General features: G+C 42.0%; 3 protein-coding genes across 4 annotated transcripts; 1 reads left to right on the top strand and 2 right to left on the bottom strand.

The window, feature by feature from the left end:
- Positions 1-10,853: 10,853 nt before the first annotated feature.
- On the bottom strand, positions 10,854-18,592 carry LOC142159844 (uncharacterized). The gene is given in 6 exon segments (XM_075214645.1): positions 10,854-11,198; positions 11,200-12,797; positions 17,489-17,600; positions 18,045-18,133; positions 18,224-18,347; positions 18,427-18,592. Coding segments are annotated over 5 exon segments (2,214 nt in total). The 5' UTR covers positions 18,309-18,347; positions 18,427-18,592; the 3' UTR covers positions 10,854-10,868.
- An 18,376-nt stretch (positions 18,593-36,968) lies between these two features.
- LOC142095475 (uncharacterized) lies at positions 36,969-102,253 on the bottom strand. Its single transcript, XM_075178420.1, is given in 15 exon segments — positions 36,969-39,047; positions 52,827-52,879; positions 53,318-53,406; positions 68,549-70,462; positions 75,741-75,852; positions 76,169-76,257; positions 76,349-76,493; positions 92,638-92,707; positions 94,077-94,818; positions 95,694-95,805; positions 99,136-99,233; positions 99,422-99,545; positions 99,625-99,816; positions 100,974-101,091; positions 101,629-102,253. Coding segments are annotated over 15 exon segments (5,496 nt in total). The 5' UTR covers positions 101,820-102,253; the 3' UTR covers positions 36,969-37,600.
- Positions 102,254-111,389: 9,136 nt separating this feature from the next.
- Positions 111,390-124,116, top strand: LOC142159931 (uncharacterized). 2 transcript variants are annotated; one of them, XM_075214821.1, is made up of 7 exons: positions 111,390-111,471; positions 113,743-113,870; positions 118,696-118,884; positions 118,964-119,087; positions 119,187-119,284; positions 121,844-121,949; positions 122,562-124,116. In XM_075214821.1, exons 2-7 carry the CDS (start codon positions 113,793-113,795, stop codon positions 123,272-123,274), a joined length of 1,308 nt encoding a protein of 435 aa, XP_075070922.1. In that variant the 5' UTR covers positions 111,390-111,471; positions 113,743-113,792; the 3' UTR covers positions 123,275-124,116. The 2 variants fall into 2 exon arrangements, with proteins under 2 accessions (XP_075070922.1, XP_075070921.1); XM_075214820.1 differs by having other exon boundaries at positions 122,559-124,116.
- Positions 124,117-126,224: the final 2,108 nt, after the last annotated feature.

Here is a 126,224-nt window from a genome sequence, read left to right as displayed (position 1 = left end):
TCTGTTTATATTGTTTAAAAATACCTCCCAACCGTCCAGATTGTTCTACCAACAGGTGGAATATTCTAACTTGTTCTCTCCTCAGCACTGTGCACTGATGAGGCCAGGCATATTTAGTGCCATCCTTGGTGTCTAGGAGGCCCTGGAACAGTGCAGTCTAACGCTTTTGATCGGGTAAACCACAAATATCTCTGGGCTGTGTTGAGCAGGTGTTGTCTTCCAGCGAGATCCATCGGTTGGCTCCAAACTATTTACAGACTAGCGGCTAGCTAATATAATACCCTGCAAATCACAGGTATATTACTGCATGCACTCATTAAGAAAACTACATCTTCCAAAGTGTCTCTGGAAAGTTCATTGCAAATTGCATCTGCCATTTTGGGGGGGGACAAACTGCAAACTAGAGCCCCAGACTGCACTAGAAGCATGCAGAGGTTAGACAAGGCAACAAGTTACAAAAAGCCAGCGAAAATTGGGGAATTTGGAGACAGAATGTACTAAAAGGCTCCAGGATATTCTTGGGGAATTGGGAAGGAGCCAAACATGGACTGCTGGAGGCTAGTAGGTGGTTGCTCCGAGTTGTGCTGTGTGAATGCTGCCTGGGACTATGGAGGATCTACCCACAAGGAGTCACTGAGTGCTGTTGCTAAACTATTGCCTTGAGGGATGTATAAGCTAAAGTTCCAGCTTTAAAAGCCAGTCCAGAAGGAAACATATTTGGAGTAAAGCTCATCAGATGTCAGCAGGACTTATATAAAGACAGATAAGTTTATATTCTATTTTGCCTTGAACATACCAAGTTATTAAAGTGAAACAAGTGAGACATCAAGCTGTGTTTTTCAAACCTCTGGCTCGGATTCTAACATTGCTATTATTATTATTATTACCGTAGATTTTTAAGGCGACACAGTGCTCCGCAGTGCCGTACAGTAGAGAAAACAGTACATACATAAAACAGGGCCATACAAAGTAGTGCTTCAGAGTGGAGATTAGGACACTTGTGAGGGTACATTAGTGTGAATAGTGTTATAAGGGATAAGGTCACCTCTAAAAACTAGATGACTTATCAAAGAGCGTCTAAAGATTTGAAGGCTGTGGGAAAGTCTGATTGAGCATGGTAGGGAATTCCATAAGTGGGAAGCAGCACGGGAGAAGTCTTGTAGGAAGGAATGAGAGGTGGTTACCAGAGACAAGGTGCAGGTTACAGGTAGATCTAAGAGGAGAGAGACTATTTTGAGTGGTGCCAGGAATGTCAGATAACAGGAGGTTGCAATAGTCAAGATGGGAGATGATGAAAGATTGGATAAGAATTTTGTTAGCATGTTGAGTAAGAAAAGGGCATATTCTGGAAATATTTTTAAGGTAGAGTCGACAGGACTGGGAGAGAGTCTGGAAGTGAGGAATAAAGGAGAGGGTGAAGTCAAGTGTGACACCAATGTAGCAGGCTTGAGAGACTGACGAAATTGTGGTGTTATTGATAGTGAGGGAGATTTGAGGGCAGGTGGTGATTCTGGCAGGAGGGAAAATAATAAGCTCTGTTTTGGACATGTTGAGCTTTAGGTAGTGTTGGGACATCCATGTGGAGATAGCAGAAAGACATTTGGTTACACGAGATAGTACAGAAGGAGAGAGGTCAGGGGAAGAGATGTAGATTTGGGTGTCATCAACGTAGAGGTGGTATTGGAGGCTGAATGAGCATATTAGTGCTCCAAGAGAAGAGGTGTACAATGAAAAAAGTAAAGGGCCAAGAACAGAGCCTTGTGGGACCCCAGCAGATAGTGGGAGTGGAGGGGGGGATGTGTGAGAGGTAGAAACACTAAAGGTGCGGTTATATAGGAAGGAAGTGATCCAGGAAAGAACTGTGTCACGAAGGCCAATTGAGTGAAGATTGTGTAGGAGAAGAGGGTGATCAGTGTCAAAAGCAGCAGAGATGTCGAAGAGAATGAGTAAGGAGAAATGACCATTAGACTTTGCAGTAAGTAGATCATTGATCACTTTTGTGAGAGCAGTTTCAGTGGAAGGTTGGGGGCAAAAGCCTGATTGCAGAGAGTCGACAATGGAATTAGAGGAAAGAAAGTGATACAAGCATTTGTACACTTATTGACCTAGTATTTCGGTGGCAAAGGGGAGGAGAGAAATAGGATGGTAGTTGGAGAGACAGACTGGATCGAGAGATGGTTTCTTTAGAATTGGTGAGATGAGCAGATGTTTAAAGAAGGATTGAAATGTGCCAGTGGAGAGAGACAGGTTGAAGAGGTGAGATAGAGATAGGAATGCAGTGGAGGAGATGGAGCGGAGAAGTTGGGAGGGAATAGGGTTAAGGGGACAGTTTGTAGGGTGAGATGATGAGTTGAGTGCAGAGACTTCGAGCGTGAAGCACTGTGGTTCTACAAATATCCCTGAGGAAGCCCCCAGCGGGGTGAAACGCATAGGCTACTTTATTGACATCCACTTTCACTTTGGACATTATTTTTTTCATTTCCATCTACTGAAAGCAGAATCGCCGAATCTAACTCCAGGCGCATGTGCGGACATATACCATCGCCCAGCGGGTTCCTATACACACACTTCTGGCTGAGAGCGGTTTCCCCACAGCTCTCGCCTACTCTACCTAAGGAGACTGATTCTTCATAAGAAGGATAAGATCGCCGACACCAACCAGATGCAAGTGCGCAACTCACTGAACTACTCTAGCGAGTCCATAGGAGAAGTCCACGCTTGTGGTTAATCTCTACAATTTGGATATCAGTTCTACTCGTGAGCACTACCCACCCTTCCCAGATAAGAGTCATCACTATTGCTTTCGTTTGTTGTTTTTTTAGACTGGAATCCAGGGGTCAGCATGTTTATACTGGATGTCTAAGACTTATGGACTTCAGTCCTACACCTTAGCCCCCATTGTTTTTATACTTCTTATGAGTTTTATTTAAGAAAACATATATTCTGGTAATTTTTTGTTTTTCTTGCTGATATATGTATTATTATGCCTGTTTTGCCACCTCAATACAGATAAACTTTATTTATTATTATGTTTGTACCATTTAGTTACACATTTGTTTCATTCTGGATTGCGCTGGGGAATTACGTATACTTTGTTCTGCCTAACCGAGGAGTCTAAGACCAACTCCTATCCCCCTGTTCCCCTGGCTGCCCCATCTCACCCTCCCGTGGGAAGCGCTGACCCCCATTTGTTTTATATATCCACAAATACTTGATAGCTGTCATGAATCGGGGTCTTAGCCCTGTTTACACCACTCGGCGGTATCATATTACCGTACATCTTCCTCCTGGTAGTATGCAGCATGTTATCCTGGGACAAGCGTGGCTTCTGTCTGCAGCCCTGGAGGCTGCCATCTTGGGTGAGACATTTGCTAAGCTTCCTGCTGAGTCTGAACACCTGATTCCATTCCCCAATTGGCTTCCTCTGCAGACTATAAAAGAGTCCCCTGATACACTCAGCAAGTTGCCAGTGCAACACTTCCTAGTTCCAGATCTACAGTGGCTTTTGTTTTGTTGCTTCATACTATCTGCTGAATACAGAGATCTAGCCTTAATGTGTACACAGCTTCATCCGGATTACTGCTTCTATTCTCCCGCTGTGTACATGTCTCCACCATTACCTCTGAGTGAATTCAACCTCAACCTGCTGCTGTATTATGGACTTTTCTCAGTGAGTTTAACCATTCGTGTGATTTCATCTTCATCTATTGCTATTACATAAACTGCAAACCTTTAACCATTCGTGTGAATTCAACTTCATTCATAAAGCTATCTTTAGTGAAACGTACGTTGGGGCACATGGGTAATTGACATCATTCGTGACGTCATACCCGTAAGTGAGAGCCAGTGAGCGGCGATGCCGCTAACGCTTCCTGACTCACATATCTCAATGGTCAGAAAACTTTTATATTTCAATATATCGCCGCTTGTTCCCTTTCTGGGTTAGCATTAAGTATCTATTACTGGTTAGGCGCCTTATCATGTATCTATAACGTGTGACATGTCTCACATGTGCATAGTGCACTAATATATTTCAACAGCGCTACTATTATCCTCCAAGCTAGCAGTATTGGGGTATTAACAATTGATACCTTGTTACTGAGTACAGCAAGTGAATCCAATACCGCCAACGCTCTCCTACATATATATTTCAATGGTCAGAAATGATCAAATATTGTAATGTAGCACAGTATTTTTCCCTTTGGGTTAGCAGCAAGCACTTTTCATTAATTTGGTGCTTTAATTATGTATCTGCAACAAGTGATATTCTCAACATATGTTTAGTGCACTAATGTATCCCAATATCGCTACCATTATTTTCTAGGCAAGTGTTTATATACTAGCACTGATATTCTATTATCTATCAAGCAAAAATATATAAACACATTACATCTATGCATATGACTATACCCAGACATAGCTGATCAGATAATAGAAACCCTGCTAACAATTATATCTACTGAGGGATTCTTTACCCTGAACTCTAAATACCTCATATACTATATGTTATGCTGACTAGTAGTTGATCCATGTCACTGGGATTAGTCTGATCCAATATTATTTGCAGAACATCTCAGATCCTATTCGTCCCTACTTCTCATCCCATATAGTTAATGAGGGTGTTGATATTTGGATCATATTAACAATAATAAACCCCCGCTATTTTCCTGGCTCCACTGTCCGTGGTATCATTTTATACACTTTTTTCACTTATTTTTCACGTTTATCTTTTTCACTTTTTTACCATGAGGCTATCTCAATAGAGATATGTTTTTTAACTAATTTCTATTAATAAAGGCATTTGCCCTATAAAAAAAACAAAATATAAATAACTCTTGTATTGGATTATCTGATATATTTCCTATATATTGTTAGTAGAACAGGCATGAACCTGGAATGTGAGAGATACTCTCAACTATCAGGACCGGATTAGGAGTGCTCTAGAAATCCATTTATTTTCTTTCTCTCTCTGTGTCTTATTCATGTTTATTAATGGAAAGAGCGCCCCCTCACTATGATAATGATTTTGATGATATCTAGATGAGGTATATCCCAACCCTGTGCGGATTACTCCCCTCTTTTTTCTACACTCAGCAAGTTGCCAGTGCAACACTTCCTAGTTCCAGATCTACAGTGGCTTTTGTTTTGTGGCTTCAAACTACCTGCTGAATACAGAGATCTAGCCTTAATGTGTACACAGCTTTATCCGGATTACTGCTTCTATTCTCCCGCTGTGTACATGTCTCCACCATTACCTCAGTGAATTCAACCTCAACCTGCTGCTGTATTATGGACTTTTCTCAGTGAGTTTAACCATTCGTGTGAATTCATCTTCATCTATTGCTATTACATAAACTGCAAACCTTTAACCATTCGTGTGAATTCAACTTCCTCTGTTGTTGTTATTATCTGAATTGCAAACCATTAACCATTTGTGAAAATTCAGCTTCATTCTAATTTCTAATGCTGAAATAAATACCTTGGTAGTTATTACTTGTGTGGATTCACCTTCTTTGCACCTTCAAGCAAGCTCTATGAGCAAGACATTTATCCAGCTCACCCCGTTTCCACTACACTCCTGCCACAGCTAGTCCATGAGGTCCCGACACGGATACCAGAAACCCTATTGCCGTGACAATAGCTTTATTTTTACACTGAAATTTAAAGTAGTTCTAGGACATGCCCTATCCCAAATATAAATATGTCCCCACATATTAAATTCACCTCCCCCTTCAATGCAAAATGGTTTTGCCAAAGTGCAAATTTACTCCATTTATATGGTTTGCTTTCCTTAATGACTCAGGCCATTCTTCTTCAGTTACTGGAAAGAATGAATTAAGGGTGGACTGGGGAGTGTAGGTAAAGGTGAGTGGAATTTGGCATGAGGAAATATCTTGTCGAATGGTGATGATTTTGTCTTTGAAATAGGTGGCAAAATCATGGGCTTTGAGGTAGGAAGGGGGAGGAGGTTCAGGTGGGCAGCGAAGTGAGTTGAAGGTGGCAAAGAGGCGATGTGGGTTATAAGACTAGGTGGATATTAGAGATTTGAAGAATGTTTATTTGGCTGTTTACAGGGCAGTGCTGTAAGATAAAAGGATGAATTTATAGTGGAGGAAATCAGGATAGGAAACAGATTTTCTCCAGTTGTGCTCTGCAGTGCGGGAGCACTTTTGCAGGTAGTGGGACTGCTTGTTGTGTCATGGTTGGGGTTTGGATCGTTGGAAACTATATGTAGTAGCTGGAGCTGCATTGTCTAGGGCTGAAGTGTGTGTTTTGTTATAGAAAGAGGAAGCCCGATTAGTACAGGACAATGGCTGTTTTAGTGAAGATGAGAAGTGGATTGGGTTAGGAGTACTTACGTTTCGTTGTGTACCTGTGGATTTGGGTGCAGGGGGAAGGGCATGAGGTAAGGTGAGGCTGAAGGTAAGGAGGTTGTGGTCACAGAGTGGGAAGGCTAAATTGGAGAAACTAGAGATGGAGCAGTAGCAGGAGATGACAAGGTCAATGGAGTGCCCATCACAGTGGGTGGGAGATGAAGTCCATTGGGAGACACAAAAGGAGAAAGTGAAAGAAGTTTAGTGGCAGAAAAGACAGTGGAATTATCAATGGGAATGTTGAAATCGCCAAGTATGAGAGTAGGCAGGTCAAAGGATAGAAAAAAAGTAAATCAGGAAGCAAAGTTGTAAAAGAATTGGGAAACTGGGCCCTAGGGGGCGATAAATAACAGCAACATGAAGGTGGAGAGGATAAAATAGATGGATAGTGTGGACTTCAAAGGAAGAGAATGAGAGGGAGGGTTCAGAGGGAATGACTTGGAAGGTGCAGGTTGGAGAAAGTAGAATACCTTCTCCACCACCTTGTTTGTTTCCAGGTCTAAAAATTAATGTTTTACCCAGACTCCTGTATTTTTGACAGACACTCCCAATCCATGTACCTAACACATCCTCAAACACTTGCAACAAATCCTCTCCAAATTTATTTGGGCAGGCCGCAAACCAAGATTGCAGATGCGTATTCTCTTCAAACACCAGACTTCAGGTGGCCTGGGACTACCGAACTTAATAAAATAATATCAAGCTATGCACCTGCACATTGCATCCTTTGGCACTCACCAAACCACCTATGTTTATACCCACATAGTCAGACCTATTACAAGTATATTCCCCATATTCCTTGCTTTGGATATCCCCACAACATAGAACTAAACGCCTAGCTCAACTCTCCACAGCGAGATTCTCTACATTAATGTGGGATCGAATGACTCGGACCTATGCTTTGTGCTCCACTTATCCTTTATTAGTGCCTTTATGGAATAAGGCACACTTTGCCCCATGTATGCATCACAAAATATTCCACCACTAGACCCAACATATTATACTCTTCGTCTGGGATATAGCCTCTATGCGTTTTTTCCCCTCTTTCTCGGAACTCAACACAAGATTGGACCTACCGCATAAGATTTTTTTACCAATATCTTCAGATAAGGCATTCCCTGCAAATTCCGTTTCCTTCAGATCAATGATCCACACTGGAGTCTATGTGTTGCGGCTCTCTCTCCACAAAAGGTCTCATATCTACATTATTTCCACTGATTATTAATCACAATCTATACCATATTTCAAAACTCTACAAAAACGTTTGGGGGTCCTGCCCAAAAATAAGACCCTATTGGCAATAAATTTACACTCTCATTACCTCAATGACACAGATCAACATGCCTGACTCTGTTATTCTCGCTTCACTCCAGGCCAAATACACCACGGCCAGTGTAAAAATTGATTAGGCATAACTTAAATGCTGCAAAGTGCTTAATAGCAGCAGATTGGAAGAATGTTTCTCCCCCTTCACTCTCAGCAACTATAAATAGTATCTGGTCATTCTACCACCTGGAAAGCATTACTGTCACCCTAAATAACACACCAATTAACTTCCAAAATACTTGGACTCCCCAGACAAGTTATTATGAAGCTGAGCCTCCATTAACCACCGATTGACATCCCTCAAGTATCCTGGACCTAACCTTTGGGCTACCTCGCTAACTATAAACCCATCCACTAATAAGCTACCACCCACCCATGTTATTATTTTTAGATATCTCACAAACTCCCCCGACTCGTTAGACTATCTCACTAATAGTTGTAAACCCTTGACTGCTTGCCACCTCATCCCTAATTTTCCCACTTCTTGTTAATCTTCTCTCAAAACAAGTTATAATGCTGATAGCTACTCAAACAGCTAACAATAATCTGTCTCCTCTTTCAATTAATTTTTACTTTTATTACTATGTAATATTGCTAACTGAATGCAATAGAATTGCTGTGTTTTCTTGTTAATTTGTGAAAGACAATAAACATTTACTTTTCAACTAAAAACAAAATGTAATCTATACTTCCTTAAGCAGGGGAGCTTATATACAGTGTAAGTTGCATTTATGCTTGATTTTTTTTTCAATACTTTTTTATTAGAAACATCTTACGCTGAAAAAGCATTACAAGATCTTGACAGGTACATCAGTAACACGGTATACATTTTAGACAGACATAGCAGTGTGTAAAACACTTTCTCACAGTGCTTTTGCAATTGGAAGTTAACTGTGTATCTATCTAATTCTATAAAGATGTTGTTTTAAACACTTTAAACTATAAGGTTGGGGGGTAAAATGGCGGAAAGAAGAAGAGGGAGAGAAAGTGAACGTGGGGAGGGATGGTGAATTGAAGGTTCACGCATCAGATAGGAAAGGATTGAACTTGTCTAGTGGTTCTATTCCACACCAGATTTCTACTGGAATTGAAATAAAGGTTGGTTATGATATGAAGTCCACAGGGACCAGACTTTATAGAAAGACACGGAGGAGCCCCTCAGTATACTGGTGATGTGTTCCATCTGGTAGGTGTGCCAGACTCGATTACAGGCCATTGGAAGTGTTGGTGGGCTGGGGCTTTTCCAGAAGGCAGGCTGTATTGGGTGATCATCATCACCCAGTACAGCCCCCTTGAAAGACACCAAGTGCATTTCCCTATTCTGACTCATTATAAAAGCAGCAATACTGCACATCTCACAAGTCACAGTATTCTTGCCCAACATCTCACTCTTTGTTTGCAATACATCACTTGACAAGGATTCACCCAACATTTCCCCAACAGAATCTTCTAACACTATACTTTCACATATCTGTTTGGATTCTATGTCTTCCTTATCTGTAGTGCATATGTATTAATTTGCTAGAAAAATCTCTCCTCTCAGACAACATGTTAGCTCTTAAAATTTCTTTATGGGTAAAACAAACCCCCCTCATTTCTCAACTGCATCCCTCTGGGCAGACTCCCACTGAATCACAATATAAACAGTTCAAATCTGTATGTATAATGTTCACTGCACCCTTTCTTAACCTCTTTGCAGCGATTGACCGCATTTATTAATTTTTTTACAGATTTTAAAACTTTTTGGCATTTTTCCAAAGTTTGAAATTACTCAATGCAGGTATTACTTTTTCAGATTTACAACTTTTTCTCCCTTTACAAAACATGATTCTAGTACGACAAACAAACAAATCTCAGGTGAGCCAGAGACACAAGGTCTTCAAGACCATTCACAAATCTCTTACAGATTAACCTTTTGAAACTTTGCCAAGCAGCGCCATTAAATGTTCCACGTTGAATAAGGTTCTTTCGGTTTCAAAGAGTTAATGACTCATGAATGCAAGATTTATTGTGACATTTACCTTTATTTTTACGATAAACATAACATAAAAGAAAAAGTAAATCAAATACATAGCTTCCAATATGTTCCAGTAACAGTCAATTTCCACACGAAAGCTGAATAAAGGGTCATGGAATCAACTTACATATAAGGGTATGAATATATTTTCAGACTTGCTATTGTTACATTACGGATAAGAAATAATATATACTCCGCTGCTTATATTAAGTGGAAACTTCATTGCAATTGTGTTTTACCCGTATTGCCTGTTTCCCTCATTGTCTGCATTGTAATACTCAATAAAATATCTTTAAAAAAAAAAAAAGAAATAATATATTCTCACTCATGTGCAGGAACATCTGAGACAACGCCTAACATTATATGTTAAGATGTCTCGGCCCAGCCTTTGATCAGATAAGCATTTTACAATACACACAGAAAAGTATGAATACAACAAAATGGAGCTCAGTGGCCATTTTCATAGACCTGTTACTCTGTCAAACACAAGATACGACAGTTTCAATTTGCACATACATTGACTACACAATGAAAGGGGGTTATTTGGTAAAGAGGTCCCTCTGCTGAGACAGACATAAAACTCCAACTGGAGTTTGCGAGAACACATCTGAACAAGCCAAAATCCTTCGAGAAGAAGGTCATACACACACTAATTATAGCAGAAAGCAACCACCCTACCAGTACTATCTTTTAAGTGTGTGAGAAAACCGGTGGGAAAACCACACAAAGATTGGGAGAACATAGAAACTGATAGTTAGGGACTTGGTCAAAACCAAACCCATGACTCTGGCGCTGTGAGATAGTGCTTGGGTCATATAGTACCCCATATGATGACAATGTGGTCTTTCTATCATTGCGGAGAGTTAGACCGACATCTAATAGAATAACTAAACTGCACTTAATTCCCCAGATGAGCAAACTGTTGCATAATTATATTGAAGACACACATTCTAGTTCTATGTTTACCTAGTAATTCATTTGTGATATATTAATAAATTGCGTGACTTTGAAGATTCAAATTACTCTATTAAGCGGGGATACCAATATACAATTCTGAGTATAGTCTAAAATTTTATTTTTCAAAAATTTTCACTTCTAAAATAATGGAAATCAAATACCACTGCAATTCTGCATCATATATTTTTATCATATCACGGAATTTTATTTTCCTCTATGAAGACTCTCATGTTTAAGAAGATCTGATTCATGTGTAAAATATTTCCCACATTCAGAACATGGAAATGGCTGCTCACATATGTGAACTCTTCGATGTTGAATAAGACGCGATTTGCGTGTAAAACATTTTTCACATTCAGAACATGAAAATGGCTTCTCACCTGTGTGAAGTATCTGATGTTGAATAAGATGTGTTTGACATTTAAAACATTTTCCACATTCAGAACATGGAAATGGCTTCTCACCTGTATGAGTTTGCTGGTGTTCGGCAAGATATGATTTCCTTCCAAAATATTTCCCACATTCAGAACATGGAAATGGCTTCTCACCTGTATGAGTTCGCTGGTGTTCGGCAAGATATGATTTCCTTCCGAAACATTTCCCACATTCAGAACATGGAAATGGCTTCTCACCTGTGTGAGTTCGCCAATGTATAAGAAGAGCTGATTTCTTTAGAAAACATTTCCCACATTCAGAACATGGAACTGGCTTCTCACCTGTGTGAGTTCGCCAATGTTTAAGAAGAGCTGATTTCTTTAGAAAACATTTCCCACATTCAGAACATGGAAATGGCTTCTCAGCTGTATGAGTTCGCTGGTGTTTGGCAAGATATGATTTCCTTCCAAAATATTTCCCACATTCAGAACATGGAAATGGCTTCTCACCTGTATGAGTTCGCTGGTGTTCAGCAAGATATGATTTCCTTCCGAAACATTTCCCACATTCAGAACATGGAAATAGCAATAGCTTCTCACCTGTGTGAGTTCGCCAATGTTTAAGAAGAGCTGATTTCTTTAGAAAACATTTCCCACATTCAGAACATGGAAATGGCTTCTCACCTGTGTGAATTCGCTGGTGTTCAGAAAGATAGAATTTCTTTCTAAAACATTTTCCACATTCAGAACACGGAAATGGCTTTGCACCTGTGTGAATTCGCTGGTGTTCAGCAAGATATGATTTCGTTCTAAAACATTTTCCACATTCAGAACATGGAAATGGCTTCTCACCTGTGTGAGTTCGCTGGTGTTTAATAAGACATGATTTCTTTCTAAAACATTTCCCACATTCAGAACATGGAAATGGCTTTGCACCTGTGTGAGTTTGCTGGTGTTCAGCAAGACATGTTTTATTTCTAAAACATTTCCCACATTCAGAACATGGAAATGGCTTCTCACCTGTGTGAGTTCGCTGGTGTTCAGCAAGTAAAGATTTCCTTCTAAAACATTTCCCACATTCAGAACATGGAAATGGCTTCTCACCTGTGTGAGTTCGCTGGTGTTCAGCAAGTAATGATTTCCTTCCAAAACTTTTCCCACATTCAGAACATGAAAATGGCTTCGCACCTGTGTGAACTCTGTGATGTCTAGCAAGATTTGACGGCTGTCTGAAACATTTCCCACATTCAGAACATGAAAAAGGCTTCTCATCTGTGTGAACTCTCCGATGTGTAGCAAGATCTGATTTCTCTTTAAAACTTTTTTCACATTCGGAACATGAAAAAGGTTTCACACCTGTGTGATGTCGTTGATGTCTAATAAGACTTGATTTCAATGTAAAACATTTATCACACTCAGAACATGCAAATGGTTTCTCACCTAAGTGAACTCGCTGATGATCAGCAAGATTTGATTTCTGTCTAAAAAATTTCCCACATTCAGAACATGAAAATTGTTTATCATCTGTATAAGCTGTACTGTGTGTAACAATATCCGAGTTGTAAAGTGAACATTCCTCATTAATTGAAGGCTCAGATGATATATTTGCACAGTGAAGTAATCGATGTATATTTAGGGCAATGGGGTTTTCTCCTGAAGAATTTTGTGTGATGTTGTCATGTTCCATTTCACAATCTGGAGATAAAATGAGATGTCTCTCCGAGTTATTCCAGCTGTACAGTTCATCTGCTGGGAAAAAAATAAATATATGGAAATACACATTTCTGCAGAACAGATTTTTTGATTTTTTTTACTACAAGTGTATTTCAATACCACAACATTTCCATACAAACAGTGAATTCAACATTTTCAAGTTTCAATTTGTGAATGAAGAATAATAAATTCTATTAAAAAGCTTCCATTACATGCTATGATGTCACACTGCTATTCAAGACTGCTCATTGGTTAGAACTTTATGACGAGAAGTCGACATCATTATTTAAGACAACTGAGCAAGAAGAGGACCCAGGAGCGCCAAGAAAGGTGAAAACATTTCTCTGAAATCTCTCCAGTGGACCCTGATGAAATAGGAGCCCTGATCTTACGTCTACTAGAGACTGGTGTTCTGTAAGGGTGCAACCTCTGGGCTTGGTACTGGGATTCCTGGGGGTAAATGTATGAAGTATCGGTTTCTGCAAATCACCAGAAGTCGGCCATTGCCACTTTAAATTTTCGTTGCAAAGTCACCGATTTCCAGTGACTTGCAGAAACCGATGCGTCATAGATTTACCCCGTGGACTAGATTCAGACACCTTACCTATAATCTAACCTGTAATCATAGTTACAATCTAAAACATTCACTTTTAACAATGTTCACTCACACTCTACACTTATATGCAGGTCACATTTGCTGGTCTGACCTCACACTGTCTTATCACTCTCAGGATCTCCATCTCAATCTTTGCAACTGTACCTCTCTCTCTAACAAGGGACATCTCCATTAGAGGTCAGACACAACCAAGCATCCAAGAGCACTAATTTAAACAGGTATATGAACAGACCGGACATGAACAAACCCTGGTACGAACGAGCATAACCCACCAGAACACATCACCTTTTTAAACACTAAGCTCCTGTCAGAGCTCTCGGTCCACACTCAATAATTACATCACAGGAGCGTTACTCTCTCTCTCTTTAGCATCACACCTCAGAGGGTCATTATGCTTATGCACTACCGAAGCACACACTTAGTCCCACTCACAGCATATAAATAACTATACAGAATAACATTTTAACTTAGATAAACATATAAGAAACTTTCTTGATAATCTCCTGCCCTTGCAAAACAAACAGAATGGCAGAGAACAACAATCTTCTTTCCAATTATACTTTTACAACATTCCTCTGGACCAAAAATCAAAGCATGCACCATTTTCACATGCTATACTTTTATAGATATTTTCTGCTCATGAATGATCCATTGCAAACATTGACAAAGTGTCACGAAACAAAGTCCCAGACACTTCCCACAAGGACTAAGCCATGAGACCCCACCCTATTAATCATGGTCAGAGTTTCTCAAATATCAGGGTGCCCCTATGTTGTCCCCAGAAGGATAGGGAGATGCAAGTACCAAGCATGTTCAATAATGGTTCTGTATGCCCAGGATCTCAGTGGCAGGGGTAGGTTGGGAACTTAAAGTGGTCCTGGAAAAAATTATACAATTAGCCTCATGTCGGTGAGACTAAAACTACTGTAGACGGAGTCCACACATACGGATAGGGTTAGTACACAGCAAGCCCTAGCCACAACGGTGATAGACGAGGACAATGCAACACGCAATGGTAGGAAATTTCACAGCAAGCAGAGCCTGTCACGGTAGGTCAAGATAATGCACAAGTAGGTAAAGCAATCACAAGCAGGCCGAGTTAGCACACCGGTGGGTGGTATACATGTATTAGATATGTGAGTAGTGTAACTTAACCCAGCCTCAGGGAGTTCCCAGGGTTTGCATTAATTTGAGTAGTTAGGTCTCAGAAATCCTTGCTCTTACATGAAGTCTGGCCAACATCAGATAGATCAACTGGGATCTCATCCACTGTCAATCTCCCACTGGTTCTTAAGTCTCCCTAGCAGTATAAAATTGAATACAAATCTCATTGCCTCCACTTACATGTACGTGAGATGGTGGGGTATGCCCTTACCACAAAGAATAGGGACCACCCTCCTAATGTCCTCTGTACCTCTTCTTGCGGGCAGAGATGGCTTTTATATCTAAAAAACACATACTAATATAGCTGTAAATCACATCAACAATTCAAAAGATATTATTTTTTGTTCAAATTAAACAAATATACTCATGTAGGCACCATACAAAATGTAATGAGTCTTGTTTTACATTTTGCTTAGTGCATACATGGGTGTATTTTCGTTTCAGTCGAAAAAAAAATAATATCTTTTTAATTGTAGATATTATACAGTTTTGCATGATAATTTGGTCAGTATTAGTGTCCGCCCCACAGCACAGCCGGCATGCCAGCGTCCCGACTTACTGAAGCAAAGCAAACTGTGGATGAACCACACTGGTGACTGCAGCATGGGAACCACAAAATGGCCGCCACAACATGACATCCCTTTGCTAAGCAGAACCATAGTATGGCTGTCCAAAGATGGTCACCACAGAACGGGAATTCTTTTGTCCACAGAATACAGACTGCTCTGCCCATAGAGGGAGGAAACTCCTCAAGTTACAGGAGGCTTCTGAAACAGTGTTGTCGGAAGTTACTCCAAACCTGGCTACAGAGTTTGCTGCCATCAGGCTGCACAGGAGAAGAGGAATCTGTCTGTTTGGGACTCCGACCGGCAACATGTTTACAGTATCGAAGGGCGCAGCCCACACTGTCACAGATCCGGAGGAAGTGGCAGATATGATAAGACAATCCACATTTTACGATACCAAGTTAGCTCAAGCAACCTGGTGTTATTCTCAGTCATTTCTATGGTTATAGATGCTGCAATTTTATTACTGAATTGAAAGAGAGCAAAAGATACCAGTTACAGCATGTGACAGGCCTTGTTAATATGTCGCCTTTGGTGTCGTCCTTGCCAGCGACAGCTTTTCTAGTGGTTGTGTTTACTCCCTTGTAACCTCTCTTCATGTAAAGTCTCAGCACATCAGCTTGTTGTATAAGTTCTTGAAGGCTTCCACGTTATCTCCAGTGGACTGCTGTGTGCCCATCTATCTACATCAAATTTTGAAACAGGGTTGATGGTTCGCACCTCTGCTCTTTACTGCTTAGCTCTGCGCACACTAGGACTTACTCTCCTTTACCCTTGCAACAAGGGGCTGTTCTGCCCTGAACGTCTGATATGCACCTACTGACCAGATATATTTTGGCAGGCATCTCACTGATTCTTCTACCTGCTTAGACATCACCTTGGTCTGCAAGGTGGGAAGGATTCTCTATCTTGGCCAGGTTTGTCGCGGAGATTGGTTTAAATGAGGTATCCAGCAGTCTCAGGAGAATGCTACACACAGTAAATCTCGAGGTGAATCTCCCACATTTAGCTTTTAGAAGTCCTTGATAGATTATTGGTAGGTGATGTCCCATTTGTTGCAGCACTTCTCACAAAGGTTTTGTTAGATTTCTGGTGGGGCATCTCTCCTTTCCAACAGCTTGAGCCAATGACCTCGGCCTTAAGGGTGCTTATTCTGCCATCTTGTAGAGCACCATGTTGCATGACATTTTAGAAACAGTTTGTTTGTGTAATAATAGCACTTTACACTAAGCTCCTACCTTATAGCAACTTTGAGTCTACCTGTGTCTAGCTGTCCAACATCAGGATCTTGTGGATTAAAGTAAGCAAACAGGTGTCCTACACATACAGAGTAGGTAACGGTAGAACGGGTGTAATGAGATGCAGCAGCTGTAGTGCTGCAGAGTTACAACTGATGAACTGTATGAACACCAGATCATTTTGATTAGATATATATAATGTATTGTGTTACAGTCACTTAACTTAACTACAGACTCATCTTTCCTTTCTACACAACTTGACATCTCAGCATCACGTCTTCTGATCACGTACATGGCAGTAATTATATTATCAATCTATAGAAACTCACCTCAATGAAAAGCTGACATTGATATGCAGACTCTCTTAACTTGTTCTCAACTGCAGTTGGTGTACAGGTAATAGCAGTCTGAAAGTTTATCTGGTTCCTCTCACAGTCTAGACATGTGACTCCCATGCACATCAGGCCAGCAGTATCCTGCTCTGACCTTACACTCCGTCTTCTCCTTCTTGTGATCTCTGTAATTGCCCTGGTTCCTAGGTCTCTAGCTAGGGACATCTCCCTTGGGAGTTTAGCAACACTCAAGCATCAGGGAGCACAAAGTGGAACAGGCAGATGAACAGACCAGATTCAAACGAACCAACATCAACCCACTGGAACACACAAATCAGGTCCCGCCATCGCCCTCACCGTGGCCCTCAAGGAGGTACACTCAGTACATAAGTAAAAGCGGGCAACTTATTAGATATGTAGGCAGGCACAATATTAGTTCAGGGGAATCAGAATATAATCAGTACATGATATCACATACAAAGGTGATATTACCACCAGTGCTTAGGTTGATAATGTTGTGGTAGTTCTCAGAAAGGATCATGGGTAATATCACATGAGATCATGCTAAGGAAGGATCATAAGTAATGTCATTTCTGGTAGTTACAGGGAGGAACATGGCAGCTGGTAGCACAATGATACGATGTGAGGAGAGCAGGAGTCTAATAGGGGCTGATGGATCCTGACTCCCCCACTGGGCAGATACTTTTTCCTCATCAGTTTGTACAGACAGAGGAGGGTGTAGAACAAGAGATTGTTGTAGTGACTGAACAAGGAGAATATGTGACTTCTGTATTTAGTGTGTATTACTCACCTGTGCTGATATCTGTAGGTATTTCCTCCTCCTTACACTGCTGATCACCCCTCACATACGTCTCTTCTTCTCCCTTTATATCTTCTACTTTAATATCAATCAGATGTTCACCCTGAGTAAATTACAAGCTAATGAAATAAAACTATAATAATGCCTGATTTAATTAAATGACCCCTCTGTGATCCGGGGAATTTTATACTTTTGAAACCAGACCATATTTCAGGTTTTCTATGTATTGTTTTTAGCAATACAATTACTCTAACCCAAGTAAGTTTCAACAATAATCAATCAACTAGTTCTCCTAAGAACAGGGCTAACAAGTATATGTAAGTTATGTGAGGTAAAAGTTTTAGGGTCTCTCCCATTATAACTTCAACTTTAATATTAATCAGGGCCTCACTATAAATGACCCACAAAACAATAACAAAATAATTAATGAACTGAGATTAAACAGAAGAATATTACATTATAAGATCACTACAACTTGTCTAGAGATCATATATAGTAGAGTCACATTTGTATTATGGGATTTGTTGAGACCCTCAATTCCATCTACCTGAGGGATATTGTGAGTTTCCTCTATATGATCCTGTGAATAAAGAGGACGAGGACATCTGTCTGAGGTATTTCTGTCACTAGATCCATCTGTAGGAAACACACAATAGCTGAATTATTCATATGTAATTATCTCAAAACTCCATTCTCCTTTACAATAATCAAAGAGATCCCTCTTACCCGGTGAGGTGAGGGGCAGATGATTCTCCATGATCACGTCCTTGTAGTGACCCTTATGTCCCTCTAAATACTCCCACTCCTCCATGGAAAAATAGACAGTGACATCCTGACACCTTATAGGAACCTGACACACGCAATGATACAGTCATCACCCAGACACATCCCCTGGTGTTACTGTATAATGTCCCATTCCCAGCAGTCACCTCTCCAGTCAGCAGCTGAATGATCTTGTTGACGAGTTCTAGAATCCTCTGGTCATTGTTTCTCTCATGTATCAGTGAGTGAGGTGGAGGCTCCGTGATGGGGCTCTGGGTCCTGCTCAGTCCTGCTGTCACATGAGGACGGCTGGTAGGTGACACACCAGACTTCTTCTAACCCTGTGTATTAAAGAGGAAACAATCAGCACAAAGAGTAGATGCAATTCACTTTTTCACAGATCCATCACTTAAGGCTATAATGCTAAAATAAACATATATTCTCACTAATTAATGGTCTCAGAAAGCCAGACTGAGAAATGCTTAAAGCAGCACTCCCAAGTAGGGGGCTGCTGTACAAAGCCATTATTCTCGAAGCTCCATGGTTCATCTCACACCCCTGGCCAAAAACTGGAGCTGTGTGATGCTGCAGAGGGTGCGTGTGAGGGTGTGTGTGTGGGAGGGAGGGGAGATTAATGATTGCATGAACCAATAACAGAAAACAATCTATGTGATTTGCCCATCTGCTGCTATTTTAAAGTGGTGAACAGAAATAACTTCCGTGATTATCTGGGAGTACAGCTTATAATCTATGGATCAATGGGAGATTGATACATGAGGGTAAGTGCCACATATTGCATATTGGTGCAGCCAGATTGCAAACTTAGAAGGTGCTTAGTTGGCTATATGATCCAGTCACACAGAAACATTGGTCAGTGGGTCAGAGAGTTTTTGTCTTGTGTGAACTGTGTAATCAGTGGTAACAGGGTACCCTACGGAGGTTAAGGAATTTTATAAGCATACCCGAAGAGGTGGTTTTTTAGAGAACGCTTAAAGGTTTGAAGACTAGAGGAAAGTCTATTATGCGAGGAAGGGCCTTCCACAAAGTGGGTGCAGCCTGAAAAAGTCCTGGGGTAAATGTATCAAGCTAAAAGTTTTCTGGCTGGTTTGAAAAGTGGAGATGTTGCCTAAAGCAACCAATCAGATTCTAGCTATCATGTTGTAGAATGTACTAAATAAATGATAGCTAGAATTTTATTGTTTTTTTAAAACCCGACGGAAAACTCTCAGCTTGATACATTTACTCCCTGGAAGAGGGAATGGGAGCGGAAAATGTGGGATGATGAGAAACGTAGATCTTGTGCAGAGCGGAGGTGTTGAATTGGGAGATATTATGAGACAAGTGAAGAGATGTACGTTGGTTCAGTTTTGTTGTATGTTAATATAAGTATTTTATATTGGATTTGGTAATAAACAGGCAACCAATGCAGAGACTGACAGAGCGGCTCAGCAGTGGAAGAAAGATTTGCAAGGAAAATCAATCAAGCCTCTGCGTGCAAAATACATTGAAGGGGTTAGAGTCTGATTCAGGAAAGAACAGTAAGGATGGTATTGCAATAGTCAACGCAGGAAAGTGCTTTAATTAAACTTCATAGATGTAACGGACAAAAAAGTGGGACATACCAGAGCTGCCATGAGTCCTTTGAGGAAACAAAATTACCAAGTAAACATCATTTATTTCCTCTTTGGACTCCCTGGCAGCCCTAATGAATGGGATGTAGACAAGCAATGACAACAAACATAGGGTGGGCTCAAGAAGTGACACCAATAATGAAATGCAATCATTGTATTGATCTATAGTCTGAAGGATTCTTCTTTCATACGGAGCATCCTAAGAAAACAGGCAATGTCTTGTAAGGGTGTGAAGTAAACTAGTGCAGAATCCTAGACACCTCAAGACTGATCCTCTTATAGGTCCTGCAGGCAAGAAAAACATTGAAGTGGCAACCTAGAAAGAAAACCTAAAAATACAATGAGGCTGTGCTGCCACTAGAACGTGTAGCTAGGCCTCCGGTAAGTCTATAGATGTCAGAAAGCTCTTCTAGTGCTTTGATAATAGGACTTATGGATTTCATGTGAAAATGCTTTATCTGTATGAACAGATTGAGTTTTCGCAAGTTGAGGACAGTCCGTAATCACCCTGTCTGCTGCTCTACCAGAAAAAGTGTGCAGTAGAAACCGGAATCTCTTTGGTTGACAGGAAATAATGAAGTCACCTGTTTTTCTATCAGTGTCTGCAGACTGCTGCACAATGCTTTTATCTGCACTGAGGAGGTTAAACTTTTGGATTTTACAAAGATGTCTGTCCGGAGTATTTCACTGAACTCTATCTTGTAACCTTTCTATACAATGTCTAGAACCCAAAGATCTGGGTAGTTATACCCCATTCATACTGCACCAAAATGCCAGGTTTTTCCTGGGTCGAGCTGAAACGACCCGGGTCTTGGTGCAGTATGAATGGTACAAGTCCAAAATCCCGGGTCTAAAAACCCGGGTCTTCAACCCAGGATTTATCGAGGGGTAATTCCCGGGTCGGACCCGGGTCGCCTGCACTATGAATGGTGCACAGAAAACATGCTGATTGGCTGTCTGCCTGTCTCTGGAGGATGATGTCATCGTTGGAAGCCCGTGGAACATTGTAGAAGCTTTCTAGGAGAGATGGTGGATGGTGTTCTCAAGCTAAAGCTGAAGCAGAAGCGTTTTTGTACTGAGAAAATTGCTTTTATTAGTTTGCAAAAACAGTGTTTATTTACAGCAATAATGACACACTGGATGGAGGAAGAGGTGCGTGAGCTGCTGAATGTCAGAGGGGAGGAAGAAATTAGAAGGCAAGTGACTGGGACTGTGAAGGATGCCACAGTGTACTACAACAACGCCAAAATACTCACTCAACGTGGCATAAAGAGGACACAGCAACAAGTCCTGAACAAATTGAAGTCCCTGAAGAAGCAGTACACTAAAGTCCATGACCACAACAGGCGCAAAAGTGTCGCTGAAAGAATGGACTGGCCCTTTTATGACCAGTGCAACATGGTCTTTGGACATTCTCCTCTGACAAATCCAATTGCATTGTCATCTTCTAGCAATGTGGATGCGGCTATACCAACACCACCAGAGAGCACACAGACAAGCGAGACCGCAACGATAATAATAGAAGATTCTATTGAAGACACCCCAGAACTGGAGTGCTCTGCCACAACAGATGACACCAACATGTCTTGGGAGGAATTGAACGATTCACAGCCATTCCCTGCTGCGCAAGTCGTTACAGAGACTTTGCAAGAAACGCAGCCAGAACCAGTGCCAGTGTCAAAGTCTACGCCAGGTCCCAGTTTACGCTCCAACAGTAAGTATCTTTAATAATCTCACATAATAACCAACCATATATACATACATATATATCTACATAATTGAAGAAAAAAAAAAATTAACTGTATAAACAAAAGTCCCAAAAACAGAGAACTATATCAACCGAAATGCAAGCCAAATACCAATAAATATATCTACATAACTAAAAAGAAAAATTAAAAAATGTTTGAACATAACTGTCAAAAAAATAGAAGTATATCAACATAAATGCAAACCAAACACCAATGTTTCTACATAACTTTAAAAAGAGAACTATATCAACAAAAAGCCCAAAAGACAAATATAATACACTCCAAAGTATTAAAACATTAACACGCATATGTTGTAGTGCAAAACTACTGAGCAAGAGGGAGGAGGCCTCAAGCGCATATCAGCTTACAACACTGCTTTTTTGTTCTGCCACGTTATATATTCTAATGTATGTTTTACTGTGTTTTTTCTACGTACAGTTTACAACGTTCCAAAAAAACGCAAAAGGCTCAACAAAATGGACCAAGCAACTAAAACAATGAAAACTGTCATGATGGATCAACTGCGGGAGATGGACAGCACCATGAGGGAACACGAGAATACACAACTGCAGCGTTTCATGGACAATGAGCGGGAACTGCAGGACTCTTTCCTCATGCAAATCATGAACATGCAGGAACGCGTGTTACGCGAAAATCGTGAGTGTATTATGGGATTCATGGACAGACTCCTCTCACGGGTGCAGGCACCTCCTCCAAGTCCTTACTATTATGACGGACATTATCCTATGTACAAGCGGGGGCAACCCATGTTAGGCAACAATAACCCTCCAAACCCGGTACAGAATACACAACATGCTCAACCTATGGGTAACCCCAACATAGAATACCCACCGGGTTATCCACTCCAAACCACTCCACCACCAGAAATGCCACAATATAGGCAATTGTAATAATCATGTTTTATGGTCAAATGTTTCACTGTTAATTGTTATCATGTATGTTACGTGTGATCTGGAATCACACCGTTAGCTTCATATATATATATATATATATATATATATATATATATATATATATATATATATATATATATATATAACCTGAAAAGCAAATTTGCACTTACTGTTTGGGCACATTTGTGTCTTGGGTTTACTACTTATGTATATATATTTTTTTTTTCTACATGCAAGTAAGCACTTTTATATTGTGTCATTTTATATTTTGTTGTGAACAGACATATGAGGAAATATGTACAAAACAAAATACAATAAGTGAAATAAACATATATTTTTTAATTTTACATTTGTGTGGTACATTCAAACAAGTGAGGACAAATTGGCAGTGAAGGTGGTCCTAATAAGTTCAGCAGAGGTATTGGTGCGCTCTCCTTCAAAAGTACTGGAGTCCACTGACAGCACTGGCATTTCAGATTCCTGCACATTCCACTCAGGTAGAAATTTGTCTTTTTGAATTTCACAAATGTTATGTAAAATACAGCAAGCAGCAACCACGTGGGGCACAAGCTTGGTGTCAATGTCAATGCGCTTCAATAGACAGCGCCAACGTCCTTTCAAGCGCCCAAAAGCATTTTCCACCACCATCCGAGCAGAGCTGAGGGTATGTGTAAAACGGATCTGTTCCTGAGACAGGTGATGTTGCTGAGTGAACCCCTTCATCAGCCAGCGCCTCAAAGGGTAAGCAGCATCCCCAATGATGTGTACCGGTATCTCCACACCATCAACAAACGTAGATTTCTGTAAATAAAAACATGCAGTTTCACGTCACCATGTTTAAAATATTGGTCAAATAACGCAGTACACTTGGTACTATATGGTGAATATGAATTTTGCAAGTGTTACATCTGTATATAAAAAGGGGCAGTAAATACATACAATATTGATAGCAAACAATAGTATATAAGCTTCAATTACAAATACATCATACAACATTACACCGATATTTACCTCTCTAGGGAACAGCCAGCCATCTTGTCTTTCCTCAGCAATTTGGTAAAGGTCCGAATTTGCTAGAACTCTGGCGTCATGGGAACGTCCAGGCCACCCAATGAAAACATCTGTGAAACTAACATAAAAAAAACAACATATATAAATATGTTTTACAATATGCATTACACATGGCACAGTCACATAAAAAAAACCATAAAAAATGCTTACCAATAGTTGTGGTCAACCACAGCCTGCAGAATGATGGAATGCCAGCCTTTTGCGGTTGTAGTAATCTGCATGGTTGTCTGTGGGGGCAATGATGGGGATGTGTGTCCCGTCTATGGCTCCAGCACACTGTGGAAACCCACGCTTCAGGAATTCTGCAATTGTATCATCCAGGTGCTGACCTTGCGGTAAGGAGATGAAGCGATGATACAGGGCTTCCAGCAATGCCGTGGTGACTTCATGCACTAGAGTGCACACCGTGGTTATCCCCACTCCAAACAAGCAGGAGATTGTCCGGTATTCTCCAGGGGTAGCATACCACCACAACACAATAGAAAGGCGCCTACATGGTGGAATAGGTTTCCCAAAGTTAGTGGCCTTCCTGGAAAGTGCTGGGGTAATAAGGTCCAGCACATAGTTAAATGTCCCACGTGACATTCTGAAGTGTTGCATCCACTGCTGTTCCTCAAACGCTTCCACAGTAGACCAGGAAGCTTCTCCATGGCTACGCTCTCTGGCACGCATGGTTCGGTTACTGGCAGCACTGAATCTCAAAATTGAGGCAATGCTGGTCCTGAGAAACGCTCTCCTCCTGCGCATATACAGACACCGAGTTTTCTTCTGTTGTGCCATAAACTTCGCCTTCCTCCTCCTGAACTGGGACTGTGTAAGAGTGCACAGTGTCAGCAGCTGCAGCAAACTCTCATTTGCTGCATAAAACATCAAAAAAATACTAGTAAACATGAACTCTGGGCTACACAAAAGTGAGTCGTCGGCCATGATGAAAAGTAATGTGGTAAACAATCACCACCCACTTTAGCATCATCTTTATGCGTCAACAAACCAGTCACCTTTCAATGACATCACCGTTTTTCAGCCACTGAAAACTGCTCTGGTGATGACTCCCACAAATTGCCAGGGCACAGACTTGTGCAGTATGAATGGGGTCAACCCGGGAAATTCCCGGGTCCGAGGTGCAGTATGAATGGTGTTTCTGAGCTGGGACGCTCTGAGACCCTGCAAAAACCCGGCTTCAAAAACCCGGGATATTGCAGGGGCGGCAGTATGAAAGTGGTATTAGTGTAATTCTATACTGTAGACCCCACAGTACACTATAGAGATTGTATCGGGCACAAATCATTAAGATTAATTTGGTCTAAATCTTTATTCCTTTATTACTCCCAAACGGCTCAGAATACTGGTTCTGGTGCAATACTGTCTTGCTTCTTTACAGTGCTGACATGAGTAAGAAGACATTTACTTGTTGTGACAAAAGTGATATTAAATGTCTATTTTGTGTATATGGAAAAGCAAGACAGTGAGAGGGAGTAAAATATAATATACATTATTATATAATATTAATCCTCCTGGAAATTATTTAAAATGTGACTGATGCATATGGAGAAAAAAGACAGCAACAGAGAAGGAATATATAATATACTATAATATAAAATATCATCCCAACCTTCCACCTAGCCCTCATCTCCTCCGCTCGTTCTCCCCTCTCCTACCTGGTCCCCTTTCCTCTCCCCCTTGCATAACTGCCTCCCTATCGTGCCTGTTTCGTCCACCCTCCTTTAGGATGTAAGCGCGAATGAGCAGGGCCCCTCTCCCCTCCTGTCTCCATACCCATTCTTCTGCTCTGTATTTACTCCATTTGTCTGCCCGAAGCTTCTGAAGCATTAGTACTTTGTGTTTACTGTTCTGTACTGTTCCACCCTGTATGGTTTACTGATTGTACTATGTATGGCGCTGCGGATACCTTGTTGCGCCTAACAAATAAAGGATAATAATAATATATACAGATGTCTGAGAGATGTCTGGAGACCCCTCACCCAACAAATAGAGAAGATTCATCAGTAATATCCCTACAGGGATTACATAGAGGACACATCACATAGTGACCCTTCCCCAGGTTACCAGAGTCTGCTCCACCTGTCCTATAATGAAAGGGGAACAGTCTGCCCCATGTATATATAATAACATGACACCAAACACTGCTCCACCTGTATTATTATAAGAGGACAACAGATTATACTCCACCTGTGATAATATTGGTATAATGATGTCAGTAACACCTGATTCCCGTAAAAACAAGACGTCCCCGCTGCTTCCTCCTCACTCACCCACGGAAACGTTACAGAGAACTCCCGGTTACTACAGTACATTGAATTTCCGATCAAAAATGAGCTTCAACAAAATGGCCGCCGCCGTGTGCAGAGACAGAGTTCCGAAACTGGAGGCAGAGCTTCCTCTGAACAGCTAGTGAGAGGGGCGTGTCTATGCAAATGAGTGGAAGGGATTGTATTTTCTTACGTTATGAGCAGCGTCTTGTTCCCACGTGACCAGTTCTAACCTCCAGCATATCTACACAGACCGCCTGCAGAGAGGCGTGGCTATGCAAATGAGGGCTGTGACTTCAGGGAAAGGAATTGTATTTTTCTTACATATATATGTTGTGAGCAGCACATTTAATTTACTATATCATTTTAATTTTTCTTTTCTATATTAAATATTTTATGTTGGAGGAATCAAGACTCTGAATGAAAGTGAATTGAAGATCAATCAAGATAGATGGAGACACTCTGTTCATTGTAATTAAGGGGTCTATATGTTATTGGTGGCAGCGACTATCATTTTGCATCGACGCCTAGTGCAGGGATACTAAATGTAGTAACGTCACTATTTACATGCAGCACTTATGCACACTTATCACTTTTTTGCACGGATTTCAGTTGGTTTGATTTTCGTTTGCACGTTTTGGGTTTGGGTTTAACCCTAAGGGGAACCCCTCTCCCTCAGTCCTCTGAGACTCTCTCCTTATGGGGAGGGTTGAAGAACAAGTCCCCCCGGGGAAAGCTTCAGCCGACCTCGGGGTAAAGGGGACTGCCCGAGCCTTGCTCTCTGAGGAGTCTTATAGCTCCAAGGGTCGGGGAGTAAGGCGAAGGGGTGTCCGAAGAATCTCTTTACCCCAAAGAGGCCTTTTTGGCTTTGGGGGAGAGGGAGCAACGGGGCCCTTTCCTTTTTGGGAAGGGTCTAAGTCCCAAGCCCCCAGCACTGTTTTTTCACAGCACTGGGTGATTTGGAACACGCACCTCGAGCTTCAATAAAAAAAACAAAAAAAAACCATCACAATTTACCATGGCAGAGCTCATTGGTGAGATCCCCCTATAAACCATATAAAACACTTATGCTGGCCTCCTCCCATGACAATAGCTTTTAAAGGCTGGTGGAGAAAAGTGAAGCTTGTTGGTAATTTGAGTCAGATTGCAGTCCCTATAGGGGTCTATGGGGACTGTGGTAACCAGCAGAAAATAGGTTATGGCAGCAGAAAGTAAGAGCTCCTGCCAACTCTCCCAGAATGTCCGGGAGACTCCCGCATTTTGCGAGAGTCTCCCGGGCGAGTGTGGCAATATCCCGAATTCTGCCCACTTCACTAGGAAGTGCCCCACTTCCCAGTGAAGTGGGCAGAATTAGATCCCAAACGCCGCGATCCCCGGTGAATCGCGGCTTCGAAATGATGCGATTTTGGATGCCCCGCCCCTCTCACGCCCACCTCCACTGGCTGGCTCCTGGAAGAGAGCTGAAGAAAGTCGGTAAGTATGTCCTATGTTCTTCTGTTTATATTGTTTAAAAATACCTCCCAACCGTCCAGATTGTTCTACCAACAGGTGGAATATTCTAACTTGTTCTCTCCTCAGCACTGTGCACTGATGAAGCCAGGCATATTTAGTGCCATCCTTGGTGTCTGGGAGGCCCTGGAACGGTGCAGTCTAAGGCTTTTGATCGGGTAAACCACAAATATCTCTGGGCTGTGTTGAGCAGGTGTGGTCTTCCAGCGAGATCCATCAGTTGGCTCCAAACTATTTACAGACTAGCGGCTAGCTAATATAATACCCTGCAAATCACAGGTATATTACTGCATGCACTCATTAAGAAAACTTCATCTTCCAAAGTGTCTCTGGAAAGTTCATTGCAAATTGCATCTGCCATTTTGGGGGGGACAAACTGCAAACTAGAGCCCCAGACTGCACTAGAAGCATGCAGAGGTTAGACAAGGCAACAAGTTACAAAAAGCCAGCGAAAATTGGGGAATTTGGAGACAGAATGTACTAAAAGGCTCCAGGATATTCTTGGGGAAAGGGGGAGGAGCCAAACATGGACTGCTGGAGGCTAGTAGGTGGTTGCTCCGAGTTGTGCTGTGTGAATGCTGCCTGGGACCATAGAGGATCTACCCACAAGGAGTCACTGAGTGCTGTTGCTAAACTATTGCCTTGAGGGATGTATAAGCTAAAGTTCCAGCTTTAAAAGCCAGTCCAGAAGGAAACATATTTGGAGTAAAGCTCATCAGATGTCAGCAGGGTTTATATGAAGACAGATAAGTTTATATTCTATTTTGCCTTGAACATACCAAGTTATTAAAGTGAAACAAGTGAGACATCAAGCTGTGTTTTTCAAACCTCTGGCTTGGATTCTAACATTGCTATTATTATTACCGTAGATTTTTAAGGCGACACAGTGCTCCGCAGTGCCGTACAGTAGAGAAAACAGTACATACATAAAACAGGGCCATACAAAGTAGTGCTTCAGAGTGGAGATTAGGACACTTGTGAGGGTACATTAGTGTGAATAGTGTTATAGGGGATAAGGTCGCCTCTAAAAACGAGATGACTTATCAAAGAGCGTCTAAAGATTTGAAGGCTGTGGGAAAGTCTGATTGAGCATGGTAGGGAATTCCATAAGTGGGAAGCAGCACGGGAGAAGTCTTGTAGGAAGGAATGAGAGGTGGTTACCAGAGACAAGGTGCAGGTTAGAGGTAGATCTAAGAGGGCAGGAGGGAGAGTATTTTGAGTGGTGTCAGGAATGTCAGATAACAGTAGTTAAGATGGGAGATGATGAAAGAATGGATAAGAATTTTGTTAGCATGTTGAGTAAGAAAATGGCATATTCTGGCAATATTTTTAAGGTAGAGTCGACAGGACTGGGAGAGAGTCTGGAAGTGAGGAATAAAGCAGAGGGTGAAGTTAAGTGTGACACCAATGTAGCAGGCTTGAGAGACTGACGAAATTGTGGTGTTATTGTGTAACGGACTTACCTAATTCCCCGCCGCTCCGTCCGGAAGCCGCACTTCCGCATCCAGGACCACGTGACCGCACCCGGAGGCGGTCACATGACCTCAACCTAGAGGCGGGGATTTTAAATCCCTGTCAGGATAAAAACCTCACTCTGACACTCGCTGAGTGTCAGAGCAACACTTACCTGTTCCTGGCTCCTGCTCTTTGTGGATTGCTGTGTCTTCCAGTCTCCAGTGTCTTCCTGTGTGCTGATCTCTGCCTGACTACCCTGGCTCTCCTATCCCTGTGTACCGACCCGGCTTGCTGACCATTCTTCTGTTCTTGTGACCCGTGTACCGAACCTGGCTTGTTGACTCCGAGTTGCCTTCTGATTCTGCCTGACTCCATTCCTGTGTACCGAACCGGCTTGTCTGACACCGCTACCTCCGCTTCACTCCGCTGTATTACATCTTGGGGCGAACCTGAGGACCGCGACCTGCGACTCCTGGCAGCGAAGCCCACCCCGCCTTGCGGCGGTTCTTGGCGAACACCGGGGAGATCGTTAGACTCCGCACCTCAGGTAAGCCAGCGCCAATCAAGATTAGTAGTAGAAGTATCCAGAATCTGTTACATATTGATAGTGAGGGAGATTTGAGGGCAGGTGGTGATTCTGGCAGGAGGGAAAATAATAAGCTCTGTTTTGGACATGTTGAGCTTTAGGTAGTGTTGGGACATCCATGTGGAGATAGCAGAACGACATTTGGTTACACGAGATAGTACAGAAGGAGAGAGGTCAGGGGAAGAGATGTAGATTTGGGTGTCATCAACGTAGAGGTGGTATTGGAAGCTGAATGAGCATATTAGTGCTCCAAGAGAAGAGGTGTACAATGAAAAAAGTAAAGGGCCAAGAACAGAGCCTTGTGGGACCCCAACAGATAGTGGGAGTGGAGGGGGGGATGTGTGAGAGGTAGAAACACTAAAGGAGCGGTTTTATAGGAAGGAAGTGATCCAGGAAAGAACTGTGTCACGAAGGCCAATTGAGTGAAGGTTGTGTAGGAGAAGAGGGTGATCAGTGTCAAAAGCAGCAGAGATGTCGAAGAGAATGATTATGGAGAAATGACCATTAGACTTTGCAGGAAGTAGATCATTGATCACTTTTGTGAGAGCAGTTTCAGTGGAATGTTGGGGGCAAAAGCCTGATTGCAGAGTCGACAATGGAATTAGAGGTGAGAAAGTGAGACAGGCGTTTGTACACTTATTGCTCTAGTAGTTTGGTGGCAAAGTGGAGGAGAGAAATAGGATTGTAGTTGGAGAGAGAGGCTGTATCGAGAGATGGTTTCTTTAGAATTGGTGAGATGAGCATGTTTAAAGGAGGATGGAAATGTGCCAGTGGAGAGAGACAGGTTGAAGAGGTGAGATAGAGATAGGAATGCAGTGGAGGAGATGGAGCGGAGAAGTTGGGAGGGAAAAGGGTCAGGGGGACAATTTGTAGGGTGAGATGATGAGATGAGTGCAGAGACTTCGAGCGTAAGTCATTAAGGAAAGTAAGGCAAAAAAAGGAGTAAATGTTCTCCAGGACAAACCATGTTACAATGCAAGGGGTGCAAATTAGTTTATTATTTTGCACATAAGTTAAATTCTGGCTGTTTTTTCATCTAGCACACAAATACTTAATAGTTTTATTTTTACACTGAAATTTAAAGTAGATCTAGAACATGCCCTATCCCAAATATAAATCTGTCCCCACATATTAAATTCACCTCCCCTCCAATGCAATATGGTTTTGCCAAGGTGCAAAAATACTCAATTTTTATGCTTACTTTATGCCTCAGGCCCTTCGTCTTCAGTTACTGGAAAGAATGAATTAAGGGTGACTGGGGAGTGTAGGTAAAGGTGAGCGGAGTGAGTGGAATTTGGTATGAGGAAATATCTTGTCGAATGGTGAGGATTTTGTCTTTGAAATAGGTGGCAAAATCATGGGCTTTGAGGTAGGAAGGGGGAGGAGGTTCAGGTGGGCAGCGAAGTGAGTTGAAGGTGGCAAAGAGGCGATGTGGGTTAGAAGACTAGGTGGATATTAGAGATTTGAAGAATGTTTATTTGGCTGTTTACAGGGCAGTGCTGTAAGATAAAAGGATGAATTTATAGTGGAGGAAATCAGGATAGGAAACAGATTTTCTCCAGTTGTGCTCTGCAGTGCGGGAGCCCTTTTGCAGGTAGCGGGACTGCTTGTTGTGTCATGGTTGGGGTTTAGATCGTTGGAAACTATATGTAGTAGCTGGAGCTGCATTGTCTAGGGCTGAAGTGTGTGTTTTGTTATAGAAAGAGGAAGCCCGATTAGTACAGGACAATGCAGTCATTGGAGAAAATGGCTGTTTTAGTGAAGATGAGAAGTGGATTGGGTTAGGAATACTTACGTTTCGTTGTGTACCTGTGGATTTGGGTGCAGGGGGAAGGGCATGAGGTAAGGTGAGGCTGAAGGTAAGGAGGTTGTGGTCACAGAGTGGGAAGGCTAAATTGGAGAAACTAGAGATGGAGCAGTAGCAGGAGAAGACAAGGTCAATGGAGTGCCCATCACAGTGGGTGGGAGATGAGGTCCATTGGGAGACACAAAAGGAGGAAGTGAAAGAAGTTTAGTGGCAGAAAAGACAGTGGAATTATCAATGGGAATGTTGAAATCGCCAAGTATGAGAGTAGGCAGGTCAAAGGATAGGAAATAAGTGAGTCAGGAAGCAAAGTTGTAAAATAATTGGGAAACTGCGCCCTAGGGGGCGATAAATAACAGCAACATGAAGGTGGAGAGGATAAAATAGATGGATAGTGTGGACTTCAAAGGAAGAGAATGAGAGAGAGGGTTCAGAGGGAATGACTTGGAAGGTGCAGGTTGGAGAAAGTAGAGTACCTACTCCACCACCTTGTTTGTTTCCGGGTCTCAAAATTAATGTTTTACCCAGACTCCTGTATTTTTGACAGACACTCCCAATCCATGTACCTAACACATCCTCAAACACTTGCAACAAACCCTCTCCAAATTTATTTGGGCAGGCCGCAAACCAAGATTGCGGATGCGTATTCTCTTCAAACACCAGACTTCAGGTGGCCTGGGACTACCGAACTTAATAAAATATTATCAAGCTATGCACCTGCACATTGCATCCTTTGGCACTCACCAAACCACCTATGGGTTTATACCCACATAGTCAGACCTATTACAAGTATATTCCCCATATTCCTTGCTTTGGATATCCCCACAACATAGAACTAAACGTCTAGCTCAACTCTCCACAGCGAGATTCTCTACATTAATGTGGGATCGAATGACTCGGACCTATGCTTTGTACTCCACTTATCCTTTATTAGTGCCTTTATGGAATAAGGCACACTTTGCCCCATGTATGCATCACAAAATATTACACCACTAGACCCAACATATTATACTCTTCGTCTGGGATATAGCCTCTATGCGTCTTTTCCCCTCATTCTCGGAACTCAACACAAGATTGGACCTATCGTATAAGATTTTTTTTACCAATATCTTCAGATAAGACATTCCCTGCAAATTCTGTTTCCTTCAGATCAATGATCCACACTGGAGTCTCTGTGTGGCGACTCTTCCTCCACAAAAGATCTCATATCTACATTATTTCCACTGATTAATAATCACAATCTATACCATATTTCCGAACTCTACAAATCAGTGCTGGAGAGGATGAGGTTGTCCAGGTACCCTGCTGCATGTTTGGGGGTCCTGCCCAAAAATAAGACCCTATTGGCAATAAGTTTACACTCTCATTACCTCAATGACACAGATCAACATGCCTGACTCTCCGTTATTCTCTCCAGGCCAAATACACCACGGCCAGTGTAAAAATTGATTAGGCATAACTTAAATGCTGCAAAGTGCTTAATAGCAGCAGATTGGAAGAATGTTTCTCCCCCTTCACTCTCAGCAACTATAAATAGTATTTGGTCATTCTACCACCTGGAAAGCATTACTGCCACCCTAAATAGTACACCAATTAACTTCCAAAATACTTGGACTCCCCGAACAAGTTATTATGAAGATGAGCCTCCATTAACCACCGATTGACATCCCTCAAGTATCCTGGACCTAAGCTTTGGGCTACCTCGCTAACTGAAAAGCCATCCACTAATAAGCTACCACCCACGTTATTATTTTTAGATATCTCACAAACTCCCCCGACCCCTAATAGCTGTAAACCCTTGACCGCTTGCCACCTCATCCCTAATTTTCCCACTCCTTCTTAGTCTTCTCTCAAAACAAGTTATAATGCTGATAGCTCCTCAAACAGCTAACAATAATCTGTCTCCTCTTTCAATTAATTTTTACTTTTATTACTATGTAATATTGTTAATTGAATGCAATAAAATTGCTGTGTTTTCTTGTTAACTTGTAAAAGACAATAAAAATGTACTTTTCAAATAAAAACAAGATTTAATTTATACTTCCTTAAGCAGGGATGCCTATATACAGTGTAAGTTGTGTTTATACTTGGCTTTTTTTTTTTTAATACTTTTTTATTAGAAACATCTTACGCTGAAAAAGCATTACAAGATCTTTGTCACACTACGCTCCCCAGGTACCTCTACCTGAGCCTCTTAACACTGACTGTCACTTTAACTTCTGTTATAGTGCAGACTATTGGTCATGGTCTGCACCTGTGATCATTACACCTGTGTGCTGGTCAGTGTTACTATTGGTCAGTCTCCCTTTATAAGGCCCTTCCCTTCTTTCTCGCATTGCTGGTTGTTCAAGTCATATCTGTTGTCTCTGGTGGGATGGCTGTTCCACTGCCCATGGGAAACGCTATGATCTACACACCTGTTACCGGCTGACCTGCATTGCTGACTACTGTTACCTGTTCCATAATTCGCGGTAAGCTGTCGTGTTCATCGCTGCGGTTTGTTGGATTCCTTTAATCTCTGCACGACTGTTCCACTATCCGTGGTAAAGCTGATATTCATCGATGCTGTGTGTTCATCGCTGTAGGATGCTGGACTGTCTTGATCTCTGCATACCTGTCCCACTGCTGGTGGTAAACGCTATGATCCACATCTATTATCTACTTAGCCTGCATTGTTGATTACTGTTATCAGCTTCACAATCTGTATCAAGCTGTGTCTATCGTGGCTGAGAATGTTCTGGACTTTGTTGATTCTTGTGCCTCAAGTGTACTTCCATTGGAGAAACTGATTATTGCATGTGCAGCTTGTACAAAGTCTGCATTGAACTCTTGTATTAATGTTTATAATAAAACGGTAATCTTCGTTACCATCATTTGATGTCCGAATTGGATCATTCCTCTATGTAATTTGTTCTCAGCTGTCGCATTGGGAGCTTTCCTGGAGGGCCGCGACCTGCAAAGAGGGAGCCACTGAAGCCCATATTCCCTTGTGGGAAGCCCTGGTGAAAACCTCCCATTTTGTTAGACTCCGCTCCTCCAAGTAAATTTTAGTCAATACTCATTGAGACAGCAGGATCTCACTCAATTATTCGTGCGCTAACCTGACAATCTTGAGAGGTACATCAGTAACAAAGTATACATTTTTAGACATAGCAGTGTGTAAAACACTCTCACAGTGCTTTTGCAAATGAAAGTTAACTATGTATCTATCTGGTGCTATGAAGATGTTGTTTTTAACACTTTAAACTATAAGGTTGGGGGGTAATAAGATGGCTGAAAGAAGAAGAGGGAGAGGAAGGGAACATGGGGAGGGATGGGGAATTGAAGGTTCACGCATCAGGTAGGAAAGGATTAAACTTGTCTAGTGGTTCTATTCCACGCCCAATTTCTACTAGAATTGAAATAAAGGTTGGTTATGATATGAAGTCCATAGGGACCAGACTTTATAGAAGGACACGGAGGAGACCCTCAGTAAACTGGTGATGTGTTTCATCTGGTAGGTGTGCCAGACTCAATTACAGGCCATTGGAAGTGTTGGTGGGCTGGGCCTTTTCCAGGAAGCAGGCTGTACTGGGTGATCATCATCACCCAGTACAGCCCCCTTGAAAGACACCAATTGCATTTCCCTATTCTGACTCATTATGAAAGCAGCAACACTGCCCATCTAACAAGTCACAGCATTCTTGCCAAACACCTCACTCTGTGTTTGCAATACATCACTTGACAAGGCTTCACACATTTCCCCAACAGAATCTTCTAACACTATACTTTCACATATCTGTTTGGATTCTATGTATTCCTTATCTGTAGTGAATATGTATTAATTTGCTAGATAAGTCTCTCCTCTCACAGACAGCATGTTAGCTCTTAAAATTTCTTTATGGGTAAAACAAACCCCTCTCATTTCTGAACTGCATCCCTCTGTGCAGACTCCTACTAAATCACAATATAAACAGTTCAAATCTGTGTGAATGTCTGCATGCAATAATTCACTGCACCCTTTCTTAACCTCTTTGCAGCAATTGAACACATTTTTTAGTTTTTAAAGCTTTTTTGCAATTTTTTCCAGTTTGCAATTACTCAATGCAGGTATTACTTATTCAGATTTACAATTTTTCTACCTTTATAAAACATGTTTCTAGTATGACAGACAAACTACCAGTGTGATTAACTGAACATAAATCTCCCTCACTCTCGGGTGAGCCAGAGACACACAGTCTTCTAGATCATTCACAAGTCTCTTATAAACAGAGATTAACCTTTTCAAACTTTGCCAAGCAGCGCCATTAAATGTTCCAAGTTGAATGAGGTTCTTTCGGTTTCAAAGAGTTAATGACTCATGAATGCAAGATTTATTGTGACGTTTACCTTTATTTTTACGATAAACATAACATAAAAGAAAATGCAAATCAAATACATAGTTTCCAATATGTTCCAGTAACAATCAATTTCCACCTGAACGCTGAACAAAGGGTCTTGGAATCAACTTACATATAAGGGTATAAATATATTTTCAGACTTGCTATTGGTACATTACTGATAAGAAATAATATATTCTTGCTCATGTGCAGAAGCATCTGAGACAACGCCCTGACATTATATGTGGAGATGTCTCAGCCCAGCCTTTGATCAGATAAGCATTTTACAATACACTCAGAAAAGTATGAATACAACAAAATGGAGCTCAGTGGCCATTTTGATAGGCCTGTTACACTGTCAAACACAACTGGCACATACATGGACTACACAATCAAAGTGGTTATATGGTAAGAGGTCCCACTGCTAAAGACAGATATAAAACCCCAACTGGAGTTTGCGAGAACACATCTGAACAAGCCTAAATCCTTCTGAGAGAATGTCCTGTGGACAGATGAGACCAAATTAAGAGTTATTTGATAGAACACATCATCCCTGTTTAGAGAAAAGAAAATGATACTTTCAAAGAAAAGAACACCTGCCCTCCAATCAAACATTGAGGAGGTTGAATGATGTTTTTGGATTGCTGTGCTCCATCAGGCACTGGGTGACTTGAACCTGTGCATGGTTTAATGAAATTCAGAGATTACCGGGACATTTTGGAGCACAATGTTGAACCCACTGTCAAAAAGCTGCATCTCTGTTGAGGGTCCTGGATCTTCCAGCAGGACAATGACCCCACACTTCATAAAAGCACCCGGGAATGTTTCAAGATAGACACTGGATGGTTCTGAAGTGGCAGCAATGAGTCCAGATCTAAATCCCATATAAAACTTGTAGAGAGATCTGAAAACAGCAGTTGGGAGAAGGGACCTTCAAACCTGGGAGAACTGGAGCAGTTTGTACAAGAAGGGTGTGCCAAGCTGATAGTAGAAAGGCGCAGGAAGCTCATTCATTGCTACAGGAAGAGGTTGATTGCAGCTATTTTGACCAACGTCAAAAAGTCTAAGGTGTCAATCATTTTGTCAATGCCATTATTGTTGTGAATTTCAACTTATGTCTGGAGAAAACTGAGAAATTTGAAAAAAGTACATGGGCACCAATATTTTCTGCCTTGACTGTAAATGAGTCATCAATTAAGTGAATTGCATGAGAGAAGTTCTTATTACCTAGAAGGAACAAGACATCCAGCTGCTGTAAGTAATTTACCAGTTGAGAATTACTGGATCTAGTGAAATAGTAACACAGGTTACAGATCTCATTATATGACCCACTTCACACCTTCAATTACAGGGAGTTAAAACATGATGTAATATTTATTTTATTTATTACACAGTTCTTTACATATTTACTCATCACATCAATCCCTGCCCCAGTGGCAAAACCATCTATATTCCCCAACAAACACACATACACACTAATTATAGCAGAAACCAACCACCCTATCAGTATTGTCTTTGGAGTGTCAGGAAACCGGTGAGAAAACCACACAAACATGGGGAGAACATAGAAACTCACAGGAAGGAACTTGGTGAAACCAAACCCATGATTCTAGCGCTGTGAGATAGTGCTTAGGTCATATAGTACCCTATATAATGACAATGTGGTCTTTCTATCATTGCGGAGAGTTAGACCGACCTCTAATAGAATAACTAAACTGCACTAAATTCCCCAGATGAGCAAACTGTTGCATCATTATACTGAAGACACACATTCCAGTTCTATGTTTAGGTGGTAATTCATTTGTGATATATTAATATATTGTGTGACTTTGAAGATTTAAATTACACTCGATTAAGCGGGGATACCAATATACAATTCTGAGTATAGTCTAAAATTAAATTTTTTAATCATTTTCATTTCTAAAATAATGGAAATCAAATACCACTGCAATTCTGCATCATATATTTATATCATCTCATGGACTTTTTTTTTCTCTATGAAGACTCATGTTTAAGAAGATCTGATTCATATGTAAAATATTTCCCACATTCAGAACATGTAAATGGCTTCTCATCTGTATGAGTTCGCTGGTGTTCAGCAAGATATGATTTGCTTCCAAAACATTTCCCACATTCAGATCATGGAAATGGCTTTGCACCTGTGTGAATTATATGATGGGTAATAAGGGTTGATTTCCTTCCAAAACATTTCCCACATTCAGTACATGAAAAAGGCTTCTCACCTGTGTGAGTTCGCCAATGTCTAAGAAGATCCGATTTATTTAGAAAACATTTCCCACATTCAGAACATGGAATTGGCTTCTCACCTGTGTGAACTCTCTGATGTGTAGCAAGATTTGACTGCTGTGTAAAACATTTTCCACATTCAGAACATGAAAAAGGCTTCTCACCTGTGTGAAGTCTCTGATGTGTATCAAGCGTTGTCTGCTTTGAATAACATTTCCCACATTCAGAACATGAAAATGGCTTCTCACCTGTGTGAACTCTCTGATGTGTATTAAGCACTGACTGCTGTGTGTAACATTTCCCACATTCAGAACATGAAAATGGCTTCTCACCTGTGTGAACTCTCTGATGTGTATTAAGCACTGACTGCTGTGTGTAACATTTCCCACATTCAGAACATGAAAATGGCTTCTCACCTGTGTGAACTATATGATGTTTCTTAAGTTCTGATTTATGTTTAAAACTTTTTCCACATTCAGAACATGGAAATGGCTTCTCACCTGTGTGAACTATATGATGTTTCTTAAGTTCTGATTTATGTTTAAAACTTTTTTTACATTCAGAACATGAAAAAGGCTTCTGACATGTGTGAACTCTCTGATGTGTAGCAAGATTTGACTGCCATCTAAAACATTTTCCACATTCAGAACATGCAAATGGTTTCTCACCTGAGTGAACTCGCTGATGATCAGCAAGATTTGATTTCCATCTAAAACATTTCCCACATTCAGAACATGCATATGGGTACTCACTTGTGTGAGTTTGTTGATGTTGAATAAGATGTGAATTGAATGTAAAACATTTTTCATATTCAGAAAAGGCAAGTGACTTTTTACCAGTGTGAGTTTTCTGATGATTAACAAGATATGATTTCTGAGCAAAATTTTTTCCACATTCAGAACATGAAAATTGTTTATCATCTGTATAATCTGTACTGTGTGTAACAATATCCGAGTTGTAAAGTGAACATTCCTCATTAATTGAAGGATCAGATAATACATTTGCACAGTGAAGTAATCCATGTATATTTAGGGCAATGGGGTTTTCTCCTGAAGAATTTTGTGTGATGTTGTTATGTTCCATTTCACAATCTGGAGATAAAATGAGATGTCTCTCAGAGTTATTCCAGATCTGTTGTTCATCTGCTGGGAATAAAATAAATATATGGGAATACACATTTCTGCAGAACAGATTTTTTTTTTACTATAACAAGTGTATTTCAAAAGCACAGCATTACCATACAAACAGTGAATTCAACATTTTCAAGTTTCAATTTGTGAATGAAGAATTATAGAATATATTAAAAAGCTTCTATTACATGATATGATGTCACACTGTTATTCAAGACTGCTCATTGGTTAGAACTTTATGAAGAGAAGTTGACATCATTATTTAAGACAACTGAGCAAGATGAGGACCCAGGAGCGCTAAGAATGGTGAAGACATTTTTCTGAAATCTCTCCAGTGGACCCTGATGAAATACGAGCCCTGGTATTTCGTCTACTAAAGACTGGTGTTGTTATGTACTTGCCCTTAGATTTGCCCTCATTCAAGATGGCCGTGATTGCCTCATGAAGTTTCCATCTTAGATCTCTGTTATGAACTTGACTTACAATAGCCCTTATCCGAGATGGCCGGGACTGTCGCATGACGATTCCATCTTGGATCTCATTTCCTGTTTGGGCCTAGAAAAGGCACTTCCTGTTATGAAGCCTTTGCTCAAGTATTGTGTTTATGTCTGAACCAGATGATTCCACAGAACCTTGCTCCCTTGTGATTTGGAATACAATTCCTGGATACCTCTAGAAGACCTTTATCTTGTTGATACTTTGGACGTTTCTTGTTGGACTCTTGATAATTACTTATATATCAAAATAAATCCTGCTTAATTTCAAAACTACCTGGCTATTGGGTTCCGTTTGTGATACCAGAAGTGTGACAGGTGTTCTGTAAGGGTGCAACATCTGGGCTTGGTACTGGGATTCCTGGAGGTTAATGTATGAAGTATCGGATTCTGCAAGTCGCCAGAAATCGGCAATTGCCACTTTAAATTTCCCTTGCAAAGTCGACGATTTCCAGTGACTTGCAGAAACCGATGCATCATAGATTTACCCCGTGGACTAGATTCAGACACCTCACCTATAATCTAACCTGTAATCATAGTTACAATCTAAAACATTCACTTTTAACAATGCTCACTCACACTTTAGACTCTAGACTCATATGCAGGTCACATTTGCTGGCTGACCTCACACTGTCTTATCACTCTCAGGATCTCCATCTCAATCTTTGCAACTGTACCTCTCTCTCTAACAGGGGACATCTCCATTAGAGGTCAGACACAACCAAGCATCTAAGAGCACTAAATCAAACAGGTATATGAACAGACCGGACTTGAACAAACCCTGGTACAAACGAGTATAATCCACCAGAACACATCACCTTTTTAAACACTAAGATCCTGCCAGAGCTCTCGGTCCACACTCAATAATTACATCACAGGAGCGTTACTCTCTCTCTTTAGCATCAAACCTCAGAGGGTCATTATGCTTTTGCACTACAGAAGACCACATCCAGTCCCACTCACAGCATATAAATAACTATGCAGAATAACATTTTAACTTAGACAAACATATAAGAAACTTTCTTGAAAATCTCCTGCCCTTGCAAAACAAACAGAATGGCAGAGAACTACAATCTTCTTTCCAATTATACTTTTACAACATTCCTCTGGACCAAAAATCAAAGCATGGACCATTTTCATACGCTATACTTTTATAGATATTTTCTGCTCATGAATGATCCATAGCAAACGTTGACAAAGTGTCACGAAACAAAGTCCCAGACACTTTCCACAAGGACTAAGCCCTGAGACCCCACCCTATTAATCATGGTCAGAGTTTCTCAAATATCAGGTGCCCCTATGTTGTCCCCAGAAGGATAGGGAGATGCAAGTACCAAGCATGTTCAATAATGGTTCTGTATGCCCAGGATCTCAGTGGCAGGGATAGGTTGGGAACTTAAAGTGGTCCTGGAAAAAATTATACAATTAGCCTCATGTCGGTGAGACTAAAACTACTGTAGACGGAGTCCACACATACGGATAGGGTTAGTACACAGCAAGCCCTAGCCACATGGTGATAGACGAGGACAATGCAACACGCAATGGTAGGAAATTTCACAGCAAGCAGAACCTGTCACAGTAGGTCAAGATAATGCACAAGTAGGTAAAGCAAACACAAGCAGGCCCAGTTAGCACACCGGTGGGTGGTATACATGTATTAGATATGTGAGTAGTGTAGCTTAACCCAGCCTCAGGGAGTTCCCAGGGTTTGCATTAATTTGAGTAGTTAGGTCTCAGAAATCCTTGCTCTTACATGAAGTCTGGCCAACATCAGATAGATCATTCAACTGGGATCTCATCCACTGTCAATCTCCCACTGGTTCTAAAGTCTCCCTAGCAGTATAAAATTGAATACAAATCTCATTGCCTCCACTTACATGGTGGGGTATGCCCTTACCACAAAGAATAGGGACCACCCTCCTAATGTCCTCTGTACCTCTTCTTGCGGGCAGAGATGGCTTTTATATCTAAAAAACACATACTAATATAGCTGTAAATCACATCAACAATTCAAAGATATTATTTTTTGTTCAAATTAAACAAATATACTCATGTAGGCACCATACAAAATGTAATGAGTCTTGTTTTACATTTTGCTTAGTGCATACATGAGTGTATTTTCGTTTCAGCCGAACAAAAAAAAATAATCTTTTGAATTGTAGATATTATACAGTTTTGCATGATAATTTGGTCAGTATTAGTGTCCGCCCCACAGCACAGCACGCTACGGAGTGAAAGGGCGTACGCAGCTACTACACGTGGCAGCAACAGTATTTGGTCTTTTACCATACATTCGCACAAACACGCATACTTGTAAAATAGTACACATTAATAGTAGTTGCAACACATAGTCAGTTATGTCGAAATATAGTAGTATTTATGTGTTATATTAAAGTTACATGCATATTAGTGAAATATATGGAACAGGTTGAAGGAATCATATCATGAGTGATATCATAATAAACCTCTTTACATTTCCTACTGTTTGGTTCACTCTGCGAAGGAATCGCAGAGTGCATACGCAAGTTATGAATGATAGGGAATTATGGACTACTTAGGACTAAGGAGTCTTGGCGGGAAGAGCCGAGCATACCCCCTGGAGAGATGACCCCCTCCTTTGGATTCCTTAGGATGAACTAGCCAATGATTGACAACCCCTTGGACCTTCCTGAAACCTGGACCAATAGAAGCAAGCTATACCATCTTCATTGTATTACTGTATTTCTGTGTGCATATAAGCAGCAGCTTCACATTCAGTGTTCAGACATCTTGTCCCCAGACTTCAGGATTGAATGACTGCACACTGGATCCAGAGCGCCTGAGATAAGTAACGGCTGTATTTATTATCAATTCGCTTGAACATATTTTACTACTTATTGCGAATAAATCTTTGTGCGTTGGAAACACAAATCGAGGTTCGACAATCGTTATTGGTTAGCGACAATACGCACTTAACAATTTGGGGGCTCGTGAGCTTTGGAGGTTTCGTTGCCGATGATACGCAAGACCAACGGATTTCGGTTCCGCAACAAAGGGTGGAGACGCGTCATATACGGGTAAGAACGCAATGTGTTCAAAACCTGAATTTTACTCTGTGTTGTGAAACCGAATGTCCGTTTTGCATTATCTAGGGCACGCTAACTAGAACCTAGGGACAAAAGAGAAAACTGTTTCTTTTTACGGTCATTGTGCGTTTTAACTGTATTGCATTGCTTAGCGTATGTGTATTTCCTGCTGTGCGTACGCGAACTTCCGGTAGATTTGCCACGTGGTTAAACAATCGTCTTGATAGTTATTATATGTGCATAGTATAATTACTTGTGAAAGCCTCTGAGACATTATTACTGTTGTTGGGAACTTTTGATTTTCTGCGCAGAAAATGTGTATAGTGTGTGATTTTTTAACGTAGATACACTGTTCATTATTCATTGTGCTCAGTTGCTGTCTGACGAGGCGGATTGCCCAACTGAAGGACGGTATACAGGGCAGGTATACCGAATGCGAAAAACGGGTTTTCGCAAAGCGCTGCCAATAGATCGCAAGGTTTGCTAATAATTAGTATTGGTAGGCAGTGCGATCTAACCGCACGACAACCGTTAGTGCAAATTGGTGAAGCAGCTAGGAGGAATTATATTGGAAAGGCTGGTTGATTGTATCGACTTTGTTCTCCCAGTTATAATAAACTCAACAGATTTTTGTGGTTTAGCCAGGGTATCGAGGAGCTGATAGCCCTTGGGTCCCACAGTGATATTGTCTGTGTTAGGGTTCCTTGTTTAGTACAAGAGGAAGCAAGTGGACGCGGCTTGAGCAAATACGTCCACGGCCAGAAAGAGATCTCTAGCGGTAGAGTGTTTGTAGCAAATTGTTGAAAGTGTTCTGCATAGATTGGTGTTGTTCAACATGGGTGCTAAGCATACGCTAGAGATGGCCAGTGTACTGCCTAAGGAAGGTCCTATTGGTTCAGCGAGATTTCTCATGTGTAAGAAACATGGTGCATACGCAACTGCGTATTGCGACACGTGGGTCAAGATGACCAAAGATTGTGATAGGCCTTTCCCAACAATAGGAAGTTTTAATGCAGAGGTACTAAATACTGTAAAAGATAAAGTATGGTTGATTAAGTCAACGAAAAAGAGAAATAGACATAATGATTGTTTAAAATTGTGGCAAATGGAAGGTAACACGTGGCAGAGCAGCGAATGCACAGCGGAAGTAGGCGTGGCGAAAAGCGCGCGCAGGGCGGAAGTACCCGTTGAGAAGCGTGGCGTACTCAGCGCAAGCGCACCCCCACCACCTTATGTGACGGGAGGGGTAAGTACAGCCGTTATTAAAAACGAAAAAAGAGAAATTGCTAAATTGTATCCGGTTTTAAGCCAGTTTAAAACAAGTGTATCAGAAGATGAAGATAAACCCACTGTGATTTCAGCCATTGCTCATGCTGTTAATATGCTAGAGGTTCAGCGTAAGTATGGGAAAGGAGCAATGGCTGAGATAGGTGAGAGTAGTGTCATCACTAAGAGTGATAGCGTTCTAAATCTTGAACCAGCAGATCCGGTAGTGACTTCTGAAAACAGTGAACCAGTGGGTGCGTACCCAGTCTGCACAGTTCCTTTAAGAAATGTTACAATGCATTGTCCCTGGACTAGATCAGAATTACGTTCCATTATGACTGAATTCCCAGATCCCAGAAAAGAGTTGGCAAAGTGTCAGAAATTTGTTAAAGACTTAGGAAATGCACACGAACCAACCGATAAGGATTGGCGTGTAGTGTTGAGGGCGTGTCTTCCTCCCCATACTGACATACAAAAATGTATTAAAGATTGTGTGTTGGATGAAGATGACACCTTGACTGATGAGATTAACCAAGAAAATATAGAACAAATTGTTAAACATTTAGCCATCTATTTTCTGGTAGTAACGAATTGGAGTAAAATTTTCACCATCAAGCAGAAAGATAGTGAGACAGCAGCAGATTACTTCATTAGAGCTATAGCAGCAATAACACGGTTCACTGGGATATCAAACATAGGTGAGGACCCACATAACAGAGAGGTAGCTGTAGGAGTATTAATGGATGGCCTTAGAGAAAATTTAAAAACCAGAGTACAAACCACATTACCTAATTGGAGAGGCATCACAGTAGATTCTCTTAGGGAGTCTGCTGTGGAGCATGACAAAAACCTTTTTAGAAAGAAGGAAGAGAAAAGTGATAGGTTAATGACTGTGAGTATACAGGCTTTAGAGGGGATGCATACACGACCACCAGCATACAACCCACATAATAAGAAACATAGAGTGATCAGATGTTTCAATTGTAATGAAGAAGGACACGTTAGGAGGGATTGTAAAAAAGACCGATACAACCCTAGAGGTAGGACACATAGATATCCTCCAAGGAAGGACTCACATAGAATAGAAGACTCACATCTACCCGCACATATTATAACAGCAAATATTGCGCGGGAATATGATAGTCAGCGCTAGGGGTCAGGTCATACCTGTAGTCTACAGCCAGTGAGGTTAACTGAGAGTCCGAGTGAAGAACCAACAATGATAGTTGACATAGCTGGTAGGAAACAAACTTTTCTTGTAGATACAGGGGCGGTCCGATCTGTAATAACCTCTTCTTTCAATCTACAGGTGACCAGTAAAACTATTCCAGCTATGGGGGTAACGGGAAGAGTGTTACATTATCCTCTAACTAAACCTGCTGAAGTTACTATCGGGCCCCTGCATACCAAGCATTCGTTTCTTCTGGCTGCGGCGGCTCCTACTAACTTGCTAGGGAGAGACTTGTTATGTAAAATGGGATGTGTCATATACTGTACTTCAGATGGTGTGTTCCTAGATATACCCGAGAAGGTCGCTCATGAGGTACAGGACATATTGGACACCCCTCAAAGGTTAATGTTACACTCTACTGTTATAGAACACAGTCCATCTCAAGTAAAGGGGATGTTGCTGGAAATACCAGGTTCACTTTGGACCAGAGATGGACAGGAGACTGGACTGATGGCAAACGTAGCCCCTGTCATGGTCAATCTAAAAAGTGGTAGGATAGCTCCAAAAATCCCACAGTATCCATTAAAACCGGAGGTGGAACTAGGGGTATATAACCTGTTATTGAGAGGCTGTTACAACAAGGGATTTTAATTCGTACAGCCAGTACAGCAAATAGTCCCATTTTCCCTGTGAAGAAGAGTGGGGGAAGGGGCTATAGATTAGTCCAGGACTTAAGGGGAATTAACAAAGTTGTTGAGAGCCAATTCCCCGTAGTGCCGAATCCAGCTGTCATCCTCATGCAGATTCCACCGTCTGCTAGTCATTTTACTGTCATTGATCTATGTTCTGCTTTCTTCTCAGTACCTCTTCACCCTGACTGCCAATACCTTTTTGCATTCTCCTACCGGGGAGTGCAATACACATGGACCAGACTACCCCAGGGGTTCATTGACAGCCCCAGTATTTTCTCCCAAGCCTTACATGACTGTTTGCAATCCTTTCAACCCCACAATGGGTCTGTTCTAATTCAATATGTGGACGATTTGTTGTTGTGCTCTGATTCTTTTATGTCATGTTTACATGATACTAAATTGTTGTTGCTTCATCTTTCACAAACAGGGCACAAGGTGGCAAAGGATAAATTACAGCCATGTCAGACTAAGGTCAAATACTTAGGACACTGCCTCACTAAGGGGCTAAGACACCTGACAACCGACAGGATTGAAGCCATACAACACATGACTCTGCCGCAGAGCCAGAAGCAGATTCGTACCTTCCTGGGGATGTGTGGATACTGAAGATCCTGGATCCCAGGTTTTTCTATTCTGGCATTAACATTGCAGGAGCTAGTCTCTTCCTCAAAACCAGAACGTGTCGTACACACAGAAGAGTCAGAGCAAGCGTTCTTTAATCTTAAAGATAGTCTGACTAGAGCACCTGCATTGGGAATACCTGATTATGAAAAGCCTTTTGAGCTATTTTGTACAGAAGCTGATGTTGTGCAGCAGGTGTCCTCGTACAGAAACATGGTGACGCTAGCAGACCAGTAGCATACTACAGTGCACAATTAGACAATATGGCAAGATCACTCCCAACATGTCTCAGAAGTGTAGCAGCAACTGCTCTTCTGGTAAGTAAGAGCGAAGACGTAGTATTAGGACATAATTCCACTGTCTATACACCCCATGCTGTATCAGCTCTGTTAAACTCAGCCCAAACCAGACATGTTTCTTCAGCTAGATTCACAAAGTGGGAACTAGCCCTGATGGCACCCTCAAACATCACCATCAAACGATGTAGCACCTTAAATCCAGCTACATACCTTCCATATGTGTCTCGAGAGACACAAAGGGTGGGAGGTGAGGATACCCTGGTTGATGATGAGTTAGGCAAGAATACTGACACGCATGACTGTATGGAACACCTGAATCAGACCTTTACTGCAAGGCCCGACATACGTGACACCCCCTTAGAAAATGTAGATTTTACGTTTTATACAGACGGAAGTTGTCATAGACAGACAGAGACGGGAGAGCTATGTACTGGTTACGCTGTTGTAGACGATCAGGATGTGGTAGAAGCTGAACCCCTTGGCCCACCTCACTCAGCCCAGGTGGCGGAACTAGTAGCACTAAGGAGAGCGTGTGAATTGGCAGAGGGTAAATCAGCCAATATATATACTGACTCTAGGTACGCCTTCGGGGTAGTGCACGATTTTGGGGCCCTTTGGCGTCTTAGAAACTTTACGACAGCAGCAGGTACGCCAGTGGCACACTCACAACACATAAAAGGACTTCTGACAGCGATACAGTTACCCAGAACAGTAGCCGTCATAAAGTGCAAAGCCCATACCTTTGAAGAAGACCCAGTGTCATTGGGCAACAACAGGGCAGACGAAGCTGCTAAATGGGCAGCAGGGCAACCTATGACTGTATCGACCGAGACTATGATGGTTTTTCAGACATTAGACATGCAAAAATTAATTGAAATGCAAGATTTCTGTTCCCTGCCGGAAAAGGCGGTCTGGAAGGCGAAGGGATGTGGTCAAGAGTCCTCAGGACTCTGGAGGGATGGACAAGGTAAGCCTGTAGCTTCCCGAACGTACTATCCAAGCCTGACTGAAGCAGCACACGGCCTGACTCACCTGGGTAAAGAAGGTATGTGCAAACTGGTGAGAGCATACTGGTGTGCTCCCGGATTTTCCTCTCAGGCTGGTAAGAAGGCAATGTCATGTCTTACTTGCTTGAGGAAAAATGTCGGGAAAACTATTCCAACTGAGCCATCCCACATCCCTCCTACAGACGGACCTTTTCAGGTAATACAAATTGACTATATCCAATTACCACCCAGCAGGAATCTAAAGTATATGTTAGCTTGTATTGATGTGTTTTCCGGTTGGGTAGAAGCATATCCGGCAGCCACTAATACTGCTGTGTTCACTGCAAAGAAAATTGTACAAGACTTTGTATGTAGGTTCGGTATCCCTAGAATCATTGAAAGTGACAGCTGTACCCATTTTACTGGTGACATCTTCCAAAATATGTGTAAACTCATGGGAATCGGTAGCAGACTTCACACCCCTTACCGACCACAAGCCAGTGGTAAGGTGGAGAGAGTAAATGGTACTATAAAGAACAAGCTTGGTAAGGTAATGGCTGAAACTGGGTTGGCATGGCCGGAGGCTTTGCCATTGGTCCTCCATAGCATTCGGACCACTCCTAGACCTCCTCTTAATCTGTCCCCCTTTGAGATACTGTTCGGACGACAACCTCATTTGATCGTGAGTCCACAAGACGACTTGAAGTGTAATAATGAAGTGACTGTACAATATCTTATAAGAATGAGTAGACAGCTAAAAGCAACAACAACAAAAACTAAAAATGCTGTCACCTGGTATGCCAGAAACGAACTGTCATGATGTTGAACCTGGAGACTATGTTATGATCCGCAATTTCTTACCTTCAGGTTGTTTAACAGACCGTTGGGAAGGCCTGTACCAAGTGCTGCTGACCAGTACTACATCACTGAAGGTTGCAGAGAGAGACACTTGGGTTCATTCCACCCACTGCAGGAGAGTCCATAATCCGGAGAAAGTGCAAGATAAAACTGAGACCGACGACATAGATCTGTCACTTGTGAGTCTGTTCCGGGAGACCTAAAGCCTGCAGTCGAGACACCTGAACCAGAGACGTTGCCCCAGAACTATGTTTCCAGCGATGGAGTGGCGGTTTTTGTTTTTCTTTTGTTCCAGGATTTTCCTTGTATTTACTCTTTCTAGGACATTCTATTTTTGTGAAGGAGGATGGAGGACGGAGGAGAGTTCCGGTAGTGATACGGATGAGATGGAGGCAGAGGAAAAGTTATTAGAATACTCAGAGCAGCCCATTATCAAGCTTGGTCCAGGGGTTATGAAAAGGTCTGCTAGCTCAGGAACTCGGAGGCAGTGTGAGGGGCTATTGTCTGATGAGTATTGTATCTGCAAGTTCTGCGACTCCCTAGTTGAAGAGAGATGCAACCAACGATGCCAGTCCCCCAGTACTCTGAATATAGGCGGGCATCCTTTAGAGGATTATCACTCCCTGGTGGGTAAGGTGCTAAACCAAACCGAGTGCTGGGTGTGCTCTCACGTGCCGCAAGGACAGCATAATATAGGACTAGTGCCATTCCCTCTAAACATATCCGAAGTACTCAAATTGAGGGGTGGGAGGCCCATAGACTTGAGGTACAATAACACTAGGTCCCCTAGTCTGACGCTTCGACAATACTCCATAGGCAGATCGTTGCTGTGCCTAAACATATCTCATGCAAAGCGCCTGGAGAATTGGGAGGCTGACCTATCAGATCAGACAATGGCTCGCTAGTGTAGGTAAGCTCCTTCTCCTTATACTGGGTGTCATCTTAGCAATTGGTTTAGTTGTCAAATGTGTTCCTATTGTGTTGAAGTGTGGAAAAAGGTCTCATAGGAGTAACACTGAGAAAGAGACTGAAAGGGTGGTACCAGATACCGAGATCATGGTCAGTGAAGAAGTATTGTATAATCCTGAACTTGAAACGGTGATAGGGTGATAGTTTGTTACACTACCAAAGGGTGGAGCTGTCGAAGTCAGCAAATTGGATAAAGTCATTTCAATTAAAATCGAGCAAATTTGGTTGTCTTTGTCTGAAAAGATGCGTACGGTACGCTACGGCGTACAAGGGCACGCTACGGCGTGAAAGGGCGTACGCAGCTACTACACGTAGCAGCAACAGTATTTGGTCTTTTACCATACATTCGAACAAACACGCATACTTGTAAAATAGTACACATTAATGGTAGTTGCAACACATAGTCAGTTATGTCGAAATATAGTAGTATTTATGTGTTATATTAAAGTTACATGCATATTAGTGAAATATATGGAACAGGTTGAAGGAATCATATCATGAGTGGTATCATAATAAACCTCTTTACATTTACTACTTGCATACGCAAGTTATGAATGATAGGGAATTATGGACTACTTAGGACTAAGGAATCTTGGCGGGAAGAGCCGAGCATACCACCTGGAAAGATGACCCCCTCCTTTGGATTCCTTAGGATGAACTAGCCAATGATTGACAACCCCTTGGACCTTCCTGAGACCTGGACAGATAGATGCAAGCTATACCATCTTCATTGTATTATTGTATTTCATTGTGTATATAAGCAGCAGCTTCACATCCAGTGTTCAGACATCTTGTCCCCAGACTTCAGGATTGAATGACTGTACACTGGATCCAGAGCGCCTGCGATAAGTAACGGTTCTATTTATTATCACTTCGCTTGAACATATTCTACTACTTATTGCGAATAAATCTTTGTGCGTTGGAAACACAAATCGAGGTTCGACAATCGTTATTGGTTAGCGACAATACGCACTTAACAGCAGCATGGGAACCACAAAATGGCCGCTACAACATGACATCCCTTTCCTGAGCAGAACCATAGTATGGCTGTCCAAAGATGGTCACCACAGAACGGGAATTCTTTTGTCCACAGAAGACAGACTGCTCTGCCCATAGAGAGAGGAAACTCCTCAAGTTACAGGAGGCTTCTGAAACAGTGTTGTCGGAAGTTACTCCAAACCTGGCTACAGAGTTTGCTGCCATCAGGCTGCACAGGAGAAGAGGAATCTGTCTTTGTTTGGGACTCTGACCGGCAACATGTTCATAGTATTGAAGTAAGCAGCCCACACTGTCACAGATCCGGAGGAAGTGGCAGATATGATAAGACAATCCACATTTTATGATACCAAGTTAGCTCAAGCAACCTGGGTGCAGTATTGTTCTCTGTCATTTCTATGATTATAGATACTGCAACTTTATTGCCAAATTGAAAGAGAGCAAAAGATACCTGTTACAGCATGTGACAGGCCTTGTTAATATGTTGCCTTTGGTGTCGTCCTTGCCAGCGACAGCTTTTCTAGTGGTTGTGTTTACTCCCTTGTAACCTTTCTTCATGTAAATTCTCAGCACATCAGCTTGTTGTATAAGTTCTTGAAGGCTTCCACGTTATCTCCAGTGGACTGCTGTGTGCCCATCTATCTACATCAAATTTTGAAACAGGGTTGATGGTTCGCACCTCTGCTCTTTACTGCTTAGCTCTGCGCACACTAGGACTTACTCTCCTTTACCCTTGCAACAAAGGGCTGTTCTGCCCTGAACGTCTGATATGTACCTACTGACCAGATATATTTTGGCAGGCATCTCACTGATTCTTCTACCTGCTTAGACATCACCTTGGTCTGCAATGTGGGAAGGATTCTCTATCTTGGCCAGGTTTGTCGATGAGATTGGTTTAAATGAGGTATCCAGCAGTCTCAGGAGAATGCTACACACAGTAAATCTCGAGGTGAATCTCCCACATTCAGCTTTTAGAAGTCCTTGATAGATGTTTGGTAGGTGATGTCCCATTTGTTACGGCACTTCTCACAAAGGTTTTGTTAGATTTCTGGTGGAGCATCTCTCCTTTCCTGTCCCACAGCTTGAGCCAATGACCTTGGCTTTAAGGGTGCTAATTCTGCCATCTTGTAGAGCACCACATTGTATGACATTTTAGAAACCGTTTGTCTGTGTATGTAATAATAGCACTTTACACTAAGCTCCTACCTTATAGCAACTTTGGGTCTACCAACCACTCTAGCTGTGTCTATCCAACATCAAGATCTTATGGATTAAAGTAAGCAAACAGGTGTCCTTACACATACAGAATAGGCAACGGTAGAACGGGTGTAATGAGATGCAGCAGCTGTAGTGCTGCAGAGTTACAACTGATGAACACCAGATCATTTTGATTAGATATATATAATGTATTGTGTTACAGTCACTTAACTACAGATTCATCTTTCCTTTCTCTACAACTTGACATCTCAGCATCACGTCTCCTGATCACGTACATGGCAGTAATTATATTATCAATCTAAAGAACTCACCTCAATGAAAAGCTGACATTGATATACAGACTCTCTTAACTTGTTCTCAACTGCAGTTAGGGTACAGGTAATAGCAGTCTGAAAGTGTATCTGGGTCCTCTCACAGTCTAGACATGTGACTCCCATGCACATCAGGCCAGCAGTATCCTGCTCTGACCTCACACTCAGTCTTGTCCTTCTTGTGATCTCTGTAATTGCCCTGGTGTCTAGGTCTCTAGCTAGGGACATCTCCCTTGGAAGTTCAGCAACACTCAAGCATCAGAGCACAAAGTGGAACAGGCAGATGAACAGACCAGATTCAAACGAACCAGCAAGAACCCACTGGAACACACAAATCAGGTCCCGCCATCGCCCTCACCGCGGCCCTCAAGGAGGCACACTCAGTACATAAGTAAAAGCGGGCAACTTATTAGATATGTAGTCAGGCACAATATTAGTTCAGGGGAATCAGAATATAATCAGTACATGATATCACATACATAGGTGATATTACCACCAGTGCTTAGGTTGATAATGTTGTGGTAGTTCTCAGAAAGGATCATGGGTAATGTAATGTAGTACATGGGGAGGATCATGAGTAATGTAATGTAGTACATGGGAGGATCATGGGTAATGTCATATCTGGTAGTTACAGGGAGGAACATGGCAGCTGGTAGCACAATGATACGATGTGAGGAGAGCAGGAGTCTAATAGGGGCTGATGGCTCCTGACTCCCCCACTGGGCAGATACTTTTTCCTCATCAGTTTGTACAGACAGAGGAGGGTGTAGAATAAGAGATTGTTGTAGTGACTAAACAAGGAGAATATGTGACTTCTGTATTTAGTGTGTATTACTCACCTGTGCCGATATCTGTAGGGATTTCCTCCTCCTTACACTGCTGATCACCCCTCACATACGTCTCTTCTTCTCCCTTTATATCTTCTACTTTAATACCAATCAGATGTTCACCCTGAGTAAACCACAAACTAATGAAATAAAACTATAATAATGCATGATTTAATTAAATGACCCCTCTGTGATCCGGGGAATTTTATACTTTTGAAACCAGACCATATTTCAGGTTTTCTATGTATCGTTTTTAGCAATACAATTACTCTAACCCAAGTAAGTTTCAACAATAATCAATCAACTAGTTCTCCTAAGAACAGGGCTAACAAGTATATGTAAGTTATGTGAGGTAAAAGTTTTAGGGTCTCTCCCATTATAACTTCAATATCAATCAGGGCCTCACTATAAATGACCCACAAAACAATAACAAAATAATTAATAAATGCAGATTAAACAGAAGAATATCACATTACAAGATCACCACAACTTGTCTAGAGATCATATATTGTAGAGTCACATTTGTATTATGGGATTTGTTGAGACCCTCAATTCTATCTACCTGAGGGATATTGTGAGTTTCCTCTATATGATCCTGTGAATAAAGAGAACGGGGATATCTGTCGCAGGTATTTCTGTTACTAGATCCATCTGTAGGAAACACACAATAGCTGAATTATTCATATGTAATTATCTCAAAACTGCATTCTCCTTTACAATAATCAAAGAGATTCCTCTTACCCGGTGAGGTGAGGGACCGGTGATTCTCCATCATCACGTCTTTGTACAGACCCTTGTGTCCTTCTAAATACTCCCACTCCTCCATGGAGAAATAGACAGTGACATCCTCACACCTTATAGGAACCTGACACACACAATGATACAGTCATCACCCAGACACATCCCCTGGTGTTACTGTATAATGTCCCATTCCCAGCAGTCACCTCTCCAGTCAGCAGCTGAATGATCTTGTTGGTGAGTTCTAGAATCCTCTGGTCATTGTTTCTCTCATGTATCAGTGAGTGAGGTGGAGGCACCGTGATGGGGCTCTGGGTCCTGCTCAGTTCTGCTGTCGCATGAGGATGGCTGCTGGGTGACACACCAGACTTCTTCACTACTTCTAACCCTGTGTATTAAAGAGGAAACAATCAGCACAAAGAGTAGATGCAATTCACTTTTTCACAGATCCATCACTTAAGACTATAATGCTAAAATAAACATATATTCTCACTAATTAATGGTCTCAGAAAGCCAGACTGAGAAATGCTTAAAACAACACTCCCAAGTAGGGGGCTGCTGTACAAAGGCATTATTCTCGAAGCTCCATGGTTCATCTCACACCCCTGGCCAAAAACTGGAGCTGTGTGATGCTGCAGAGGGTGCGTGTGAGGGTGTCTGTGTGGGAGGGGGGATTAATGATTGCATGAACTAATAACAGAAAACAATCCTTGTGATTTACCCATCTGCTGCCATTTTAAAGTGGTGAACAGAAATAACTTCCGTGATTACCTGGGAGCACAGCTTATAATCTATGGATCAATGGGAGATTGATACATGAGGAAAGTCTATTATGCGAGGAAGGGCATTCCACAAAGTGGGTGCAGCCTGAAAAATGTCCTGGGGGTAAATGTATCAAGATGAGAGTTTTCCAGCGGGTTTGAAAAGTGGAGATGTTGCCTAAAGCAACCAGATTCTAGCTGTCATTTTGTAGAATGTACTAAATAAATGATAGCTAGAATTTGATTGGTTTTTTAAACCCGACAGAAAACTCTCAGCTTGATACATTTACCCCCTGGAAGAGGCAATGGGAGCGGAAAATGTGGGTTGATGAGAAACGCAGATCTTGTGCAGAGAAGTGGGAGATATTTTGAGACAAGTGAAGAGATGTACGTTGGTGCAGTTTTGTTGTATGTTAGTAGAAGTATTTTATGTTGGATTTGGTAATAAACAGGCAACCAATGTAGAGACTGACAGAGCGGCAAAGCAGTGGAAGAAAGATTTGCAAGGAAAATCAATCAACCTCTGCGTGCAAAATACATTGTAGGGGTTAGAGTCTGATTCAGGGAAGACCAGTAAGGATGCTATTGAATAGTCAACGCAGGAAAGTGCTTTAATTAAAGTTCATAGATGTAACAGACAAAAAACGTAGGACATACCTGGGTTGCCATGAGTCCTTTAAGGAAACAGAATTACCAAGTAAACATAATTTATTTCCTCTTTGGACTCCCTGGCAGCCCTAATGAATGGGATGTAGACAAGCAATGACAACAAACATAGGGCGGGCTCAAGAAGTGACACCAATAATGAAATGCAATCATTGTATTGATCTATAGTCTGAAGGATTCTTCTTTCATACGGAGCATCCTAAGAAAACAGGCAATGTCTTGTAAGGGCGTGAAGTAAACTAGTGCAGAATCCTAGACACCTCAAGACTGATCCTCTTATAGGTCCTGCAGGCAAGACAAAAAGTACATTGGTGACAGTTCTTGGGGAAGTAGACAGGCCACATGGTAGGTACATACACTGGAGTGGCAACCTAGCAAGAAAACCTGATAATACAATGATGTTGTGCTGCCACTGGAACGTGTAGATAGGTATCCGGTAAGTCTATAGATGTCAGAAAGCTCTTCTAGTGCTTTGACAATAGGACTTATGGATTCCATGTGAAAATGCTTTGTCTGTATGAACAGATTGAGTTTTCGCAAGTTGAGGACAGTCCGTAATCACCCTGTCTGCTGCTCTACCAGAAAAGGTTTGCAGTAGAAACCGGAATCTCTTTGGTTGACAGGAAATAATGAAGTCACCTGTTTTTCTATCAGTGTCTGCAGACTGCTGCACAATGCTTTTATCTGCACTGAGGAGGTTAAACTTTTGCATTTTACAAAGATGTCTGTCCGGAGTATTCCACTGAACTCTATCTTGTAACCTTTCTATACAATGTCTAGAACCCAAAGATCTGGGTAGTTAGTGTAATTCTATACTCTGGACCCCACAGTACACTATAGAGATTGTATCGGGCACAAGTAATTAAAAATCCTTTGGGCTAAATCTTTATTCCTTTATTACTCCCAAATGGCTCAGAATACTGGTTCTGGTGCGTTATCTTCTTGCTTCTTACAGTGCTGTCATAAGTTAGAAGACATTTACTTGTTGTGACAAAAGTGATATTAAATGTTTTGTGTATATGGAAAAGCAGGACAGTGAGAGGGAGTAACATATAATATACATCATACTTGCCAACCTTTAATACATTTCTTCCGGGAGCTGCAAGGGGGAGGTGGACGTAAAGGGGGCGGGGCCTCGAAAATCGCGCCATTTTAGCCCCGCCCCCGTGATGTAATTACGCGAATCGCGTCATTTTACAGCGGGGGCGGGGCCAAACGCCACGATTCCCGGTGAATCGCGGCGTTTGAACCGATTTCTGCCCACTTCACTAGGAAGTGGGCAGATCAGGGAGATTGCCAGACTCTCCCGGGAGTCCGGGAGACTCTCGCAAAATGCGGGAGTCTCCCGGACATTCCGGGAGAGTTGGCAAGCATGATATACATTATTATATAATATTAATCCTCCTGGAAATTATTTAAAATGTGACTGATGCATATGAAGAAAAAAGACAGTAACAGGGAAGAAATATATAATATACTATAATATATATCACCCCATATATACAGATACTGTGGGAGATGTCTGGAGACCCCTCACCCAACAAATAGAGAAGATTCATCAGTAATATCCCTACAGGGATTACATAGAGGACACATCACATAGTGACCCTTCCCCAGGTCACCAGAGTCTGCTCCCCCTGTCCTATAATGAAAGGGGAACAGTCTGCTCCATGTATATATAATAACATGACACCAAACACTGCTCCACCTGTATTATTATAAAAGGACAACAGATTATACTCCACCTGTGATTATATTGTTATTATGATGTCAGTAACACCTGATTCCCGTAAAAACAAGACGTCCCCGCTGCTTTCCCCTCACTCACCCACGGAAACGTTACAGAGAACTCCCGGTTACTACAGTACAATGGATTTCCGGTCAAAAATGAGCTTCAACAAAATGGCCGCCGCCGTGTGCAGGGACAGAGTAACCTGAGGCAATGCTGCCTCTGATCAGCTAGTCAGAGGGGCGTCTCTATGCAAATGAGGCGTGTGGCTTCATTGGAAGGGATTGTATTTTCTTACGTTATGAGCATCACGTGTCTTATTCCCACGTGACTAGTTCTAACCTCCAACATATCTACACAGACCGCCTGCAGAGGGGCGGGGCTATGCAAATGAGGGCTGTGACTTCAGGGTAAAGGATTGTATTTTTCTTACACATATATATGTTGTGAGCAGCACATTTAATTTACTATATAATTTTAATTTTTCTTTTCTATATTAAATATTTTATGTTGGAGGAATCAAGACTCTGAATGAAAGTGAATTGAAGATCAATCAAGATAGATGGAGACACTCTGTTCATTGTAATTAAGGGGTCTATATGTTATTGGTGGCAGCAACTATCATTCTGTATCGATGCCTAGTGCAGGGATACTAAATGTAGTAACGTCACTATTTACCATGGCAGGGCTCATTGGTGAGATCCCCCCTCATAAACCATATAAAACACTTTTGCTGGTCTCCACATGTGACAATAGCTTTTAAAGGCTGGAGGAGAAAAGTGAAGCTGGTTGGTAAATGGAGTCAGATTGCAGTTCCTATAGGGGTCTATGGGGACTGTGGTAACCAGCAGAAAATAGGTTATGGCAGTAGAAAGTAAGAGCTCCTGTCATACTTGCCAACTCCCCTGGAATGTCCGGGAGACTCCCGCATTTTGTGAGAGTCTCCCGGGCGAGTGTGGCAATCTCCCGAATTCAGCCCACTTCTCAGTGAAGTGGGCAGAATTAGATCCCAAACGCCGCGATTCCCGGTGAATCGCAGCATCGAAATGATGCGATTTTGGTCGCCCCGCCCCCCTCATGCCCACCTCCACTAGCTGGCTCCCGGAAGAGAGCTGAAGAAAGTCGGTAAGTATGTCCTATGTTCTTCTGTTTATATTGTTTAAAAATACCTCCCAACCGTCCAGATTGTTCTACCAACAGGTGGAATATTCTAACTTGTTCTCTCCTCAGCACTGTGCACTGATGAGGCCAGGCATATTTAGTGCCATCCTTGGTGTCTAGGAGGCCCTGGAACAGTGCAGTCTAACGCTTTTGATCGGGTAAACCACAAATATCTCTGGGCTGTGTTGAGCAGGTGTTGTCTTCCAGCGAGATCCATCGGTTGGCTCCAAACTATTTACAGACTAGCGGCTAGCTAATATAATACCCTGCAAATCACAGGTATATTACTGCATGCACTCATTAAGAAAACTACATCTTCCAAAGTGTCTCTGGAAAGTTCATTGCAAATTGCATCTGCCATTTTGGGGGGGGACAAACTGCAAACTAGAGCCCCAGACTGCACTAGAAGCATGCAGAGGTTAGACAAGGCAACAAGTTACAAAAAGCCAGCGAAAATTGGGGAATTTGGAGACAGAATGTACTAAAAGGCTCCAGGATATTCTTGGGGAATTGGGAAGGAGCCAAACATGGACTGCTGGAGGCTAGTAGGTGGTTGCTCCTAGTTGTGCTGTGTGAATGCTGCCTGGGACTATGGAGGATCTACCCACAAGGAGTCACTGAGTGCTGTTGCTAAACTATTGCCTTGAGGGATGTATAAGCTAAAGTTCCAGCTTTAAAAGCCAGTCCAGAAGGAAACATATTTGGAGTAAAGCTCATCAGATGTCAGCAGGACTTATATAAAGACAGATAAGTTTATATTCTATTTTGCCTTGAACATACCAAGTTATTAAAGTGAAACAAGTGAGACATCAAGCTGTGTTTTTCAAACCTCTGGCTCGGATTCTAACATTGCTATTATTATTATTATTACCGTAGATTTTTAAGGCGACACAGTGCTCCGCAGTGCCGTACAGTAGAGAAAACAGTACATACATAAAACAGGGCCATACAAAGTAGTGCTTCAGAGTGGAGATTAGGACACTTGTGAGGGTACATTAGTGTGAATAGTGTTATAAGGGATAAGGTCACCTCTAAAAACTAGATGACTTATCAAAGAGCGTCTAAAGATTTGAAGGCTGTGGGAAAGTCTGATTGAGCATGGTAGGGAATTCCATAAGTGGGAAGCAGCACGGGAGAAGTCTTGTAGGAAGGAATGAGAGGTGGTTACCAGAGACAAGGTGCAGGTTACAGGTAGATCTAAGAGGAGAGAGACTATTTTGAGTGGTGCCAGGAATGTCAGATAACAGGAGGTTGCAATAGTCAAGATGGGAGATGATGAAAGATTGGATAAGAATTTTGTTAGCATGTTGAGTAAGAAAAGGGCATATTCTGGAAATATTTTTAAGGTAGAGTCGACAGGACTGGGAGAGAGTCTGGAAGTGAGGAATAAAGGAGAGGGTGAAGTCAAGTGTGACACCAATGTAGCAGGCTTGAGAGACTGACGAAATTGTGGTGTTATTGATAGTGAGGGAGATTTGAGGGCAGGTGGTGATTCTGGCAGGAGGGAAAATAATAAGCTCTGTTTTGGACATGTTGAGCTTTAGGTAGTGTTGGGACATCCATGTGGAGATAGCAGAAAGACATTTGGTTACACGAGATAGTACAGAAGGAGAGAGGTCAGGGGAAGAGATGTAGATTTGGGTGTCATCAACGTAGAGGTGGTATTGGAGGCTGAATGAGCATATTAGTGCTCCAAGAGAAGAGGTGTACAATGAAAAAAGTAAAGGGCCAAGAACAGAGCCTTGTGGGACCCCAGCAGATAGTGGGAGTGGAGGGGGGGATGTGTGAGAGGTAGAAACACTAAAGGTGCGGTTATATAGGAAGGAAGTGATCCAGGAAAGAACTGTGTCACGAAGGCCAATTGAGTGAAGATTGTGTAGGAGAAGAGGGTGATCAGTGTCAAAAGCAGCAGAGATGTCGAAGAGAATGAGTAAGGAGAAATGACCATTAGACTTTGCAGTAAGTAGATCATTGATCACTTTTGTGAGAGCAGTTTCAGTGGAAGGTTGGGGGCAAAAGCCTGATTGCAGAGAGTCGACAATGGAATTAGAGGAAAGAAAGTGATACAAGCATTTGTACACTTATTGACCTAGTATTTCGGTGGCAAAGGGGAGGAGAGAAATAGGATGGTAGTTGGAGAGACAGACTGGATCGAGAGATGGTTTCTTTAGAATTGGTGAGATGAGCAGATGTTTAAAGAAGGATTGAAATGTGCCAGTGGAGAGAGACAGGTTGAAGAGGTGAGATAGAGATAGGAATGCAGTGGAGGAGATGGAGCGGAGAAGTTGGGAGGGAATAGGGTTAAGGGGACAGTTTGTAGGGTGAGATGATGAGTTGAGTGCAGAGACTTCGAGCGTGAAGCACTGTGGTTCTACAAATATCCCTGAGGAAGCCCCCAGCGGGGTGAAACGCATAGGCTACTTTATTGACATCCACTTTCACTTTGGACATTATTTTTTTCATTTCCATCTACTGAAAGCAGAATCGCCGAATCTAACTCCAGGCGCATGTGCGGACATATACCATCGCCCAGCGGGTTCCTATACACACACTTCTGGCTGAGAGCGGTTTCCCCACAGCTCTCGCCTACTCTACCTAAGGAGACTGATTCTTCATAAGAAGGATAAGATCGCCGACACCAACCAGATGCAAGTGCGCAACTCACTGAACTACTCTAGCGAGTCCATAGGAGAAGTCCACGCTTGTGGTTAATCTCTACAATTTGGATATCAGTTCTACTCGTGAGCACTACCCACCCTTCCCAGATAAGAGTCATCACTATTGCTTTCGTTTGTTGTTTTTTTAGACTGGAATCCAGGGGTCAGCATGTTTATACTGGATGTCTAAGACTTATGGACTTCAGTCCTACACCTTAGCCCCCATTGTTTTTATACTTCTTATGAGTTTTATTTAAGAAAACATATATTCTGGTAATTTTTTGTTTTTCTTGCTGATATATGTATTATTATGCCTGTTTTGCCACCTCAATACAGATAAACTTTATTTATTATTATGTTTGTACCATTTAGTTACACATTTGTTTCATTCTGGATTGCGCTGGGGAATTACGTATACTTTGTTCTGCCTAACCGAGGAGTCTAAGACCAACTCCTATCCCCCTGTTCCCCTGGCTGCCCCATCTCACCCTCCCGTGGGAAGCGCTGACCCCCATTTGTTTTATATATCCACAAATACTTGATAGCTGTCATGAATCGGGGTCTTAGCCCTGTTTACACCACTCGGCGGTATCATATTACCGTACATCTTCCTCCTGGTAGTATGCAGCATGTTATCCTGGGACAAGCGTGGCTTCTGTCTGCAGCCCTGGAGGCTGCCATCTTGGGTGAGACATTTGCTAAGCTTCCTGCTGAGTCTGAACACCTGATTCCATTCCCCAATTGGCTTCCTCTGCAGACTATAAAAGAGTCCCCTGATACACTCAGCAAGTTGCCAGTGCAACACTTCCTAGTTCCAGATCTACAGTGGCTTTTGTTTTGTTGCTTCATACTATCTGCTGAATACAGAGATCTAGCCTTAATGTGTACACAGCTTCATCCGGATTACTGCTTCTATTCTCCCGCTGTGTACATGTCTCCACCATTACCTCTGAGTGAATTCAACCTCAACCTGCTGCTGTATTATGGACTTTTCTCAGTGAGTTTAACCATTCGTGTGATTTCATCTTCATCTATTGCTATTACATAAACTGCAAACCTTTAACCATTCGTGTGAATTCAACTTCATTCATAAAGCTATCTTTAGTGAAACGTACGTTGGGGCACATGGGTAATTGACATCATTCGTGACGTCATACCCGTAAGTGAGAGCCAGTGAGCGGCGATGCCGCTAACGCTTCCTGACTCACATATCTCAATGGTCAGAAAACTTTTATATTTCAATATATCGCCGCTTGTTCCCTTTCTGGGTTAGCATTAAGTATCTATTACTGGTTAGGCGCCTTATCATGTATCTATAACGTGTGACATGTCTCACATGTGCATAGTGCACTAATATATTTCAACAGCGCTACTATTATCCTCCAAGCTAGCAGTATTGGGGTATTAACAATTGATACCTTGTTACTGAGTACAGCAAGTGAATCCAATACCGCCAACGCTCTCCTACATATATATTTCAATGGTCAGAAATGATCAAATATTGTAATGTAGCACAGTATTTTTCCCTTTGGGTTAGCAGCAAGCACTTTTCATTAATTTGGTGCTTTAATTATGTATCTGCAACAAGTGATATTCTCAACATATGTTTAGTGCACTAATGTATCCCAATATCGCTACCATTATTTTCTAGGCAAGTGTTTATATACTAGCACTGATATTCTATTATCTATCAAGCAAAAATATATAAACACATTACATCTATGCATATGACTATACCCAGACATAGCTGATCAGATAATAGAAACCCTGCTAACAATTATATCTACTGAGGGATTCTTTACCCTGAACTCTAAATACCTCATATACTATATGTTATGCTGACTAGTAGTTGATCCATGTCACTGGGATTAGTCTGATCCAATATTATTTGCAGAACATCTCAGATCCTATTCGTCCCTACTTCTCATCCCATATAGTTAATGAGGGTGTTGATATTTGGATCATATTAACAATAATAAACCCCCGCTATTTTCCTGGCTCCACTGTCCGTGGTATCATTTTATACACTTTTTTCACTTATTTTTCACGTTTATCTTTTTCACTTTTTTACCATGAGGCTATCTCAATAGAGATATGTTTTTTAACTAATTTCTATTAATAAAGGCATTTGCCCTATAAAAAAAACAAAATATAAATAACTCTTGTATTGGATTATCTGATATATTTCCTATATATTGTTAGTAGAACAGGCATGAACCTGGAATGTGAGAGATACTCTCAACTATCAGGACCGGATTAGGAGTGCTCTAGAAATCCATTTATTTTCTTTCTCTCTCTGTGTCTTATTCATGTTTATTAATGGAAAGAGCGCCCCCTCACTATGATAATGATTTTGATGATATCTAGATGAGGTATATCCCAACCCTGTGCGGATTACTCCCCTCTTTTTTCTACACTCAGCAAGTTGCCAGTGCAACACTTCCTAGTTCCAGATCTACAGTGGCTTTTGTTTTGTGGCTTCAAACTACCTGCTGAATACAGAGATCTAGCCTTAATGTGTACACAGCTTTATCCGGATTACTGCTTCTATTCTCCCGCTGTGTACATGTCTCCACCATTACCTCAGTGAATTCAACCTCAACCTGCTGCTGTATTATGGACTTTTCTCAGTGAGTTTAACCATTCGTGTGAATTCATCTTCATCTATTGCTATTACATAAACTGCAAACCTTTAACCATTCGTGTGAATTCAACTTCCTCTGTTGTTGTTATTATCTGAATTGCAAACCATTAACCATTTGTGAAAATTCAGCTTCATTCTAATTTCTAATGCTGAAATAAATACCTTGGTAGTTATTACTTGTGTGGATTCACCTTCTTTGCACCTTCAAGCAAGCTCTATGAGCAAGACATTTATCCAGCTCACCCCGTTTCCACTACACTCCTGCCACAGCTAGTCCATGAGGTCCCGACACGGATACCAGAAACCCTATTGCCGTGACAATAGCTTTATTTTTACACTGAAATTTAAAGTAGTTCTAGGACATGCCCTATCCCAAATATAAATATGTCCCCACATATTAAATTCACCTCCCCCTTCAATGCAAAATGGTTTTGCCAAAGTGCAAATTTACTCCATTTATATGGTTTGCTTTCCTTAATGACTCAGGCCATTCTTCTTCAGTTACTGGAAAGAATGAATTAAGGGTGGACTGGGGAGTGTAGGTAAAGGTGAGTGGAATTTGGCATGAGGAAATATCTTGTCGAATGGTGATGATTTTGTCTTTGAAATAGGTGGCAAAATCATGGGCTTTGAGGTAGGAAGGGGGAGGAGGTTCAGGTGGGCAGCGAAGTGAGTTGAAGGTGGCAAAGAGGCGATGTGGGTTATAAGACTAGGTGCGGGAGCACTTTTGCAGGTAGTGGGACTGCTTGTTGTGTCATGGTTGGGGTTTGGATCGTTGGAAACTATATGTAGTAGCTGGAGCTGCATTGTCTAGGGCTGAAGTGTGTGTTTTGTTATAGAAAGAGGAAGCCCGATTAGTACAGGACAATGGCTGTTTTAGTGAAGATGAGAAGTGGATTGGGTTAGGAGTACTTACGTTTCGTTGTGTACCTGTGGATTTGGGTGCAGGGGGAAGGGCATGAGGTAAGGTGAGGCTGAAGGTAAGGAGGTTGTGGTCACAGAGTGGGAAGGCTAAATTGGAGAAACTAGAGATGGAGCAGTAGCAGGAGATGACAAGGTCAATGGAGTGCCCATCACAGTGGGTGGGAGATGAAGTCCATTGGGAGACACAAAAGGAGAAAGTGAAAGAAGTTTAGTGGCAGAAAAGACAGTGGAATTATCAATGGGAATGTTGAAATCGCCAAGTATGAGAGTAGGCAGGTCAAAGGATAGAAAAAAAGTAAATCAGGAAGCAAAGTTGTAAAAGAATTGGGAAACTGGGCCCTAGGGGGCGATAAATAACAGCAACATGAAGGTGGAGAGGATAAAATAGATGGATAGTGTGGACTTCAAAGGAAGAGAATGAGAGGGAGGGTTCAGAGGGAATGACTTGGAAGGTGCAGGTTGGAGAAAGTAGAATACCTTCTCCACCACCTTGTTTGTTTCCAGGTCTAAAAATTAATGTTTTACCCAGACTCCTGTATTTTTGACAGACACTCCCAATCCATGTACCTAACACATCCTCAAACACTTGCAACAAATCCTCTCCAAATTTATTTGGGCAGGCCGCAAACCAAGATTGCAGATGCGTATTCTCTTCAAACACCAGACTTCAGGTGGCCTGGGACTACCGAACTTAATAAAATAATATCAAGCTATGCACCTGCACATTGCATCCTTTGGCACTCACCAAACCACCTATGTTTATACCCACATAGTCAGACCTATTACAAGTATATTCCCCATATTCCTTGCTTTGGATATCCCCACAACATAGAACTAAACGCCTAGCTCAACTCTCCACAGCGAGATTCTCTACATTAATGTGGGATCGAATGACTCGGACCTATGCTTTGTGCTCCACTTATCCTTTATTAGTGCCTTTATGGAATAAGGCACACTTTGCCCCATGTATGCATCACAAAATATTCCACCACTAGACCCAACATATTATACTCTTCGTCTGGGATATAGCCTCTATGCGTTTTTTCCCCTCTTTCTCGGAACTCAACACAAGATTGGACCTACCGCATAAGATTTTTTTACCAATATCTTCAGATAAGGCATTCCCTGCAAATTCCGTTTCCTTCAGATCAATGATCCACACTGGAGTCTATGTGTTGCGGCTCTCTCTCCACAAAAGGTCTCATATCTACATTATTTCCACTGATTATTAATCACAATCTATACCATATTTCAAAACTCTACAAAAACGTTTGGGGGTCCTGCCCAAAAATAAGACCCTATTGGCAATAAATTTACACTCTCATTACCTCAATGACACAGATCAACATGCCTGACTCTGTTATTCTCGCTTCACTCCAGGCCAAATACACCACGGCCAGTGTAAAAATTGATTAGGCATAACTTAAATGCTGCAAAGTGCTTAATAGCAGCAGATTGGAAGAATGTTTCTCCCCCTTCACTCTCAGCAACTATAAATAGTATCTGGTCATTCTACCACCTGGAAAGCATTACTGTCACCCTAAATAACACACCAATTAACTTCCAAAATACTTGGACTCCCCAGACAAGTTATTATGAAGCTGAGCCTCCATTAACCACCGATTGACATCCCTCAAGTATCCTGGACCTAACCTTTGGGCTACCTCGCTAACTATAAACCCATCCACTAATAAGCTACCACCCACCCATGTTATTATTTTTAGATATCTCACAAACTCCCCCGACTCGTTAGACTATCTCACTAATAGTTGTAAACCCTTGACTGCTTGCCACCTCATCCCTAATTTTCCAACTTCTTGTTAATCTTCTCTCAAAACAAGTTATAATGCTGATAGCTACTCAAACAGCTAACAATAATCTGTCTCCTCTTTCAATTAATTTTTACTTTTATTACTATGTAATATTGCTAACTGAATGCAATAGAATTGCTGTGTTTTCTTGTTAATTTGTGAAAGACAATAAACATTTACTTTTCAACTAAAAACAAAATGTAATCTATACTTCCTTAAGCAGGGGAGCTTATATACAGTGTAAGTTGCATTTATGCTTGATTTTTTTTTCAATACTTTTTTATTAGAAACATCTTACGCTGAAAAAGCATTACAAGATCTTGACAGGTACATCAGTAACACGGTATACATTTTAGACAGACATAGCAGTGTGTAAAACACTTTCTCACAGTGCTTTTGCAATTGGAAGTTAACTGTGTATCTATCTAATTCTATAAAGATGTTGTTTTAAACACTTTAAACTATAAGGTTGGGGGGTAAAATGGCGGAAAGAAGAAGAGGGAGAGAAAGTGAACGTGGGGAGGGATGGTGAATTGAAGGTTCACGCATCAGATAGGAAAGGATTGAACTTGTCTAGTGGTTCTATTCCACACCAGATTTCTACTGGAATTGAAATAAAGGTTGGTTATGATATGAAGTCCACAGGGACCAGACTTTATAGAAAGACACGGAGGAGCCCCTCAGTATACTGGTGATGTGTTCCATCTGGTAGGTGTGCCAGACTCGATTACAGGCCATTGGAAGTGTTGGTGGGCTGGGGCTTTTCCAGAAGGCAGGCTGTATTGGGTGATCATCATCACCCAGTACAGCCCCCTTGAAAGACACCAAGTGCATTTCCCTATTCTGACTCATTATAAAAGCAGCAATACTGCACATCTCACAAGTCACAGTATTCTTGCCCAACATCTCACTCTTTGTTTGCAATACATCACTTGACAAGGATTCACCCAACATTTCCCCAACAGAATCTTCTAACACTATACTTTCACATATCTGTTTGGATTCTATGTCTTCCTTATCTGTAGTGCATATGTATTAATTTGCTAGAAAAATCTCTCCTCTCAGACAACATGTTAGCTCTTAAAATTTCTTTATGGGTAAAACAAACCCCCCTCATTTCTCAACTGCATCCCTCTGGGCAGACTCCCACTGAATCACAATATAAACAGTTCAAATCTGTATGTATAATGTTCACTGCACCCTTTCTTAACCTCTTTGCAGCGATTGACCGCATTTATTAATTTTTTTACAGATTTTAAAACTTTTTGGCATTTTTCCAAAGTTTGAAATTACTCAATGCAGGTATTACTTTTTCAGATTTACAACTTTTTCTCCCTTTACAAAACATGATTCTAGTACGACAAACAAACAAATCTCAGGTGAGCCAGAGACACAAGGTCTTCAAGACCATTCACAAATCTCTTACAGATTAACCTTTTGAAACTTTGCCAAGCAGCGCCATTAAATGTTCCACGTTGAATAAGGTTCTTTCGGTTTCAAAGAGTTAATGACTCATGAATGCAAGATTTATTGTGACATTTACCTTTATTTTTACGATAAACATAACATAAAAGAAAAAGTAAATCAAATACATAGCTTCCAATATGTTCCAGTAACAGTCAATTTCCACACGAAAGCTGAATAAAGGGTCATGGAATCAACTTACATATAAGGGTATGAATATATTTTCAGACTTGCTATTGTTACATTACGGATAAGAAATAATATATACTCCGCTGCTTATATTAAGTGGAAACTTCATTGCAATTGTGTTTTACCCGTATTGCCTGTTTCCCTCATTGTCTGCATTGTAATACTCAATAAAATATCTTTAAAAAAAAAAAAAGAAATAATATATTCTCACTCATGTGCAGGAACATCTGAGACAACGCCTAACATTATATGTTAAGATGTCTCGGCCCAGCCTTTGATCAGATAAGCATTTTACAATACACACAGAAAAGTATGAATACAACAAAATGGAGCTCAGTGGCCATTTTCATAGACCTGTTACTCTGTCAAACACAAGATACGACAGTTTCAATTTGCACATACATTGACTACACAATGAAAGGGGGTTATTTGGTAAAGAGGTCCCTCTGCTGAGACAGACATAAAACTCCAACTGGAGTTTGCGAGAACACATCTGAACAAGCCAAAATCCTTCGAGAAGAAGGTCATACACACACTAATTATAGCAGAAAGCAACCACCCTACCAGTACTATCTTTTAAGTGTGTGAGAAAACCGGTGGGAAAACCACACAAAGATTGGGAGAACATAGAAACTGATAGTTAGGGACTTGGTCAAAACCAAACCCATGACTCTGGCGCTGTGAGATAGTGCTTGGGTCATATAGTACCCCATATGATGACAATGTGGTCTTTCTATCATTGCGGAGAGTTAGACCGACATCTAATAGAATAACTAAACTGCACTTAATTCCCCAGATGAGCAAACTGTTGCATAATTATATTGAAGACACACATTCTAGTTCTATGTTTACCTAGTAATTCATTTGTGATATATTAATAAATTGCGTGACTTTGAAGATTCAAATTACTCTATTAAGCGGGGATACCAATATACAATTCTGAGTATAGTCTAAAATTTTATTTTTCAAAAATTTTCACTTCTAAAATAATGGAAATCAAATACCACTGCAATTCTGCATCATATATTTTTATCATATCACGGAATTTTATTTTCCTCTATGAAGACTCTCATGTTTAAGAAGATCTGATTCATGTGTAAAATATTTCCCACATTCAGAACATGGAAATGGCTGCTCACATATGTGAACTCTTCGATGTTGAATAAGACGCGATTTGCGTGTAAAACATTTTTCACATTCAGAACATGAAAATGGCTTCTCACCTGTGTGAAGTATCTGATGTTGAATAAGATGTGTTTGACATTTAAAACATTTTCCACATTCAGAACATGGAAATGGCTTCTCACCTGTATGAGTTTGCTGGTGTTCGGCAAGATATGATTTCCTTCCAAAATATTTCCCACATTCAGAACATGGAAATGGCTTCTCACCTGTATGAGTTCGCTGGTGTTCGGCAAGATATGATTTCCTTCCGAAACATTTCCCACATTCAGAACATGGAAATGGCTTCTCACCTGTGTGAGTTCGCCAATGTATAAGAAGAGCTGATTTCTTTAGAAAACATTTCCCACATTCAGAACATGGAACTGGCTTCTCACCTGTGTGAGTTCGCCAATGTTTAAGAAGAGCTGATTTCTTTAGAAAACATTTCCCACATTCAGAACATGGAAATGGCTTCTCAGCTGTATGAGTTCGCTGGTGTTTGGCAAGATATGATTTCCTTCCAAAATATTTCCCACATTCAGAACATGGAAATGGCTTCTCACCTGTATGAGTTCGCTGGTGTTCAGCAAGATATGATTTCCTTCCGAAACATTTCCCACATTCAGAACATGGAAATAGCAATAGCTTCTCACCTGTGTGAGTTCGCCAATGTTTAAGAAGAGCTGATTTCTTTAGAAAACATTTCCCACATTCAGAACATGGAAATGGCTTCTCACCTGTGTGAATTCGCTGGTGTTCAGAAAGATAGAATTTCTTTCTAAAACATTTTCCACATTCAGAACACGGAAATGGCTTTGCACCTGTGTGAATTCGCTGGTGTTCAGCAAGATATGATTTCGTTCTAAAACATTTTCCACATTCAGAACATGGAAATGGCTTCTCACCTGTGTGAGTTCGCTGGTGTTTAATAAGACATGATTTCTTTCTAAAACATTTCCCACATTCAGAACATGGAAATGGCTTTGCACCTGTGTGAGTTTGCTGGTGTTCAGCAAGACATGTTTTATTTCTAAAACATTTCCCACATTCAGAACATGGAAATGGCTTCTCACCTGTGTGAGTTCGCTGGTGTTCAGCAAGTAAAGATTTCCTTCTAAAACATTTCCCACATTCAGAACATGGAAATGGCTTCTCACCTGTGTGAGTTCGCTGGTGTTCAGCAAGTAATGATTTCCTTCCAAAACTTTTCCCACATTCAGAACATGAAAATGGCTTCGCACCTGTGTGAACTCTGTGATGTCTAGCAAGATTTGACGGCTGTCTGAAACATTTCCCACATTCAGAACATGAAAAAGGCTTCTCATCTGTGTGAACTCTCCGATGTGTAGCAAGATCTGATTTCTCTTTAAAACTTTTTTCACATTCGGAACATGAAAAAGGTTTCACACCTGTGTGATGTCGTTGATGTCTAATAAGACTTGATTTCAATGTAAAACATTTATCACACTCAGAACATGCAAATGGTTTCTCACCTAAGTGAACTCGCTGATGATCAGCAAGATTTGATTTCTGTCTAAAAAATTTCCCACATTCAGAACATGAAAATTGTTTATCATCTGTATAATCTGTACTGTGTGTAACAATATCCGAGTTGTAAAGTGAACATTCCTCATTAATTGAAGGCTCAGATGATATATTTGCACAGTGAAGTAATCGATGTATATTTAGGGCAATGGGGTTTTCTCCTGAAGAATTTTGTGTGATGTTGTCATGTTCCATTTCACAATCTGGAGATAAAATGAGATGTCTCTCCGAGTTATTCCAGCTGTACAGTTCATCTGCTGGGAAAAAAATAAATATATGGAAATACACATTTCTGCAGAACAGATTTTTTGATTTTTTTTACTACAAGTGTATTTCAATACCACAACATTTCCATACAAACAGTGAATTCAACATTTTCAAGTTTCAATTTGTGAATGAAGAATTATAAATTCTATTAAAAAGCTTCCATTACATGCTATGATGTCACACTGCTATTCAAGACCGCTCATTGGTTAGCACTTTATGACGAGAAGTCGACATCATTATTTAAGACAACTGAGGAAGAAGAGGACCCAGGAGCGCCAAGAAAGGTGAAAACATTTCTCTGAAATCTCTTCAGTGGACCCTGATGAAATAGGAGCCCTGATCTTACGTCTACTAGAGACTGGTGTTCTGTAAGGGTGCAACCTCTGGGCTTGGTACTGGGATTCCTGGGGGTAAATGTATGAAGTATCGGTTTCTGCAAATCACCAGAAGTCGGCCATTGCCACTTTAAATTTTCCTTGCAAAGTCACCGATTTCCAGTGACTTGCAGAAACCGATGCGTCATAGATTTACCCCGTGGACTAGATTCAGACACCTTACCTATAATCTAACCTGTAATCATAGTTACAATCTAAAACATTCACTTTTAACAATGCTTACTCACACTCTAGACTTTTGACTCACATGCAGGTCACATTTGCTGCTCTGACCTCACACTGTCTTATCACTCTCAGGATCTCCATCTCAATCTTTGCAACTGCACCAGATTCTCTCTCTCTACCAGGGGACATCTCCATCAGAGGTCAGACACAACCAAGCATCCAAGAGCACTCAATCAAACATGTATATGAACAGACCGGAACAAACCCTGGGACAAACGAGCATAATCCACCAGAACACATCACCTTTTTAAACACTAAGCTCCTGCCAGAGCTCTCGGTCCACACTCAATCACAGGAGCGTTACTCTCTCTCTCTTTAGCAAAAAAAAAAGTGCCGTGGAGTGGTGGGTGGCTTCAACATACATTTGCAAATGTGTGCAACCAAGACTTTTGCATTTTTATCTACAGTAGAAATAGCAGATCTGTTGCTGGCTATAGCAGTGTGCTGGGGGAATTTGTCTGTGTTTTTTCCTTTTAGGATAACCCCACCCTTTCATGCACCTGTTATAGCCTATAAATTGATTTGAACAACTTCCAGTTCTTTATTTGTCTGAGAGGCATGTTGGTGTCAGTAGCTGAGGGGGAGTACTGACATTGGATTGCTATTTGGAGGTTTCTGGGGTATCTCTTTGGTAAGTTAGCTCTCAATTTAAAAACACATATGTATGGCCCAAATATATGGGACTCTCATTGTTTAGAGTAGGACCACCCTATTAGCAAAATCACTGTGGAGTGGTGGGTGGCTTCAACATACATTTGCAAATGTGTGCAACCAAGACTTTTGCATTTTTATCTACAGTAGAAATAGCAGATCTGTTGCTGGCTATAGCAGTGTGCTGGGGGAATTTGTCTGTGTTTTCTCTCTCTTTTTAGCATCAAACCTCAGAGGGTTATTATACTTTTGCACTACAGAAGACCACACCCAGTCCCACTCACAGCATATAAATAACTATACAGAATAACATTTTAACTTAGCCAAACATATGAGAAACTTTCTTGAAAATCACCTGCCCTTGCAAAACAAACAGAATGGCAGAGAACAACAATCTTCTTTCCAGTTATACTTTTTTCCTCTGGACCAAAAATCCAAGCATGGACCGTTTACATACGCTATACTTTTATATAAAAAAAATTTTGCTCATGAATGATCCATGGCAAATGTTGACAAAGTGTCACGAAAAAAAGTCCCAGACACTTCCCACAAGGACTAAGCCCTGAGACCCCACCCTATCAATCATGGTCAGAGTTTCTCAAATACCAGGTACCCCTATGTTGTCCCCAGAAGGCTAGGGAGATGCAAGTACCAAGCATGTTCAATAATGGTTCTGTATGCCCAGGATCTCAGTGGCAGGGGCAGGTTGGGAACTTAAAGTGGTCCTGGAAAAAATTATACAAGTGGCCTCATGTCGGTGAGACTAAAACTACTGTAGACGGAGTCCACACATACGGATAGGGTTAGTACACAGCAAGCCCTAGCCACAACGGTGATAGACGAGGACAATGCAACACGCAATGGTAGGAAATTTCACAGCAAGCAGAGCTTGTCACGATAGGTCAAGATAATGCACAAGTAGGTAAAGCAATCACAAGCAGGCCGAGTTAGCACACCTGTGGGTGGTATACATGTATTAGATATGTGAGTAGTGTAACTTAATCCAGCCTCAGGGAGTTCCCAGGGTTTGCATTAATTTGAGTAGTTAGGTCTCGGAAATCCTTGCTCTTACATGAAGTCTGGCCAACATCAGATAGATCATTCAACTGGGATCTCATCCACTGTCAATCTCCCACTGGTTCTAAAGTCTCCCTAGCAGTATAAAATTGAATACAAATCTCATTGCCTCCACTTACATGTACGTGAGATGGTGGGGTATGTCCTTACCACAAAGAATAGGGACCACCCTCCTAATGTCCTCTGTACCTCTTCTTGCGGGCAGAGATGGCTTTTATATCTAAAAAACACATACTAATCTAGCTGTAAATCACATCAACAATTCAAAGATATTATTTTTTGTTCAAATTAAACAAATATACTCATGTAGGCACCATACAAAATGTAATGAGTCTTGTTTAACATTTTGTTTAGTGCATACATGGGTGTATTTTCGTTTCAGTCGAACAAAAAAAAATATCTTTTTAATTGTAGATATTATACAGTTTTGCATGATAATTTGGTCAGTATTAGTGTCCGCCCCACAGCACAGCCGGCATGCCAGCATCCCGACTTACTGAAGAAAGCAAAGCAAACTGTGGATGAACCACACTGGTGACTGCAGCATGGGAACCACAAAATGGCCGCTACAACATGACATCCCTTTGCTAAGCAGAACCATAGTATGGCTGTCCAAGGACGGTCACCACAGAACGGGAATTCTTTTGTCCACAGAATACAGACTGCTCTGCCCATAGAGTGAGGAAACTCCTCAAGTTACAGGAGGCTTCTGAAACAGTGTTGTCGGAAGTTACTCCAAACCTGGCTACAGAGTTTGCTGCCATCAGGCTGCACAGGAGAAGAGGAATCTGTCTGTTTGGGACTCCGACCGGCAACATGTTCGCAGTATCGAAGGGCGCAGCCCACACTTTCACAGATCCGGAGGAAGTGGCAGATATGATAAGACAATCCACATTTTACGATACCAAGTTAGCTCAAGCAACCTGGTGTTATTCTCAGTCATTTCTATGGTTATAGATGCTGCAATTTTATTACTGAATTGAAAGAGAGCAAAAGATACCTGTTACAGCATGTGACAGGCCTTGTTAATATGTTGCCTTTGGTGTCGTCCTTGCCAGCGACAGCTTTTCTAGTGGTTGTGTTTACTCCCTTGTAACCTCTCTTCATGTAAAGTCTCAGCACATCAGCTTGTTGTATAAGTTCTTGAAGGCTTCCACGTTATCCCCAGTGGACTGCTGTGTGCCCATCTATCTACATCAAATTTTGAAACAGGGTTGATGGCTCGCACCTCTGCTCTTTACTGCTTAGCTCTGCGCACACTAGGACTTTCTCTCCTTTACCCTTGCAACAAAGGGCTGTTCTGCCCTGAACGTCTGATATGTACCTACTGACCAGATATATTTTGGCAGGCATCTCACTGATTCTTCTACCTGCTTAGACATCACCTTGGTCTGCAATGTGGGAAGGATTCTCTATCTTGGCCAGGTTTGTCGATGAGATTGGTTTAAATGAGGTATCCAGCAGTCTCAGGAGAATGCTACACACAGTAAATCTCGAGGTGAATCTCCCACATTCAGCTTTTAGAAGTCCTTGATAGATTATTGGTAGGTGATGTCCCATTTGTTGCAGCACTTCTCACAAAGGTTTTGTAAGATTTCTGGTGGGGCATCTCTCCTTTCCTGTCCCACAGCTTGAGCCAATGACCTTGGCTTTAAGGGTGCTAATTGCGCCATCTTGTAGAGCACAAAGTTGGATGACATTTTAGAAACCGTTTGTCTGTGTATGTAATAATAGCACTTTACACTAAGCTCCTACCTTATAGCAACTTTGGGTCTACCACCCACTCTAGCTGTGACTCTCCAACATCAGGATCTTATAGATTAAAGTAAGCAAACAGGTGTCCTTACACATACAGAATAGGCAACGGTAGAACGGGTGTAATGAGATGCAGCAGCTGTAGTGCTGCAGAGTTACAACTGATGAACTGAATGAACACCAGATCATTTTGATTAGATATATATAATGTATTGTGTTACAGTCACTTAACTTAACTACAGACTCATCTTTTCTTTCTCCACAACTTGACATCTCAGCATCACGTCTTCTGATCACGTACATGGCAGTAATTATATTATCAATCTATAGAACTCACCTCAATGAAAAGCTGACATTGATATGCAGACTCTCTTAACTTGTTCTCAAATGCAGTTGGTGTACAGGTAATAGCAGTCTGAAAGTTTATCTGGTTCCTCTCAGTCTAGACATGTGACTCCCATGCACATCAGGCCAGCAGTATCCTGCTCTGACCTCACACTCAGTCTTGTCCTTCTTGTGATCTCTGTAATTGCCCTGGTGTCTAGGTCTCTAGCTAGGGACATCTCCCTTGGGAGTTCAGCAACACTCAAGCATCAGAGCACAAAGTCAAACAGGCAGATGAACAGACCAGATTCAAACGAACCAGCATCAACCCACTGGAACACACAAATCAGGTCCCGCCATCGCCCTCACCGTGGCCCTCAAGGAGGTACACTCAGTACATAAGTAAAAGCGGGCAACTTATTAGATATGTAGGCAGGCACAATATTAGTTCAGGGGAATCAGAATATAATCAGTACATGATATCACATACATAGGTGATATTACCACCAGTGCTTAGGTTGATAATGTTGTGGTAGTTCTCAGAAAGGATCATGGGTAATATCACATGAGATCACGCTGAGGAAGGATCATGAGTAATGTAATGTAGTACACGGGGAGGATCATGGGTAATGTCATATCTGGTAGTTACAGGGAGGAACATGGCAGCTGGTAGCACAATGATACGATGTGAGGAGAGCAGGAGTCTAATAGGGGCTGATGACTCCTGCCGTCCCCTCCCAGGCAGATGCTTTGTGAGAGGAGGGTGTAGAATAAGAGATTGTTGTAGTGACTGAACAAGGAGAATATGTGACTTCTGTATTTAGTGTGTATTACTCACCTGTGCTGATATCTGTAGGGATTTCCTCCTCCTTACACTGCTGATCACCCCTCACATACGTCTCTTCTTCTCCCTTTATATCTTCTACTTTAATACCAATCAGATGTTCACCCTGAGTAAACCACAAACTAATGAAATAAAACTATAATAATGCCTGATTTAATTAAATGACCCCTCTGTGATCTGTGACAAGTATATGTAAGTTATGTGAGGTAAAAGTTTTAGGGTCTCTCCCATTATAACTTCAACTTTAATATCAATCAGGGCCTCACTATAAATGACCCACAAAACAATAACAAAATAATTAATGAACTGAGATTAAACATAACAATATCACATTACAAGATCACCACAACTTGTCTAGAGATCATATATTGTAGAGTCACATTTGTATTATGGGATTTGTCGAGACCCTCAATTCCATCTACCTGAGGGATATTGTGAGTTTCCTCTATATGATCCTGTGAATAAAGAGAACGGGGACATCTGTCTGAGGTGTTTCTGTTACTAGATCCATCTGTAGGAAACACACAATAGCTGAATTATTTATATGTAATTATCTCAAAACTCTATTCTCCTTTACAATAATCAAAAGAGATCCCTCTTACCCAGTGATGTGAGGGGCCGATGATTCTCCATGATCAGGTCCTTGTACAGACCCATGTGTCCTTCTAAATACTCCCACTCCTCCATGGAGAAATAGACAGTGACATCCTCACACCTTATAGGAACCTGACACACACAATGATAGTCATCACCCAGACACATCCCCTGGTGTTACTGTATAATGTCCCATTCCCAGCAGTCACCTCTCCAGTCAGCAGCTGAATGATCTTGTTGGTGAGTTCTAGAATCCTCTGGTCATTGTTTCTCTCATGTATCAGTGAGTGAGGTGGAGGCTCCGTGATGGAGCTCTGGGTCCTGCTCAGTCCTCCTGACACACGGATATGGCTGGTAGGTGACACACCAGACTTCTTCTAACCCTGTGTATTAAAGAGGAAACAATCAGCACAAAGAGTAGATGCAATTCACTTTTTCACAGATCCATCACTTAAGGCTATAATGCTAAAATAAACATATATTCTCACTAATTAATGGTCTCAGAAAGCCAGACTGAGAAATGCTTAAAACAACACTTCCAAGTAGGAGGCTGCTGTACAAAGGCATTATTCTCGAAGCTCCATGGTTCATCTCACACCCCTGGCCAAAAACTGGAGCTGTGTGATGCTGCAGAGGGTGCGTGTGAGGGTGTGTGTGGGAGGGGGGATTAATGATTGCATGAACTAATAACAGAAAACAATCCTTGTGATTTACCCATCTGCTGCCATTTTAAAGTGGTGAACAGAAATAACTTCCGTGATTACCTGGGAGTACAGCTTATAATCTATGGATCAATGGGAGATTGATACATGAGGAAAGTCTATTATGCGAGGAAGGGCATTCCACAAAGTGGGTGCAGCCTGCAAAAATGTCCTGGGGGTAGATGTATCAAGATGAGAGTTTTCCAGCGGGTTTGAAAAGTGGAGATGTTGCCTATAGCAACCAACCAGATTCTAGCTGTCAATTTGTAGAATGTACTAAATAAATGATAGCTAGAATTTGATTGGTTTTTTAAACCCAACGGAAAACTCTCAGCTTGATACATTTACCCCCTGGAAGAGGGAATGGGAGCGGAAAATGTGTGTTGATGAGAAACGCAGATCTTGTGCAGAGCGGAGGTGTTGAATTGGGAGATATTTTGAGACAAGTGAAGAAATGTACGTTGGTGCAGTTTTGTTGATGGCCTTGTATGTTAGTAGAAGTATTTTATATTGGATTTGGTAATAAACAGGCAACCAATGTAGAGACTGACAGAGCGGCTCAGCAGTGGAAGAAAGATTTGCAAGGAAAATCAATCAACCTCTGCGTGCAAAATACATTGTAGGGGTTAGAGTCTGATTCAGGCAAGACCAGTAAGGATGGTATTGAATAGTCAACGCAGGAAAGTGCTTTAATTAAAGTTCACAGATGTAACAGACAAAAAACGTAGGACATACCAGGGCTGCCATGAGTCCTTTAAGGAAACAGAATTACCAAGTAAACATAATTTATTTCCTCTTTGGACTCCCTGGCAGCCCTAATGAATGGGATGTAGACATCATTGACAACAAACATAGGGCGGGCTCAAGAAGCGACACCAATAATGAAATGCAATCATTGCACTGATCTATAGTCTGAAGGATTCTTCTTTCATACGGAGCATCCTAAGAAAACAGCCAATGTCTTGTAAGGGTGTGAAGTAAACTAGTGCAGAATCCTAGACACCTCAAGACTGATCCTCTTATAGGTCCTGCAGGCAAGACAAAAAGTACATTGGTGACAGTTCTTGGGGAAGTAGACAGGCCACATGGTAGGTACATACACTGGAGTGGCAACCTAGCAAGAAAACCTGATAATACAATGATGTTGTGCTGCCACTGGAACGTGTAGATAGGTATCCGGTAAGTCTATAGATGTCAGAAAGCTCTTCTAGTGCTTTGACAATAGGACTTATGGATTCTATGTGAAAATGCTTTGTCTGTATGAACAGATTGAGTTTTCGCAAGTTGAGGACAGTCCGTAATCACCCTGTCTGCTGCTCTACCAGAAAAAGTTTGCAGTAGAAGCCGGACTCTCTTTGGTTGACAGGAAATAATGAAGTTACCTGTTTATCTATCAGTGTCTGCAGACTGCTGCACAATGCTTTTATCTGCACTGAGGAGGTTAAACTTTTGGATTTTACAAAGATGTCTGTCCGGAGTATTTCACTGAACTCTATCTTGTAACCTTTCTATACAATGTCTAGAACCCAAAGATCTGGGTAGTTAGTGTAATTCTATACTCTGGACCCCACAGTACACTATAGAGATTGTATCGGGCACAAGTCATTAAGAATCCTTTGGTCTAAATCTTTATTCCTTTATTACTCCCAAACGGCTCAGAATACTGGGTCTGGTGCGATACCTTATTACTCCCTTACAGTGATGACATAATTAAGAAGATATTTACTTGTTACAAAAGTGAAATTAAATGTCTATTTTCTGTATATGGAAAAGCAGGACATTCAGAGGAAAGGAACATATAATATACATTATTATATAATATTAGTCCTCCTGGAAATTCTTTAAAATGTGACTGATGCATATGAAGAATAAAGACAGTAACAGGGAAGGAATATATAATATCATCCCATATATACAGATACTGTGGGACATGTCTGGAGACCCCTACCCAACAAATAGAGAAGATTCATCAGTAATATCCCTACAGGGATATCCTTCTTTAAGTCCATCATTTCTTTTCAGTCCTCCAATCCCCGCCGCCTCTTTGCCACCTTCAACTCCCTACTCTCCCCCCCACCCCCTTCTGTCCCGTCTTCCCTGTCCGCTTCTGACTTTGCCACCTTTTTCTCTTCCAAAATTGAGGCCATCAGACTGAACATCTCCTCCTCCCCTTCTCCCGCCTCCCTCTTCGCTTCACCTCCCACCAACACCCAACTCTGGTGCTCCTTCGGCCCTACAACAGGTGAAGAAGTTCGCTCTCTCATTCTTTCCTCTCCACCCTCTACCTGCCCTCTCGATCCCATCCCCTCTCACCTCCTTCGCTCTCTTTCTCCCACTGCCTGCTCTTACCCCGCACACCTTTTCAACCTATCACTCTCCTCTGGTGTAGTACCCCTCTCATTTAAACATGCTCTCATCTCTCCTATCCTCAAGAAACCCAATCTCGACCCCACATCTCTTGCCAACTATCGCCCTATCTCTCTTCTCCCCTATGCCTCTAAATTACCTGAGCGAATTGTCTGCAGCCGCCTAACCAGGCACCTCTCGGACAATTCCCTCCTTGACCCTCTCCAATCCGGCTACCGCCTCCTCCACTCTCCCGAAACTGCCCTGTCCAAGGTTACTAATGATCTCCTATCGGCCAAATCCAAGGGTCATTTCTCCCTACTCATCCTCCTTGACCTTTCCGCAGCCTTTGACACCGTTGATCACCCCCTCCTGCTGCAAACTCTTCTCTCTCTCGGCCTCTCTGGTTCTGTCCACGCCTGGTTCACCTCATACCTCGCTAACCGCTCCTTCTCTGTATACATGTCTGGTTCTTCCTCCTCCCCCTACCCTCTCGCTGTAGGAGTCCCACAGGGCTCCATTCTCGGCCCTCTACTCTTTTCGCTCTATACTTCCTCCCTTGGTGCTCTCATCTCCTCCTTTGGCCTTCAGTATCACCTTTATGCTGATGACATTCAACTTTACATCTCTTCACCTGATCTTTCCTCCACCCTCCTCGCTCAGGTATCTGACTGCCTCTCCGCCATCTCCTCCTGGATGTCGCAGCGCTTTCTCAAAATCAACATTTCCAAAACTGAACTCATTGTCTTTCCTCCTCCCAGCCTCCCATCCCACCATGACCTCTCCATTGTCGTTAACAACACCACCATCTCCTCTGTCACCCAACTCCGCTGCTTGGGTGTCACCCTTGACTCCTCTCTCTCTTTTGCCCCCCCATATTCATTCTCTTGCCAAAGCCTGTCGCTTCCAACTACGCAACATCGCCCGCATCCGTCCCTTTCTCTCTCAGGAGGCCACCAAAAACATCATTCACGCACTCATCATCTCCTGCCTGGATTACTGCAACCTCCTCCTCACCGGCCTCCCCCTCTCTCCCCACTCCGCTCTATACTCAATGCGGCCGCGAGACTCATCTACCTCTCACGCCGCTCCTCCTCTGCCTCCCCTCCCTGCCTTGCCCTACACTGGCTCCCCTTCCCCTACAGAATTCTTTTCAAACTCCTCACCACCACTTACAAGGCTCTCTCCCACTCTACTGCCCCTTATATCTCTAACCTCCTCTCCATTCACACTCCCACCCGCTCCCTGCGCTCGGCCAATGACCGCCGCCTCTTCTCCACTCTGATCACCTCTTCCCATTCCAGAATCCAGGACTTTTCCCGTGCAGCCCCCTTCACTGGAATGACCTCCCTCGCTCCATCCGCCTCTCTCCTACTCTGTGCTCCTTCAAACGTGCACTCAAAACTCACCTCTTTCTCAAAGCCTACCAACCATCCACCTAACCCCCATCTCCTCCACTCATTCTCCCCTCTCTCCCATTCCCTCAACTGGCTCCTCTTGTGCCTGGTCTGTTTAACCCTCCCTTAGGATGTAAGCTCGCTTGAGCAGGGCCCTCTTCCCTCCTGTCTCCTTACCCGTTCTTCTGCTCCGTGTCTATTGCATCTGCCTGCCTGGAGTTTCTGAAGTATTGGTACTTTTGTTTATTGTTTTGTACTGTTATACCCTGTATAGTCTACTGTTTGTACTATGTGCGGCGCTGCGGAAACCTTGTGGCGCCTTAATAATAATAATAATAATAATAATAATAATAATAATAATAATAATAATAATAATAATACAGGGATTACATAGAGGACACATCACATAGTGACCCTTCCCCAGGTCACCAGAGTCCGCTCCCCCTGTCCTATAATGAAAGGGGAACAGTCTGCTCCATGTATATATAATAACAATACACCAAACACTGCTCCACCTGTATTATTATAAGAGGACAACACATTATACTCCACCTGTGATAATATTGTTATACTGATGTCAGTAACACCTGATACCTGTAAAAACAAGACGTCCCCGCTGCTTCCTCCTCACTCACCCACGGAAACGTTACAGAGAACTCCCGGTTACTACAGTACAGTGGATTTCCGTACAAAAATGAGCTTCAACAAAATGGCCGCCGCCGTGTGCAGAGACAGAGTAACTGGAGACAGAGCTGCCTCAGATCAGCTAGTGAGAGGGGCGTGTCTATGCAAATGAGGGGAAGGGATTGTATTTTCTTACTCTGTGAGCAGCACGTGTCTAATTCAGACGTGACCAGTTCTAACCTCCAGCATATCTACACAGACCGACTGCAGAGGGGCGGGGCTATGCAAATGAGGGCTGTGACTTCAGGGTAAAGGATTGTATTTTTCTTACACACATATATAAGTTGTGAGCAGCACATTTAATTTACTATATAATTTTTAATTTTTCTTTTCTATATTAAATATTTTAAGTTGGAGGAATGAAGGTTCTGAATGAAAGTGAATTGAAGATCAATCAAGATTTATTAACAGTGGATACACTCTGTTCATTGTAATTAAGGGGTCTATATGCCATTGGTGGCAGCGACTATCATTCTGTATCGATGCCTAGTGCAGGGATACTAAATGTAGTAAGGTCACTATTTACCATGGCAGGGCTCATTGGTGAGATCCCCCCTCATAAACCATATAAAAACACTTTTGCTGGTCTCCACATGTGACAATAGCTTTTAAAGGCTGGAGGAGAAAAGTGAAGCTGGTTGGTAAATGGAGTCAGATTGCAGTTCCTATAGGGGTCTATGGGGACTGTGGTAACCAGCAGAAAATAGGATATGGCAGCAGAAAGTAGGAGCTTCTATGTTCTTCTGTTTATATAGTTTACAAATACCTCCCAACCATCCAGATTGTTCTACCAACAGGTTGGTGGAATATTCTAAAGCTGGGTACACACCACAGGTTTTTCGTCCAATAATTGGACAAATCAGCCGACATTCGACTGGTCAGATATTGTGTAGTGTGTATACTTACACAATAATCTAAAGTCGCCCCAAAGTGCCGATCATCGTGTCGTTTGGTTGGTCGTACTGTTTAATTTTTGCCGACCAATCACCTTCCAATACTGCAGTGTGTATGAATTCACCCGACTATCGGCCAATAATGTATCTCAGAGTGACAGGTCTCAGTCTGCCTGCTGCTGATCTTGTCATGATCCACGGTCTCTGTCAGGAGCTGCTCCCCCCCCCTCTCTCCCCCTGCACATGTAGTCTTAACCCTCTGTGTGCTGGCTGGAACGGATAAGATTAGTGCAGCATGAGGAGATTAGAGCAGCGTCCGTCCGTTCCTGGGGTTAAACTTCAGCTGCCAGATATAAAGCTGTCACACAGAATTTACGGCCAGTTTACAGTTCTGCACTTAACACAGTGCTGTGTCAAGACAGGCTGCCCAATACAATTGCTGGGCTGAACATCTCTCAATGAATTAAGACCTGAGCTGTTACTTTTGCCTTTTATGGACTACCTTGCAGCCGATAATTTTGACAGATGAAGAGCAGAGAGCTGATGATAATCATGTATAGTGTGTACACGTCAATCGGTATGCTGATCGGGATTTGTTCAATTTATTCTGTCGTTGGTATATCGTTAATCGTTTACTTCTCTGTAGTGTGTACCCAGCTTAACTTGTTGTTCTCTCCTCAGCACTGTACACTAATGAGGCCAGGCATATTTAGTGCCATCCTTGGTGTCTGGGAGGCCCTGGAACGGTGCAGTCTAAGGCTAAACCACAAATATCTCTGGGCTGTGTTGAGCAGGTGTGGTCTTCCAGTGAGGTCAATCAGTTGGCTCCAAACTATTTATAGACTAGCGGCTAGCTAATATAATACCCTGCAAATCACAGGTATATTACTGCATGCACTCATTAAGAAAACTACATCTTCCAAAGTGTTTCTTGAAAGTTCATTGCAAATTGCATCTGCCATTTTGGGGTGGACAAACTGCAAACTAGAGCCCCAGGCTGCACTAGAAGCATGCAGAGGCAGACACTGTAACAAGCTACAAAAAGCCAGCGAAAATTGTGCATTTTGGCCCAGAATGTCCTAGAAGGCTCCAGGATATTCTTGGGGGAAAGGGGAGGAGCCAAACATGGACTGCTGGAGGCTAGTGGATGGTTGCTCCGAGTTGTGCTGTGTGAATGCTGCCTGGAATCATGGAGGATCTACCCACAAGGGTTGCTGTTGCTGAACTATTGCCTTGAGGGATGTTTGAGCTAAAGTTCCAGCTTTAAAAATCAGCCCAGAAGGAAGCATCTTTGGAGTAAAGCTCATCAGATGTCAGCAGTACTTATATGAAGACAGATAAATGTATGGTTTTGTCACGGGCACTAGGAGTCTTTACCCAGGGATCACCAGGTGATAGGCTTACCAGAGCAGTATAGGTGGTAATATGGTACTCTGGTAGCAGGGTGATCACGGAACAGGAAATAGCAGATGATGAGATGCTCAGGAAAGTCTATGACTAGCAGCACTGGCAATATGGAGGTAGTAATACACGAGGAACTGTATGGACAAAGGACACGTGAAGGTAGTCAGTGGTCTGCGGTAGCAAGTTGTACCACTGCTATAGTGAGGAGGAATGTCCAACAGAAACGAGGAGGTGATGAGAGTCAGCGGTCTGCGGATAGCAAGTTGTACCGCTGTCTGAGTGAAGGAATGGAATCCAAGTGGAGGTATCCGGGGAGTCAGTGGTCTGCGTTAGCAAGTTGTACCACTGTTATGTGAGAGGATACTGGAACAGGTGAAACTGTAAACAGGAGTCAGTGGTCTGCCACTAGCAAGTTGTACTACTGAATATATATGTGAGGAGGTGCACGGGGAGAGACTGCAACACAATATATACACGGGCACCTTGACTTTGATCCACAGTAATATGCACAATATAAATGTATAAATGACTGAACAACACTGCCAATATAGAAAGTCTCTTGAAGTAATCCGGCATGAGATAACACAGTCAATGATGGCAGTAGAGTCAGCAGATAGTACACTCCAGAGGAGAACCAACACAGTCAATGATGGCAATAGACTCAGCGGATAGTACACTCCAGAGGAGAACCAACACAGTCCAGCAAGGTATGCAATACACAGCACAGTCAATGGGAAGTATGCATACCGTGGTTCAGGAGAAGGCAGTCAGACAGGAGTGCAGAGATACCTGAAGGGCAGGAGGCCAGCAGGATACAAGTCCCTGGATGGGTGAAGCAGGGGTCTAGCAGGTGCAGCGCACAGGTAGGTAGACCAGCAGGGAACACAGGAAGGCGTGGAGAGCGGATCAGCAGTAGATGGATGAGTAGCGCTGAGAAGTAACAGCAGCGGGTCTCTGCGGGAACACGGAGGTAACCAATAGCAACCAGCAGGTGCAGTAACGATGGGACACCGGAGCAGAGTTGAACTGGAACAGATGATCACGGAGAGTAGCGGGTAGCAATAGTGGCAGCAGACTCAAGGAAACACGGTAGAGTAGACAAGGACTGAAGACTGAAGCGCACAGAGGCAGCGGATAGGAATCAGCTAAACAGTCACGATGAAACACAGACGGGTTGCAGGTTGAAGACTGTAGTGCACGGAGGCAGCGGATAGGAATCAGCTAGCAGTCACGATGATGAAACACAGACGAGTTGCAGGTTGAAGACTGTAGTGCACGGAGGCAGCGGATAGGAATCAGCTGGCAGTCACAATCATGAACAGGTGAGTGGATGTGGTTGAAGCCTGTAATGCACGGAGGCAGCGGATAGGCATAGCTAACAGTCCCAATGATACATGGTAGAGTTGAAGTGATTAGAAGACTGTAGTGCACGGAGGCAGCGGATAGGAATCAGCTCACAGTCACGATGATATAGTAGATGGTAGAAGTGGTATGGGAACCACAGTAGCAGAAGTGGTTTGGAAACCACAGAGGTAGAAGTGGTTTGGAAACCACAGGAATCAGCAGGGCTGAATGAACAAGGAAACACAGGAACACCTTCAGAGACTCATGGGGAATGAGACTCCAAGATCAGGCAACGTGGTGTTGACCACAGGTGCTTAATATAGGGAGGTTGCCTGATCTGCCAATTAAGTTAAAGGAACATACACTGAAGGTTTGGAAAGGGCTGCGCATGCGCAGTCCCTCAGGATAGAGGACGTCCTCGGTTCCTAATAGTCCGGGAAGAAGCACTCACAGTCCGGTGAGTGACAGTACCCCCCCTTTTAAAGGTGGGCACAGAACGCCTGGAACCGGGCTTGTCCGGATTTTTGGAATAAAACTTCTTCAGAAGGGCAGGAGCATTAAGATCTTCAGCTTTGATCCATGAACGCTCTTCAGGACCAAAGCCCTTCCAATGAACGAGGAAACGGAGGACTCCTCGCGAAATTTTTGCATCCAATACCTCAGTAATCTCGAAATCCTCCTCCTGATGAACTTGAACTGGCTGCGGTGCTGAGGGAGGAGTCGAGAAACGATTGATAATAAGAGGTTTGAGTAAGGACACATGGAAGGCATTGGAAATCCGAAGATTCTTAGGAAGAAGAAGTTTAACACATACTGGATTGATAACTTGAATGATCCTATATGGACCAATAAAACGAGGGGCGAATTTCATAGATGGAACCTTCAAACGAATATTTTTGGTAGATAACCAAACCCGATCTCCAATTTTTAGTGGTGGAATAGCCCGCCTCTTCTTATCTGCGAAAGACTTATATTTGTTAGATGTCTTCTTTAAACAGGTTTTGACCTGAGACCAGATATTTTTGAAGGTCTGACAAGCAGTCTCCACAGCAGGAACTTGGGTGGGTGGGAGGGCAGGAAATTCCGGAAAAGACGGATGGTGACCGTAAACCACAAAGAATGGAGTTTTGGATGATGACTCATGGTACATGTTGTTATGGGCGAATTCAGCCCAAGGGAGCAATTCTACCCAGTTGTCTTGGTTGGCTGAAGAGAACATCCTAATAAAAGTCTCAAGATCTTGATTGACTCGTTCCGTTTGTCCGTTAGATTGCGGATGGTACGATGATGAGAGTGCTAATCGTATGCCCAAGGTTTTACAAAGGGCCCGCCAGAATCTGGAAACGAATTGTACTCCTCTATCTGACACAATCTCAGACGGACATCCATGGATGCGGAAGATTTCTTTAATGAAATGTTCAGCCAGAGTAGACGAGGAAGGTAAACCGGACAGAGGGACGAAATGAGCCATCTTCGAAAATCTGTCTACCACTACCCAAATAGTATTGTGATTCTTACTTGGTGGCAAATCAGTAACGAAATCCATACTAATATGGGTCCAAGGCTTGGACGGAATGGGTAGTGGTCGCAGCAACCCTGCTGGAGTTCTGCGGGAGGATTTGAACTGAGAACATAAATCACAGGAAGCAATAAACTCTTTGACGTCTCTCCTCATTGAAGGCCACCAGTAACTACGAGAGAGAATCTCAAAGGTCTTATGTTCACCGGCGTGTCCAGAAAAACGAGAGGCATGGAACCACGAAAGGATTTTCCTCCTCAGAGTAGGAGGCACGAGGGTCTTCCCAAATGGTAGCATTTTGGTGGATGACGCAGCCAGAGAAATACATTTGGGGTCTAGAATAGCATGGTTGGGAACCTCTTCTACATCAGAGGACGTCACAAAAGCTCGAGATAGAGCGTCAGCTTTCTTGTTCTTAGCAGCTGGTTTGAAGGTTATAATTAATTCAAAACGGGAAAAGAAAAGAGACCATCTTGCTTGACGAGGGTTCAAGCATTGAGCAGATTGCAAATATGACAAGTTCTTATGATCCGTGAAGATCGTCACAGGATGGCGAGCTCCTTCCAACAAGTATCTCCATTCCTCTAATGCAGCTTTGATGGCCAGCAACTCCTTGTCCCCGATAGTATAGTTTTTCTCTGCGGGCAGAAGACCCCGAGAGTAGAAGGCACAAGGATGTAATTTTTGTTGCTCCGAGCGTTGGGAGAGAATAGCTCCTAAGCCCACATTAGAGGCATCTACTTCTAGGAAGAAGGGGAGTGTCACATCAGGTTGTCGCAGAATGGGAGCAGACGAGAAGGACTCTTTGAGGATTTGAAAGGCTTGGAGAGCCTCAGATGACCATTGCTTAGTATTAGCCCCTTTCCGAGTTAAGGCCACAATGGGAGATGCAATGGATGAGAAGTCTTGAATGAAGCGTCTATAGTAATTGGCAAAACCTAAAAAACGCTGGATGGCACGAAGAGTAGTTGGCTGAGGCCAATGTAGTACAGCATTTACTTTGTCTGGATCCATCTTCAGGCCAACTCCGGAAACTATATACCCCAAGAATGGAATCTGGGGTAACTCGAATGAACATTTTTCCAATTTACAGAACAATGAGTTTTTCCGTAGTCTGGAGAGGACCTCTGCCACATGTTGGTGATGAGAAGGCAGGTCCTGTGAGAAGATCAATATGTCGTCCAGGTAGACAACGACACATACATATAATAAGTCCCGAAAGATCTCATTGATGAAACCCTGGAAAACCGCGGGGGCATTACACAGCCCGAAGGGCATTACTAAATATTCGTAATGCCCATCTCTGGTGTTAAACGCGGTCTTCCATTCGTCACCGGAACGGATTCTAATTAAATTGTAGGCACCACGAAGATCCAACTTAGTAAATATCCGAGCTCCCTTGATGCGATCAAATAGCTCAGTGATCAGCGGAATGGGATACCGATTCTTGATAGTAATGGCGTTGAGTCCACGAAAATCTATACAAGGGCGTAATGATCCATCCTTCTTTTTGACGAAGAAGAACCCAGCTCCAGCGGGAGAGGTGGAAGGTCGAATGAACCCACGCTGGAGATTCTCCTGTATGTACTCAGATGTGGCTTGAGTTTCAGGTAACGAGAGAGGATAGACCCGACCCCTGGGAGGAGTCTTGCCAGGTAGAAGGTCGATCGGACAATCCCAAGAACGATGAGGAGGAAGACGTTCAGACTGAGCTTTATCAAACACATCGGCAAATGAAGCATACTGAGGAGGGAGTCCCGGGGAGGACGATGAGATGGAAGATTGCTGTACTTTAAGAGGAATAACTTGAGAGAGACAACGATGGTGACATTCAGGCCCCCAAGACGTAACTTGAGGGGTGCGCCAGTCAATCTGGGGAGAGTGACATTGAAGCCATGGAAGGCCTAAGACAATCGGACTTGTCGTAACAGGAAGAATTAAAAACGAAATTTCTTCATGGTGTAGTACACCAATCTGAAGGGTTACTGGAGACGTACTCTGGGTGATGAGACCATTGATGAGACGTGATCCATCTATAGCCGTCACAGTAATGGGTGTTTTTAAAGTGATCACTGGTAGGGACCATTGATTCACTAGTGATTTAGAAATGAAATTTCCTGCTGCTCCGGAATCAATCAATGCCTGTGACTCAAAGGATTTGGTAGCAAAGGAAATCGTAACATCGAAAGCGCAGACTTTAGATTTCATAGACAATGGAGAGGACTCCAGGGACCCTAACTTCACCTCTCCAGAACTAGTTAGGGCCTGGCATTTCCCGATTTCTTAGGGCAAGAACTGAGCATATGTGTGGAATCAGCACAATAGATACAGAGTCTATTCTTTACTCTTCGTTTCCTCTCTTCTAAAGATAATTTGGAACGTCCTATCTCCATGGGAATCACAGAAGGTGAAACTGGACGAAATTGAGGGTTTAAACGAAGAGGTGCTTTAGCAGAAGTTGTTTTCTCAGATTCTCTTTCACGAAATCTCATGTCTACACGATGGCAAAGAGAGATCAAATCTTCTAGTGACGAAGGAAGCTCTTGGGTAGTCAGTGCATCTTTAATTTTATCGGAGAGCCCCTGCCAGAAGGCGGCAACTAATGCTTCAGTGTTCCACTGAAGTTCAGAGGCTAAGATCCTAAATTGAATGACATACTGTCCTACTGTATGGGAGCCTTGTCGCAAACGAAGAATGCTGGAAGCAGCGGAGGTCACACGACCTGGTTCATCGAACACACTTCGGAACGTGGAAATGAATTTGGCACTATCTTGTAGAATTGGATCGTTTCTTTCCCACAGAGGGGAGGCCCAAGCCAGGGCTTGTCCAGAAAACAATGAGATAAGATAGGCCACTCTGGAACGATGGGTAGAAAAATTTTGAGGTTGGAGTTCAAAATGGACTGAACATTGGTTAAGGAAACCTCTACAAGTTTTGGGGTCCCCGTCATATTTTGACGGAGTAGGCAGGTGAAGCGTAGGAGCTGTAGACACCTGGGATGGCACTGGGGAAACGGAGGAAAGCACAGGAGCTTCAATACTAGCTGTAACAGTCTGTCCAGATGTTCCTTGGGAGGTTAACGATTGGTAACATTGAAGTAACAGCTGTTGGCGAGCATCCTGTTGCTCCACACGGCTGACCAGATGCTGCAGCATCTCTTTAGCAGTAGGTTCCGTATCTGGGTCTGTCATGGCCTGATCTTACTGTCACGGGCACTAGGAGTCTTTACCCAGGGATCACCAGGTGATAGGCTTACCAGAGCAGTATAGGTGGTAATATGGTACTCTGGTAGCAGGGTGATCACGGAACAGGAAATAGCAGATGATGAGATGCTCAGGAAAGTCTATGACTAGCAGCACTGGCAATATGGAGGTAGTAATACACGAGGAACTGTATGGACAAAGGACACGTGAAGGTAGTCAGTGGTCTGCGGTAGCAAGTTGTACCACTGCTATAGTGAGGAGGAATGTCCAACAGAAACGAGGAGGTGATGAGAGTCAGCGGTCTGCGGATAGCAAGTTGTACCGCTGTCTGAGTGAAGGAATGGAATCCAAGTGGAGGTATCCGGGGAGTCAGTGGTCTGCGTTAGCAAGTTGTACCACTGTTATGTGAGAGGATACTGGAACAGGTGAAACTGTAAACAGGAGTCAGTGGTCTGCCACTAGCAAGTTGTACTACTGAATATATATGTGAGGAGGTGCACGGGGAGAGACTGCAACACAATATATACACGGGCACCTTGACTTTGATCCACAGTAATATGCACAATATAAATGTATAAATGACTGAACAACACTGCCAATATAGAAAGTCTCTTGAAGTAATCCGGCATGAGATAACACAGTCAATGATGGCAGTAGAGTCAGCAGATAGTACACTCCAGAGGAGAACCAACACAGTCAATGATGGCAATAGACTCAGCGGATAGTACACTCCAGAGGAGAACCAACACAGTCCAGCAAGGTATGCAATACACAGCACAGTCAATGGGAAGTATGCATACCGTGGTTCAGGAGAAGGCAGTCAGACAGGAGTGCAGAGATACCTGAAGGGCAGGAGGCCAGCAGGATACAAGTCCCTGGATGGGTGAAGCAGGGGTCTAGCAGGTGCAGCGCACAGGTAGGTAGACCAGCAGGGAACACAGGAAGGCGTGGAGAGCGGATCAGCAGTAGATGGATGAGTAGCGCTGAGAAGTAACAGCAGCGGGTCTCTGCGGGAACACGGAGGTAACCAATAGCAACCAGCAGGTGCAGTAACGATGGGACACCGGAGCAGAGTTGAACTGGAACAGATGATCACGGAGAGTAGCGGGTAGCAATAGTGGCAGCAGACTCAAGGAAACACGGTAGAGTAGACAAGGACTGAAGACTGAAGCGCACAGAGGCAGCGGATAGGAATCAGCTAAACAGTCACGATGAAACACAGACGGGTTGCAGGTTGAAGACTGTAGTGCACGGAGGCAGCGGATAGGAATCAGCTAGCAGTCACGATGATGAAACACAGACGAGTTGCAGGTTGAAGACTGTAGTGCACGGAGGCAGCGGATAGGAATCAGCTGGCAGTCACAATCATGAACAGGTGAGTGGATGTGGTTGAAGCCTGTAATGCACGGAGGCAGCGGATAGGCATAGCTAACAGTCCCAATGATACATGGTAGAGTTGAAGTGATTAGAAGACTGTAGTGCACGGAGGCAGCGGATAGGAATCAGCTCACAGTCACGATGATATAGTAGATGGTAGAAGTGGTATGGGAACCACAGTAGCAGAAGTGGTTTGGAAACCACAGAGGTAGAAGTGGTTTGGAAACCACAGGAATCAGCAGGGCTGAATGAACAAGGAAACACAGGAACACCTTCAGAGACTCATGGGGAATGAGACTCCAAGATCAGGCAACGTGGTGTTGACCACAGGTGCTTAATATAGGGAGGTTGCCTGATCTGCCAATTAAGTTAAAGGAACATACACTGAAGGTTTGGAAAGGGCTGCGCATGCGCAGTCCCTCAGGATAGAGGACGTCCTCGGTTCCTAATAGTCCGGGAAGAAGCACTCACAGTCCGGTGAGTGACAGGTTTATTTTGCCTTGCTATGTTCAAGTTATTAAAGTGAAACAAGTGAGACATCAAGCTGTGTTTTTCAAACCTCTGGCTGGGATTCTAATATTGCTATTATTACTATTATTACCGTAGATTTATCAGGTGCCACAGTGCTCCGCAGTGCCGTACAGTAGGGAAAACAGTACATACAAAAAACACGGCCATGCAAAGTACTGCTTCAGAGTGGAGATTAGGACACTTGTGAGGGGGCATTAGTGTGAATAGTGTTATAGGGGATAATGTCACCTCTAAAAAAGAGATGGCTTTTCAAAGAGCTTCTAAAGATTTGAAGGCTGTGAGAAAGTCTGATTGAGCGTGGTAGGGAATTCCATAAGTGGGAAGCAGCACGGGAGAAGTCTTGTAGGCGGGAGTGAGAGGTGATTACCAGCGACAAGGTGCAGGTTAGAGGTAGATCTAAGAGGGCTGGAGAGTGTGGTGGAGACAAAATAGTTCATGTGAACAGACTAGCGAGGAGGGAAGTAGTGAAGGGAAAATCATAATCTGGTAGGGAGGAATAGGATGATGGAGAGAGAAGAGGAGTTTGTAGAGAAGTATGGTGACAGTAAATAGAGACTGTAAATTGAGTAGATGCATGATGGAGAGAATGTGTATTAGTTAGGGTAGGTAATGAGAGAGTGGAAAGGAACAGTTAATCCAAATTGTGTGGGGCAATGGAAGATGTGAATGATTTAGGATTTAGATCTCTAGTAACCATGTGACAACAGGTTAATTGAGTCACATGATGCAGTATGACACTATAAATAAATCATTGTGATGATTGTTATGACATGCCTTGATACAGACCTGTAGAAGGTCGAAATGCGTTAGCGCTAAACCTCCATTCTGGGATTGGCTAAATTAGGTTCTATGCGCAGTATATTTGCTGTTGTTTTTATACATAAATGCACTATTGCACTTTCCTTCTCTTATTTCCACATATATCAATCATATGAATGAGAACATCCTTTAGTGAAAAACCATACTGACTGTAATAAGGAAAATACATCTATCATATGTAGTTTGAAAAAAGGACTTCTCAAGAACTTGCCTTTTCAGAGAACAAAAAAGACTCACACTTTGCCCCATGTATGCATCACCAAATGTTCCACCACTAGACCCAACATAATATACTCTATGTCTGGGATATAGCCCAAATTCATCTTTTCCCCTCATTCTCGGAACTCAACACAAGATTGGACCTACAGCATAAGATTCTTTACCAATATCTTCAGATAAGACATTCCCTGCAAATTCCGTTTCCTTCAGATCAATGCTCCACACTGGAGTCTCTATGTCGCGACTCTCCCTCAACAAAACGTCTCATATCTACATTATATCAACTGATTAATAATCACAATCTATACCATATTTCCAAAATCTACAAATCAGTGCTGGAGAGGATGAGGTTGTCCAGGTACCCTGCTGCACGTTTGGGGGGTCCTGCCCAAAAATAAGACACTTTGGCAATAAGTTTACACTCTCATTACGTCAATGACACAGACCAACATGCCTGACTCTCCGTTATTATCTCCAGGCCAAATACACCACGGCCAGTGTAAAAATTGATTAGGCATAACTAAAACGCTGCAAAGTGCTTAATAGCAGCAGATCGGAAGAATGTTTCTCCCCCTTCACTCTCAGCAACTATAAATAGTATTTGGTCATTCTACCGCCTGGAAAGAATTACTGCCACCCTAAATAACACACCAATTAAATTCCAAAATACTTGGACTCCCCGGACAAGTTATAATGAAGCTGAGCCTCCATTAACCAATGCTTGACATCCCTCAAGTATACTGGACCTAACCTTTGGGCTACCTCGCTTACTGAAAACCCATCCACTAATAAGCTACCACCCACCCATGTTATTAATTTTAGATATCTCACAAACTCCCCCGACCCCTGTTAGACGATCTCACTAATAGTTTGTAAACCCTTGACCGCTTGCCACCTCATCCCTATTTTTCCCACTCGTTAGTCTTCTCTCAAAACAAGTTATAATGCTGATAGCTCCTCAAACAGCTAACAATAATCTGTCTCCTCTTTCAATTCATTTTTACTTTTATTATTATGCAATAGTATTAATTGAATGCAATAGAATTTCTGGGTTTTCTTGTTAACTTGTGAAAGACAATAAAAATGTACATTTCAAAAAAAAACTAAATTTTATTTACACTTCATTAAGCAGGGATGCCTATATACAGTGTAAGTTGTATTTATGGTTGGCTTTGAACAAATAACATTTTTGAATAATAAAATGATGGTATGTCAAATATTGCTGCAATTTCTATTACTATTGGAAAAAGCTCATGAAATTTGTTTTGCTTCTTTGTGAAGTCTCCGATTGCTTTTCACTAATATCTGTACCGGGAACACGGAAATGCTGGGTGAATTCTCTGATGTTGAATAAGACCGGATTTCTGCTTAAAACACTTTCCACATTCAGAACATGTAAATGGTTTCTCACCTGTGTGAAGTCTTTGATGTTGAATAAGACCTGATTTCTGATTAAAACATTTCCCACATTCAGAACATGAAAATGGCTTCTCACCTGTGTGAAGTCTTTGATGTTGAATAAGACCTGATTTCTGATTAAAACATTTCCCACATTCAGAACATGTAAATGGCTTTTCGCCTGTGTGAACTCTACAATGTTGAGTAAGTTCTGATTTCTGTTTAAAACATTTCCCACATTCAAGACATGAAAATGGCTTCTCACCTGTGTGAAATTTCTTATGTTGAACAAGATGTGAGTTGAATGTAAAACATTTTCCATATTTAGAACATGTAAGTGGCTTTGCACCTTTGTGAATTTTCTGATGACTAGCAAGATATGATTTCTGAGTAAAACATTCCCTACATTCAGAACATGAAAATAGTTTACCACCAGTATGAGCATCAGTATCAGAGTTATCAGGAGAACATTCGTGATTAGAGGAATCAGATGATATATCTGCACTGTGAAGTACTTGATGTATAATTGGGGTAATTGAGTTTTCTCCTGGAGAGTCTTGTGCAATGTCATTATCTTCTATTTCACAATCTGGAAATAAAATGAGATGTTCCTCCAAGGTATTCTTGATGTCGTGTCCATTTGCTATGAATACAATAAATATATGGAAATTAATATTTATGCACAATATAATTATTTTATCATTTAAGTAGAATAACTATTAATATAATCACATTGAATTCATCCATCTTCCAGCTTTGCCATCACAAATGCAACACTTGGAAGAAGAGCGCTCAACCTTTCTTCTTCTACATCGCAGCCTACATAATAGCATGCTCTCCCGTTGACGTTTTTTGACAATCTTATTTGGGGCATAGGTACATGCAGCCTGAAAGTCTCTCAGGTGCCTCTCTGAGCATGCACCCACACCATGGACAAACGATTCATATGCAGGATAGCAGCATCCTGCTCTGATCTCACACTAATGGATCTCCATCTAAAAACTCTAGAACTGCATTGGGATCTGTCTCTCTAACTCCAGACATCTCCCTCTGAGGTCCCACTTGGGCATCCAATAGCATTAATTCGAACAGAGATATGAAACATCCAAGCCACAGTTCTCACTTCACTCCCCCAAGGAGTCATACTCAATGCTTACAAATATTGATATGTAGGCAGCATTAGTTTAGCAGAATCAGAAAATTATCAGTACTGGATCACATACAAAACTGCAATCATCATTAGCGCATAGGGATGATCATTGCTAATGTCATGTGTTAGTTCTCAGGGAGGATCATGTGTAATATCACATGTGGTATAACACAGAGCGTATCATGAGTAATGTCACAAGAGTCTGTAAGGAGGAGATTGGTCAGATCTATTTGCTGGTAGCACGATGACATGATGTGAGGAGGAGAGCAGGAGTCTAATAGGGGCTGAAGGCTCCTGACTCCCCCGCTGGGCAGATACTATTTCCTCATTAGTTTGTACTGATAGAGTATTTAGAGATTATTACTTACCTGTGCTGATATCTTTAGGGATTTCCTCCTCCTCCCACTGCTGATAACCTCTCACATATGTGTCTTCTTCTACCACTATATCTTCTATTTTAATAACAATCAGATCTTCACCCTAAGTAAGCCACAAAACAATAATATAACAGTTTAATAATATCTGCTTTAATTAACTGAAATTAAACCCTATATAATCTAAGTGACCACACCACATTTTAGTTTTGCCATGTGTCTGTTATATGAAGATTAATTCTGTAACTGCTTTGTTTATCCTAGTGAATTTCACATTGAGGGAAGGGTGCGGTGTGCGACAAGTGAGGCTTTGTTTTGCTGACAAGAGCACCAAAATTTAAATCAACTAGTTCTGAGTAGAGGGCAAACAACTATATTGTCACAAATGTGGATATTTAGTTGATCCCTTGCAACTGCCAGGCGATATTGATCATTCAGGGGAGCGGAATCTAACAGATAGGTGGTGTTCACCAGGGACCCCCGCAAGGGGGTATTGACTTCGCCGCCCCTATTCCGCAGGTCGCGGTCCCCTGGATGAGTGTTGGGCAGAGTAGTAGGCGGAGCCAGACACGGAGGAAAGATGACAGCAACTCAGAGGAGTACTGGAGAAGTAGCCCTATAGCTGACCTGATATTAGTAGCACAGAGCAGCAGCAGGATTGTCTCTGGGACAGCGGCAGTTCAATGGAGACAATAGAGATATAGAATGATGGCTGATGCGATGATGGTGACTTCAGAGCAACAGAAGGAGAGTTACTGGTACAGCGGCAGTTCAGAGGGCAGTAGCGGAATAGAACTATAGCTGATCCATAGATGGTAACCCAGAGCACAGCAGGCGATATCGAGAGAGAGGTGCGTCCACAATGGAGTAACCGCAGAAGAGTAGACCGAAAGGAGCCAAGTCCTTACAGAGAGTGAATGAACTCCCTTAGATTGTACGCTCCTCTGAGCAGGGCCATCTCTCCTCCTGTTTCCACCGCTTCTGACTCTGCTCTCCGGCTACTTGGCCCTCCTCCTCGAGGGTCCTCCACCCCACATCCACTTTCGCTCCCTCCTCCCCCCTGGGGGTCTCCCTGTCTTCCGCGCCCCCCTTCTTGGGCCCCGTCGTTTTCGGATCCTCCCTCCCCCTTCCCCGCCCTCTCTAGCTGTGCATTGAGCGTACTGAGTTGCTGTGTTTACTGTACTGTGCTGTCTCCCATTGTATTGTGATTTTGTTTGTCTCTGTACGGCGCTGCGGATGCCTTGTAGCGCCTTATAAATAAATATTAATAATAATAATAATAACTCGAAGAACAGGCATCGGACAGGAGGAAGTGGGAGGTTTAAATAGTGCTCCAATATGCCAGGCCCGATGGGATGTATTTAGACCCCTTCACCATCACATTGTGCCCCTTCACCATATCACTCTGTATCCCCTTCGCCATCTCACACCCTGTGCCCCCCTCTTCGCCATCTCACACCGTGTCCCCCTCTTCGCCATCTCACACCCTGTGTCCCCCCTCTTCGCCATATCACACCCTGTCTCCTCCTCTTCATCAGCTCTCACTCTGTCCCCCTCTTCATCAGCTCTCACTCTGTCCCCCCCTTCAGCGTCTCTGCCCCCCTCCTTTAGCATCTCACTCTGTCCCCCCTTCAGCATCTCTCTCTGTCCCCCCCTTCAGCGTCTCTCTCTGTCCTCCTCCTTCAACATCTCTCTGTCCCCCTCCTCCAGCATCTCACTCTGTCCCCCCCTTCAGCATCTCTCTCTGCCCCCCCTTCAGCGTGTCTCTCTGTCCGCCCCTTCAACATCTCTCTCTGTCCCCTCCCCCCTTCAGCGTCTCTCTCTGTTCCCACCTTCAGCGTCTCTCTCTGTTCCCCCCCTCAGTGTCTCTCTCTGTCCCCCTCCTTCAGCGTCTCTCTGTCCCCCTCCTTCAGCGTCTCTCTGTCCCCCTCCTTCAGCGTCTCTCTCTGTCCCCCTCCTTCAGCGTCCCTCTCTGTCCCCTCTTTCAGCGTCTCTCTGTCCCCCTCCTTCAGCGTCTCTCTGTCCCCCTCCTTCAGCGTCTCTCTCTGTCCCCCTCCTTCAGCATCTCTCTCTCCCCCTCCTTCAGCGTCTCTCTCTGTCCCCCTCCTTCAGCGTCTCTCTCTCCCCCTCCTTCAGCGTCTCTCTCTGTCCCCCTCCTTCAGCGTCTCTCTCTGTCCCCCTCCTTCAGCGTCTCTCTCTGTCCCCCTCCTTCAGCGTCTCTCTGTCCCCCTCCTTCAGCGTCTCTCTGTGCCCCCCTCCCCCCCTTCAGCACCTCTCTCTGTCCCCCTCCTTCAGCGTCTCTCTCTCCCCCTCCTTCAGCGTCTCTCTCTGTCCCCCTCCTTCAGCGTCTCTCTCTGTCCCCCTCCTTCAGCGTCTCTCTCTGTCCCCCTCCTTCAGCGTCTCTCTGTCCCCCTCCTTCAGCGTCTCTCTGTGCCCCCCTCCCCCCCTTCAGCACCTCTCTCTGTACCCCTTCACTCTCCGTTCCTTTTCTTACCTTTTTTCTTCATGTTCCACTGTCTTCTGTCCTTATGTCCTCTCTGCTGCCGCTCCTCCTGACACTGTCGGACGTGATGACGTCACAACCGGCAGTCAGTGAGAACAGTGAGGAGGAGGATCCGGCACTGAATTGGTAAGTTGTTTTTTTTGGGGGGTTTTCTTTCTTCTTCTTTTTTTTGGACAGCGCCGCGGCACCCCAGGGAGCCGCGGCGCACACTTTGGGAACCGCTGTAATAAGTTATTTATAAGTGATCCAACCAGAGTATGATTAAGTTTAAGGGCCTAGAAATAGGCAGATTTATTTATTCATACTTCTAAAAAATCATAGTTGTTGCCAGCAGCCATAAGAATATCTCACCCAAACTTTTGCACCATACAATCCCCACTACATGCTCATGCTCCTAGTTCAACCCCAAAACATCTCATCCTCGTACTTCCAATCCCTCTAACAATCGACATCTCTCTCCTACCTCCGTCCCCTTTCCCTTTGCATTTTGGAATGTGGGATCTGTTTGTAACTGACCCGCATCCATCTATGATCTATTTATTTAAAAATCCTTAAATCACTTTGCCATTGTTGCATTGGAGCCTAGCAGTTTCAAAGTAATTAATTTTATATTTTCCACATGGAGGTAAAAGTTCACAGCGATGCAGATGAGCAGGAGACTGGTGGTGGCAGCAACTACAACTGGTGCTCCGTTTGCACAGTCGGTGAGTGTCTAGTATCCAAGTAACACCAATAGTAGTGGTAATAATAAACGGTTGGCAGAACTTACTCTTTGACTCCCTCTATAACATGAACTTTAATATCAATCAGGTCTTCAACCTAATTAACCCACAAAACAATAAAAATAAGAATTTCTTCTTTAATGAATTGAAATTAAATAGAGTCGCTTTGGTATTTAGTTATTTGGTGGGACCCTCATTAATTTCCATCTACCTGATAATCCTGTGGGATACTCTGATTTTCATCTATACAGTCCAGAGAATAAAGAGGACAGGGACAACTCTCTGGGGTATTTCTGTTACTGGATCCATCTGAAAGAAACACACAGTGACTGAATAAATTGTTTGTATATGATTAACAGATTAGGAGCTTATGTAAAGTTAGCAGGAAAAGATGCTTGCATTAAAATAGACATACACCCACCCAACTCTACATGAGCTCCTACCTGTGTATCAAGGTAGCCCTAAAAACTTTTCAATAAATTGAAGTCTCCTCTTACCCAGTGATGTGAGGGGCCGATGATTCTCCATCATCACGTCCTTGTACAGATCCTTGTGTCCTTCTAAATACTCCCACTCCTCCATGGAGAAATAGACAGAGACATCCTCACACCTTATAGGAACCTGACACACACAATGATACAGTCATCACCCAGACACATCTTCTGGTGTTACTGTATAATGTCCCATTCCCAGCAGTCACCTCTCCAGTCAGGAGCTGAATGATCTTATTGGTGAGTTCTAGAATCCTCTGGTCATTGTTTCTCTCATGTATCAGTGAGTGAGGTGGAGGTACCGTGATGGGGCTCTGGGTCCTGCTCAATCCTCCTGACACACGGGGATGGCTACTGGGTGTCTCACACTCATTATAAGTCTTTTTCACTACTTTGTAATCCTATGTGTTAAAGAAAAAAAAAAAATCAGCACAAAGTGTAGACACCATTCACTGGTTTAGAAATCAATTGCTTATGGCCAATGTACACGTATAATCATATAATCTTATGAGATAATGGTTTTAGAAAATAAGACATTGCTTAATTACAACAAACACTAACATATCATGTAGGGCAGCACGTTGGCTTAGTGGTTAGCACTTCTGCCTCACAGCACTGGGGTCATGAGTTCAATTCGACCATGGCCTTATGTGGAGTTTGTATGTTCTCCCCGTGTTTGTGTGGGGATGCTACAGTTTCCTCCCACACTGCAAAAACATACTAGTAAGTTAATTGGCTATTAAAATTGACCTTAATCTGTGTATGTGTGTGTATGTTAGGGAATTTAGACTGTAAGCTCCAATGGGGCAGGGAATCATGTGAGTGAGTACAGCGCTGTGGAATTAGTGGAGCTATATAAATAGATGATGATGATATCATGTTGTTCAGACACAAGAGAATAACCAAAACGGGTTTAAATGGAGAGGCTCCCAACATCACAGGCATGTTTCTGAATGCAAGCTAACTAGGTGGACTATTATATCACAGGTGTTGTTGTACTGTCCTGACAAGTTGTCGATCTGAGGACACATGGGAGAAAATTAAAATATTATCCAATTGCATGATGATAAAATTATAAGATAACAAAATATTTTATTTATGAAAGATTGAAACACTTCAGGTGCGTTACAGAGGCTGAAGGACATCACAAGGTATTTTTATCGCCTGTTTCGATTATTGAAAACTCATCTTATTCAAATTATACACTTCACATAAGTAGAGTCTTGTAAGCACAGAAGCTCCACAGTTGTGGCCAAAAATTCAGGTATCAAAAGAAAGAGATTATGTTTTTGAAAGTGATTTTAGTAACACCACTGTAGTCAATGAAAGGTCTTAGAGTGTGGTCCTTCGTCTCAACAAAGAAGCCTGCACTGGTAGGACAGGAGGATTTTTAGATGAAACAAGGGTCTAGGTTTTCTTTAATCCATTCAATGTTTTATCAATAGTGATTACAGTGATGTCACTGTGACACTCCCAGAATCCCTCACTTCTCCAGTCAGGTTCATACTTTATTAACAGATATGACGGATGTCACTGTGCCATTCCCAGAATCCCTCACCTCTCCAGTCAGCAGGTAGATGATCTCCAGGGTGAGGTTTAATATATTCTCAGTCATGTGATTTTTGCTGTCAAACATCTTCCCAGAGACATTTAAATGATAAAAACAAGACACTGCCCTGTGGGTGGATTAGAAATAGAGAATAAATTAAGGGCATTGTTGCAGAAATAGAAGGAGGAGGCACACTTATATGGAGCTAAACTAGTGCATAATACAGCTATGTGAGCTATTATATAGAGGCATTACGAGGTTATACGATTGGGCATTAGGGTGTCTGGCGTGTCCTGGACAACGAATATAGTGGACATTTGGGACTGAGGTGTACAGTATTACTTTGTTATCCTACCAAGCACATTAGACAATTAAATTTCCAAAACAATGTAGAGTAATGTTTGTAACATTTACCACCTAAGTAGTCACTTCAATGCTGCAATAAGTCTATACTTTTTTGCTACATCATGCAAGTCATGTACATATTTTCCACTGTACCAAACACTGCCCACTAATATACACCGCTGCAATAATTTATCATTTTGTTATTTTTAGATTACAATAATTAAATTAAATTGAAGTACCTCTGCATATGTGGAGACACAGTACAGTGACAAAGAGGTAACATGTAATATATACTTTTACTATTATATAATATAATAACCTGCGCATCAGCAACAGAGTCCTCCTGGAAAATATATAAAATACGATTTTGTATATGGAACAACAGAATAGTAACATGGAAGAAATATGTGATATATTATTATAGAATATTATAACCTGCTTGCAGCAGCAGAGTCCTCCTGGAAATGATATAAATGTGACTATGCATATGGAGAAACAAGACAGTAACATAGAAGGAATATATAATATGTAATAGCCCCCATATGTTTAGATAATGTGGAAGATGTCTGGAGACCTCTCACCCAACAAATAGAGATGATTCATTAACAATTCATCACTATTATCCCTATAGGGGCTTTACATAGAGGACACATCAGGTAGTGACACTTCCCCAGGTCACCAGAGTCTGCTCCATGTGCATTTTAATAACATAACACCATTGATTATTCCCTCTGTTAAAATAACTGGACCAGAATCTGCTCCACCTGTATAATAACAGTACACCACAGCCTGCTCCACCTGCATATAAAAAAAAAAGATAACAAGGCACTACTGTCTGCTCTATCTGAACTACAGTAACAGGAGACCTACTGAGGCTGCTACATGGGTATTATAATAACAGCATGATACCGGCTTTTATCTGAGATAATAAATAATAAATGAATGTCATTACCTGTTCTCTTTTTCTTCTTGTCTACTTAAGGGCCACCCGGATGATATTGCAAAGAACTTCCGGTCTGTGCGCTCCAAGAGATTTACAGTCAGTGCGTTCCAAAGCAGTCTAGCTACAACAAAATGGCCGCTGCCGTGTGTACAGCTAGTGACACCGAGACAGAGCTCCCGCTTTGCCTGACGAAAATCAGCTGGTAGAGGAGGCATCACTCTATATCTATATATATATATATATATATATATATATATACATATATCTATCTATATATATATATATATATATATATATATATATATATATAAAACAGGGATACTCTGCACTCTGTCTGTTTCTGTTTATATATATATATATATATATATATATATATATATATATATATATATATATATATATATATATATGTTGCAGCCTCATAGATGTATTGCAGAGACAAAATGTTATACCCCAGATCCACAATCTTATCATTAACCATTACCTGACAGTTTATTTCTACAGCCCGAGTGACTAGTATTTTATAAATTCCAATTGACCAGCACATTTCTTACATCCCAATGATCGTCTCAAACCTCCAGCATACTTATACAGGACAATTGCCAATTACATTTATTCAAATGATGAGTATATATGTAGAACCCAAATAACTTATAACAATATAGTTAATATATATTATCAGTATATCCCAGATTACCATCAAACTTATACAACCCAAAAAATTTATACTAATAATATATATTACCTATACTGTTATATCCCATATTACTGTAATACTTATACAGCCCAGATACCTTATACTAATAATATATATTACCTATACTGTTATATCCCACATTACTGTAATACTTATACAGCCCAGATACCTTATACTAATAATATATATTACCTATACTGTTATATCCAAATTCCCACAATGATTTTACAGCCCAAATACCTTCTAATAATACACACTCAGAGGCCATTTTATTATGTACACCTTTGTAGTACTGGGTAAGACCCTACTTTGCTCTAGAACAGCCTGAATTTGTAGTGGCATTGATTCAACGAGCTTCTGAAAATATTCCTTCAAGATTCTGGTCCATGTTCACATGATAACATCACGCAGTTGCTGCAGATATGTCGGCTGTACATTCATGTTGCAAGTTTCCCATTCCACCACATCCCAAAGGTGCTTTACTAGATTGAGATCTGGTGATTGTGGAGGCCATTGGGGTACACTGAACCACACTCTCTCAGAATTTCCTATAGGCTTCCAAATGGTACGATCGCGTCATTAAGCCCCGCCTCCGCTATTCAATGCTGAGAATTTAGGCATTTTATAGTAGGGGTGGGGCTATGGTGAACCCCCATTCTACACCCTGTCTCATGCCCTGTCCTCCGGGAGATACCGGAGGACAGGTTATAAAAGTTGGCAAATATGCACTGAACTCATTGTCTTGTTCGTGGAACCAGCTTGCTGACATGGCATGTTATCCTGCTAGATGTACCCATTAGAAGATGGGTAGACTGTGGCCATAAAGGGATGCACATGGGCAGCAAAAATGCTCAGGTAGGCTGTGGCATTTAAACAGTGCTCAGTTGGTATTAAGGGGCCTATTGTGTGCCAAGAAAGCATTTCCCACACCCAGGGCTGCCAAGAGGAATTCAGGGCCCCGGTACAACAACTTCATGGGGCCCCCCTTAAAGCTGAGAATGAAAAAATTTTTGCAAACATTTGCGGCACCAACATATTTTGGTGCGGCTAAAAAAAAAAAAAAAAAAATACCAAATTTTTTGGGGCGCCACTAAAAATTTGTATGGCCACGACCACAATTGTACGACCACACACACATGTGGGCGTGGTCATACAATTGGGGGCATGGCTATGAATCACTTGGCGTGCCCAGGAAACCCTCTTACAGAAAAAAAACTTGCATTGCTGTGTTACCAAAAATTGGGATTGTCCCACTAGAATCACAATATTTCTCACACTCTCCTGCTCTGTCCTACCTGTTCTTCTCACTTTCACCAACTGTGGCTGCAGGTTTCCTTAGCTGCGGCTTGGCAGGAACCTGGAATGTTGGGGGTCCTATTTGGAAAAAAAATGGGTACTTTTAGAAAATTACAGCCAGCACCAGCGTTAAATCAATAGCACCCACGATTAACAATTAGGCCTTCCTCCAGCCCCTATATTAAAATAATAGGTTTATTTATTAAATGTGAATACTATTTTCCTCCCTACAAACAGCCCCAGCAATAAATTAATAGTATTTACATTTCAGAAATATACCTATTTCCCGCAACCATCACTGCCATTAAATAATTCATAGGCACATTTAATAAAGAGACCTCAATGTCCCCCACATTCAGTAGCCCCCAAACCACCCCATCTTAAACTCTTTCATCACTGTGCCATGCTGCCCCTGTTCTCCATCACTGTGCCCTCTTACCCCCCCACTCCATCACTTTGCCATCCTGCCCCCCCCCCACTCCATCACTGTGCCATGCTGCCCCTGCTCTCCATCACTGTGCCATCTTGTTCCCCCTCTTCATCACTCTGTGCCTTTCTGCTGCCCCCCCTTTTTCCCTCATACTGTGCCTCTCTCTCCCCCTTTTTCCTCATGCTGTGCCTCTCTGTACCCCTCTTTTTCTTAATACTGCGCCTCTCTCTACCCCCTTTTTCTTAATACTGCGCCTCTCTCTACCCCATTTTTCTTAATACTGCGCCTCACTCTACCCCCTTTTTCTTAATGCCGCGCCTCTCTCTACCCCCTTTTTCTTAATACTGCGCCTCTCTCTCCCCTTTTTCTTAATACTGTGCCTCTCTGTACCCCTCTTTTTCTTAATACTGTGCCTCTCTGTACCCCTCTTTTTCTTAATACTGTGCCTCTCTGTACCCCTCTTTTTCTCAATACGTGTGCCTCTCTGTACCCCTCTTTTTCTCAATACGTGTGCCTCTCTGTACCCCTCTTTTTCTTAATACTGTGCCTCTCTGTACCACTCTTTTTCTCAATACGTGTGCCTCTCTGTACCCCTCTTTTTCTCAATACTGTGCCTCTCTGTACCCCTCTTTTTCTCAATACGTGTGCCTCTCTGTACCCCTCTTTTTCTCAATACTGTGCCTCTCTGTACCCCTCTTTCTCAATACTGTGCCTCTCTGTACCCCTCTTTCTCAATACTGTGCCTCTCTGTACCCCTTTTTCTCAATACTGTGCCTCTCTGTACTCCTTTTTCTCAATACTGTGCCTCTCTGTACCCCTCTTTTTCTCAATACTGTGCCTCTCTGTACCCCTCTTTTTCTCAATACTGTGCCTCTCTGTACCCCTCTTTTTCTTAATACTGTGCCTCTCTACCCCTCTTTTTCTTATTACTGTGCCTCTCTCTCCCCCCACCGTTGTTCCTCACACTGTGCCTTTTTTTTTTTTTTACTTACATTAGTATTAGCTGTTTTCTTCTCTTCTCTTCTGTCTTCTGTCTTCGTTCTTCTGTCTTGGTCCTGTCTGCCCTGCTCCTCACTGACTGCCGGGAGTGACTTGATGACGCCACGCCCGGCAGTCAGTGTAAACAAAGCAGAGAGGAAGGAGGAGGGGCCGCCGGCGCCGCTATTTTGTAAGTACCTTTTTTTTTTTTACTTTTTTTTTTTACAACGCTGCTCCCCCCCCCACCAACGAAGGGGCGGAGCCCCGAACCGCCGCAACCCCCCCCCCCCCCCCGCCCCCCCCAGCGCAAAAAAACAAAAGGAAAAAAAAGCAAGTTTAAAAAAAAACAAAAAAACAAAAAACAAAAACCTGAACAGTGAGAGCCCGGGCCGGGCCCCCTGGCATGCCCGGGCCCGGGTAATTAGTACCCGCTCCCCCCCCCCTCTCGGCGGCCCTGCCCACACCATCACCACCAGGATGCACCATTGACACAAGGCATGATGGATCCATGGACTCATGACAAATTCTGACCCTACCATCTGTATGTCCCAGTAGAAATGGAGATTCATCAGGCCAAACAATGTCTTCCCAATCTTCATCTGTCCACTTTTGGTGAGCCTGTGCCCACTGTACCCTCAGTTACCTGTCCTTAGCTGACAGCAGTAGAACCCAGTGTGGTCTTCTGCTGCAATAGCCCATCCACTTCCAGGGTCGATGTGCCGTGTGTTCAATGCTCTTCTGCATACCACTGATATAACATGGTTATTTGAGTTACTGCTGCCTTTCTGTCAGATTGGACCAATTTGGCCATTCTCCTCAGACCTCTATTATTACCAAGGGGTTTACGTCCCCAGAATTGCCGCTAACTAATAATATAATATATATCACCTTTACTTTTATAGCCCAGATTACTGCAATGCTTATACTGCTCAAATAATTTATACTAACAAAATATAGTATCCAAACTTGGCTTCACTGCGCATGCGCTGACACTAGTGTATGCTTATAATTGCAGAGTGGGGGTCTCAGGAGGATGGGGGTGGTGGGGTCATATGTTAAGCAAGAACATTTTTTTAGAAATTGAATAATAAATACAAATAAATACTAAGAAAAAGGTTAAGACAGACCTCAGAAATCAACCTTCTTAAACAAGTGTCAGGAATCCAGACAGCCTGTAAAGCTCCAATATAAAACAGGAATTTCGGGTTCCCTATGATCAGAATAAACCTTAAAGATGTCTGTGGGATTACATGCAGTAATGAAAGGGTTTCCAACTCACCAGATCATAGAACAGAACAAGATAATCAGTAGGTAAGTAGAATCAGTGCCTCCAATGCAGCCTCTGCTGAATCTCACCTTCCACCGTGGTGAAAACCACAAGCACTGTGCAGTGTCAGGAGATGGACGCCCTTTGGCAGCGGACAGATGAAGAAAGATGGAGGGTCCAAAAAACAAAAATATTGTAACACACCTGTTTCCTTTCGGTTCTGCAGGTTCTGTGCTCACTTTTATTTTTAAGCATGTTCATGACAATCCCATGATGTACAAGCATGCTATGGGGGACACGGCTGTAGACATCAGATGCTTTAGCTATTTCAGCCAATTAGTTCTGTGGCTTAGTACCTGAGTAACATGTTTCCTGAATGCTAATTACCTAAAGCTACGCTATGTTGTAGTAATTGTATGGTCTATGGGGGTCATGTATAGTTGTACTGCGCATACATACTATTACATGCGCCCGTATGAATGGTCTGTCTCATCTTGTACTTGTCAAACAAAAAAATGCCAACATTTTTTATTGTAATTTTTAAGAATAAATTTGTAATTTTTATTATATTTTTGTGGACCTCATAGAGTGCCTCCATGCCAGAACTTTTACCTCTTATTTGGTTGATGTACAGCAAGTTCTGGGAGAGCATCATCTATACTATAAATAATGCAGATTTTCACAAACTAAGAATATAAGGAGGTTTCTGCATGTTCCATGTATAGACGCTTAAATATTTTCAGTTATCTATAAAAATACATCTATTCATGCTATGCTCTGGGACTCCAACTCCTTCAAACTAAAACTTTCAACTGCAATATCTCCTTTAACCCCCATCTGGCATAACCCGGTGTTCCCTCCCGGATCTGCCTCTACAACCCACCGTAACTGGTCTCGTGCAGGGCTTAAATTTCCAGTAGATTTTTCCAAACAGGGCCGCTGGCTTTCGCTATCGGATCTCCAACCCCAATCCCCGTCCCAAATCCAAAGCCCCTTTGAATTCTTCCAAATTAATCATTTCTTGCGCTCCCTGCCACCAACCTATGTTCTTAGGGACCTTACTCCATTTGAATCTCTTTGTAGAAAACATCCCTTGGACAAGGGCATGATTTCTCAAATATATAGCATTCTTCTCACTTCTGCCCTTCCCTCTCCAAACCCTCATGAAGACGAGTGGGAAAAGGACCTTGGTCCTCCCCCGGATGAAGAGGCTTGGGAGGACATGAGACTGGGGATAGCTAAATGCTCTATATCAACTAAACTCAAGGAAACCTCTTACAAAATTTATTACCGTTGGTATTACACTCCCACAAGACTCCATAGAATGTTTCCCTCTTCCTCGCCCTGCTGTTGGCGGGACTGTGGCCAAAGGGGTACGATGTTCCATATTTGGTGGTCTTGCCCGATTATCACCACCTTCTGGGATTCAGTCCATAGTTTCCTAAATACCCTTTTTGAAGCCCCTATCCCGAAAGATCCCTGGATATTTCTTTTATGTTACCCTCCCCAAGACTTGGACAAATTCTCCAAGAAATTAACTGCCCACATCCTGACAGCAGCCAAATCACTCATAGCCCTTAATTGGAAAAAGACCTCACCTCCATCCCTTTTGGCTCTCAAGAAGCAGATTTGGCACGTGGCCGCTATGGAGGAGATTACGTACTACCTCCACGATAGAGGCCACGTCTTCAGTCAAGTCTGGGCTCCATGGCTAGCCGTGGAACACACCTTCCCCCCTCAACGCTCCACGTCCTCCGACCTGACCCATGTGCGATGACCCTAACTCTTCCCGACACATATCTCCCCCTCTGCTATAGGCTCAACACACCCTAGTTATCATCTAAATACTTACAGTGCTTATCTTTGTGGTCTTACCCCCCTCACCCCTCCCCCACAATCCATTTTGTTCCTACACCCATTTTATATTACTCTTTAAAAATGTAAAAACCGGTCATTTTTGTCTAAAGGTTTCCTAATATGCGATACACCACAATAACTGTTGTGATTTTACTGTGCATGCTACACAGTGTTATCGTTTTGCTGTCTGTATTTTCTTGATTGACCACTGAAAATAAAAAATTATAAAAAAAATTAAAAAAATACATCTATTCAAACCATGGCAAGTTCTCTACAAGCTGACTTCTGAAAAGAACAGAGTTAGATACATTTATTTACTTCACTGAAATATTAATACATTGCTGAATTGATACAATTGTAAACATAAACTGACAATATTGTGTCAAACCTATATCACACATGGCCGTGAAAATTTGGATAGTTCTGAAGTGACAGCAATGAGTTCAGATAAAAATCCCAAATAAAACTTGTAGAGAGATCTGAAAACAGCAGTTGGGAGAAGGGACCTTCAAACTTGGGAGAACTGGAGCAGTTTGTACAAGAAGGGTGTGCCAAGCTGACAGTAGAAAGGCGCAGGAAGCTCAGTGGCCTAGTGGTTAGCACTTCTGCCTCACAGCACTTGGATCATGAGTTCGATTCCCAACCATGGCCTTATCTGTGTGTAATTTGTATGTTCTCCCTGTGTTTGCGTGGGTTTCCTCCGGGTGCTCCAGTTTCCTCCCACACTCCAAAAATATATTAGTAGGTTAATTGGCTGCTATCAAAATTGACCCTAGTCTCAACCCTATATAATATAAAAATCTTCTACTAACATACAAGGCCGTCAACAGAATTGCACTGACATATATCTCCTAACTTGTCTCAAAATATCTCCCAACTCGACACCTCCGTTCTGCACAAGATCTGCGTCTCTCTTCCACTCTCATCACATCCTCCCATTCCTGGTTACAGGACTTTTTTTTGGGCTGCACCCACTTTGTGGAATTCCCTCCCTCGCACAGTAAGACTTTCCTCTAGTCTTCAAACCTTCAAGCGTTCTCTGAAAACCCACCTCTTCAGGCAAGCTTATGATATTCCTCAACCACCCTCTTATTCTCCCTAGTTTACCCTATTACCACCCTCTACACAGCTAACACAAGACAACAACCCTCTGACCAACATTGCTGTGTGACTGATCACACAGCCCACTCAATACTTTTACCTTTGCATTCTAGCTGGTCCATTGTGCAATATGATGTAGCACATGCCTTTGTGTTTCAAACTACCATTGTCCCATAGATTGTAAGCTTGCAAACAGGGCTCTCTTACCTCTCTATCTGTATGTATTACCCTGTATTGTTTTATTAATGTTTGTTCCCAATTGTAAAGCCCTACGGAATTTGCTGGCGCTATATAAATAAATGTTGATGATGATGATGATGATGATGATATCTACATGAACCAGAACCTCTAAGGAATGTTTCCAGCACCTTGTTGAATCCATGCCACTAAGAATTCAGGCTGCTTTGGGGGCAATTAAAAATCTATACACAATAATGAAAAGCAGCAAATCTCCTATATCAAGTAAATCATACCATCACAAATTAATCAGTTCACATAAATTAATTTAATTGTTATCGGATACATACAAAAATATATAAACATATTTAAAATAAATAAAAATAAATAAATAGCCCAATTGATTCCAATGAAGAACCCAGTGTGCTACTCAATACAAGTCATTTAACCTACCTGCTTTGGGGGCAAAGCAGGTAGTCTAATCTGACCCAATACTAGAAAGGTGAAGCTAATAAAGTGGACACCACGTATATCAGCATAAATTATGTGTGTTGTATAAGAATGATGTAATCTGGGATATAACAGCATAGGTGATATATATTATTCATATATATAATGTGGGTTGTACAGGCATGACGATAATCTGGGATATAACAATATAGGTAATATATATTATTAGCATACTTACCTACTTTCTTCAGCTCTCTTCCGGGAGCCAGCCAGTGGAGGGGGGCGTGAAGGGGCGGGGTGGCCGAAATCGCGTCATTTCGGCCCCGCCCCTGTGACGTCATGACGCAAATTGCGTCATTTGACAGCGGGGGCGGGGCCAAACGCCGCGATTCACCGGGAATCGCGGCGTTTGGGATCTAATTCTGCCCACTTCACTAGGAAGTGGGGCACTTCCTAGTGAAGTGGGCAGAATTCGGGAGATTGCCACACTCGCCCGGGAGTCCGGGAGACTCTCACAAAATGCGGGAGTCTCCCGGACATTCCGGGAGAGTTGGCAAGTATGATTATTAGTATGAATTATGATTAGTCATTAGATTGTATATCTAAATATGGTAGTAGTGTCAGATAATAATGATAAGGCTGTGGATGTGGAGTATAATAAACTGTGTTATTCCTCCCTGCACCACATGTGTGAGCTTGACTACAACATAGATACATTTGTAAGAAAAATATCAAAATAAATACTTCCCATGAAGCAACACCCGTTTATTTGCTTAGAAACGCCCCTTTTACCAGCTGATTTTATTACATTAATGCGGCAGTTTTGTGTCTCTGGTACATGGCGGCGGCCATTTTGTTGTAGCATTTCTGCTTTGGAACGCACAAACCGGAAGTTTGTGTATAACATTTTCCGGGCGACCGCTGAGTACCAGGAAGTAGGGGGTGTGTTGATTTGACTGGCAGCAGGTAATGGTATATATTATTGATATGTATTTATAGTACAGGTGCAGCAGACTCTGGTGCCCTGTGGTTATAATACATGTGGTGCAGTATCTGGTGCTATTATAGGACAGATGGAGCAGACCCTGGTGCCCTGTGATATAATACATTTGATGCAGTCTCTGGTGCTATTATAGCACAGGTGGAGCAGACCCTGGTGCCCTGTGATTATAATACAGGTGATGCAGTCTCTGGTGCTATTATAGGACAGGTGGAGCAGACCCTGGTGCCCTGTGATTATAATACAGGTAATGCAGTCTCTGGTGTTATTATAGAACAGGTGGAGCAGACCCTGGTGCCCTGGGATTATAATACAGGTAATGCAGTCTCTGGTGTTATTATAGAACAGGTGGAGCAGACCCTGGTGCCCTGGGATTATAATACATGTGGTGCAGTCTCTGGTGTTATTATAGTACAGGTGGAGCAGACTCTGGTGTCCTGGGAAAGTGTCACTATATACTGTGTCCTATATGTAAGCCCTTTTAGAGATATTAGTGATGTATGTTGGGTAAGGAGTCTCCACACATCTCTCACATTATACACGCATAACGAAGGGATATGTAACATGCTATAATATATATTATCTCTCCATGTCACTGTTCCTAATATATATTATCTCCCTATGTCACTGTCCTGTTCCTCCATATCCACAAGCATATTTTATATTAGTTCCTTGAGGACACTTTTTCTGTTGTCAGAGTTCTTATTTTTTTTATTTATTAATATTTATTTAACTAGTGCCAGCATATTCTGCAGTGGTTTATAATTGGAAACAAACACAGTAATATTTAGAGGCAGGCATAGAGGGCTCTGATCGCACACTTACAGTCTATAGGAAAATAGCAGCTTGATAGATGAGGTTAGAGGCCACGGATTGAATATTGATCCAGCCGGATAGCAATGAGTATAAGTGCTTAGTGGGGTTATAGTAAAAGTTTTGAATGAAATGTGTAGAGTGCTGGTAATTTGGTGGAATAGCCTAGATCAGTGTTTCACAACTCCAGTCCTCAGGACCCACTAACAGTGCAGGATTGCCAGGTGACCAGGGAAGTAATTATACCACCTGCTACACTGTGTCAGTCAGTAATGAATACACCTGTGCTCCAGCAAGGAGATATGGAAAACATGTACTGCTAGGGGGTCCTGAGGACTGGGGTTGAGAAATCCTGGCCTAGGGAGATGAAGAAGATGGCTCAGGTTAGTAAATTTGCCTATACAGATGAGATTTCAGAGAAGGCTTAAGGGTTTGGAGGCATGTGGAGTCTTGTTGCACCAGGGAGGGAGTTCCACAGTGTGGGTGCAGCCCGCAAAAAGGTCTTGTAATCGGGAATGGGAGCAGTCAATGAGTTTGGATGAGATGGTCAGATCTGGGACATAGCGGAGGGCTGGAGTTGAGAGATATTTTGAGGCAGGTGGATAGATGTATGTTGGTGCAGTGTTGTTACTGGCCTTGTATGTAAAAGTATTTTATATTGATTTGGTAAAAATACAGACAATCAGTGTAGGGATTTAACAGGGGACAAGTAAGAAGCTAGGGTATGTGTAAGATGTGGTACCATCACATGAAAGTGTAATGTTCCTTTCTTTTCACTGTCCTGTTCTTCCATATGGAACTCTGCTGTCGAGCAGGTTATAATATTATTATATAATAACAATAATATAATGTTCAGGATTTCTTATAACTTCCAGTGATGATAATATAACTTCCAGGGGATAATATAAGTTCCAGGGTCTCTGCTACTTGGCAGCTTCTTGTAAACATATGACTTATGGTACAGAATCTTTTTCTGCTTTAATATTATGACTACTTGAATGTGTTTTCATGGTGGGATACTTAAGATTTAATTTTGCACGTTTAACGAAAATAAATAGATAAATGAGTGTAACAGGAAAGTGTAGTTAGTGCGCTGTGCTTGGTACTGTTGAAAAATATGTACTGGACTTGCATGGTAATTACGGTATATACATATTGCAGCATAAAATATACTGTGTATACTATGGCAAAATAATAAACTTTATGGTATATGTTATGGGGAAAATGAGTTGATTATGGCAATAGTCGAAAAATGTCCATCATATACATTGTACATTCAGCTCTTCCCTGTGCCCAATCATATAACTTGTTAACGCTTCCATCTAATGACTCTCATACTCACAATATGCCTCTACATAGCTTCATATAAGTGTACTCCTTGGTTCTGTTTCTGTACTGTCACTTAATGTGTTCTCTATTTCTAGCCCACCTATAGGACAGAGTCTATGTGTATCATCTAACTATCTCACAGAGGATGGACGATGAAAAAAATCACATGACTGAGAGGATATTTAACCTCACCCTGGAGATCATCTACCTGCTGACTGGAGAGGTGAGGGATTCTGGGAATATCAAATTGACATCATTCATATCACTATTAATAAAACATGAACCTGACTGGAGAAGTGAGGGATTCTGGGAATGTCACAGTGACATCATTCATATCACTATTAATAAAACATGAACTTGACTAGAGAAGTGAGGGATTCTGGGAATGTCATAGTGACATCACAAATAACTATATAGACAAAAGTATTTGGCCACACCTGTTAATTTTTGAATTGAGGTGTTTCAATCAGACCCGTTGCCAGAGGTGTATAAAATCAAGCACCTAGCTATGCAGTCTCCATTTACTGTGATATGATGTCACCTTTGCAGTAAGACTGTTCATGAAATTTAATTCCTGCTGAATATTCTACGGTCAACTGTAAGTGGTAGTATTAGAAAGTGGAAGTGTTTAGGAACAACAGCAACTCAGCCACAAAGCGGAAGTCCACGTAAAATCACTTAGTAGGCCTCACGTCACCAAGAGCAATGTCAAGCGTTGGATGGTGTGGTGTAAAGCACATGGACACTGGACTGTGCAGCAGTGGAAACGTGTTCTGTGGAGTGACGAATCGCACTTCTCTGTTTGGCAGTCAGATGGGCGATTCTGAGTTTGGCTGATGCCGGGAGAACGTTGCCTGTGTGACAGCATTATGCCAACTGTGAAGTTTGGTGGAGGAGGGATTATGTTATGGGGCTGTTTTTCAGGGTTTGGGCTAGGCCCCTTATCTCCAGTAAATGGCAATCTTAATGCTTCAGCATACCAAGTCATTTTGGAGAAAGCTTCCAACTTTGTGGCAACAGCTTGGGGAAGGCCCTTTTCTATTCCAATATGACTGTGCTCCAGTGCACAAAGCAAGGACTACAAAGACATGGTTTGAGGAGTTTGGTGTGAAAGAACTTGACTGGCCCACACAGAGTCCCGACCTCAACCCCATCAAACACCTTTGAGATGAACTGGAATGGAGATTGCGAGCCAGGGCTTCTCCTCCAACATCAGTGCCTGACCTCATAAATGCTCTACAGAATGAGAGGGCACAAATTCCCACAGAAACACTCCAATATCTTGTGGAAAGTCTTCCAAGAAGAGTGGAAGCTCTTATTGCTGCAAAATGGGGTCCAACTCCATATTAAAGTATATGTATTTGAATGCAATGTCATTACAGACCCTGTTGGTGTAATGGTCAAGCATCTGAATACTTTTGTCCATATAGTATATCTCTATTAATAAATCATTAACCTGACTGGAGAAGTGAGAGATTCTGGGAATGTCGGTGTGACCTCACTACTCTCTCATTCAGTCCAGTAACAAATGAACGTGAGGCCTTGGGACTTAGTGAGAGGGGTAAACAGGGCCGGAAGACCCTTATCCCCTCTAAGGATAAGGGTCACAAGGAGGGTGTTGCAGAAATGATCAGAGATTGAGGTAGATGATGAATGTTAATAGTCACCTTAGAAATGGTCACTGTATGCTTCAGTCCAGCATGGAGAATACAGCATGGTTAAAATTCCTATCAATGAGGATTCTAGTTTTCCAGCCAAAATTGGCTCAGGATGGAAGGTTTGGATTTCTTTCTAAGTAACAAATGTTTAGTTTTTATTGGGAAATGATCGGACTCCTCAGCATTATATACTGATCCCTCATTTGATCTTGGTGGTATTTTTGTGCCCATACTTAGATGTAAAATAACCTAACAGGCATTGCAAATCCCAGCGTATATAGGCAGCTTAGGAGATCCACTGGTCCACAGTGAATATAAAGCCCATAAAGAAAAGGGTAGTGTTATGGAGCTCAATAAACTCAGAGGCACTGTGTGTGGACTGTGTAACATTTGTAAATAAAAACACTTATTCTGGTTACCTTTATGGTAGTCAGGGGTTCAACATTGTCTCATTTATCAACAGTACCTGAATAGAGCTGTATTACATAATGGAATGTCTAAAGAATTTCTGAAGATATCTCCATTATTATTAAAAGAACATAGAGGTGTAGCAGGACATGTTTCTTTATATACCATCGTAAATTTCCAAAGTCTCTGAAATTTAAAATTAAAACTGGAAATGCCATTGGGATCAGCGTTTATTACAGGAAATAAGGAAGGGGGTTTATTTACTAGATAAAATTGAGCCTTTTGGTATTGATGAAGAACAGGGATTGCTTTTGAAGGGTGCCATCTGTGCTACCACACAGGGCCCCGCACTTATTCCTACTGGAATCTAATTGACGTTTAATAATTCTGTGGACATGTTGAGAAGATAAAGGTCATTTTTTTAAACCAATGTGCTCATATCCTGGGAAATTTGAACATCTGACTTGATACAGAGAGGTTTGATTAGGTGAAGTCTTCTGCCAAAAAGACATTTACCATTACAGAAAATGTAATTCATTTGTATTAATTGGAGAACAACATTCTCTTCCTTTTTCTTTCTAGCCCTGGAACAGCAAGAAACTTTTTATTAGTCTCATTCCAAAATGTTGTCTCCACATTACTTTTGGATATTGATATTGACGAGAGTCCGCTCCCTGGAAGTTCTATCCAGTTTAGAGAGATATCTATTACTCTCTTCAAACTATTTATGAATAATGATCAGTTTCCTTTATTGTGAATTGAAAGGCATTTAGCCCACTTCTTCTTGGCCTGCCATGACTTCAGATGCATTCTCCTGTCTTGGATTTCTGGAGAAATTCTTTCCTGGGGAGCGTTTTTGCTGCATCTCCTGCTTAGAGAAACTTGCCCTCGTTACCCCTTTGCCTGTGACATCCATGGAAGTCCTGTTGGCTATCCTCACCCATTATTCTCAGTACTCTAGTATATTTTCTAAGGACAAAGCTAATATCTCGCCTCCCCATCATCCATATAATTCTGACATTGTTGACCTTGTGCCTTGTCACGATCCAGCACTCACCTGAGCCTGCGTGACGCGTGATGACAAAGGGTTAATCAAAATCAACCACCTGGCCTGTTTAAAAATAATTAAAACCTTTCTGTCCCATACACTAACTTTACCTTACCAATTATGCCACCGCCAAGGTTTTTTGTGAAGAGTGGACACTCTTACTTAGGAAGCCTTTGGTTCTCCCTTTAAACTATTGATAATAGTAGTTGGTCCCTGGGCGCATAGACAATGTATCTTGTGTAAAACCCCCTCCCCATCCCCTTTTCCCCTCCGGTCCCCGTGTGGCTGCAATATATACAGATCCTTATGTATAGGGAGCGCTGAATCAACATCCTTTCTATATAACTCCCTTTAAACTAATCTATCACAATTCATTTTCATCAGAGTTATCATAAACCAAATGATCTCCTCTGTTTCAACTATGTAGGGATCTATAACCAAGCTAAGTCTGATATGTCAATTCTTAAGAACACAGAGACCTGAATTTATTAAGTGTAATTTAATATGGAAAATAAGACCACAATGCTTACAACGAAAAACAATTAACAAAATGTCAAGAGAAATGGTAAATTCATGAATTATCCATTTGCTGAGAAAAGCAGGAATAATGGGACACTTCTCAATATGAAATTGACTCCCAAAAATTAACAAATTTGTTAGATTTGCAGGACATTTTAAACATGCTGCAGCTACCCACAGCCCCCCTTCCAGTGTGATGCCAGGATCAGAGAGTCTGTGCAAATTAGTTGTTTATGACCTTTTTCCAAACACCTTTCAAGCCAGTTTATCTACACTGGCCTAACTTCTTACCAGAATGTCCTACAAAGATGATGTTACCTCCACCCAAGAGGTCATAAGTTTCCCTTCATTTACATATGAAACATGACTACTGTAAGTATATTTGAGAAAAAATAAATTTTCCTTTATCCTTATTCCCCTACATTCAAACTTCAGTCCTCCAGTTAAAAAATGTCCTGATAGAATCACCAAACATGTGAGGGGTCTGTTTGTTGGATATCACTGATGATATTTATATAAGCTTGCAGAGAGATCCAGAACTTGTATGCCCCATGCCGTAAATTGGTATTGAGCACTCATCTGTAGCTACGTGTCTGGAGCGCTTTCTATCCATAAATACCTAATGGATAGAGATTAGAAACAAAATCAAGGGGATTAAGTAATTTAGCCTCTGACTCATACCAAGCTAATACTATGAATTAAGTCACAAACACATTTATTTGCAGTTTGATATAACTTGATATAATTTATATAAGTTTTGTATAAGTTTTGATATAATTAGCTTGCATATGACAGTAAGTATAATTTGCATTTATTTTGCCGTCTTACATGTAATTTTATCATCATGCACTTGGACGATTGTTTAAGTTTCTCCTCCGGTTTGACAACATCTTGTGACAGTACTGCAACACCTGCGAGACAAATACATGTTTCCAAGTTCACATAAAGACCATTAACACACCCTCTCAAATCTAACAAATGACATGCAGTGGACTCTTGTCAGGGAGGAGGGGTACTATAACTAACACTAACCTGTCCTGCTGGTTCAGGCCCTTTGTCACTCTTTGTCTTCCTTCGCGAGTGATCCCAGCCTATAACAGTAGTCTTGTAGACACACATGATAGGATAAGTTCTTAATATGTAAGTGTTCCATGTGAGAAATGAGAACAAATTAGGAAACAATGCTCCCAAGTTAAACCCACTAACTTTATTCTCTTGTGCCTGAGCAACAGATTGTCTTAAGGCATTGTTTATCAAGGATCTTTTTCTTAAAATCGCAGAATGTTTTTTTTTTTGCCTGGGGGATTTAAAGCTGCAAATCCTGCTAATGTATATGATTAGAACTCTACAAGGGTGGATTTGTGTTCCAATTACTGAACTCTTTGTGCTATTTTTTTATTCTCTTCCATACACAGGATTACACAATAGTAAAGAAGACATCTGAGCATAAGACATCCAACAGCGATCCTCATGTGTCAGGAGGACTGAGCAGGACCCAGAGCCCCATCACGGTGTCTCCACCTAAATCACTGATAGATGAGCGAAACAATGACCAGAGGATTCTAGAACTCACCAACAAGATCATTCAGCTGCTGACTGGAGAGGTGACTGCTGGGAATGGGACATTATACAGTAACACCAGGGGATGTGTCTGGGTGATGACTGTATGATTGTGTGTGTCAGGTTCCTATAAGGTGTGAGGATGTCACTGTCCATTTCTCCATGGAGGAGTGGGAATATTTGGAAGAACACAAGTGTCTGTACAAGGACGTGATGATGGAGGATCACCAGCCCCTCACATCACTGGGTAAGAAGATAATTTAATTTATTGTAGAAAAAAAACCTAGTTACAAACATAATCTGAAAATTGCCTACAATGTGTTCAGTCACTGCGTGTTTCCTACAGATGGATCCAGTTGCAGAAACACCCCAGAGAGATGTCCTAGTCCTCTTTATTCACAGGATTGTGCAGATGAAAATTACAGTGATCCACAGAAGTATCAGGTAGATGAACTTGATGGTCTCCCAAAATACCAACACTATGTGCAAGCAAAAATTAGCAAAGATTATTACCTAGGACACTATACGGTAACGTAGCTTAGAGGTTGCTATGGACGCTCATGGCTAATGGAGCCAGACCTTGTTTCTCATTCATGGGGAACATTGTGGTGTATATGTTGAGGCAAGAGCTTGGGCACTTTAAATTTACAGACAAAGGCTCATTTTCCTCACTTGTTTTATGGCTGCCAGAGCAGCCACTGTATTTTTATGTCATTGTTTTAATTTGTAATCAGCATTTGAGAATGCATGGGGTGAGCTGCAGAAGTGCCATGATGGGCACCTCCTGCTGACAGCCAGCTCCCACTGTAGTATCACCACGGGGGAACCAGATAACTGGACCTTGCACTGGAGAGGTAACAGCAATATAAGTGGCCCCCTGCATTTCCTGACTGTGGAGCACATTTCAGCCCCTAGTACCGTGACTGACATTGGAGGTGTGGGCACAGGGTTCTATGTTCCCTAAGGGGTTAGGTGGGCACTGCTTGTCATAGCAACCCCACACTAGGCACATGGATGCTAAGGGGGCTGTCCTATGAGCATCTGCTATCCCTCAATGCTGGGCTCCATGGGGATTGGCCATCCCTTCAGCATCTTTTCCCTGGTGAGACTTCCCAGTTAGGCAAGCCCACCAGAACAGACACTGATGCCATCGTTTGGAAGCAGACACAGCAGCTCCTTCTCCTCCCCGTCTGCAGCCTCCACGGCAGGGAGGTAGTGGTGAGGTTTACTGAGGTGCTGGGCTTTTCTGTGAGCTCTTTTGTAGCGCCACATCCTCCTAGATTGTTCAGCTGCAGCTGTCCTCTCCCATTTCTTCCCTCATTCTTTCTGTGTCTGGGAAGGAGAAAATGTCCAGGTCCAAGCCTGGAGGTGGAATAGTGGCAAAAAGAATGGTGTGGATGATTTAGTGTATGCCATCAGGCAGACACTAGAGTTTAAGGACAGCATGGAATCTGAGATTCCAGACATTTCGCTGTTTAAAAGGATAAAGAAACCAACGGTTTCTTTCCCTTTTTCTGCTCAGTTGGAGGACCTGATCACAGATTTCAGGTCTCATGCAAACTGTAGTCCATTTATCCTCTTTCTAGGAAGATATGGTGAAATGGTTAACCCTGCATTCCATACCTTGCCTAGTTTAAGAACATGCTGTTCCAAACACTGCTATCTTATGGGAAAGCACAGATTGAGGAAATTGAGGCCATCCTTAAGACCCAGCTTAGCTTTGACTTAGCAGATGGTCAGGAATCTGACAGATCGGATTTGCTAACACCGGTGGAGCATATCCGTGAAGCCTTCTGGTTTGGGATTTGGGAGCTGAATGCAGTGTCCACAGAGAAATCTGGAGGTCCTCCCATGCGTTTGGGAGGTCCTGTTTGATGCTAAATTGGATAAATTATTTCCAAGGCCACAGTAGGAAAGAGTTCCTTTATCCCTGTTAATGCCCTTAGATCAGAGGGCTCTAGATTTCGCTCCTCTCGTTCCTACCCTTGTGGAGGATTGAAGAGAGGTAGACGGGCTTGGGCAGCTAGGCTCCCAGCTACTAAGCTCTCTGACAAGCGGTCAGCATGACGGGCAGGCCACCCACTTGATAACTCCTGTTGTAGGTATCTCTCTACTTCTCTTCTTGGACTAGGGGTTCAATTCGGCAACAGATTACTGGATGAGAGGTATCATAAATCAGTGATTCATCATAGATCTCCTGAAATCTCTGGTGCTTTTTAAAGTAAAATGTTTTCCCCTAAGCAAAGCCATTTCTACTCAAATCTCTTCCTGGTCCAGAAACTGGAGACGTTTCTTCACCTATTCTGAACCTGAAATCCTTAAACTTTTAAGTTGTTTGTATACCGATTCATGATGGCGTTCTTGAGATAAGTCATCTACAGCATGAAACATTATGAGTTCATGGTGTCCATGAACAATAAAGATGGGTACATTTGTGTTCTAATCTGGGAGGGACACCAGTACCTACTCAGATTTGCTGTTCTGTCCCATCAATTTCAGTTTTGTTGAAACTGCCCTTCAGCCTGGCTACAGGGCCAAGAGTGTTGTCAAAAATTGTGTGTGATGGCTCCCCTTCTCAGATACAAGATGGTGATGATCATACCTTACTTGGACAATCTGCTGATCAAATCAAAATCCCCAGCCTTGCTGAAGGCTCATGTTTTAGAGACGTCCCAGTAATTTGAGTCTCATTGTTGGATCATCAATTACTAAATATCCAACCTTACACCTTCCCAGCTAATGATCTTCCTGGGGCTTCTGTTTGACACCTGCCAGTCGAGGATGTCCATACCAGAGGACAAAACCCTCTCTCTACAGACAGGGGTCGGTTCACCAGTTTTTCTAATCTCTCATTGTTTTTAGTAGGTCACAAGAAAAGGAATATTGAAAAGCTATTTACATTTCTTTACAACTGATGAATTTGGACTGTTGCTACTTTTTTTTTTTTACTAAATCGGACATTATTAAAGTGTTTTTTTTTTTATTATTTTGTTGGTTATTTAGGGTGAAGACCTGACTGATATTAAAGTAGAAGAGGAAGAAGAAGAGACGTATGTGAGGGGTGATCAGCAGTGTAAGGAGGAGGAAGTCCCTACAGATATCAGCACAGGTCAGTAATACACACTAAATACAGAAGTCACACATTCTCCTTGTTCAGTCACTACAACAATCTCTTATTTTACACCCTCCTCTGTCCGTACAAACTAATGATGAATAGTATCTGTCCAGTGGGGGAGTCAGGAGCCATCAGCCCCTTATAGACTCCTGCTCTCCTCACATCGTATCATTGTGCTACCAGCCAAGAGATCTGACCAGTCTTCTCCCCACACTTCCTGGTGATTTTCATACATCTCAGTACAACGAGCTTCAGTGTATTTTTTATTTATTGTTTAGAATACATTTCATACATTAACATTGCAGCCTGTTATTGACTGCTTATTACAAAACAAAAGAAGAAAAATCCCAAACTATGAAAAGAAAAACAGAACAAAAGCCAAAACAAATAAGAATACACCACATTTAGCAATATAACATCATAGCATACAGAATAACATTTAAGCTAATTAATATAATCTTATAATTCTTCATTTAAAATTTTGAGAATATTTAATTTTTCTCATTGTAAAGAAATGTTGGGGTATTGCAATCCACTTCTTATTGTAATAAAACAGGCTATTGTGCAGAAATGTGTGTTTCAATATATTGTTTTTATTCCCAGCAGATGTACACGACAGCACGAATAACTCTAGGAGACGTATAATGTTATCTCCAGATTGTGAAATAGAAGATAACGACATCACACAAGATTCTATAACAGAAAAACCAATTACCCCAAATATACATCCAGTACTTTACACTGCAGCTATGTCATCTGATCCCTCTCGTCATGAGGAATGTTCTCCTGATAACTCGGATACTGTTAAACATAGTACAGATCATACGTTATTTAAACTATTTCCATGTCCTGAATGTGGGAAAGGTTTTACACAGAAATCATGTCTTGTTAATCATCGGAAAGTTCACGTTGCGACAAAGCCATTGTCCTGTTCTGAATGTGGCAAATGCTTTTCCACTGAGACATTGCTTATTCGACATCTTAGAGTTCACACAGGTGAGAAGCCATTTCCTTGTTCTGAATGTGGGATGTGTTTTAGACAGAAAGCAAATCTTGCTAGGCATCTGAAAGTTCACACAGGTGAGAAGCCATTTCCGTGTTCTGAATGTGGGAAATGGTTTGCCCAGAAATCATATCTTATTCAACATCAGAGAATTCACACAGGTGAAAAGCCATATGAATGTTCTGAATGTGGGAAATGTTTTGTACAAAAAGCACATCTTGTTTATCATCAGAGACATAACAAACATTACAGAACAACTCCCATGAGCTCAAAGAAAGCTTTGAGAAGAATTGCAGTAGCACTTGACATACCATAATTTTAATGTTGAAAATTACCAAGCAAGCATAAATTCATCTAGACTGTGTATTCAGTGTTCTGTATTGGCATTCCTGTTTACTGGAATGTAATTTAAAACTTCAGAATCGCACAACCTCTTAAGATACTACAATTTTATTACCATATAGCTGCAATGTATGTATGTCATTAATGTAAGGCTGTAACAGGTTCCGTCTGTGTGGAACTTGTGCAGTGTCCTTATTCTATAAGCTATTTCCCAATTGCTCCTCAATAATAATAAAACCACGTTGTGGTTATACAGGGTCCTAAGTATTATATAATGCTGAGAGTTTGCTAGAGATGTAATACAGGAACTGGGACAGGATTACATTATGTTTGTACCTGCTCTGTAATTGAATTTGTGAGATGGGTCCTATATTGAGATCTGTAACCTTCGATTCCAGTCTGGAACCAGTAATTCTCGGGCTCGTTTTCATGGTAAAAATGTTACTGGTAAATCGATTCCTCATCTCCTTACAGCACCCGGATGTCTTTTAGTAAGAACATTTCTCACCTGCTCTATATTCTTGATTTAGAAAGTTAAGGATATTTATCTAATTGAAATCCTGATGCTCATTTCTTTATTCCATTGGAGAAGTGAAATAGTGTTAGGACTTGATGGGAAGCAAGAGGCTAATGGCTGCCAGTTTTGGTATAAACCAATAATGACCATAAGGGCTTCTGACTTACAAAAAATCCCAGCCAGTGGTCGAAGTGGGGAGTATACACTGCCATCATTGTAATACTATCAAATTTTAGACTTATGGTATCATCATCATCATTTATTTATATAGCGCCAACATATTCCGTAGCGCTTTACAATTGGGGACATACATAATACATAATGTCTTTGTGTGAGTGTGTGTATATATTAGGGAATTTAGACTGTAAGCTCCAATGGGGCAGGGACTGATGTGAATGAGTTCTCTGTACAGCGCTGCGGAATTAGTGGCGCTATATAAATAAATGATGATGATGATGATGATGATAATAAACTAATAAACAAACTGGGTAAAACAGACAAAGAGGTGAGAAGGCCGCTGCTCGCAAGCTTACACAATGTTATAGGTTCCTGTGTGTTCAGCCATAATTATGATACAATGTCTTTGAGCTTTTTAATAATTAATACATTTTTGGGATATAATGCAATTTGTGACTTTTTCGCTATTTTAGTCACGTCGAATAACACGCACCCATGACATCTCAGATGTACTTTAGAGGCATTATTTTACACAACCTTTTTAAACATTCCTCTTGTACCATGCCAACCGTAAACAAAAAATCGCAGTTGATATGCTTATGCATCCCAACTAGAAATCGGTAAGAGCGACTCGTGCGATTCCTTTGACCAGGCTTTATAGCGACTATGTATTACACATCTATTGACCTCCACGTCAGATAGCCTACCATTCTGTGTTAATTGCTGAATAAACACCAATCTATAATTTACTTTACTGCATTATCTATATGAACAAACCATCCATTTGTCCTTTTCCTCAGTTATCTACATATACAAACAGACACAAGGTACAAATTCTTTTACTTTACAAAGATAACTTTGAGATCAAGTATACAGTAAATAAAATGCTTACATACAATACAGATAACACATTATAGTTTCAGCAGATGTTAATATAGATTTTACTAGGTTGCTTCAGAAGTGAGTTTATAATAAACCAAATCTTATTTGTTATCCTATTCTGTTGTTGTGTTAACTTTATATTTCAGTAATCGTCATTTGTGTATATAAATTCAGGGATTCCTTTGTACATGTGTATGCTTAAAGACAGAAATAATGAGAAAAAAAATAATAATATATGTATGTGTTTAAGCCTTTTGGTATGTGTGCAAAGGAGATGTGTTTAAAAGTGATATAAAGGAGCATCATGCATGTGTGAAAGAAAGATAAATGTGAGTGTGTGTGTAAGTAAGAGGATGTGTTTGAGGAGAGCATATGTAAGTAGGAAACATTTGAAGCCTAATGGATAGTACAGGTCGGCAAACAATAGCATGTATGAGAGAGACAGTATCGAGGAGGGTGAGGGGGCCAGCATGTGTAAAAGAGATAGTGTGTATGTAATATATGTGTGTATATATACATACAAGCAGGTTGCAGGGATATATATTTGTATATAAAATGTGACAGGGTAGAGTTAAAGATTAAGAAAGTTCATAGAAATAGATAGTAACTTCAGATATACATGTGAGCACAGTGTACTATAAATTACAGACAGAATACCTATAAGGTAAATAGATGACTGTACAGACATAAATTGAAGGTTAGTGGAGGCTTTAAGCCATTTAACCTGGTTCTTGGTCTCACCCGCATGGGCGACATGAACGTAACTGTCAGGGGTCCACTCAGGGTCGCCCTCTGAGCCTGTCTCAGTCTTCTAAATCAGAAGAGATATGGAGGATTCTGCCTCTCCTCACAGGTGGGTTGGGAAGAAACCTCCAGGCACAAAGGCATTGTGGATCTGGATGTGTCTGGTCACTTAGCCTGGGACCTTATCTAATTAGAAACAACCTTATTGTAAAATGTCAAAAAGAAGGGTGATAAAACTATGACCCTTATCCTCTTTCGCGTTGAAGTATTGTACTGCGGGTATCTAGTGCCTAAGACAGACACCTAACCAACATCCCAGTCCTGACTCATTGCAGGCTCATTAGGGCACTGGAAACTTGGGCAGAGGAGCCGGCAGCACAGTTACCAGGCACTGCTCTCTATGGCATGCCATTGTCGAAGGTTCGGGGATACAGATATGTGGAAATGCGGTACGCAGCCTCCTATCATTTCCTGTCTTTAGACGGTTTCGGGACGCGGGAGCATCTGATTGAGATCCTCCTGTGCCGACACTGAACTTGTTGAAATTTCCCAAATCTCCCTATTCAGGTTGGGTCTCATTAGGACCAGGTGACATACATTATAT

Source organism: Mixophyes fleayi, chromosome 6, assembly GCF_038048845.1.
Source record: "Mixophyes fleayi isolate aMixFle1 chromosome 6, aMixFle1.hap1, whole genome shotgun sequence".
Classification (NCBI taxonomy): domain Eukaryota; kingdom Metazoa; phylum Chordata; class Amphibia; order Anura; family Limnodynastidae; genus Mixophyes; species Mixophyes fleayi.
The sequence above is the reverse complement of the archived record's forward strand: the minus strand, read 5'-3'. Positions and strand labels throughout refer to the sequence as shown.

What these genes read in the sequence shown, in the direction of transcription:
- LOC142159931 (XM_075214820.1), top strand. Translation starts at nt 113,793, where the DNA reads ATGGACGATGAAAAAAATCACATGACTGAGAGGATATTTAACCTCACC. An exon ending in TCTACCTGCTGACTGGAGAG is followed by an intron (nt 113,871 to 118,695) that starts GTGAGGGATTCT and finishes TTCCATACACAG; the next exon opens with GATTACACAATAGTAAAGAA. An exon ending in TTCAGCTGCTGACTGGAGAG is followed by an intron (nt 118,885 to 118,963) that starts GTGACTGCTGGG and finishes TGTGTGTGTCAG; the next exon opens with GTTCCTATAAGGTGTGAGGA.